General features: G+C 42.2%; 4 protein-coding genes across 7 annotated transcripts; 2 read left to right on the top strand and 2 right to left on the bottom strand.

Moving 5' to 3' along the window:
• Nucleotides 1-9,509: 9,509 nt before the first annotated feature.
• Nucleotides 9,510-14,422, top strand: LOC121861479 (prefoldin subunit 1-like). The gene is made up of 4 exons (XM_042359256.1): nt 9,510-9,648; nt 12,288-12,410; nt 12,897-13,025; nt 13,643-14,422. The coding sequence occupies exons 1-4, from the start codon at nt 9,613-9,615 to the stop codon at nt 13,733-13,735; spliced, it is 381 nt and encodes a 126-aa protein (XP_042215190.1). The 5' UTR covers nt 9,510-9,612; the 3' UTR covers nt 13,736-14,422.
• Nucleotides 14,423-23,374: 8,952 nt separating this feature from the next.
• On the bottom strand, nt 23,375-36,793 carry LOC121861478 (oxidoreductase HTATIP2-like). Of its 2 annotated transcripts, XM_042359254.1 has the most exons (6): nt 36,706-36,775; nt 33,830-33,890; nt 32,448-32,666; nt 31,974-32,157; nt 31,273-31,385; nt 23,375-24,819 (listed from the first exon to the last, which is right to left on the bottom strand). In XM_042359254.1, the coding sequence occupies exons 2-6, from the start codon at nt 33,863-33,865 to the stop codon at nt 24,652-24,654; spliced, it is 720 nt and encodes a 239-aa protein (XP_042215188.1). In that variant the 5' UTR covers nt 33,866-33,890; nt 36,706-36,775; the 3' UTR covers nt 23,375-24,651. The 2 variants fall into 2 exon arrangements, with proteins under 2 accessions (XP_042215188.1, XP_042215189.1); XM_042359255.1 differs by lacking the exon at nt 33,830-33,890 and having other exon boundaries at nt 36,706-36,793.
• A 5,117-nt stretch (nt 36,794-41,910) lies between these two features.
• On the top strand, nt 41,911-82,605 carry LOC121861476 (NACHT and WD repeat domain-containing protein 2-like). The gene is made up of 33 exons (XM_042359253.1): nt 41,911-42,065; nt 47,261-47,373; nt 47,710-47,798; nt 48,115-48,231; nt 51,553-51,756; nt 53,904-54,048; nt 62,590-62,815; nt 63,095-63,293; nt 63,522-63,761; nt 64,916-65,017; nt 65,568-65,666; nt 66,102-66,241; nt 66,539-66,749; nt 67,021-67,122; nt 67,601-67,743; nt 68,110-68,256; nt 68,402-68,507; nt 69,230-69,397; nt 72,723-72,947; nt 73,076-73,288; nt 73,568-73,683; nt 74,627-74,824; nt 75,081-75,285; nt 75,541-75,674; nt 75,818-75,929; nt 76,107-76,213; nt 76,645-76,791; nt 76,970-77,108; nt 77,241-77,402; nt 77,960-78,163; nt 78,825-79,024; nt 79,505-79,694; nt 82,164-82,605. The coding sequence occupies exons 2-33, from the start codon at nt 47,271-47,273 to the stop codon at nt 82,446-82,448; spliced, it is 5,178 nt and encodes a 1,725-aa protein (XP_042215187.1). The 5' UTR covers nt 41,911-42,065; nt 47,261-47,270; the 3' UTR covers nt 82,449-82,605.
• A 23,044-nt stretch (nt 82,606-105,649) lies between these two features.
• LOC121861475 (bone morphogenetic protein 2-like) lies at nt 105,650-136,395 on the bottom strand. Of its 3 annotated transcripts, none has more exons than XM_042359250.1 (3): nt 135,039-136,395; nt 107,980-108,322; nt 105,650-107,811 (listed from the first exon to the last, which is right to left on the bottom strand). In XM_042359250.1, exons 2-3 carry the CDS (start codon nt 108,311-108,313, stop codon nt 106,925-106,927), a joined length of 1,221 nt encoding a protein of 406 aa, XP_042215184.1. In that variant the 5' UTR covers nt 108,314-108,322; nt 135,039-136,395; the 3' UTR covers nt 105,650-106,924. The 3 variants fall into 3 exon arrangements, with proteins under 3 accessions (XP_042215184.1, XP_042215185.1, XP_042215186.1); XM_042359251.1 differs by lacking the exon at nt 135,039-136,395 and adding an exon at nt 111,397-111,596; XM_042359252.1 differs by lacking the exon at nt 135,039-136,395 and adding an exon at nt 110,909-111,368.
• Between the last annotated feature and the right edge of the window lie 7,784 nt (nt 136,396-144,179).

Raw genomic sequence — 144,179 nt, 5'->3', positions numbered from 1 at the left:
TAAGTGTAGTTGTATGTTTTATACTCTTAAAGTGATTGTAGAACACTTCATCAAACCAAGTTATAATACTGTACCCATAAATTAAAATGAAATTTACATTATATATATATGTATATATATATACTGTACAGTATATAACATTTTAGTTCTTAGGGTTGAATTAAGTGTATTAAAACGGGCAATAGTAAGGGGTATCCATAGAGTAAGACACTCTAACTTGACCCCAATGGTTAATGACTTCAACCAAATGACCAACGTATTCTGGTTATGTTCATGGAGTGATAAACAGACACTTGTTGGATGCCACATTTTTCCTCTCACCTATAAAATATGACAAAACAGGTCTTCTATGGCTACACATTACACCTAAAAACATCATTGGTGCCAAAAAACATATTAGATCAATATGTATATGTTATTGACCTTTAATTCAGTGGAACACGTTAAATTCATATGTCCATAAATTGTATGATTAACTGAAGCACTGTACTTAACAACACCTTTTATAATATTCTCTTTAATCATGTATTTAACCCTTAAAAAATTCTGCAAAGGTCCTAACGTCCGTCTCTCTGTACTGTACTACCTGTACAATTTTTGCATGATTATACTCACGTATTACATAAATACAGTACTCTTAACTACTTATCTGCTTGTTCTACACAATAGCTTAATTTATCAGCAAAAAGTTGATAAATACTTGAATAAGTGGACTTGGTCATGCATAATTGATAGGCTTATCGCTATATGGCACAATAACCTCTGATCCAAACATCCGTTGTCCTTATCAGCTGTGTGGAACAAACAAGGGAGACCCAGACAGTGTTCACTACTTACCTTCCTTATCGCTCTTCCCTGACATCTTTCCGTTCGTTGACAACTTCGTTGTCCTCTGATAATCAATAATTTTTCAGGAATTAGGTTCCCATGGTGATAAATTCCCGCAGAAACATGTTAAACACAGTGAAACAGGAGGGAGTACACCTTAGAGCCACTTCATGTTTTGGATTGATTGAACACTAGTCGCCATCTGTTGGTGGGGCAGAGAACTAACGCCCCTCTCCACCCTTGCTCATTTCTTCCCACCACGAACAAGGGTCATCTGAGGGACAACACCACGATTATTTGAATTACTACCTAATTACATCTAATTTGTCATTATATAGCTTTTAATATATTAAATATACCTAGGCGCAGACTTATATAAGCATATTTTTTGTTTAATCTTCTAAAAAGAGACTGATCAGTTGTATATATGGGTCACGTCGTTGTTCGTTCTATGAAAAACAGACTATTGGTACCCGGCCCCGCCTCCTTTGATCAATGCCGCTGCCAGTCTCACTCAGAGGATTATATTTCAATTAGAGGTTTGATTTACCAAATATTGTGGTCTGGAGAAAGAAAATATAAACAAAAAATTCGAGCTGTCGTCTGTGTCTCATCATATCTTTAGGAGTAAACACACGGAAGCTCGATATCCGTTCTCTTCTTTTCTCACAAATAAAATTGTTTTATTTTATAGAATATGTTAATGAACCCGAAAACAACGACCCCAATAACCAAAAACGTTTAACTATTATGAATGATACACTACAGATCATTTCACTGTTATTTAGCAACAAGAAAATCATCTGGAAATGCTGTCTCAAGAAGCCTCATTGATAATACACTACTGTATCCCAGCTTCATTACGACAAGAAAATATACGGAAATTAAAACTTTATTTATGATGTGCATATAATGACCAATGTTGTTCCTATTTTCATATATCTTAATGAACGTTGAGGTGGGTTCGCACACACTGTTTCTGTTGTGTGCTTTAAAGTAGGCGTGGTAGGTCGTGGCTCATTGCATAGTGGGTGTGGCTTGTATTAAATTGGGCGTGGTTTGTATTAAGGTGGGCGTGGTTTGTATTAAATTAGGTGTGGCTCATATCATAGTGGATGTGGATTGTATTAAAGTGGGCGTGGTTCGTATTTAAGTGGGCGTGGCTTGTGCTAAAGTGGGCGTGGTTTGCATGAAAATGGGCTTGTATTAAAATGGGCGTGGTTTATATCATAGTGGGTATGGTTTGTATTAGAATAGGCGTGGCTCATATCATAGCGGGTGTGGCTTGTAAATTATAATGGGCGTGGTTTGTGAATCATAGTGGGCGTGGCTTGTGAACTATAAGGGGACATGGCTAGTGTATAACAGTGGGCGTGTTTTTGTTAATTATAATGGACATAGCTTGTATATCACGGTGGGCGTGGCTTGTACGTATTAGTGGGCGTGGCTTGCATATAATAGTGAGCATGGCTCGCATATAATAGTGGGAGTGGCTTGGGTACAATGGTGGGCGTGTCCTGCATAGTATAGTGGACGTTGCCTATATTATATAGTGGGCGTGGCCTGTGTATTATAGTGGGCTTGGCTTATGTAACTTAACCTAACCTAACTTAACCTAACCTAACCTAACCTGTCCTTACCTAACATAACCTAACTAAACATTATTTTACTTAACATAACCTTACTTAATCTAACCTTACCAGACCTACAGTAATTAAACCTGACTTTATCAAACCTAACCTAATCAATCCTAAACTAACTTAACCTAATCATCTTTAACCTAACTAGACCCTCACCAAGCCTCTCTGTACCATGAACTGTGGTGAGAAAAATATATAAAAAATATCACTTTATATTTACCTTGGGTGTTGATACTGATGGTGGGAATGGGAGGGGGGGGGCAGACAAAACATGGCACGCTATGAATACATAACAAACCCGGAGTTTATGCAAATACAACGAGATTGGCAAGTTTGCATAGTAAACTTTGCTGACTTTGGATTTTGGCGAATAGTTATTCCTTGACTATTCCGTGTAAAAGTAATAATCTTTTGCTTTTGTTTTGGGTGCGTCAATAATACAGACGGAGCTTGTATAGACGTGGAGTGGTAAATCAAGGTTGATATAAACACCTGCTACTAAACAATGGTCGTTGGATGGGGTCAAGCTGCATTTCACATCATCCCGCACGAGAAAAAATAAATATATCAGACATATACAATAGTCAGAAGTGAACAGACAAATAATCACCTATCAAAACGCAGTGAGTCGATATTAACTGCATTCTAACCGACTGACCGGATTTTGACGGATATTATACTGACATCCGGATACCATAAACTTAAAACTAATGTAAAAATTACAAGCTCATACGTTATTTTTTTTTGTCGCATGTTCGTTGTTCAACAGGAAGTTGTAATGTTAAGCCTAGTGAAGTTGATTACCTTATCATAACATCCTCCTGAATTTAGCTTATATAATTCGAAAGGAAATATTTATATCCTCTTATCACCAACACTGCTTGCTTATCATATATATATATATATATATATATATATATATATTCGCCTCATGCACTGTATTATTATACTGTATGCAATCTTGGAAGAATACAATAACATTAAAATACGCTTAGATTGATTGATTGATACGTTTATTGAGATACAAAAAACATTAATACATCTCAAAGGCGATGAAGTGACATAAGTCATCCCCACCCCAGTCCAGGAATGTCCCTCTCAGGACTCACATAAATCCCTAATACGCTTAGACTTTACTTTAATTTGAGATGTTCACTTAACACTAAACAATACTAAGGTAGAGTTCTTTCCAAATAATTTATATTTCAGTGCTGTCTCTTATCTCCAGTTAGTGAGCGAACGCATTTAGACAAAATAGTCTCAGCGTAATCTTGATGTTACTTTTGGATTTTTTTTTTTTTTATATTAAACGAACTAGTTAGGTGCAGTCTTAAGCCTTCTTAGAAGGAATTTTCATCTTTTGTTCCTTTGGGAAAGAGGAATACCTGTAGTAGTGTTTTCTTCCTATGGGTAAATCTATGAGCAAATATATCATTCTGGTACTAATTTTTACAACTAAAATTTTCTTCAAAGGTCAAAAGTATATACCTGTACTGTATATATATATATATATATATATATATATACTGTATGCAAGTAAATCACTGTAGGCACTCCTTATTAGAAATAGTGATTGGACTAAGGATGCCAATCACAACTGAAGTAACACCCTCCCTCCATCACGATGAATCCAATAATCTTATTTGTTTTTAATCTAGATATTATCTTTCCATAAAATAAATTATTCCTTGAAAACCTTTGCACCTTTCCCTTCGTCCAAGGTCTTTTAAAATTTATCATAATCTTCCGATAATCTTAACTATTTTTTTACCTTGTTTTTCAAATTCTCCTTCATTTGATTTTTAGATACATAAATACCCTTCGTGGAGATTTTTAGTACTGATAGGAGACCGCCATCCGGTGTTAAGCAATTCTTGTAAATCCATCCATCCGGGATTTATACAGTAGATACCGTAATTGAAAACTACATAATATCAGATATTTATAAGTATACTTGCCTCCCACAGTGGATAAATGTATACTCTTAAGACCCAATTTCCTTTATGCTGAGAAACATTTCAATATACCACATTTTAAAGCAGAAATTTGAAAATACATCAAATTAACTATACGCTGTAAAGATACGTGTCCAAATTAGCGTCGGAACTGAACTAAAACTGTTTCTTACCTAGAACCGTTCTATTAACACTGGTGATAATATTAACATGCCAAGTTGTACTAGCAAGGAAAATAAAGCAAAGTGGTGTGGTGTTGAGGCAAGTGAGGAGGTGGAGGAGGTGGAGGGTATGCAGACGGGCGCGTGCTCCTGGTGCCCTTCCCTTGAGTTCCCTTAACCTACTTGTTCACGTGAGCGTGCCCACCTGACCCTGTCTCTCTCTCTCTCTCTCTCCTCCCCAAACACTGAGACCCGGATTTTCAAAGAGCCGCATTTTAAATTTCCTCGTAACTGAAGATGGTGGAAGGCCTTTAAACTGTCTCACTTAATCTCCAGACAAATATTACGGCCTATAACATACCGCGACTCAACCATAACTTGAGACTCGGATTCTCAAAGGTTCTCAAGTTAATTATTCCTCCCATTAGAAAAAAAAGAGCGCCCTTAACTTTAAACTATGACGCAAAAATAACGAGCTATCAAAAATACACTGATACTATGGTAGCTAATGTTGTCTGGTTCTCAGTAACGGTGAAAATATTTGTTTGGTTCCCAGTGACTGAAAAAAATCGTACTTTTTTGAGGATGTGTTTTTTTTTTAATCTTCTCTTCACTTCTTGCTTCTTCCTCAAATTATCGTAAAAAATATAGACACTTCCACCTCTTTTTTCTTTATTTCCTCATTTATTTTTTCACGAGTAACTTTATGTTACTGTTTGCTTTTTAATTTTGGAAGGTAAATATAAATTCACTGTCAGATATTTGTCATTGAGATGAGTATTGACGTTTCAAGATTCATTTTACCCCAGATATTACCTCACAATGCCTTACCCACACTACAACCTGTACCATCCTATCCTGCCCTCTCCTCAGACTACTCAAACCTATCCTGCCCTCTCCTCAGACTACTCAAACCTATCCTGCCCACACGCCAGCTCACTCATACCAAAACTCTCTCCCACACCCCCAGCCTACCGTACTCACATCCCAACCTACCCTGCCCACAGCCCACACCCTAACCTATCCTATACTCTCTCCTAACCACATGCCATCCTGTTCCTCTCTATCTTTCTTCTAACCCATCCTGCCTCACTCTTCCCTAACCACACAGCCTAGTTAGTGGGCAGGGTCATCAGAGGCTACTGTACAAAAACCCCAGAGTGTTCACTATGATCTTAAATACATCTGCAGGCGCGGACCCAGACCAGCTCTCTCCCCTCCGTCCTCCACCACTAATGACACGGTCTCACTGTCACCACTGATGACACGGTCTCACTGTCATCACTGATGACACGGTCACCACTGATGATGACAAGGTCACCACTGATGACACGGTCTCACTGTCATGACACGGTCTCACTGTCACCACTGATGACACGGTCTCACTGTCACCACTGATGATGACACGGTCTCACTGTCACCACTGATGACACGTCTCACTATCACCATTGATGGTACGGTCTCATTTGTCACCACCGATGACGACACGGTCTCACTGTCACCACTGATGACACGGTCTCACTGTCACCACTGATGACACGGTCTCACTGTCACCACTGATGACACGGTCTCACTGTCACCACTGATGACACGGTCTCACTGTCATCACTGATGACACGGTCTCACTGTCACCACTGATGACACGGTCTCACTGTCACCACTGATGATGACACGGTCTCACTGTCACCACTGATGACACGTCTCACTATCACCATTGATGGTACGGTCTCATTTGTCACCACCGATGACGACACGGTCTCACTGTCACTAATAATGATACGGTCTCTCGCCGCTATAATCACTGCCAGTTCCACCATCACTTCCACACCACCAGCACCACACCACTACCACACCAGTGGCACCACCACTATCAAACAATCGTCACCACCAACATATTTTGATAAAACATTTCCACGTTCATTTTGTCACCTACCTGGTGTGAGTGAACGTATACTAGTTTTTGAGGGCGTCTAGGGTCTCCGTGCAATTTTTATGTTAAATTTAGACGTACTTGGTGCTTTAGTTAAAGTCACCCAGTTAGGTGTATTCTTACATCCTGAGATACGAGAGACAAACCTTTAAGAATATGAATCTGTCCAGATAAAAACTGCACCATGTAACCTTTGAACTCCGGTGACTAAATTGCAAAAACAAGCGAGGCGTCTCTCACTGTTGTTGCTCTCTTGTGTTCAGTGATTACAATAACATGAAGCTTGTTTTGTTTTTTGTTAGTTTTACGGCCAGCAACTAATGAAAGTGTCATAGTTCAAACCAACCACTTTGTTTACTAACTATGGTACTCAGTTTGTGAATAAATTGAATAATTTTTCCCTGTTTGCACTTTTCTTTAAATCAACAGAGCCACAACTGCTTCGATTATGACGGAGGCCTTTTTCATCACCTATGAACCTAAGATTGGGTAGGTTCGTTTGCCCTTCCTTATCAAAGTCGATAAGAGATGTGTTCATTAAACGGATAACTTTTGTACAATCGTATTTTTGTAGGTGTACTCATAAAAAGACTTGGGTGCTTCAGCTGCTAGGTAAGTTATAAGCAGCGACCAAAACGTGTTAGTTTATGATATCAGACGACACAAAGTCTCGCAGTTATCATTGTATTCTTTCCCCTGTGAGATACAATAATGACAATAATGTCTAACTTACACCTAATTATACTCGGATGAGGTAGTTATTGCCATACTATCACTTCCGTAACCGCAGCAACCTAATTTTGTAGGTAGTAAAGCTAAAACCGCCTCTTTTATAGATGATCCAGAGAGGTGGTTGATGAAACTGACATAGTTGATTAGATTAGTGACTTTTTATGAGTGAGTGTGGGAGGACGTCAAGGTTTGAACTTTTGCCGTCGTTGTTCGATGTATTTGTGGATGGTAAGAATCAATTGTTTTTGTATTCTTTTTTTCAATCCCAACCTAAGAATTTGGTTTTGGGTCCAGTCCATAACTGCCGTAATCCTAGTGGACCCCAATTCTGAATCGGGCCTGTTAGGACTGGAGCCCATGTGAAGTGCGACCAACAGTAAGTGGCGCAGGGCAGGGTGGAGGGTATCACAGTTATTGTGTCTAGATGATGTTTTACTAGTGACATTTTTTATATACCAGTATGTAAGTTGCACGGGGGAGATCAGACAAGTGCCGTTAATAAATCTATTAACTTAGGCGTGTCCTTGCCAAAGACTGAAAGATGTCTAAAACGGGATGTTTTGAGCTAATGGGGGTTATATGGAAAAAAAACGCTATGTGGTAAGGAGTTCTACAATGTGCTAGTCCAGGATGTAAATTAGTTTTGACAGGCAGGTTCCGCGAGTTGGAATATCAGTAGAAACAGCAAAGGTCCTCACAGATGCCCTCGTGGCCCCATGGAGGGTGAGTGGGGGATGGCACCTGACACAATTGTGTCAGATCCCGATACTTGATCTGCAACAAGATTGAACGAAAAAGTCTCCATTTTCAGAACGTTTTTGGCCATATCATCAATTAGTACAAAAAAGACAAGACTTCTATCTGGAATTATCATCAAGTTTGACGTCCACCTGAACGGGGACGTCATTAACGACTTAAACGTCCTTTTGTTGTTCTGCTTGTCCCCAGCCACCGAAGGTAACCATGAGACCACCATTCGGTCTACGGACAGCCTTGGTTACCCCCCCCCCCCCATCCCTGAAGAGGTGAAGAACCTCTTCAGGATGGTGAGGTTATCGTCTCAGGGGGTGGATGGTGGAGGAATTTTTTTTTACGGGATTAGCCCACCAGGGCACAGGTCAATAACCCCATCAGGGCCTGGGGGCGAAAATATAATAATAATATTAATAATAATAATAATAATAATAATAACAACAACAATACTAATAATTTAAAAAAAAAGAATAAAAATACTATATAATAATAATAAATAATAATAATAATAATAATAATAATAATAATAATAATAATAATAATAATAATTAATAATAATAATAATAATAATAATAATAATAATAATAATAATAATAATAATAAAAATAATAATATATAATAATAATAACAATAATAATAATAATAATAATAATAATAATAATAATAATAACAATAATAATAATAATAATGATAATAATAATAATAATAATAATAATAAGGGACCACAAATAAAAAAAAAATAAAAAATCGATCAATAGTGAGAAACGATACATGTATGTTGTGTTGTCAAAGCAAGAGAAACAATTGAGGCCCTGCAATTGTGTGTAAATGAGGCAGAAAGTCAGATCAGCAACATCGGACTAGGTCAAAATTTTCGTGATGTCATATGGCAGCAGGGTACACATTATGCTTCCAATATCTTCCCTGTTTGATAGCTGCCTACTACCTACTATTGTACCTACATCACGTTAATTTGGTTCCAGTTAAGTCGCATGGCTGGCTTAGGTGTTTTCAACTGACTATTCTGGACTGGGTGTGTTAATCATCACTAAGGATATAAATTTATCTTACACACTTTGAGAACACAAGAGCAAAATCTCCAAATTTGGTAACACTGGTCGAGCAAGATGTTTTGTACATTTATATAACTCAGAATATACCATGAAGCCCCTAATCTGTCCACTCTAGCACGGATTACTGATATAAGACGATTAAACAGGATTAAAAGTGAAGAATGGACATAAGTATGATATTGAATACAAACTTTAATGTGACCCCGTAAGTATATTGATAAACCAGCCAAATAAGTAAACGCCATGCTTACACCAGTGTTACCAAATATATTATATTCATCAATATAAATATTTTATAATGCCTTGCTTAATTAAAGAAAAAAAATAAGACAAAATTGTTAATTATTATTTAAAAAAATAATCATGATAAATTTTAACAAAATAGAACAAGAAAATAAAATTCTGTGGTGATAAATAGTGGCAGCAGGACAGGGAGAGGTAAGGTAAGGGTGTTGGCAATAGTGACCGGGTGGCCTGAGTCATCTCGAGACTTCTCCAGTAAACTCTACTGTACTGTAGCCCGATATAAACAACTACAAAATGTCCAAAGGAGAACCAGACCAAGAATTAAAGAAAGTGAGTTGATTTGCTATCGTATGAAAGTTATCAGTAGTGGTGTTGTAAGTAGTGACTGTTAAACTATAGGCTACATGTTGGATGAACTTCCAGAATGGTTCAGCCTCGGTATATTATATACTAATGATTATTATGTGATCAACCAACGTTTAGTTTATCTCTAGGATAAAGGTGGGGTAGACGGCTAACACCAGAAGGAGTTGAAGAATTGCTCGATTTCATTAATTTTTCCCCACAGAACTGTAGAATTTGTGTTGAAAGAATTTGTTAAGAATTAATTTATTGAAGTCCTGTTTACTTCTGCTATTTGTCCGGCGTTCATTCTGATTGATTGAGGCTGATGAATTGAATTCGGTAACTTGTAAATATGGCAAGGTTAGTTGAGGTTTGCAAATACAGTAATCGATTTCAGTAATCTAGAATCAGCATTAGTATCATCAGTCTTGATCGATCAAGAATGAATGCTGGACATGTAGGGGAAATGAGTAAAGGTCTGTGATCATACAAATAACCATAGCTTAATTTATGGGTCAAAATAACACACTGATACTAGCAGGAACAATACTAGCAGGAACGGACCGTTGAGCAATATGTATACTGTACTGTACAGTACTCAGGTTCAGCAGTACAATTGTTCACTTTTTCTCCAATGAACCAGTGGAAATAGCCTGGAGCAGAGTATGAACATAAAAAAAAATGAAAAAGAATATGAAAAATATATTTCAAGAAAATTCCCTGAATTAACGAGAATTTGCTTCTTGCAAATGAGCCGTTATTGAACTATGACCCCTAATTACCAATAATATTGCCTGTTCAAAGTGGGCAGAGCTTTGAAGTATACATAGAGGGAAAATGTGGGGTAAAATACTAAAAAGAACACCAAACAAACTTTTGAAAACCTGAGCTAACCTTTCCCAACCAGTAAAATGGTTAATTCACTCTCAAGTTTATGGGCTCCTCCTCACCTGAACACTGAAAATATGACCATCACATACTAAACACCGAAAACACAAATGAGGTAAGATTTTTATAGTGTTAGGATTTTTATAGGTTGGGTAGGGTTTTCAAAGTGAGAAAAACCAGATCCTCCATACATAATTGTACAAGTCTTTTAACAATACAGTAATTTTAACAAACCAGCCAGCGTCACAAGCAATGCCGTGTCTACACTGATCAGAAAAAATGAAGATTGAAGTGAAGTCTTTGCAGCCTTGATGGCCTCACAACCCATTTGAACAACTCGGCACATCGCGACCCATTCGAACACCTAGAAGACCCAAATTTTGGTCGCGACCCATAGTTTAAGAACCGCTGGGTTCAGGAGATGGATGTGACCTTATACAATAGTGTTGCTTCTTTGATGATTTCACTGTACAGTATAATACAGTATGATTGTTTTGATTTATAGAATGTTAATCCAGTGGATTAGAAATGGGAAATATACTGTACAGTATACATTATATACTATACATGTGCTGTACATTGTGTGCCAACAAATGAGGTGGTACACCAATAGTGATGGCAGAAGATACAAACCAGCTAGACCTAACATACAGTAATGTATATATATTAAATGTGTATATAAATCAATTGGTTTGATTGGTTGTGTTTTTATTAATGGTTTAGGATCCCCGTCTCTTGGGATATTTGTGTTTACAAGATGGTCACACTTTGTAGGGGTACACTACTTATTAATAAGCTAATGATGTACTGACCATTTTTTTTTTTCAATGTAAAATAAAATCAACATATCCATTAAGATCTCCTGAACTCTTATTTATTGCAGTAGTCATGGCCTAGTGCTGTAGCTATTCTTTTAGTAAGTGAAGCCATTCCAAGAAGGTGAATCAGGCAACTAAATTATTTGGTCTTATAAGAAGGTTGTTCAGATATCTAGACCCTCGCAACGATCTTCAAGAGTGAGGTGCTTCCCCGTTTGGAGTACTATCACCCTGTCTGTTCCCCGAGATATGCTAGGAACTGTCAATTGATTGAAAATGTCCAAAGGCGGGCCACCAGACTGGTGCCTGCACTTTGGCATCTCAGCTACCCTGAGAGATTAGAGCGCCTGAAATTGCCTAGCTTATACTACAGACGGGCAAGGGGGGACCTAATTGAGGTGCACTCAATCAAGTGCCCTTACCTGGAGCTGGCGGACACTCGCCCCACAAGGGGTCACAACTCAAGGTTGAAGAAGCCGCAAGCCCAGAAAACTGTGAGGAGTAAATTTTTTGGAGTTAGAATTGTGAACTCTTGGAACAATCTGCCAGAGAGTGTTGTGACTGCGCTGACTGTGAGCTCTTTCAAGACCACATTTGACAAGCACTCGAGCAGGTTCAGATACATTCAGGAGCCAGTACTTGCCAACAATGAGTAACAGACGTGACCGATCGCCCAAATGGCTAACGAGCCGAACAGTGGTGAAGAGGATAAAAGTAAAAGTGTAAAAAAGTCAACGAGTATAATAAATAATGCATGCATTTCAATACAGTATAATTTTCTTCTTAGAAGTGGACACTTTTTGGTTGAGTGAAATAGGTTTTTCAGTTCCCATAGATTTTAAAGTTATTCATGTCTTTATTTTTTGTGTGTACAAAATAATTGTATTTACATGTATTATATACAGTACATGCTTTCAGGCCTTTATGGAGTTACAAGGCAAAATGCAGGAGACAAACCAGAAATTACGCATTGCTGACGTCCAGGTAGAAAGCCTTAAGAAGCAGATTGTTCATGCCCAGCTCACAGATAAGGAAATTCAGGTAATTTATGGAACATTTAAACTGGTGATACTTACAGTATTCCATTCATGTTAAGATTGTGATGAAAATTTTTATTTCTGCAAGCCTTTTCCCTCTGATACAGGATGACTAGAATTACAGTAAGACAAACACTCCATTCACTGACTGAAACAAATATTTTAAGTGAACTGTTATAATCCTCTTGTTTTGAGGAGCTCCAGGTAAGATGTGTTTCTTAAACCATTCTTCAGGTACTTATTCAGAATTGCTAACCTAACTGCATTTTGTGGCTTATATATATATATATATATATATATATATATATATATATATATATATATATATATATATATATATATATATATATATATATATATATATATATATATATATATATATATATATATATATATGTCACTTGTCTATTTCTTGTCAAGCACTTCATATACTGTATAATTTCTTTGTGGTGTGTTTATAAACCTCTAAATAATAGAAACTGTTTTCCAGAGTCTTGGTGAAAGCACGCGGGTTTATGAGAGTGTGGGACGTATGTTCCTCCTTACTGATATTCCCATGGTGCGTGAGAATCTGAAAGCCAAAGTCTCCAAATGCAACGAAAAAATTACTAACTTACAGGTACGTTAAATTATCATGAAGACTTATACTGTACTGTGCAGTATATAGAAGATCTTAAAACAGACAAAATGTATATGTTCATAATCATTACAAGGAATATAAAGTTCTGGAGTTTGTTGGGTTTTTTTGTTTAAAAGCTGTTCAAATTTTTGTCAATACAGTATAAAGCAAATGTTTTAAGATCATCTGCTAACATATTGTGGTTCAGGAGTGACTGTAGGTCCTCCACTCCCTATTTTTTTGGATATTGCAGTATGTGCCAAATTAAGTCATGCAACCAATAGTATTAGTTATTTTAACTGAATTGTATATTGAACCAGTTATAATTATTGTTTAATCATTGATTTATATTATTGATTCAAGATACTACAGTGTCCTATAAGATAGGCTGACAGCCATGTTTCCTTAAATGAATATATCTAACGCTCTTACTTAGAGGCTGGTCTAAACATTTCTGGCTGTAATTGGTTGGTTCGTAGTGTATTTGCTTAAAGCAAAAACATTTTTTGCCTGTTTCCTGCAGAAAATCATTTAGCATTATATTTTGTTGCTTATATAAAAATTATAAAGTTTCTCTAATTTAATTTAATTTTTTATTAATAAAATTTTCTTTTCAGTCGAATAAGGAATACCTCGAGCGCAGTATGTCAGAAAGTCAGAATAATCTGAGGGAGCTGATTAAACAAAAGCAGTCTGTAGGTGTTGCTTAACAAGACTGCAGGATGAAATAAAGACGAATCAATTTAAGTTTCACCCTTCAGCTCAACATTAATTGTTATGCTCACTGTTGGAGTCATGTTATTTTGTCTTAAACAGTGATGTAACAGGATATAATATTGTATGTAAGATTAATGTCATTCTCAGAAACTTGTGACACGTACAGTATTTGGCCATGGCCATTTGCTAAGATTACTGTACGGTACTAAATTCATTTTTCTAAATACTGTACAGTATATTGTATTGAGGGTTTGGAGAATTGACTCGTGCATTTCAATTTAGTAACATCAATTGGACTTGAAATTATTTTTGACTCTTCTGATGATCTTGAGGCAGCACCTGTGTTGATGGGTGTTAGCCCTGCTTCTGTAGGCTATTGACCCACAGTGTGTCATTCAGTGATGATTTAATCCTAAAGGATTTTATCTCTCCACTCTTACTGTTTAATCATGTTCATATGTTAGTTACTGATTCAATATATAATTTTTTTTTTTATTGGATTGAAAATGTTTTCATATAGTGTTTGTTCCGCATTTTTTAAAGATTCACGTAAATTTATTCAGTTGGATAGATTCCTAAGCAAGGATTGGTAACTTGCACTTCAAACATTGCTTTCATTGAATCAGCAGTAGTGTTCACCCATGTCTCTATGTTCATTAAAAGTTAAAAAAAAAAACATTGTCTAATTCATATTTCCCATCAATGACCTTGTTCTAAACTATGCATCTTGCATGGACAGCCTACATCCCCGGAATGTTTCTGGGTGCTGGGGAAAGTTTTCCTAGAGTCTAAACTAGGCATCTCATCTTGCATGGACAAACACACTCATTAAATTTAGACCGTGGGCACAAGCAAAAATATTTACGGCTAGCAAAAAAGTGTATAAACCTTTATTCGCAGCATCTGTTCTAACTGCATTACAGATAAATTTGGTATCACAATGATCCTGAAAAAATTCTCTACAAGACTGTTTCAATAAGAGATCCGTAAATAAAATATTTTGACGTGCTATAATGATGGGGACTCCATTCTTTTATATAAAAAAAAAAAAAAAAAAAAGTTGATACCCGAGGTTTGGTTAAATAAATCTTTTCAGAAAAAAAAATATACATTAGATGATCTAGAGTGCAAAGCATAAATGAAGCTGTGTGTCACAGCCAGGACAGTGGAACTTCCCACCCAATACTGGGAAAAGTTTTCCCAGTCTAAACTACGCATCTCACACGGAGCTGTATTTTTTTACGCAAACACCTCTGTACACATACAATATATTGTAAATAAACAAAATAATTTACACTACTACTGTACTTGCCAGCAGATGCTGTTGTCTTGAGCCTACAGTAGGCATACACTGTCCACTGTTGAATGTAATCCATAACTGTCATCACTTTTTATGTCTTTAACACTTGCAATGGAGGTGGGGTAGGGGATTAGTGGGTCTCATGTTACTGACCTGACCTGATGTAATGTCAGGTTACCCCTTGTTGGGGTGGGGGATTAGTGGGTCTCATGACCAGATGAATGAGGTCTTAAATAAAGACAAAAGCTAAGGTGCTCCAGTGTTTCCCATTTCCTGTACATATTGTACTTTCACACTTAATGAACATACAGTGCAGTATACATAAATGTAATCACTTTTTACATCTTAACACTCCTTTAACACTGTATTCTTGGCCGATTGCTTCCTGTTACAGTAATATACAGTACTGCAAAACTCAAATTTACACAAACAGCAGCAATCAAGGGATCAACCTTGTACAGCGACAGAGGACTATAAACTAAGTGCATCATGATACACCAGGCTTAGAGGGAATAAGCCAGGAGATTTATCAGCCTATCACTGGCATCCCATGCAATCACATACATGACAGTATTAGCCAATTGCAGTGAAGAAGCCTATGACTCAAGTTACCCAAGTGGTTTTCCCACCCACACAGCTGGCATGTGAATGAGGCAGAGCATTATGTAATTTTTATCAGAACTCCCAGAACATTTGTTCGCAGACCCAAAATCGAGAGAATTTTTCCAGAAAAATTCCGGGCCGACTTCCATTCCAGCCATTGGAGAGTTCCAGCTAACGGGGAGATTACTGTTCATACAACACAAGTAAAAATAAAAAATTAAAACTACATTTCTTGGAATCCAAAGAATTAATAAGATAAAGTAAGAGTACACAAGAAGGCAAGTGGAGAAATAAATTGGGGAGGGGCAAGGAAGTTACATTGAGATGCCATGGGGTATACAATGAAAAATTTGGTCGTTGAGAATATTAATTGAGATGAAAAATAGACAACAAAAATTATCTACCCTAAACAGAAACAAGGTGTATATTGGTGACAACAAAGGAAAAACTTGAACCCATCAGCAGAGATAAATTATATAAAAGAATGAGGAACAGCAGATACATGTACTAACAATTCTGAAAATGGAAGGAAGAAAGTATCAAAACAAAGTCCTCCTATACTCCAGCTGCATCTATTCTAAGTACTGTACAGTCTTCTTAATTTGGAGAGGGAGAACGAGTGAATTGTGGTACAGTACCGTATTATGCACTCGTATAAACCTATAGTTACACAGCAATTGTTATGAGAAGGAACAGAGTATCTTGATCAAGTTAGAAAATATATCAATAATTTCATTAAAAAACAAAAGTGTATCGTCAAATAACTCAGAGAGTTACAACTGTATACCTGTACATTAGGATAATAAAGAACAGCAGTATCAGCACCATTAGTGTTTCCTTATTATTTATAACTACTGTATAAGGGATTGTAAAAACATTCAAGGCCTTATATCACATACAGTACAACCATTATTGATGAATTAAAAGTCCAAACCTGTTCACAGAGCACCTTTAACAAGTACTGTAATAATGGATCTCTTACAGTATAGTATAGTATAATCAATGTCAATTCAAGGTCTGCCCCCCAACCTCTGTAGATCATCACAAGTCTTCATTATCTTCCTCCCATCTACAAGAGTACATAAGGATTTCTTCCAAGAAAATGAATACCCTGTACTGCATCTACCTAGTTGACAAAGTACATTGCAGTGGTAACATGCTCAGGATACAATATATACACTTGTAGTTTAATGTTGGCCTTCTAATACATAACTAGAATCCAACAGAGAATAATAATAAGATGACTTGTAACAATCACTCCAACAGTCTTTTAATAAGTCTGAGAGTACAAAAACCATCCACATCTTCCAAATAAGCGTACTTATGTACCGGTATCTAAGAATAATCTAACTTGAATGTCCAACTCCATTTTGGTAAATATTTCTTTTAAAATTAAAGTTATTTACATCTGTAAATAATTTAGTACATACTGGTATTTTTTTATGGTGAAGATATTTTGTGATCACAATACCTTACAGAATACAGTACACACTTAAATTTAAAACCAGAACAGTACAAGAAACAAAAATTTGTGAATACATAGTGAAAAATGTGCATTAAGAGCTTTGTGATATGTCTTGATAAAAGGGTAAGTCATCCATTTATTTTTATGTTATTCAAAGGGTAATAAAAAGTGTATATAAGTTATCCAAGACTGCTTAACTATGCTGAAAGTAAAATAATAATACTGTATATATATGCATTGTAAAAGATTTTACAACACTTTACTCTAACACAGCGTGGTCACTTGAGAAGCTTTCTAAATGCTGTACTGTAATTATAAAACAGATTATAGTTATACCAGGGTGTCTCAAAAGTCCCCATACTCAAAGTTTAGACATTTATTGCATGATATATACGGTACATATCTTTAGAAAAACTGTTTGATTACCACACACACATATATATATATATATATATATATATATATATATATATATATATATATATATATATATATATATATATATATATATATATATATATATATATATATATATATATATATATATATATATATATATATATATATATATATATATATATGTATGTATATGTATATGTATATGTGTGTGTGTGTGTGTGTGTGTGTATAAGGTATTCGAACAGTTTTTCTAAAGATATGTACCGTATATATCATGCAATAAATGTCTAAACTTTGAGTATGGGGACTTTTGAGACACCCTGTAGTTTTCTTTGAAGTAAGATTAAGTATTGAACTGATTCTTTCAATAGTACCTGGTGTTCCCCAAGAGCCATTTGTGGTTTATAATGTGTATGTTAGTGAACAGTACAAAATGGTTCACATTTAACCAAGTTAAATTATCAGTGATATGGGATAAATGCCAAGAATGATGAAGAACAAATATTTTGAAGAATATTGGAGTCAATAGCACCGTCCTGCTCCCTATATTCCACCAATACACCATGATGCTCTTCACATTACAGTGTATACTTGGACTTATACAGTAGAATGACCATGAAGGGATCAAGTAAAAAATATTAATTAAACAATATGAGTGAGAAGAAAAGATGTCCTAAGTTTTCTAGATAAGTGGTTCGTAAACTGAGTTACACTGTGACATTATGTCAGCTTACAGGGGGTAAGTGTAAAAACTTTCAAGAATCACTGCTCTAGACATTAAAAATGCATGTACTGTACTGTACTCTGGAAGTGCTATCATTGCATCTTAGAAATGACCATAGTATGGTGCTATCATCATAAATTGAATAAATTAGTTTAGTGGCTAAATTTGAATGCTGCAAGCAGTACACACATTATTAGCTACACATAGGTGGCAATAATGTGTTTTACCTAATCTAGTTATGTTAAACTCTTAATCCATGAAAATAAGTAACTTTTATGCAACTTCTTATAAATTATAAAATTATGACATGCTGCTTTCTGTGCACTAAGGTACACTGGCCTAATCCATTGCAAACTTAAAAGGGGATTAAGAATAAGTATGCATCAAAATATCAAGTGTGAGAAACAAGAAAATTTTACTTGAGCACAAGAATGTGCTGTACATTACTGTACACTTCTTAACTATATCATCATGGGTTTCCTCTGGAAAGTAACTCCTATTAAAAATATCACAAAATCAAGACTAAGTCATATTTGTAGTGTAAAACATTTCTGCTTGCTGTTTTAACCATTTCTTGTTGCTTCAAACACTTGTCTTACACAACTCCTATTTCTCCCATTCTGAGTTTTCTCTGTCCCTTGATCTATCTCACACTAAAGTGGTACAGTATAAAGGAAAAACACAAACAAAACCTCATACTGATTAATCTCCCTATTAACAATACTCTAACCTTTGTGAAACAAACAAACAAAGGCATGATATGTACTATATTTAAACACATTAGCAAAACAATATATATTAATGTACTATTATACCATTATATATCCTCTCAGGTATAGTCATTACAGGGGCAATCCAGGGTGGGAGGAGTTCTGGGGGTCCAAACTCCCTCTCCCCATTTTCATCAGAAAATTCCAATAATTTTTTCTTTAATGCAGGCATTTTTGTATAGTAAAAAGTAATTACTATTAACTTCAGAATATCTCCTAATATCAAGTGCACATGGCTTCAAAATGCCCATGATATTGGTCAATGCTGGGTGGGCTCACTTTGCTCACCATGTTCCCTCATCCACAACTTCTTGGACCCCCCCCCCCCTTCACTTGATATTCCTGGATCTGCCCTTGCATTAAGATTATTTTATGTTAAGGATTATTGACTTCTGGTATTGGTTAAATTGGCCTAAAACCATACTGGTATTGTATAACTAAAACAAATCCTATCACCAATGAGAATAGGAGATGTAAATGGCTATAGTTAAGATAATTAGCTATCAAGTGTAGTTCTAAGAGATGATCACTTGGTAAAGTGTATGACTGTAGAGATGCAAGTGCTTAATACATAAACCAACAACAGCCTCCTACAAAGGATCTGCCTATATTGAACTATAATCCTCACATTTTGTGTTGAATTAATGAGGAAAATCAGACTGATTTCACAACACCCAACCTTCTTCATGACGCCGACAATAAATTATGGAATACCTTAAACTAATAATGGAAGCACCATCTTACAATAAATATTAGGTCACATTTGTTATAAAAAAAAAAAAAAAATGCAAACAAAGTATGATACAATTCATTCACAAAACACAAGCATTTACTTAACCCTTAAATGGTGGGTAAGGATTTCCTAATCTGCCCCCACATACCCCAAAATGGAGAGCAAGGAACACATAAGTTTCACTGATGTTGGCTGCCATTTAAGGGTTAAAAATTCTAAATGTTGACAAATAGTAACTTTGACCCTGGGATTACCCACTCTCTAGGAGACAGTCCAAATTTTACCATAAGGTTAATGGTATGAGGGGAAAATTTTATGTACTGTATTCCTGATTACAATGACTCCTTTGAATCATAACTACCCTGGCTTCAGATTAAACAAAGTTAAACCTACTCCACAAATGTGAGATTTTTTTTCAAGAAAATAAACCAATAAACTTGTTCAAAGGAATATCCATACAGTCGTACAAAACAATGCACAAATATGTTAATTAAGGTAAAGTTTGACAAAAGAGGGAGACAAATTTTAAAACCCTTACCCTACCTTCCCCAATACTGTACTACATGCTAAATTTGTGCTTGTAGATTTGTGGTTCAAAAGATTTAAAAAATGTATCCGCTGTGAATGGTAGGCTCCTTGTCTGTATACTGATCTTGTTAATAAATACTCCTCAGTCTCTACTCACCCCTCAAGATTGAATTATAAAAAAGCACTTGGGAACTTCATATTTTTTTTATCCTATGTGGTTATCAGCATACACATGGATCATGCACACCTATAGTGATTTAATATATATATATATATATATATATATATATATATATATATATATATATATATATATATATATATATATATATATATATTATTAGGTGAGTATAGATTATAGAAAACTGATATACAGAGGAGGGTGAGATCAGGTCCACAATGGTGAGAAGGTTGGGTCACCTTACCCTCTGACCTGACTACCGACCGTTGCGGTGCTATTTAAAGATTAGTAGGGTCATTACCTAATACCTGACCATTGTGGACCTGATCTCACCCTCCTCTGTATATATACACTTTGTTTTGTACTTCTCCTTAGTCTGTACTCACCCCTGAAGATGTGAATTACACGAAAGCGCTTGGGAACTTCGTGTTTTCTTCTTTCCTTGTGGTTATCAGCATATACCTAGATCACGCGCACCTACAGTGATTTACTTGCATATATATATATATATATATATATATATATATATATATATATATATATATATATATATATATATATATATATATATATATATATATATATATATATATATATATACGGTATATATATATATATATACACACACACACACAAGTACTGTATATATATGAGGACCCCCTTTCCTGTAAAGTAATAGTTATGTAAAATACATAACCACATATGCCTTACAACTGTGACTCTTGATCATATTAGAACCACCCATGAATGTACAGTGTGTTCTGTTCATCAATTTATTTTTCACCACCAATAGCGTTGAAACAAAAACCTACATCAACCATGTGTATGCAGTTAACTATTATTTTGGATTGGAAATGGTGTGTGTGTGTGTGTGTGTGTGTGTGTGTGTGCAGTATATTGTTATGGGTTGCGCTAGATTTATCAACGTAACCAACTCTAAATGTTTGTTTTACTAGAGATAACACACCCGGTGAGCCATGACATCATTATTCCATTAGCGGGCATGTGAGCCTGTCTATGGGCGGCAACTCAGACAGTGTTGTATTGTTCATCAGTGTTTCACGCCCCAAACCCACATTTTGGTGAGTAAGCCCTAGACCATGGGTTAGTTAAGACGTCCTCACCCTCCCCATCCTTTACCACGACCCGTCCTGTGGACTGTCAGTGACACGAGACTAAGTGTGCCAACCCAAGGTTTGTTATTCCCCGTGGAAAGATCACGTGTGGAAGCCTGGTTGCGACAAGAGCAATCCAGGCTGGCCAAATGAACCCAAGTGGTTAATAAAGTCACCTTACCAGTTCTCCTGTGCGACAGTCTACAATGACTGTCAGTGAAACGAGACTGTGTGTGCTAACCCAAGATTTTGTTATTCCCCGTGTAAAGAAGATCATGTGTGAAAGCCTGGTTGCAACAAGAGCGATCCCAGCTGGCATTGAAAGTATCACTCGAGTAATTAAGGCTCCGTAAAGTTTTATCCATAGTAGAGTAATCAAATGTGCGTCCCCAGGTGAAAAATCCCTCTTTACAAGATTAATTTTATAATGGTGTGAATGTGAGTGACTCATATATCCTTGCAAATTATAAATCATTGTATGAAAGCTTGCCAAATAAATGTAAGTGCAATTATCTGCCCATATCTGTGATCCCTATCTTATTATTACTAAAGGTAATGACTGATTGGTTATGACAAAGTCTAACCAATAACTTAGATGGATGTTGGAAATTAATGGAATTCATTCAAATCATTTATCAAGTATAAATCACATGGAATGTCGGGCGATGGAGTGAATTTCTACGTAGATACACCATAATCTCCTGTAAGTAACCAGTGTGAAGGTATCGAACATTTCGGTAAGAAATTAAGAAACACAAAACATAATATAATATACCAACCACCATCTCGACCTATATACTGTAATGTATATACTGTACATTACTGACAGAACTGTATAAAATCCCGAGTAATTTAGACACACGAATTGACTACAGCATTTAGTTACAATTGCACATTGCCTCCGTCTACCTACAAGCACACAGTAAACTATGACCTTTACTCTAAAACCATTCACAGTATATATGAGCAGCAGCAAAATCTGGAGCCATACAACTAGTTTGTACGTGGATGGATTAAAGGTAAAGCTTTGGTAGTCTTTCATGATATGGTGATAGTCACAGCCAAGACAAGTCACTTAACAAATTTAAGTAACAGATTTAAGTAATATTACATGCTACGAAGTATTAAGAAGCGATGTAGAGATTTAACATGTTCATCCTGTCATCAAGTATCATGAAATTTGGTGCAAATGAACAAAAATCTCGGTCAATGATGGATGAGGTATAGTTAATTTGTGTCATAGTATTCTAATGCGAGCACTACCGTACTGGCAGTACGAGTCAAGTGCCCAGCTGATCTTTCACTGCTGGAGGATCACCCCCTTGATGTGGCTGTTCCCGAGCGTTTTACCTGTCCCTGCCGGATTACGAGTAGTTACCGGGTATATCAAGTATTATCAGCTAAATAAATGATTTGGGATATATTCAGCTGGACAAACTGTATTACTGTGCTATATGTTTGGTGTCATTTGTTTCTGTTTGCTTTATGTTTGGTACAAAACAAAGAAATAATGAAAAGACTTCATTCGAAAATGAAATTCATCTTTGACTTTGACCTTTATGATAAATATTAAAAATGTTCTACCTCCTCTGATGTGCTAATGCCTTAAAATAATTTGCATTTTGATATTTCAGATACTGTATTTAACATTATTTTAGAGAATAACAGGTCTGCTTCCCAATTGTGAACACATTTTAGTTTGAACAAATGGACAGCTACACAAACATTTTCTATGAATGAATCAGCTATTTGTAGCCATAGACAAGGGGCTCGGGTTATGGGCCAGGTTAGCGTGGATAAAGTATAGTAGTAAATATGATACAGTACTCTAATTATATCAGTTAAGTGACAACAAAATCAGACAGAGAACATGAGACAATTGCCAGCCTATTATGATACTTCCCTAGTTGACTGGAAAAATCTGACATATGAAGTACTGAGCTACGTGGGTATTTCTAATGTTTCAGATTGCAAAATTTAATGCATTTGACAAGCAATTTGAGCAATTAAATTTCTAAACCCATTACCAACATTCTCTTTGACAAAGGAGACATATGATATTGGTATTATCAGTTAAGGTTTAGGAAGGACAGTAATCACCCCCCATTCATGGTCTGAATACAACTTTTTATCCTCCACACTATAAATACCTGATCCTTTGGTCACAGTACTGTAAGAAGACAATTACAGTACAGTAATATTCAAAAATATATTTGGCTATTAATCAGTCATGCTTCCTAAAGTTCAAGACTACTATCACTGGCCAAAAAACTGCACATGGAATTGAAAATTAAATGAAGAGAAATATAACCAATAGGGTGAAGGCTGGTTAGGAAAACACTAGAGGATAAAGAAGTGTTATACCTGAAGGACAGTGTAATGTGTAAACATGCATAACAAACCAAGAATCATGGCTGCAGTTTGAATGCAAATGATAAAACACTTGGTGGTTGTGAGAGAATGATCATCTGAATTCTCCTTGAGTTGTGCTTTCATCCATGACCAAGGCCTGACATTTAATGACCCAAATAGTTGGAGGATTCATTTATTACAATACAGTATTCAAATGTGCAATTCCTCACCCCAGGTGTGTTCAGTAAATCTATATCCTAAGTGTATATCCATATCTAAGTGTAGATATATATTTCAAGTGTAAATTCATGTATCATATGTAAATCTACTTGCCAAGTATAAATCCATATATCATGTGTAAATCTATATCCCAAGTGTAAACCTATTTACTGAGTGTAAATCAACAACCCAAGGATAAATCTACAATCCCACATCCCAAGTGTAAAATCTACATCCTATTCCATTACTCATTTGGTCACTTTCTATAATAAGACAGCACTCTGGGTGTGTTACTAATCTGCTTTAGTTACTATAATCACAACAATACTGTATATAACTAGCATGTGTTTCATACATTGAATATGCAAACAAAATATTGCACAAATAAAAACAAAAATTATTTTAAGCACCTTTGCATATGTATACAACCATTAGGTTCTTTCCCCGTAATTATATACAGTAATGCACTTTGAAACTTAATACTAGAAATGCACACGATATTATAGTTTACAACACCTCTTTAATCAATTCCAAGCCGTAAAATGTCAGTATTCTCCAAAATTTCTACTTTGGGTTCCTCGGACTTGGTAGGTGACTGAGGCTCTAAGGTGTTAGAAATCATTGCACTTGCGACTGTGTCAGTTCCAATGCTGATTTTGTTTCGCCAGTCAAAACCTCGGACTACAATCTGCAAAGGTAAATACAGTAAGGAGAGATATATAACACATCTTCAATCTTCTAATTACGCCAAAAAAATTAATCTATAATGAAAATATGGATGTTGCTGACAAGTAAAGGATATACAAGTTGGAGATACAGTACTGTGTCAGTGAGTACAAGTGGGTATTTTTACTTGATATCCTAGTCCTTTCCTGTCACTCTTTACTTGTCATCTACCACCCAATTACTATTTCTTCCTCTTTCATGGAGGTTTCTGTAACCCTTGATCTACCCTACACTAAAGTGGAAGAACAATGAAGACAATAGACACAACAAATCCAATATGTGATCAGCGAGTTTTACTGAGGAATTCTACCTGAACTTTAGTAAATAATGTCTGTACAGAATATCAGGATGTGACTCAGATTTTACTGTAAATAACTTGGCACAATCACACAACTCATTTTTTAGCCTTGACTCAATTAATGTTATTCTTTCAATTTTAAGCACCAACCAACCTCAAAATAATCTTCACAAGATACAGTTTTTAAAGTAATTTGCCGAGTTTTTTATTTAATTCACATTAGGAATTTATAATTTATCATAAAGAGTTTTCATAGATTCCAATGTCTTTCTCCTTAATTTGATCTTATTTAATTAGGCAAGTAAAGATATTCTTTGTTTTATGATTGTGTTTCTCTTGCTGAACATTTCAAGAGACAGGCATGGTAAGGTTCTTCGATGTCTGGTAACTCACATAGATGATAATGCTAACTGTATGTTACGGGGGGTTTCCGGCAATCTATCTAAGAACACCAAACCTATCGTGGTTTTGCATCTATAGAAAAAGTTAATTTTTCCTCGGTCACACATACATTCTTGGCAGCTTGGCTCTGGCTCTCAGTACAACCATGATCAAAATATACCAGGTCAGTTAGACAGGAGTCCCAAATAACCCCACTCTACACTTGGCGTCACGGGAGCTACGGGCTCCCCAGTGAGAGACTGCAGGTAAGAGTAAAGCTTGCCACACTTACCTGTTTATATATAAGTACTTATTTCCTTATTTACTTTTACTTCACTAATTTTTTTAAGTTTGGTAATGATGATCAACACTCCCTATTTGGAACTAAAAAGATAATAATTTCTAGTTTAAAAGGTGTTGAATAAAATCGTCTTAGACTTAGCTAAATAAAATATTAAAAGTGCAGTCTCCATAGTGAAGGAGTTAGTGAAGATAGTCTACTAATAATACAGTACCAGTAAAGTAGACCCTTCCCATTTGTGGGTTTATGATTCACGATTTCGACGATTTGCGGTAAGCAGCTGGTGGCTCGGGTGGCTAGCATGCGAGCCTTCTCCCTCAGCACAACGAGTCACCCCATGTGCCTGCGGCGTCTCATCTCGCTCTGTTTGCCCTTACCCAGTACCCGTTACCTAGCATCCCATGCATACTCTCAAAACTATTGTGTTTCTTTGTGAAAATGGCCCCGAAAAAACTGCCTAGCATCAGTGCTAGTGATGCTAGTGGAGTGAAACCTAAAAGGCAAAAGTCAGTGACGACCTTGGCAAAGAAAATTGAATTATTAGACAAGTTAAAAAGAGGGGATGAGTGCTACTGCGGTTGGTCGGTTGTTTGGTGTGAACGAATCCACAGTGCGGTACACAAGAAAGAATGAACAAGTAATTCATGATTCTGTTCAAACGAGTACTCCTGCAAGTGCTAAAGTGGAGCAGGTTGTTCGTGACAAAAACATAGTAAAAACTGAGAAAGCACTGAACATTTGGATTGAGGACCAGCACCGCAAAAATGTTCCGATTGACAGCAACGTAATTCGTGAATGGGCTAAAAGTTTTTATGCTCATTTTTACAAATCAACAGGTGGTGAAAGGGCTAGTGCAGTGACTGAACCAACTTTTAGTGCCAGTAAAGTTTGGTTCGAGAATTTGAAGAAAAGATTCTCGCTCCATAATATGAAGCTGACTGGGGAGGCCGCATCAGCTGACCAGACAGCTGCAGGTGCATTTCCTGCCAAGCTAAAGAAAATAATAGAAGAGAAAGGCTATAGACCAGAGTAAGTGTTTAATGCCAATGAATCTGGTTTATATTAGAAGAAAATTCCTGGTAGAACATACATAAACAAACACGAGAGGCTCATCTTCTGTGGCAATGCGGTTGGCCACATGATCAAGCCTGGCTTGAAACGCAGCCTTAAGATAGTCCGAGTTATCAACCAGGTATTGTTTCCCTATCAGGATATGTTTAAGGAACTCAAAGCCAAGAGGAAACAACTTCCAATCACCATGTTTTTCAAAAACAAACCAGCTACCACCCTCCTCTTCTCAGCCACCCACCACCCACCTCCTGGTCGCCTGCCTCTCCACCAACCACCACTGATTCACCCTCTTCCACCAGTGATCTTGATGATCCACCTATGCTTTAGTAACCAGATGTCTCCTTATGTACAGTGCATCACTTCATCAAGCTCCAGACTTCCACATATGAATGTAAGTACAGTATTGTGACTTAAGTTTCTCATATACAGTATAGGTAGACCTGTATATTAGTGCACTAAGGTATTATGTAAGTGGCTTTTCGCGGTTTTGGCAATTTGCCCCATTTCCTGGAACCTATCCTTCGCGAATGGCAAGGGTCTACTGTATTGTACATCAGCAGTACAGTATGTTTACCTATCAATATAATACTGTATACATTTTTATCTTCACACCTGTTGCCACAATAAGGGTCATTAAAGTATCAAATAAAACTTGCAATATCTAACATCATAGTTTAGATATATCTTTTATCTATTTATTATACTGTACATTGCATATTATAATATTTAACCCCGAATTTTATATTTTTACAAGTTTTAGATGTCTACTATCGTCATATTATTCTGATACTGTACAGTGGGGTATGCTATAACGAACGTAATTGGTTCCAGAACCTCGTTCGTTATAGGATTAATCCGTTCCGGGCCCCCAAATACAACCACTTAACACTGAAAAAATTCTGTGGAAAATGTAAAAAATACGGTACTTTATCTTACCTTAGTGTTATTCAGCATGCAGGTACCCCTAAACACTGGCACATCACTGTCACTTCCACTGGGAGTCTTGGCTTTAAGGTCCTCAAACAATTGTTTAGCCTTCTCACAAATTATAGCTTCACTAATGTTACCACCTGCCATTTCTTTCTCCTTTATCCACACTAAGAGTAAATTTTCCATCTCTTCAATCACATTACACCTTGCTTTGCCAAGTCTAAAGATTCCCTTAGCCACTTGCACAGTTTTTTAACTCCTCTTTATTCTTCAAAATCGTACATATAGTCGATTTAGCCATCCCATATTCATCACTAAGTTTCGCAATGCTTCTTCCATTCTCACGTTTCTTTATAATTTCTTTCTTAGTTTCAAGGGTTATTAGCTTTCTCACTCGCTTTGGACGACTCATTGTTACAATTGTATACTTGTATAACAAAATAGTTATACAAATAACGCAAATTTCCACATCAAAAGACGAAATTTCAACAATAACAGTGGTGCACTGGCTACACAATGAGACAAAGATGGCGCCTGACGCTCTTGTTGTGGGTCGCGGTACAACAATATTCATGCGCCAGGCGAAATAGTCCGGTATTCATCCGCGTTCGTTGTAGGAGTTGCATTCGTTATAGCATTCTCAATTTTATAGGTAAAACCGTTCGTTATAGGAATATTCGTAGTAGGATCCGTTCGTTATAGCATACCCCACTGTATAAAGATAATTTTTTTTTTCATAACGATACTCATGATAATACTTGCATTATTCAAACCACAATTCCATATTTAAACAATAAGCCACTCGAACCCACCATGCTTAAATTGCCATGAAGAACTAAAACAATAATTTCAAATAAAATGAAAACTACAGTACTTGCTACTTACAGTATTCAAATCACACTTACCATTATACAGAGAGAGAGAGGGTACAGCATCCTTCTTCAGGTGTCTTTTGTTCTTATAGGACTTTCAATTCCAAGCAAACGAGACTTCATATCACCAATGTAGTCACATTTAATAAAGAGGATGGTACAAATAACAGCATTCATTGGATTCACTTAATCAGCACAATGACAAGAATTTACCCGCGGTTTTCTTACGCGTGTTTCTCTTGGGAATCTAAAGTAGCAAACATCTGAACCTGCTGTCTTTAATTTCATATTAAAGCAGCCCAAAACAGCACAGTTAGCTGGCATAGTTACACAAAATCACCGAAATGTTGTTTAAAAACAGGAGACACTGCACTCCAAGCTACAGTAGTACCCCGCTTAACGCGGTCAATAAAACCCACAGGGTACCGTGTTAAGTGAAAACCGCGCTAAGTGAACAACAGAACATATGGGATAAATTCCAATAGAAACTGGCCCGACCCCCAAACTCCACTTTTTGACGACACATAACTATGTTGTAGTAAAAATTTTATCTTAACTTTATGATGGTATGAACAAACAAGTAATATAGAAGAGGTTAGGTTAGGAAAAATAAAGGTTAAGTTAGGAAAAATAAAGGTTAGGTTAGGAAAATTAAAAGTTAGGTGTTACACTTACGTTAGTAGAAGACACACACTGCGCAACCTTACAGCGCGGCTTGCCCAGGCGGAGGGAGGCGGGAGGGAGGGAGGAGGAGGGAGAGGCGAGAGCAGGCAGGCAGGCGGGTGGTGGGTGTGGCGAATCTAAAAATAGCGTCTCGAGCTGGACACTCACAGCGTATACGTGGAAAAAACCCGCGTTAAGTGAAAGTTCGGCTCTGGCGAGGCACCGCGTATACGTGGAAAAAACCCGCGTTAAGTGAAAGTTCGGCTCTGGCGAGGCACCGCGTATACGGTAAAACGCGCTAAGCGAAACCGCGTTAAGCGGGGTATTACTGTACTCTGTTGTCTGCAGCCTGGTTTGAGTAAAATTGGCACCTGGTGTTCTACCCTCAGTTACGTTGTGGGAATTGTAGTGTAAAGTACATGAACAGTTTTTTCTTCCAGATTTAGTGTTAGTGTTTATACAAAGACCACTGACCTGGCCCGAGAGTGGGGTGTGCGTGTGTGACCAACTGACCACATCAAACAAAACCACACATGAGTACCGGTACCAGGCAAGATAATCAGAAAGCAACAGCCTTGAGTCTAATCCCTTTGATTTCTAAGTGGATTTAACACAGTAGGTAAGCCAGTGTAAAAGTAATAGTGAGATATTTTTACAGCTAACCATCTCTTGTGAACAGTGTTCATAATTGTTCTTTTATAAATAAATAAATACAGAAAACTAAGTTGTATGTATCATGTGATACCACTTGTGAGGATGCTAAATAGATGTATTTACCTACGATGTTAAGTGTATTTAAATTTTGGTGATGACTAACATAGCTAACAATGGTGGAACTGGTGGCAGTGACTAAAAACAGTGAATACCACAACATCCACCAGAGTGGGTTTGTTAACAGAGTATAACCAAGGAACACTCTCTACATCCCTTGAGTGTAACCTACCATGGCAAGTTTTAGCCCTTGTGGCATCATAGGCCTGACTAGTGTGGGAGGGAACCTGCATGCTGGCCGATCTGGTGTATTTTGACTACGAGTACAACTGTATTCTGTGAGTCACCGAAAGTCTGGTGTTGCCGGGAACTCCCAAACGCCTGGACAGCAGTGAGGACAGTCTCAGCTGTAACACTTGGCACCATTCAAGCCTCACGCCCCCAAAATACAGTACCTTCATTTGATGGCCTGTATTATATAAGGTTGATTTTTTTTTAATATTCTGTACAATTACTTAAACAAACATTTAGATAAAATTGTCAAAATTGTTTTGGTATAAAATTGGTGTTTCTAACATAATTAAAACTGATAATAGACTCTGCTATAAATATTTTTTTTTTTCATAAAAGGATTGAGTTCCCATCATTATATCATGTCAAAATATTTTGTTTAAGGATCTGTAGAGTTGAAAAAACCCTTTTCATAAATAATAATTTGGGAGATTGTACAGTATAAGTTAATGGCTTCATTACAGTATTCAATTGGTCATATCTGTACAATTTAACCCCCTGATATTAGAGGGGTGGGGTGGGGGTGACATACTATGGACCCCAGTGACAGTGCTTCCTAACTCGGTTAATTAAGAATATCCATTACATTTAAAATACTCTACTGTATAGCCAAAGAACCCCCCCCCCCCGCCATCACAAACACAAAAAAGGATAATTTATATGGAGTGTTTGGTATTAGGAAAACCTACACTGCTTCTCTCCTCTGATGACCAAACTTCCTGCACAACATGAAAGACTGACAATTTTCAAGTACTGTACTGTAATGTACCATGAAAGACCTAAGAAAATTTTGTGAAGTTCTAAGACCTCACAACTTATTCTGTGTACTATATATAAGGAGGAATGTAAGTCGAGGACACCATGAATCATTCCCCGACAGTGCCTAAATATAAATACCTGTGCAACCTTCTCTAAAGGTCTGGACTCCTCGCGGTCACAAAGAAGGAGCGATGGCCGGTATATTGAGAGACGTGGAAAATTTAATTCCTTTACCAGTTCCTCAGCCTCACCTGAAAAATAAAATATGAATCATGTTTATGCCACCCACAACACCCTTCCTTAAATCAACAAATGAATCTGGGAGTGACAGCAACATTTAAAATGAATTTATAGTACATGAGGCAAGATATTATATCAGTTGTTTGAAGCTGTCAGCCTCTTCTCATACAGAAAACAACAAACTGGATTGGTAAGTCGAGAGTATACTCATTTTGAATGTCCAATCAATAAAATTGAAAAAAAAAAAATAGTTATCAAATGACTATAACTGTATGCATGAAAACTATACACAGTACAATTTTTAAATCAAAGTGTCATCCTTATGACTGTATGCTATATACATTACATCTAGGTGAAGTGAACTTAATCACATACAGTATTGTACCATACAGTAAACAGTCCTAATTGCTGCTGAAAAGATCAATCAGTTTTAAGCATTGGTAACTATGTACAAAATTTTTGCAATGGAAGCCACACATCTGGTGTGGTCATGAGCAGCATACTGGTACATAGTGCAGTACACAATAGGGGCACTATCTCTCTTTCTGGACACATGGTGTTACAGATTGTTTTCTTTGGAATTTATACTTAATATTTACCTTTGGTCTTGTTGTAAAGGAACATTGAGGTCTTGTTAGCACCTGTGGAGGAAACCAGATGAAAGTGTGAACAGCCTCCTTCCTTTAATAAACGGGCAGCATGACTCACATAGTCTCTGTCTACATGAATGAATCCCTTAGCACCAGCCTTGCCTCTTGTTGTTCCTAGACAGCAGAATCCAACCTGAGGGATAAATTGATGATACATTTGTTAGTTTATCAATACAGTATTTATACTGTATAGTGTTGATATGTTGTTCAGTACAGTATTGTGCTATCATTTACAAAATGTAGTATTGCAGCTAAATATATCGCAATTGTAAAATTTATCTAATACTGCTAGGAAATAGTGTAAAAGTGTAAAACCAAATCTGATATGAGTTAATGAAAATGTATCAAATAGGTAAAGAAAAAATAAAGTGATAAAATCAGTAATCTATCACATTAATGAGTACTGTACAGTATATTCCTTACCTGTGCTCCTCCAAATGCTTCTTTGTAGTCATCCAACTTCTCAAAGTCTACAATCTTTTGTTCTACCTTTTCACTCTGAATGTCTAACTGACGTCTTGTTACTAAAACAATACGAGAGAAGGCAGCATTGGCGACGAGTTCTCGGACCAGTTGTTTGCCGATCTCCCCAGACCCACCCAATACCAGTGCAGTCATCCCTTCACTCATGGCACCTGGTGGCTGAGAGAAGTCTGCATTTAGTCAATATGAATGAGAGCAACATAGGTATAATAAATAATAGTAGTATTTCCCCACTTTTCTCATCTAACTCTCAACAACATTTTCCACCTTTTTTTTTTGAGGTCTCGATTTTCCTTAATTCATCACATGAAAGTGTGATTTCCCATAATGTATACTAAAGTATGGGAGCTGGAAAATGATTACAGATAAGTAGACTTCCACAATTTGCTCCACCGGGAGAAACTAAGTACATGTACTGTACACGAATGTGGAGATAATATGTAGTATTTAAACAGGTAGATACAAAAAGAGAGAAGATACAGTATAATTGGGGTTTTTATGTTCAGAAGAACGAGGGATTTTGACTATTAATTGCTGTATATGAGGAGCACAGAACCATAAGTAAACCAAGTGCCGTCAAGCCCCAAAACTATATGTATGATGTCTTTCACTAGATCAATTAAATCTGAACTAACAATGCTACAATCTGTCACTTGAATCACTTCAATATCTTCACTGGTTCAAAAGTTATGGTAATTTAAATGTTGGACAAACTTTAGCTGTCTTTTCTCTGTTTTTCATATATACTCCGCTTATCCTACTTCGATTCTGTGTGCCTCGTTAAACAGTACACTGTACAGCACTGACATTTCCAATATTGTTCATAGAAATAAAAAATTTAACACAAAAACATGATCTTTCTTGCGGTGATCAACAAATGCTTTACTCAAGGGCACAATACAAATTGATATTAAGATGTGTGACACTTACCAGGTAGGTCTTGTATGAAGCAAGAGGGGGTAAATATCTTGTGACTTTGTTCTAGAAGAGGAACACCACAACAGAAAATGTCTAGTTAGGCATTTAAGATTAACCACCTCAATGCTAACCTATCCTAACCCCTTAGGTAGTTAGGGTGCTTAATCAAATGAAAAAAGCTGGGTGGGCTTCTCCTAAGCAATATGCTGTAACATGTATCCCTCGATATATGAACGTTTTGAGATATGAAGCTTATACAAATTTCCTAAATTAACACCACTATTTTGAGATACGAAAGCTTCCCCCACTTACACTGTATTAGCACAAACACTGCATTTACCAGTATTCATACAGTGGCCAGGAATTAAACGAAAAAATCTGTACCTTGGCAATAATGAACTTACAAGCTTGGGGGCTCGCTGAAAGACAGGGGACCTCATAGAGGTTTATAATGTCCTGCAAGACCTGTTGATGATGATGGTAGCAAGTTTATTAACCATATAAAATTTATGGTTTTCAATTATACAACAAATATTACAAATGTATAAACTAAAACTGGTATTTGTTGTAACACATAAAGTGCAACTCTGAAGGGGAGCAATTAAAATACAACATTGAATACAGTATACAGTAGTATTTCATCCTCGGATTTTGCTCCCAGACCTGGAAAAAAAATTGGAAAGAGTTTCCACAGTTTTCCAGAATTACGCATAATTTTTTCCTTGGAATTTTCCCCCAGACCTGAAAAAAAAATGAGTTTCTGGAAATTTTCTTGGATTTTGTCAAAATTACGCATTACTTCATCCTCAAAATTTTCTCCCAGACCCAGAAAAATTGGAGAATTTTCGAAAGTTTTCATGGAATTTTTCCAGAAAATGTGCCCGATTTTTATCCTCTGAAACTCATTCAGACCCGGAAATAAGAGAATTTTTCTGGAAAAATTCCAAGCCAATTTAAATTACGGGTACAGTATTGGAGAGTTCCGGCTAACAGAGGTATTACAAGTATTGTCACCTTGAGACAAATGGCATTTGTTACTAAATATAGTATGTACAGGTACTATACCAGCAGTTCATGGATAAGGTGGTGGAACTAAGAAAAATTAATTTTAAAACACAGTATTTAAAAAGTAGCAACTGAGGCATAGGTTCCATGGTTTTGGTGCTCTAGCGAAGTGGCAAAAATCTTCCAAGAATGTTCTTATAGTTGATGGATTTAATATTAAAAATTATGGACCTTTTTTTTACAACTTTCCCTTATTTACCAGTACCTACCTTTATTTTATTTACCTAATGGATCCCTATACTGTTTTTGATAATTTTGTCAAAAGGCTATTTTGAAGCCCAGTACAGGTACTCCTCGACGTACGACCTACTCAACATATGACTGCCGCAGTCGTACAAAATTCTTTTCAAATTCCGTACGTATTTTCTAGTACCGAAACGCTTCCATCCCGTACGACAGCATGGCGTGGGCTGGGCCGCCACGTGGTGTACAGCGTCCACACCGTAGCACGCTCAGCTGGTGTTTGGCCGTCGTTGTTGTCGGTAGTGATTGCTCTGTGTACTGACAATATTTTCGTTTCAAATTCTCTTTAAAATGATTGGCAAGCGTAAAAGTAAGAGTTCTGGTGGTGCTCAGAAGAAAAAAAGACAGTCAATTACTTTTGAGATGAAAATAAAAATAATAATGCAACATGAAAATGGAAAAACGGTAGCAACCATTTCACGCAACCTAGATCTTTCTGTACACAGTAATCCAGATTGGGACATACTTGAGATATGCACAGTTGAAGGAGCATTTTCTTATTTTTGTATTCAAAGGCAAAAGTCTCTGATACTGTCGCTTCAATAAATCATGATCTTTTACTCTTCAGTGTACGTCCCCTCTTCCCGGAGGATGTATGCACGCTTTATAATTCCCAAATTTTGATATGCTGCCCTCACTTGTTGTGCTGCCTTTGTTGAATGATCTATTACAAAGCCAAGATCTTTTTTTTATCGACAGTATCCAGGAAAGTGTTATTAACAGAAGTGTTGTACTTAGGGTTATTATATCATACGTGCAGGGTTCTCCCATTTCATAATGTTAAAGAGCATTTGGCAGTCTCGAAACCATTTGAACAGCTTACTTGGCAAACATAAAAGGTTACATTCCACTTGCATGATCATCTGTTTTATGCTAATTAACATAACCTAATCTAACCAAACCTAACCTGATTATTTAACTAATATGGTAAGAATTGCATAAAACAGACAATCATCCAAGTGAGATTACACCACATAAAATAAAAAATGACCTCTGTGCCTTCACAGTCCCAAGAATTGACAAAAACTATTAATTAACTATGTCTTATTTTATCATAAATGAATCGCGGGTGAACTCATTTGAGACTAGACTCGACCAACCCTGTCACAAATTCAGTGCATGCCCAGTATTTGCCAACCAACTGCCCAAGTGGCTAGCAGGCTGATCAGTAGCAAAGAGGATAACATAAAGTAATGTAGGTAAAGAATACACAGTTCAGGGACAACCTACTTGTCATTTACTATGCAAATGCAAAAGACATTCTGGTCACTTGAAGATTAGGCACTCCCAATATATTTCACCTCACGAATAACCACCCTAATGCTAACCTAATCGAGCATTAGGGTGGTTAATATTATAGGAAAATAAGAAGGGGTGCCTAATCTTCAGGTGATCCATTATTGATTCACAATTCTGAAAACAAACCCCAAACACGACAAACCAGTAAGTAAAGCACTACCAATAGGCCCATAGTAGTAGCTCATTTAACAAATTAACCAAAACTTTTATTGAAATGATGTGTCACAACTCCTAATAGTGTTACCTGATCAGGATATAAGTTAATCAATAATTTTATATACACAATTTGAGGACGAACCATTGTAATATAGTTGAAGAGGGGCGGTTGAAATAGTTTATTGATAAAACTATCAATGTGTCTTTAAACTTTATTCTGCATTGTTATAGGAAAAAATATTTGATACACAAGTGACTTTACGATAAATGCACCTAGACACGACCCTGTCAGTCTCCAGCTAAAAACAGTCAGAAATTAATAGCAGAAAAATATTCAAATCACTTGCATTCCACGGTCACTAATACCCCGTAGGCAGGCCACTGGCAGACACTTCTGTACTTACAAGCTCAGTATTACCTTCAAACATACTAACATGATTTCTTACATCATAATTGGTACCTTTGAAGTCAACTGACACTCTTAACAAGCATAAACGGAAATATAAAAGCCTCATACCTGGCTGGTGAGTGAAAGAGAGGAGAGCAAGAGTTGTGTCAGGTGGACCGTGGAGGTGACTGTAGTGGTGAGCCTGGGAGAGTGAGGCACCGCTGAGTCACCCTCCCTCAGTAGAAACAAGTATCAACAGTAATCTGATAACAGTTTGATGGGGGTCACTGGGGTGTCGACCACTTGTTTACTTTGTGTAAAAATATAAATAGGTTATTCGTAAATAAGACTTAAGACTACGAGTGCTAAACGCAATGAGTTGATACATTGATGCAGTACATCGTTATCCTACATATTATTGATAAGCTCATAAAAAGTCTTTACACAATATGTCAGGCACAGCATGTCAGGTAAACCCCCTCGTTTACACAGTACAGTACTAATGTACTGTAGTAAGCACGACTGAGATGAACTGTACTTAAACCTAAATCTAACGTCTAATAGGCATTCCAGCGAGTAGCTTCTAATGCATAGAAGTTTTACGCATTTCTAAATGAGTTTGAAGGACCCAGTGCCCACTTTCCTTAGACAGTGTGTGGACCTTGTGGTGTGGGTCAGTGTGTGGTGTGGGTCAGTGTGTAGTGTGGGTGAGTGTGTGGTGTGGGTGAGTGTGTAGTGTGGGTGAGTGTGTAGTGTGGGTGAGTGTGTGGTGTGGATGAGTGTGTGGTGTGGGTCAGTGTGTAGTGTGGGTCAGTGTGTGGTGTGTGGGTCAGTGTGTGGTGTGGGTGAGTGTGTGGTGTGGGTGAGTGTGTGGTGTGGGTCAGTGTATAGTGTGGGTCAATGTGTGTGGGTCAGTGTGTGGTGTGGGTGTGTGTGTGGTGTGGTGTGTGGTGTGGGTGAGTGTGTGGTGTGGGTCAGTGTGTGATGTGGGTGAGTGTGTAGTGTGGGTTGTGTGTAGTGTGGGTGAGTGTGTGGTGTGGGTCAGTGTGTGGTGTGGGTCAGTGTGTGGTGTGGGTGAGTGTGTGGTGTGGGTCAGTGTGTAGTGTGGGTCAGTGTGTGGTGTGGGTGAGTGTGTGTGTGGGTGGGTGTGGGTCAGTGTGTAGTGTGGGTCAGTGTGTAGTGTGGGTCAGTGTGTAGTGTGGATCAATGTGTAGTGTAGGCGTGTGTGTAGTGTGAATGAGTCTGTGGTTTGGGGAAAACTATGGGCAAGTTTCTCTATGACATTTGCCTCTGTCTACCCAGCAGTTCGTATGGTCTCGAGTTGGTCAAGTTGCCAGAAGTTGGTCACAATGATCTAAAAAATTCAGAGAGATGGTCAAGAAAGGTCACACACACACACACACACACACTGAACGGTTATGGTGACGCCAGACTAAGATACAGAAAAAAAATAAAGAAATATGAACGTGAATTAGTGAACTATAAAAAGCTGTTTCAGAAATTAAATTGACACACACACCATTCGGTTTCAAACCTGTGATAGAGCAGCAGCAATGTCTGGAAAGTACAATGGTGCTCAAAAGAAATCATCTGATATGCTTGAGAGACCAATCACTTCTAGTCTCTGTCTACCTGCTGGCTCTAAATTAGGGAATGAGCATGGTTACAACTTACAATGCAAGTGAACTACAGTAATTACACATATGAATGATGTACTGGAATCTAGCTATGTATTTTTTAGCAGAAGCACAAGTCGTCATGCAGCTCTTAAGGAAAACTTGGCACAAATTGAAGGTGCAATGTTACTTCACTCTCTCTCTTTTTACAGGTTCTTTAACGGGCAATGTTCGGTGGATTTGGGATCCTGTGTACCGCCGGTAAGGCCATGGGCTCGTAACACACATCTTGCCCGCAGTGCCCACAGTTTCTTTGTGGATGTCGGTCACATTAGAATAACCCGTTATAGTACATCCTTCTTTCCTCACAGCCAAATTGTAGAATGCTCTGCCCTCTTCTGTGTTTCCACACTCATACAATCTGTCTCACTTTAAAAAGCTGGTTTTCCGGCATTTTCGTGGTGTAGATTAATATAATCTTTTTCTTTTCTATTTTTAATCTCTTTTTACTCTTATTTTTTCGCCCCCTAGGCCCCGTTGTGGATCGATGACCTGTGCCCGGGTGGGCTATTCCCCGTAAAAAAAAAAATAAATAAATAAATAAATAAAAAGTAATAAATTCCAATCTGTCAAAGACAAGATGGAGTGCCAGGCCAGAGTCAGTGAATGCCTTTAGGAAATCTTATGAAGAGATTTGTGAAGTTTTGGATGAAATCAGAAATGCCAAGAAGAAATATGATTCTGATGAAGCAAGGAGAAAAGCTAATGGTCTCCTCTACAAAATGAAGACGATTTTATTGTTGCTTTGATGTTCATGAAAAATATTATGTACAAAACTAAGCATATGATAAATGTGTTGCAAACTGAGGATTTAGATGTTTCTGGAGCTCTTATCTCTATGAAAAGTACACTTAAAATACTCAAGTCAATACGTAGTAATGACGAGGCTCAGAAACATTTGCTGGGGACTGCACTCAACTTTGCCCAAAATATTGATGTTGATGGAGAAGAAGAGTCCAAGAGAGTTCACCGTCAAAGGAAACAGCTCCAAAAATTTTGATAATCCAAACTCTAGTGGTCAGTATAATTTTTATTCCTATTATTGTAAGAAAATGAATGTGTTGACTTCAAAATGTAAAAATCTGAAATCTTCATTCAAATATTTTGAGGATGTTCTTGATCCTAATGTTGCAGACTATGACTCAGCAAGCTTTAGTGAAGCCATGAAAAATCTGTCAGAAACCTATCCATCTGAAATACCTGACACTAATAAGCTTTTGAAAACAACCCTGCGAAACAGAACCTCAGAAAAACTGTTGCACAATCTTATGCTCATAGCTTATGAAAATAACATAGCTAATCAGTTAGATCTTCAAAAGGTTGCATATAATTGGAAGCTTAAGAAAACTAGAATTAATATTTAAGTTTAATTTCTATGAATATGTTAATGCTGCTGATTTTATCCAAGCAGTAAATAAAATATTTTTTTATTTATTTTCATTATTTCTTTCTATTTGAATAAAGATTTTATTTTATCCATCAAATTTCTATGCTAATGTTTAATAATTAAACACTCAAAAATAAAATGTAGTTCACTTGGTATTTTTTTTAATCCTCATTAGTTTGTCAAATTTGATGGGCTGAGTGGCGAGTTGGTAAAAAAAAAAATACCCTCCCCAATCACAACCACCTCGGGCCATCCCTGTTCATCACCAATATGTGTACAGTGCAGTATATATATACTCGTATATGCCAAGTATGCTGCCGACATACACAGCGCGGGCAGGGGACAATGACCGCCTTACGTGACAGAGTACTTGTAAGTAATTATATTTCCCTGGACCAACACACAATTGCAGGGCCTCAATTGTTTCTCTTACTATTGACAACACAACACACATTGTTTCTCACTTTTGATCTTTTTTAATTTTTGTATTTCTTTATGGTTCTTTATTATTATTATTATTATTATTATTATTATTATTATTATTATTATTATTATTATTATTATTATTATTATTATTATTATTATTATTATTATTATTATTATATTTTCGCCCCCCCTCCCCCCCGGCCCTGGATGGGCTAATCCCAGTAAAAAAAAATGTGAGGGGGTGACCCTGTGACGTCACTTTTCCTCTTTTCACGCCCTTCCCCATCACCCTATTAGTCACCCTCTGCCTTCCTTTTATCACTGGTGAGATCCCACCTTGAATAATAATAATAAAAATAATAATTATAATAATAATAATAATAATAATAATAATAATAATAATAATAATAATCCAACTATTACTACTACTACTACTACTAATAATAATCATTCTCAGTTTCGTTCGTTATCTCTTCTCCAAACTAGAGCTCACTGTAGTCTCTGCCATAGAATCTTCAATTTAGGGGATACTTTAGAATACGAATCTTTGAGAATCCCAAGAAAGAATCTTTGAGAAGTTGACGCACGAGAATTTAAGAAATAGCGCAATCATCTTCGGGAATTTTAACGTGAAAATAATTGGCAATTTTAACGCAAGATTCTTTGAATATTAAGACCCCCGCGATGAATAATAATCTTAGATTTAATTCATTGTTTAAAAACCCTGCCAGTACTGTCATGGCTATATTATAAAGAGTAAAAAACAAAAGCTTTTTTTTTATAGATAAATCTTGTTAATTAGTGGGCGTGTTAATCTTCCTGAATGAGGGAGGGAGGGAGTGGGGGTGGTAACCTGGGATCATTCCAAGGTCTAGTCACAAAAGCTCGTAGGAAGGAATATTCTACGTAACTGAAAATGTAAGAATGCACTTCACTTGCTATCTTAAATTAAACACAAAAATAACATTAAAAGAAAACTGAGATTCTACCTCAACTACACACGTACACTTAGCACTAGTGTTAGAGGATACAGTTATAATGGTTGAGAATAGTCTGGAAGGAATTCGCTGCCTGCGTTGTCATTATGCTAAGCGGGCGTATCTAGGTAAGGTAAGGTTTTAGGATAATTTTGTTGTTATTTCTGGGTGTTATTTTAGTGGTTTAGCTCAAATCAGCCAAGAAAGTGCATGCATTATAATATCTTCAGTTGCGATGACTATTCATCGTAAGAATTTTCAGAATCTCGATCCTGCAGGACTACGATCAAGCCATTATACACATGCAAGCTAAATATACGCCGTTCTTAAACAGTTACACTTCCCTGATACAGTATTACGTTATGAATACTTGTCAAGGAAACAAACAAGCCTTTTATCTACCGTCTCTGCTGATGGTTACTGACGTTAATTATTATATTATTTATTTTAGAGTTGATATGAATATTAATTTTCTGGCTGTTTATCTTGATAATGTTACCAGCATGTAATTAATTTCCTGACGCGTTATCACAGCTAAGGTGAATATATTAAAGGCAGGTTAAGCTAGTGTCAACAATGTCGGACGAGCGTCGTCTGGCAGCGTCCCGTTGCCAAGGAGACGCGTCATGAAGTAAACATAAACGTCGCTACCAGGCGTACGATGATTCCTCTATAAATACCTGTTTTTCTCTACCAATACAGATACTTTATATAAATTAAAGCTTATAAATCGTATTTAAAGTAAGTAATGAACCCTTCTCTTTTTTTAAATTGTGGAAAATGCTCTCTACAGGTATGAGTGGGGCAGACGTCAGGCTCCTGGAGGTAAGGTGACTCAGGTGGCGGTGTTAGTGTGTGTTACGTGATGGTTGGTGGTTGCTGTTTACACACCATCCACCTCCTTCATTACCTCCCTCCCCAACATGACCTGAGACCAATACGACACAGGTCAGGATAACGTTACGCTGCCTAGTGCCATCCCTCCTAGGGTAACATAAGGGTCCTCATCTGACGACACCACAGGTACTTGTCACTTTCTATATATTATTATGGTAACACACATTAAGGAGTCATAACAGGGGTTCAAAGCTGACACAATGCTGCTTTTGGAATATGTGTAAAGAAGACGTCTATATTATGTCTATGAACCTATAAATTACTGCTATGACAATACTATGAAAAAAAAGTAAAGGCAAAGAAAAAATAAATCACGTGTTTTGGGTAGTTAGTAATTTCCCTAACACACCTGATGTTTGTTTAAGATTCATAGAGACACCATAAACGCTTTCTTAAGATATATAGACACAGTATCGTGGCCACTTTAAGACGACCGGTTAGCGAAGGTCCTAATGTTGATGTTAGTTACCACCATCACTAGAGAAGTGTCCGTGGCTGGTGTTCTTATAGAGAAAGACAGAGAGTGAGGTAGGAAGGAACACTACTACCTCTACCACATTCCCACCAATAACAGATGAGTGTTCTTTTGAAACACATGTCGTGGTGATGGTAATGATGTTAGTGGCGATGATAGTGATTGTGGTGGATGTGATAGTGATGGTGTCAGTGATGATAATGGTGTTAGAAGACTATGGCCGTGGTAAAGTAAGGCTATACAGAGCACCGCAACAGTGTAGGAAAGGAAGGCTTAATAACACAACGAGACTTAAAATGAAAACTCAAAATATAACAACAATTGATAAAAACATAATCTTGTGTTCTAGGAAGTAATGAGATCCACATAATTTGTCATTGCCTGTGTTAAACCGTGATGACAAACCCTCCCTTATGAGCGAAAAACTTCATCAGTCAGGTCAGGAAAGACAGGCTCAGCCGCCCCCCCCCCACCCGAAAACAAAAAACAAAAAACAGTGAAATATCGAAGCCACACTCTACTTGGCATTCAAGTTTGCTTTAGTAAGTACTCATGGAATATTTGCTTAGTAATTGTACCTGGTGTAAGCTTAGGAATAATCCTCTGGTAATTATTTTCACTTTCACCAGATGTAAACCTCACCATTATGTCTTGTAAGAATACACAACTTCTGGTCGACATGAACGCAAAATGTACATTGTTAAAAAGTACCACGAACATGACTAATAAATCACTTCTTTTGTTTGAAATCAGATGATGCGAACTATCCAAACCTAACCTAACCACACCTACCCTGGCATTGTTAAATTAGGGTGATTTCGATTTATAATTTTGATTTGATTATTGTTACCCTATAAATAAATGGTTTAGCGGTCCTGTTCTGAATAGTTTCCCAACATAGTACCCTTAGCGTGTCAGCCGTGCATGTTACGGTCTGACCCAAAGCTGCCTCGACTGTTACGTAAATCCTGTGCATGACCACTTCTGACCAGTAAAACGGCCCCAACCATCGCATGAGAGTGGGCTGTGCACGTCTGATTTTGATCTACAGTTAGGTCGATTACAGTATGAATCTTTTCCAGAGTGCATAGACATTTCTTAACCCGTAAAAAGAGTTCGGAATTAAAGTTGCTTCCACCACTGCATGAGGCCGGTGCACTCTAAAACCACTGCATGAGTTCTGTGTATTCCAAGGGCATTACATGAGGCCTGTGCACTCCTAGATCCATTACATGAGGCCTGCCACTCCTAGACCACTGCATGAGTCCCGTGCACGCCTTGACCACTATATGAGGCCTGTGCACTCCCAGACCACTATATGAGGCCTGTGCACTCCCAGACCTGTGTGTGTGACAGAGTGACGGAGGACCACAGGACTGTTCATTGACTCGTAAAAATGGGCGGGTATTGTAATCGGTGTGTGTGTGTGGGTGTGTGTGTGTGTGTGTGTGTGTGTGTGTGTGGGTGTGAATAAAAAAAAACGAAGATCTGTACAGCGTGAAACTAAGATAAACATGATAAGTGAACAAAGATGGTTGGGCACGATAAGTATAAGAGGGTTGATGATTAAGACAGGTGTTCGGCGTGGCAGACAGGTGTTAAACAGGACAGATGTTGTGCGAAACAGACAGACGTTGAACAAGATAATAGATGAACGAGACAAATGTGAAACAGGACAGATGTTGAGCGAAACAGACAGGTATTGCACAGGACAGATGTTCAGATGACTAGATAAACACGAGAAAAACTTTCGTGTGGTCCAGAAAATTACAAGTCGCTTATAACACGAAACAAGGACAGGTGTGGCGTGCTGGCTGTCGACGCGGTGATGTAAACAGATACTATTACGGTACATTGACACATGAATTACCCTTAGGACATTAGAATTAAGTAATAATAAAAAAAAAATGATAACTCCAATAATAGAATGATAATCTAAAAATACTCGGAGAATAGTAAGAGGAATGGATCATGTGAAGATTAACCACCCCAGCTTGTTTTACCTATATGCTGACCATCTTAATGCTAAGTGACCAAACTTGACCTAACCTAATCTGCTGTAACCTAACCTAATGTACCGTAACCTAATCTTATGTAAACCTAACTTAACCTAACCTGCTGTAACCTAACCTAACCAAGCGTACCGTTACCTAATGTAAACTTAACTTAGCCTGACATACTGTAATCTAACATAGCCTAATGTAATGTAATATAACCTAACCCACCCAAGTAGCGTTACGATGCCTGTTTAATAATATAGTGAAATAAGCTGGGGTGTCTAATCGTCACGTGATCCGAACAAAACTGAAATAACACGCTGATAATAGAAATGGTGGGATGGATTTAACGTACGATTATTACTAAATCCGGAGTTGCAAAGGGATGGATTCAATTTACGATCCTTTGGCAATCTTAGTCTTTGATGTTGTGGATTCAATATATATTTCTTTAAAAATACTTAACTATGGAGGATGGGATTCAACTCATTAATCATTGAAAATTCTGACCCTGTTGGATTCCACGACCAAAAAAAGCGGAGACAACCTTCACCAACCCCCACCATTGACGCCACAACATTGATTGTGTCGAAAATTGCTTGATGGCGCCTCACAACTCATACACATCGTCTTGTTACTAGAGTGAACTGGATTTTATTGCAATTTACTCTATTCTACACCCAACTATTAGATGTGTCAACCTTACATTTACTTCTAACTGATGCTATGCGCCTAAAAAAAAACTGAAAATATTGCAACAACTCGGTATTATTTTTCAATTAATTCTGGTCTGGTGTGAAGTGAATTTGGCGGATGATGTGGCAGAGTTCCCCAACATTACCACATAGATAGAAACGGGCACGGAAGAGATAGATAGATACATAGATGGATAGATAGATAGATAGATAGATAGATAGAGAGAGAGAGAGAGAGAGAGAGAGAGAGAGAGAGGTTCGTGACTATTAGACCACGCAAGGCATAATATTATAGTGTTGACGAGCATTGCTGACCTTGTACTCTGCTGCGTCTCCCCACCCCCTCCCTCCTTCCCTGTTGTGTCTGTCTGCTTATCTGTCTGTCTACCCTCCGTCTGTATTATGTGTGTCTGTCTGTTTTATGTGTCTGTCTGCCTGTCTACATGCATGACCTCTCTCTTGTGTCTGTCTTTCTAACCTTTTTCCTTACCACTGTCTATACGTCGGTCTGCTTCTATCTTCTGTCTATTTCCCGTGTGTGCGTCTGTCTGTCTACCCCACTGTCTATTTTCTGTGTGTACTGTGCCACCTCTTCCCGTTCTGTCTGTGTGTCTGTCTGTCTGTTTGTCGAACTTAAATAAGAAAAATATCCTCAAAATTAAAGTGATTATGTAATTATCTTCAGAGGGCTGAATCGTTGTGAGAGGGAATAGCCCCTTGAGTGCGATGACTTTACCCCTTGAGTACGATGACTTAACCTCTTGAGTACGATGACTTAACCCCTTGAGTACGATGACTTAACCTCTTGAGTACGATGACTTAACCTCTTGAGTACGATGACTTAACCTCTTGAGTACGATGACTTAACCTCTTGAGTACGATGACTTAACCCCTTGAGTGCGATGACTTAACCCCTTGAGTGCGATGACTTAACCCCTTGAGTGCGATGACTTAACCCCTTGCGTACGATGACTTAACCTCTTGTGTGCGATGACTTAACCCCTTGAGTACGATGACTTAACCTCTTGAGTGCGATGACTTAACCCCTTGAGTACGATGACTTAACCCCTTGAGTACGATGACTTAACCTCTTGAGTATGATGACTTAACTAACCTCTTGAGTATGATGACTAAACCGCTTGAGTACGGTGACTTAACCTCTTGAGTACGATGATTTAACCCACTTAAACACCATGACTTAACCCCTTTGAGTACGATGACTGAACCCTTTGATTACAATGACTTAACCCCTTTGAATATGATGTCGTAACCCTTTGAGTACGATAACACGATTCATTCAGGACTCTTAAAAAAAAAATGCCCTGTACTATGATAACTTGACGCCTTAAGTTATCGTGTTCAAGATATCACTCCAAGGTGTTACAAACTATCCCGATTATATACCATTTCTTATAACATACAAAATCCCGGTATATAATATTTTAAAAAACATCTAATAATTAAACCAAGGTATTTAAAGTTCAGTATATCACCACCATCACCACCACCATCATCACTACCATCATCACCACCATCACCATCATCACTACCATCAGTACCACCATCATCATCACCACCATCATCACCAGCACCACCATCATCACCCAGCATGAACGAGCTGAATCAATTCGTGTGAACACCTCCTAGCCTTGCCAAGTATCGTGTTCTCCGTGAGCGATTTGCAGGTGTCGTGTCAACAAGGTTCGAGACATGGTGTGTAATACGGGTCAGAGGTCAGGAATGTGTTGCTGAGGAATGTAATGGTGTGGGTTACTGCTATAAATTAGTTTAATAATGTAGTTTTATAATCAGCTTATTTTCTGGGGATGGGGAGAGGGGGAGCTTTTTTTTATTGCATATTTCAGGTGAACATTTTGTGGTGGTGGGTACTGGGTGCATGCTTAGTCACTGCACGGTATATACTCTGTCTATTTACTGTGCCTGTCTGTCTGTTTGTCTGTCTATGTCTACTATCTCTCTCTGTCTGTCTGTCTGTCTGTCTTTATATACGCTACTCAATGCGCGACACAGTAACACCAGCAGCCTCTTCTCCCCTTACAACGGGTTTGTCACTCATGCAGGTGTATCACAGGTGTGTCATTATTCACAGGTATATCACAGGTGTGTCATTACTCACAGGTGTATCTCTCTCAGGTGTGTGGAGATGGATGACCGCACTGTTGACAAGATCTTCTCCGGTAGTCTGGAGACACTGCCACCTGTCAGCTCCAAGGTGTGCAGAATCTTCACCTCCTCCACGTTTACAGGTGCGTCCCTTCCTCCTCCTCCTCCTCCTCCTCCTCCTTCAGATCTTCCTCTCATATCTTACCTCCTCCTTCAGATCTTCCTCTCATATCTTACCTCCTTCTCCACCTCCCATACTCCACCTCACTGTAAAACCTTGATTATTTCCTCTCTGCTTTCCCCATCTTACTGTAGCTGGGAAGTGAAAACGTAACGTCTAAAGAGTTCCTTGTATACCTTAACTAAATATATATACTTATTGATCTTATTCTCTTTATAAAGAAAAAGAGATATAAGAAGGAATAATTATGTTTTTTTATATTATTTTAGGTGGGTTTTTATATATTTGTTATTTTCAGACATGTTGATGGAGAGGAACACGCTGATGGCAGAGGTGTACCCCAGGCTGAAGGAGTTCTGTAGGGAGAAACACGGCTTAGAGTTCCAGGTGAGGGTGGGGGGGGCAGAAGGAGGGAGGGATGGTGGGAAATGGGGGGAGGAAGGAGATAGGAAGGAAGGAAGGAAGGGTAGAAAAGAGGGAGGAATGTTAGGGAAAGGGAAAGATGCAGGGAAGAAAGAAAGAAGTAGAATAGGAAGGGAGACAGAAGTGGTTAAAAAAGATAGCGAGTATGCAATAAAAAAGGTGTTGGGAAGATAAATGAATAGAGAGAGAGAGAGAGAGAGAGAGAGAGAGAGAGAGAGAGATTAACACTTCATCTGGTATCTCTGCGTCGCCCTGCGTGGTGGTGGTGGTGGCGGTGCAGGTGGTGGACATGAGGTGGGGCGTGAGGGACGAGGCTACTGACGACCACATGACCACTGAGCTCTGTATGAGAGAGATCATCAACTGCCAGAAGCTCTCCATGGGACCTAACTTTGTCGTGAGTAGAAAAGTCTCTATCTGTCGTTTTTTCTTCTTTCTTTCTTTCACTGTTTTGATATTGAATCAACTAATCCTTGAAACTCTTAATTCTTGAAGCACCTAACTCTTGAAGAACCTAACTCTTGAAGAACCTAACTCTTGAAGAAGCTATCGTTTGAATCACCTGTCTCTGGAAGGAACCCAATTTAACGCTGAGTCAATTAATTGTAATCTTAAATCTTCAATTTTTTTATGAAACTATTTAACGCTAAAAATATCTTGAAATCTGGACCTAGGACGAGGAGTTATTGTAATCATCACCACTTTGAGGCAGACGCTCATTTGACCACACTCCGGCCACCGCTTCAGTCTTGTGTTTTTACATTAGTTTTTAAGTTTATTAAATATTATCGTTTCTATGGACATGCTGAGGTCTGACAAACTTCATTAATTATATCTTTTTGCCTTTTGTAAATAATATGTAGCTGAAAGTATAGTTTCATTTTATTATATTACAAGTGATCGCGGGCCTTTCGTGCCCGGTGAAAGTTTGAACGCTCGTGCTGAACGCTCGTGCTTGGCTAGCGTGCAACCGCCGTCCGGCTGACAGCGTAAAGCGAATGAGGGAGCGCCATGTCCGTAGACTTGCATCGTTTTCTAGCATAAATAAAATGGTTAATTAATGCCTCCCTCAAGAAACCATCGACATTGGGCCAGGTTTGTTCCACTCTACGAATTTTTTGCGATTTTTCCACCAAGTTTGATGAAAAACGATTGTGCCGTTTCGGCTGGCCAGAACAGACACACAGACAGACAGACACACAGCTATTTCTATAGTATATTAGATATCATATTATATATTATATTATATTACTTTACATTATATTATAGTATATTATATTATATTTTATTTACTTATGATGGAAATTCTGAACTCCCTGTCATAATATACAGGTCACACAATTGTCAAAGGAGGCAGCATGCAAAAAAATAAAAATAAAATAAATCGCCGCTAGAATGATCGTGGTCGTAATAAAAACAAAACGAAAAAGGCTTAAGCTCCCTATTATCGAATTTTCAGCTGTGTTTACAACTAGGCGTCACGATATCGACTCTGGGTCCGGGTTACATTGGTTCTGAGCTAATTTCTCTTACCTCGGGATAAGAAAATGGATGTAGTTACGGTAAAAACAAATCAGTGTCATAGATTATAATTCAATGGGCTAGTGAAATACGTTCTGACATCTCCGGTTGATAAAATAAGCTTACTAATATTTGAGTATCTGGACTCAAAATCGTTAAATGGAGATGGACGGAAAATAAAATAGAATAGATATCTTACCCTTTTATCTGCCCCCATTTACATCTTACCAAATCAAGTAACAATACTTATGGGAAGAAGAACAATGGTTACGTCACCTTCTGCATTGAATTTCCAGAAACCGAATCGAATTCTATTTTAAGTCTGATGCATAAACACCATAGCACCTTACTGAACTTCTCGCTGCTTATTACTCCTATATTTTAGCAGTTAATTGAAAGACATGGAGAGAATAAGAATACCTTTAGCGTCTCACTTCGGCATACAGTATTTTTACTACTGAATAGAGGCTAAGCATCAAGGCATCGAATACTGATCATCGACGCATATGAAGGAGGGAATGCGATCTCCTTTCGTGTTTAATTTTCAATCTGAATCGAGGCTCAGAATGAATCTTCTACTGCTTTTGTGCTTCGGTGGTCTCACGCGAGCGTTTTTTTCCGGCAACTCAATATCGGCAGGAGATTAGGGTTAGTTGTCAGTATATTCGGAAGAGTCGAAGTTCCAACCAATTCGATTCACGGCATCACAAACTACCGTGGTTGAGCGAGTCAAAAGAGAATTGTTTTATATTTATTTAAAGAAAGACATATTTAACTATTACATGTATATTTTTAAACTATATCTTGTATTTTTGTAGGAAAAATAAATAAATCCATTTATTTAAGCAATCGTAACTTTACAACAGTAACTGATTTCACATCGGAAACGTCTTGTGGCTGCTCGACACAACACGCCCCTAAACGCCTACACCTGCAGTATGAACTCTCCCATGGATCAAGGACTCCGAAAATCCTAGCAAAACTAGAGAAGATCTTGTCCACATGGGCTATGAGGCTGAGGAAGCCTAATAGCACACCATAAAACGCTCATACTTGATTGTTTTGAATGACGATGGTGTTGAAATGAGCAACAACATGGCTTCGGCTCGTGTGATAGCAATTCTTTCAATTATTGTATGCCGAAATGAAAATGCTGCAAATGAGTTGCCAGATAAAAGTTGCCGAAAGTAACGCTCGCGTGATACCGCCTTAAAATTCGTATTGGCGTCCAGACAAACTTAAAAAGTGAATAGCGTACTGTGATCGGCCTTTGAAAATGAAACCTGCCAAATGAAAATGGATATACTGTAACTCATTTCATGTGCAAGTTAATATAAACTACTGGCGTGCACATGATAATCTTGCGTCACTTGGTTTCATTCATAAGAATATATAAATCACAGTGAGCACTTTGGAGACCCAGAAGAGTTTTCTATTCACACGCAGAACATTGAAAGGTTGTGGCGTGATATTAAGACATAGGAACTTCGTGCTGATGAAAATAAATGACTGCACCACTCTTGAAGCTAGTGCAAGTCTTTACCCTCAAGAAACGAAGGTAGAGGAGACCGTCAGTACCAAAGAACATTATGGAATTAAACCAAATTTCCAGGAGATGTTTGGTTGATACTGAGTAATAAAATCGAGGTGAAACATTGTTGTATTTTTTTTCTGCCATTTTTTTCACATCGTCACCGCCATCATCTTTATAATCATAATCAACCTTATTATCACCATCTTCACCATCAACACCACCGCCATCCTCACCCATCATTATCACCACCACCACCCCACCACCAACATCATCACCCACCACCACCACCACCACCACCACCACCACCACCACCATACTACCACCACCACCACCACCACCACCATCACTACCACCACCACCACCACCATCATCACCACCATCACTACACCACCACCATCATCACCACCACCACCACCACCACCACCATACTACCACCATCACCACCACCACCACCACCACCACCACTACCACCATCACCACCACCACCACCACCATCACCACCACCACCACCACCACCACCACCACCACCACACCACCACCACCATACTACCACCACCACCACCACCACCACCACCACACCACCATCACCATCACCACCACCACCACCACTACCACTTCTAACCACACCTCTTCTCCCTCCCTACCACCCCCTCCCCTCCACAGTTCTTCGGGGGTCAGAAATACGGTTACCGTCCCATCCCTACCGTGATCTTAGGCTCCGAACTGCTCATTTTACGGGAAGCGCTGATCAATATGGGCGTTGACACCATCCTCATTGACACCTGGTACAAGAAGGATTCCAACGCCGTGCCCTTCGTCTACATCCTACAGCCTATATCATCCATCCTGGTCAACTTTAACAATAAGGTAGGTAGTTAGGTAGGTAGTTAGGTAGGTAGATAGTGGTTGTGGTAATTCGGGTGGTGGTGGTTGGTTGAGGGGAAGGATTGTTGTTATTGGTGGTGGTTGTTCTTCCTCTTTTTCTCTCCTTTCATACATTAACCTTCTTCCTACCTTTCCCCCTCTACTTCTAGCCTCCCTCCTCCCCTCTCCCTTTCAAATTTTCCTCTTCCCTCTTCCTTCCCTCCTCCTCCTCCTCCTCCTCTCTTCCTTCCTTTCTTCTCCTCCCTTTTCTTTCCATTCTCCTCCTCCTCATCCCTCTTCTTTCGTACCCCACTTCCTCTCTCTTTTCCCCCCCTCCCTTTCCTTCCTTCCCCTTACCTTCTTTCCCCCTTACCTTCCTTCCCCTTACCTTCCTTCCCCTTACCTTCCTTCCCCTTACCTTCCTTCCCCCTTACCTTCCTCCACCTCCCCTTCCTTCTGTCCATTTACCCTCTCTTCCTCCTGTGTCACGGGTCCTCTGCCGCTCCCCCCCCTCTCCTCACCTCTCCCTCCCTCCCTTCCACTTACCTCACCTCTCAGAAAAGGGGAGAAGGAGAAGGGAGGGGGAACCGAGCTAGGGGAAGAGGAGGAGGGAGAGAGAAAGGGGCAGCCAGGAAGGAGGAAGGGAGGTAGGGGGAGAAGAGGGTGAGAAACAGGAAGAAAGAGGGTGAAGAGGAAGGAAGAAAGGAACATAAGAGAAGGAGGGAGTTAAGGAAAGCAGGAAAAATAGAAAAATAGATAAAAGAGAGAGAGAGAGAGAGAGAGAGAGAGAGAGAGAGAGAGATTCTTCAAACACTGGACACTCCTATCGCCTGAATCATTCATTAGTCCCCCCTCTCGACAGTAAACAAACGCCTATGTGTGTGTGTGTTTGGGCGTGGCATTGTATACGTGTAAGTTTGCGTGTATCTGTGCTCGTGTGTGTGTGTGTGTATATGTGACTGTTTTGTCTGTATATACGAGTATAACTATATTGGAGTCTGCCTATGTGCGTATATCTATGTATGTACTTACTTATGTGTGTGTGTGTGTGTGTGTACATTATATAAAAATGTTTACCAAATTACACACACACACACACACACACACACACACATACACACACACACACATACACACATACACATACACACATAAATACACACACATAACGTAACACGACCTGAACATGTTATAATTTTGCGGGCAGTGGCGACTAATCCAGAAATCAATAGTCCTTTTACGGCTGATTTCCTTTGTGTGTGTGTGTGTGTGTGTGTGTGTGCGTGCGCGTATGTGTGTGTGTGTGTGTGTGTGTGTGTGGTAATTTCTTAAAAAAATAACAATAATATTACTGCTGGTCTCTTGTAAACAAATATAAGTCATCACTCACGGATTCGTTAGGTCACTCACAGATACGTTAGGTCACCCTTGTACTGTTACGTCACTCCCAAACACACTCCGAGTTACTCACAGATACGTTAGGTCACCCTTGTACTGTTACGTCACTCCCAAACACACTCCGAGTCACTCACAGATACGTTAGGTCACCCTTGTACTGTTACGTCACTCCCAAACACACTCCGAGTCACTCACAGATACGTTAGGTCACCCTTGTACTGTTACGTCACTCCCAAACACACTCGAGTCACTCACAGATACGTTAGGTCACCCTTGTACTGTTACGTCACTCCCAAACACACTCCGAGTCACTCACAGATACGTTAGGTCACCCTTGTACTGTTACGTCACTCCCAAACACACTCCGAGTCACTCACAGATACGTTAGGTCACCCTTGTACTGTTACGTCACTCCCAAACACACTCCGAGTCACTCACAGATACGTTAGGTCACCCTTGTACTGTTACGTCACTCCCAAACACACTCCGAGTTACTCACAGTACATTATTCCACCTGTGAAATTGGTCACTTGATTTATATACCGGTCCGTACATATAATCGACGTTGTCTCCCCATCTATCCAGTTATATTTGAGCATCTATCCACTCCATCCATCTATCCACTTATCTACCATGTACCCATCTATCCACCATGTATCCATCTATCTACCCTCTATCCACCATCTATCCATCTATCCACCCTCTATCCAATCCTCCCTATCCATTTATCCATTTTTCTATCCATTGGACAGAGGGTGCCAAAACTACAGGCCCAGGACCAAGCCACGTGGTGGGACACTCTGGCCAAGATGCAGAAGCTCCTGAGGAAGGCGGCGCAGGCGTGCTACAACACCCACAAGATGGACAAGGAGGCGATGCATAACTACTTCATGTCTGGTACGTGTTCTGGGGCCCGTTAACGCTCTTTTGTTTCCTGTTAACGGGGGAAGGATCATCTGTTTTCTGTTAACGGGTTAGATGTCCTATGGTCTGCTAATGGTGGGGGGTATCTGTTTCCTGTTAACGGGGGAAGGATCATCTGTTTTCTGTTAACGGGTTAGATGTCCTATGGTCTGCTAATGGTGGGGGGTATCTGTTTCCTGTTAACTGGGAGGATCTTCTGTTAACGGGAAGTATCTTTTTTCTTTATTTCCTGTTAACGGGGTGATTTTTTTTGGTAAATTTGTTGAATTTTATCTTTGTTTCCCGTTGACATTTTTTCCTGTTAATGGGAAAAAATCATCTTTTCCCGTTGTTGTGTATCTGGTTTCCTGTTAACGGGAGGATTAACTTCTTAACTCGTTGACGCTCTTTTGTTTGTGGTCTTTGGTTAATATTAACACGAACTTAGAGAAGAAAGAAGGGAAGAGCGAAGAAGAAGAAGGAAGAGGGGAAGAGAGAGGAAGGGAGAGGGAAAAGAAAAGGGAAGAGGTAAGAAGAAGAAGAAGGAAGAAGAAGAAGAAGAGGAAGAAAACATAGATAGGGAAGTACAAGGGAAGCGCGAAGAAGAAGAAGGAAGAGGGGAAGAGAGAAGAAGAAGAAGAAGGAAGAGGGAAGAGCGAAGAGGAGGAAGGGAGAGGGAAGAGAGAAGAGCGAAGAAGAAGAGGAGTTAATAGAAAATGGCTCTATGTGATCGACTGGGTAACTAAACAAAAAGAAGAAAAATTTGATTGAGAATTTTAGAACGATAAATTTATGCATGGCGCCACGTCCACCCCTTCGTTACTCTCCGCCTCTTCCTCACCCTCCTCTACCCTCCCTCACCCTCCTCTACCCTCCCTCACTCACCCATCCTCTACCCTCCCTCACCCTCCTCTACCCCTCCTCACCCTCCTCTACCCTCCCTCACCCTCCTCTACCCTCCCTCACTCACCCTCCTCTACCCTCCCTCAGTCACCCTCCTCTACCCTCCCTGACTCACCCCTCCTCATGATCGCGACTCATTAACATGTTATGATTTTTAATGGTTGTCTGTTCTAAGGTATTAAGGATCACCTGAAGATTCTCACACCCAGCTTATTTCACCCCTAAAGATCAACTAACCTAACCCTAACCTACCCACACCCTAACCCTACCCTACCTAACCTACCCTACCTAACCTACCCTACCCTACCCCTACCTACCCTACCCTACCTACCTAACCCAACCCTAACCTACCCTACCTACGCTAACCTAACCTACCCAACCATACGCTAACCTAACATAACCTACCCCTACCCTACCCCTACTAACCTAACCTACCCTACGCTAACCTACCCTACCTACCATACCTAACCCTAACACCCCTACCCTAACCTACCCAACCATAACCTAACCTAACCTACCCTACCCTACCCTACCCCCATACGCTAACCTAACCTAACCTACCCTACCCTACCTACCCTACCCTACCCTAACCTACCCTAACCTACCCTACCCTAACCTACCCTAACCTACACTAACCTAACCTACCCTACGCTAACCTAACCTACCCAACCATACGCTAACCTAACCTACCCTACCCTAACCTACCCAACCATACGCTAACCTAACCTAACCTACCCTACCCTAGCTAACCTAACCTAACCTAACCTAACCTAACCTAACCTAACCTAACCTGTGCTTGTTACTTCATGATTCTGGTCGTGGAAACCTTGATAAAATAAAAAGAGTATCCCTCACTTCTCCTGCCTCTCGTCCCCTTCGATATTATCCTTCCTCTCTTACCTCTCCTCTTCCTCAACCCTCCTCCTCTTCCTCACCCTTCCTCCTCTTCCTCACCCCCTCTTCTTCTTCACCCCTTCTCCTCCTCTTCTTCACCTCTCCTGTTCTTCCTCACCCCCTCTTCTTCTTCACCCCTTCTCCTCCTCTTCTTCACCTCTCCTGTTCTTCCCACCCCTCTTCTTCTTCCCCTTCCCACGTAACAACTCATAACGTGGAGGAAAGACACCCAATCATCACATGCCTCGGCTCTCCCCCGGGTCCTGCCTCGCCACGCTCCCAGGGATACGCCGAGACTTGTGAGTGTGTGTGTGTGTGTGTGTGTGTGTGTGGTTAATTTATTTATTTCACTGCCCGTATAACTCGTTTATGGTTGACAATAAATACCTGTATTATTATTATCTTACACTCTTGTGGCCTAAACGTCTTACAACCAAAACTTCTAACGAACAACACGTTTTACGGCCTAACAGACTCACGGCCTTAAGTCCCTAACTCAACCTTCAGTGTATGAGGATGGAAGCAGTGACCTTAGGACAGGAAGCGAGAGATCTATCCAATCCACCGCCATAACATTTATAAAAAGGGAAAAAAAATGTAATTTGAATTTCGGGTCTCATAGTGGAGGGAGAGGTACGCCTCCACCAGGCGGATGATGCCCTCGGGTCTCAAAGTAGAGGGAGAGGTACGCCTCTATCAGGCTACTGATGCCCTTGGCCTCCATGGCGGGGTGTGCTGTGTTCAGGCACTCTAGAACGGCACATAAATGGGATACAAAATTGTGGATTTGGTGTAGGTCGGGTTTAACTGAACCGTATCCGAGATTCAACTTAATGTCGAACCCGGTGTTGAGACAAATTTTGGGATACCTAATGATGAGGGTCACCAAGAGCCGGATGTTGTTCGGGTTAAATTCATTAACCCGAACAACAGCGGGGATGGAAGGGGCCAGAGGAAGGGAGTGGGCCAGAGGGGAGGAAAGGGCCACAGGGGGGGAGTGGGTCACAGGGGGGGAGTGGGTCACAGGGGGGGAGTGGGTCACAGGGGGGTAGTGGGTCACAGGGGCCACAGGAGGGGAGTGAGCCACAGGGGAGGAAGAGACCATAGGTGGGGACTGTCTAAGGGCCTCTTCAGGGTGACAAGCGGTAGCCGTCTTGCCCCTCTTTTCGGTTTGGGTGAAACAGAGGAGGAGGACGTTCACCAGTATGCCAATCGTGACCACCACACCAAGCCATACTGGTGTGGTGAGTGGTACAGAACACGAAACTTCCTCCTGCACTATTTTTTGTAGTGCCATTTTATATAAGTAGTGGCAGACTGTACAGACAGGCGTTCCCAGCCCGGGCAACATGGTCCACGTGGACGGCATCAAGGGCGGCGCCGTCACGTTGGCGTTAGAGAAGGGGAGGCTCTGGACGTAGTTCCGGTGGAGTGTGACCATCCCCCTCAGGTATTCCTGCTCTCGCCTCAGCTGGCTGTTCACCAGCAGGAGCAGGCCCCATGTGATAGCGGTTGCGATAATATATTTAGTTTTTATTATCATCCAAACTAAAAAATAAATTCTTAACTAAAATAAATTTTCTATTTAAACTCAGCCATACAGTACCAGCCGCCAGGTTGTGAAATGGAGATGTGGTGAGTGAAACAAGTCACCGGACATTATACTCACGGGGTTCTATTATCATACTAACGGGTTATATCATCATACTCAGTGGGTTATATCAACATACTAAGGGGTTATATCATTATACTCAAGGGGTTATAGCACCATTCTAAGGGGTTATATCATCATACGAAATGGTTTATATCATCATATTCAAGTGATTAAGTCACCATACCTTATATACCTAACGGTCACCCACACTAGAGGTGTGATTCTGTCTGTTCCAGCCAGAGCTCCACGACGGAAGCAGTTAAAGAGCTCAAAGTTTACAAACACACACTACATGGTTGTGCTCACTGATTTCACCATGACGGGACCTATTAGGAGGTTCCGTTTTCTTTGATACGTGAGCACAACTTATATTCCATAGCTGCTGGTAGCAGCAGGGGCATCTCCCTCCTTGTAGTTGCTGGCAAGATCCTGTCAAAAGTCATGTTATCAAGACTTATCAAACACCTAACGGAGAACACGCTTCCTGAATCCCAATGTGGATTCAGGAAGGATCGCAGTACAGTAGACATGATCTTCGCAGCTAGGCAAATTCAAGAGAAGAGTCGAGAGCAAAATATAGACCTTTACACCGTCTTCATTGACCTATCCAAAGCTTTCGACACAGTAAACAGAGATCTTTTGTGGACTATGTTGGAGAGGGTCGGTGTACCACCAAGATTTTTAAACATCCTCCGCCAGATGCATGATGGAATGCAAGCCCGGGTACTTGTGGGTGGTGTGTGGTCAGAACCAGTTAGTGTCGAAATGGGCGTAAAACAGGGCTTTGTGCTGGCACCTGTGTTGTTTAACATCTTTTTTAATATTAGACGTCTGGAAGCCTACACAAAGACCTTAACAACTCAGGTCATAGAACTACAGTATGCAGACGACTGTGCAATAATGACACATAACAGAGAATCTATGCAACGTGCACTGGACATGATCTCGGGTATGTACAGCTCGCTTGGTTTGCAAATTAACACCCCGAAGACTGAGATTTTTGTCCAGTCCATTGTTCCACCAATAGAAGCACCACAATTCTACTCTAATGGAGATCTTATCAAAATAGTAAACCAGTTTAAGTACCTTGGTAGCACTCTCACACCCACCTGCTCACTGGATATGGAAATTCAAACCAGATTCAATTTAGCCTCAGCTGCATTTGGACGTTGGAGAACAAGAGTCTTTCTCAACAATGACCTCAAATATGGAACGAAGACTGCAGTTTATCTCGCGGTCTGTATATCTACATTATTATATGCCTCAGGAACATGGACGCCTTACAGACGCCATATTCTTATGCTGGAAAACTTCCACACTCGATGCCTTAAGCGTACCATTAGAATATCCTGGGAAGATAGAGTGACTCTTGAAGAATTATATCGTCGCTCAAACACGGCCATTGAAACCCTGCTAGCCCAAAGACACTTGGACATGTTAGCTTGGACATGTTATCAGGATGCCAGACCACCGGCTTCCAAGACAAATATTATATGGTAAGCTGTCACATGGAAAGCGCTCGGCGGGAGGACAGAAAAAGAGATATAAGGACCACTCTAAAACTCTACTCAAGTGCTGTAATATCCAACCAAATTCACTGGATCAACTAGCCTCAGACCGTTCCTTATGGCGCTCAACATGCGGAAACATTTGAGACCTCACTGAACCAAAGGAGAGCTACTAAACGAGCCCAACGACATCAGAGGGCTCAAGGCATAATTCCTCTCAATGAACAACATCCCCGTCACCTATGCAACAAGATCTGTGCCTCCAGTGTTGGACTCCATAGTCATCTACGGTGGCATCAGAGGAATAACACATAACTCATCAATCATCTCATCTGGAGCAACGTCGTCGTCCGTGTGACCAGAGTCCGTCCGTGTGACCAGAGTCCGTCCGTGTGACCAGAGTCCGTCCGTGTGTCCGTGTGATCAGAGTCCGTCCACCCTGTAGATTGTCTCAAGTTTATTGGTCAGCATCAGAAGCGTGTAGAGGCCACGCAACACCTCCCATAACACATGATTCAGGTCTCCTCCCTCCCCCGCCTCCCTCCCCCACTAGGCTCATAATAACATCAAAATCATCCCTAAATGTATATATGTACAAAAAATATCAATATGTAATAAAAAAATCTACGGAACCTTATCATATATTTAACTAGTTATGTACTTAAAAAAAGATAACCATACACTTAGTTATATAAACATGCATTAGTCACGGGAGGTGTGTTGGTGCTCTCGCAGTGGACAAGTCACAGGTTTGGTGTTTACATTGAGAATATTTGAAGGTGCTTAAGGTATACGATGAGATAAACATTTCTTAGATGGAGTTTAAGATGATGAGATTTGTGTGAGAAGAGGAAGTGGCAGGAAGGGGAAGGAAGAGGTAGATTAGACCTCTAGGAAGATGGGTAGTGAGGAAGAAGGAGGGGGAGGTGGAAAAGGAGGAGGAGGAGTACATTCAGGGAAGGAGGGGGGAGGTCGAGGAGAGAGAGACCTAGGTGATGTGTAGCACTGCGGCACCACACACACACTGACACACACATACGACTGAACGCCTACAATGGCATTCCTCCTTCCTCTCTTGCACGCCATGTTACCAAGGTTACAGATCACGTGGGCCCCAGTCCTAATAGGCCCCCACCTTAACCTAACCATTAACTGTAGGGGTCCATTTAGAATGAGATAAATCTATAATGGATAAGTTAAATACAACAACTACACCCTATGTTAAACCAGTGTCAAGGAATAATCCGAGAAGACCGGACAACTCTCAAACTGCACTGGCTAATATAGAGGTGGACTCAGGAGGAAGCCGACTATACTGTCCGTGCTTCTTACCCTTGCTAGACAGGTGAGTGACAGGGAAGCACATGTGAGTGACAGGGACGTAAGAGTCATGACTTCATTATCCATTATCCTCATTCAGGTCATGAGGACAGACAGACAGACAGAGTTCAGCGTGCAGTAGGTCATGAAAAAAAAGACAGGTACCCGTCAGTATCACAGGTGTTGCAGGTGACCACAGCAGATCACTTATGTTAATTAGTAAGGTGCGTGTGACGGCGTGGAGAGAGAGAGAGAGAGAGAGAGAGAGAGAGAGAGAGAGAGAGAGATAAGTAAGGTCTCACGTGTAGGGTAATCTTTATAATCCCACAAAGTCTTTTAATGTTGTTCACGCCACCAATAAGAACCAGACCGTCTTTAGTTATATTCACCCAGACCATCGTAGCGAATTCCTTTGTTGTGCATTTTATTATGTTTTTTTTTGTTAACCACTCCTTCCCTCCCTACCTCCCCCTCTCTCCTCCCTTTCCTTCTCTCCCTCCCTCTCTCCTTCCATTCCTTCCATCTCTCTCTCTCTCTCTCTCTCTCTCTCTCTCTCTCTCTCTCTCTCCTCCCACTCACTCTCCCTCCCTCCCTCTCCTGGTTACGTGGAAATCTCTGCCTCATATCAACTACCATTGTTTCCTTGACGTATAACTGACCTCGTCCAGCTGCTGTAAGAGGTCACATTAGGTCAATATTATGACCTCTCATTCCGCCGCATCACCTGGGTCAATGCAGCTGGTAGAAGAAAGTAGAAAAGCAGAGATTGATGATGATGATGATGATGAAGAATAAGAATAGGAAGAAATGATGATGATTGTGAAGAAGAAAAAGATGTAGTAAGAAGAAAGAAGAAAATGATGATTGTGAAGAGATGAAGGAGAAGAATTTAAAGGAACCAACGTGGGTGCAGTGAGCTGGTACCTGTGACGTGAGAGGCAGAATAATAACATTATCTCAGTGGGTTAGTCAGTCGAGTCAGTTATTGTGGTATGTCAGTCACATCAGTCAGCCAAATCAGCCAATTCATCAGTAAGTTAATCAAGTCAGCCAATTCATCAGTCAGTGAGTGAGTCAGTCAATTCGTCAGTTTGTAAGTTAGTCAGCAAGGGAGTCAGCCAATTGATAAGTCAGTCAGTCAATTAGCCATTTCCTCACCCAGTCAGTCAAGTCATCCAATTTATCAGTCAGCCAGCAAATGCATTCATAGAGCTGCCTAACTCAGCATAATACAGTAAAGACTTGGAACTGCCAATCACACCTTACCTAGAACTTAAGCGCTCCTGTGATTGGCTGGCCTCTTTCTCAGGCGCATTGATCATTGTGGTGGTCTTTTGTGATTGGCTGGCTTTTGCCTTCTTCGTATTGGCCGTTGTGGTGGCCTTCTGTGATTGGCTGGCCTCTTCCTGCCTCATATTGGTCGTTGTAGCGGTCTTCTTTGATTGGCTGGCCTCTTCCTCCTCCTCGTATTGGTCATTGTGGTGATCTTCTGTGATTGGCTGGCCTCTTCCTCCCTCCTATTGGCTGTGTAGTGTTCCTTGGTCAAGTTCACTCTCACAAATGGTTTACAGTTCTAATGGGCCCCATCCCTAACCTGACACTGACCTAGCTTAACTTAGTCTAACCTAATCTAATCTAACTTAATTTGCACTCCCTCAAGAGACGTAGAGTGAGGGGCGATATGATAGAAGTGTATAAATGAAAGTCAGGGCTAAACAAAGGTGATATAACAAAGGTACTCAAACTATCCAACCAGGAGTGAACTCGTAACAATGGTTTTAATTAGACAAATTTAGATTTTGGCGCGAGATAGGTAAACATTGGTTTGGAAATAGAGTAGTGGATGAGTGGAACAAGTTACCAAATATCATCATTAACTCGAACACGTTGGGTAGCTTCAAACATAGGTTGGATGGATATATGAGCGATAGGGGTTGGGTGTAAACGGGACTGCCCAGTATGGACCAATAGGCATGCTGCAGTTTCCTCCATTCTTATGTTCTTATGTCAACTTAGTCTAACCTAATCCAATCTTAACTTAACCTAACCTAACCTAACTTAAGACCTCCACTTGATACTGACCTCTAACCTCCACCCGATACTAACCTCTAACCTCTGACCTCCACCCGATACTAACCTCTCCCCGATAATGACCCCCACCCGATACTAACCTCTAACCTCCCCCGATATTAACCTCTCCCCGATAATGACCTCTCCCACGATACTAACTAACCTCCTGGTCCTCCCGTTCTGTAGTGACTGAGCGTGAGGTTATCAACGGTATCCTGAGCGTGAAGAACACCAAGAACCACACCCTGGCGCTGGTCCGCTACATCAACAACATCAACCTCCAGAACCTCCGCCGCGCCGCCAACTTTATCGACATCGTTAACAGACAGATAGACGGAGAGGCCATGAAGCTCCTGTCTGACCTGAGGGATGTGAGACTTCCCGCCAGGATAGAGTCGACTAATTACCACAGGTGAGGCAGGGTAGGGTGCTAATTACCACAGGTGAGGCAGGATTGGGTGCTAATTACTACAGTGGGGCAGGATAAGTCTATTAATTACTACAGGTGAGGCAAGGTAGGGTGCTAATTACCATAGGTGAGGCAGGATTGGGTGCTAATTACTACAGTGAGGCAGAATAAGTCTACTAATTTCCACAGGTGAGGCAGGATAGTGTGCTAATTACTACAGGTGAGGCAGGATATTGTCTACTGTGGAGGATTAATAACATCCTACACGGTCTCTCTGTACAGGTACACCGTGGAGTGGATTGGTCGCGAAGGACTGGCGAAGGAGACCCACGGGGAGTACCTGCAGGAGTTCTGTACCCACTTCTACAAGGGCATGACCAAACTTATCGACCGGGCCATGCGCAAGGAGGATTCTTCAGCTCAGGGTCAGATCATCACCGAGATTCTGCAGCATCTTCACGCCTGCAAGAACTCTGTAACGGTGAGTCCTGTGTGGGCGTGTGGGTGGTGAGGATGACTGGGTGTGGTGGTGAGGATGGATGAGTGTGGTGAACTAGTGATGGTTGTGGTGATGAAGAAGGTAGATAGAGAGGGACTACGTCAAGGAACCGTCACTACCCTGATCTTATACAGAGATAAACTAATAAGAACTCAGTCGTTGCATGTATCAAGATTCATCACATTTTACTGTACAATACTCATCCTGCAGGTGTTCTACGGGCGGGGGGAGGAGGTGAAGAAGGTGGAGGACTACATCAAGGGGCCTTCGGTGAGTCCCCTGCTGCTACACGGTGCTGGAGGCTGCGGCAAGACCTCCCTCTTGGCTAAATGCGCTTCCAACTGCATCGAGTGGCTCTCTCACGCCAAGCCCATCCTCGTCATCCGCTTCGTTGGCACCTCCCCGGAGTCCACGGCCCTCACCCCACTCCTGACCTCGATATGTCACCAGGTCAGTCAGTCAGGATGTAAGAGCCAGGTAACCAAAGGAGTCGTTTATGTGTATTTATGTCCTGGGGTCAAGGTCACGGGGTACTGGATCACTTTAAGCACTCGTGTGAGGTGTAACACACGTGAATTAGCCCCTGTGCGTGTGGCGGGACTCTTGGTCATAACATACCCATTACTGAATGAACGCCACGACTCTACTATAAATATCATGTTAACACGACAGTGACACAGGAGTCTTTTCACAATTGGAATAATCTTTAATGTCTGATAGAAATTTAAACCCTCATCCAGAGTTAACTCAATTGTACCTCCAAGGCAGCTTAAAAAAAAATAAAGAAAAGATTCCCATGGGCGCCATTTGTAAACACGAACGGCTTCATCACAACACGGCGATGCACAGGTCACTCACGATGGTGCGTGTTTACACTGCGTCAGCTGATGTGTTGCCAGATGGATGACGCAATTATGTGATTATCTTACTTATTATCATGAATTATCTTTTTTTATCCTGGCCTCTCGTAAAGCCATCATGTGTAAAATACACCGCTTAATTGCAACTGATTGACTGATTTGAGTTCTTAGTCTGTCTGATTTAATATATCACGAGTAATTTGTTAATATACTGCATAATGTCTTGTATACACCGTTAGTCATTCTGCTGTACATTACCTCAGGTCTCACCAGCAGCTGACCCGTGTTGATTGGTCTAATGAACCCCAGTACCTAATAGACCCCAGCCTAAGCAAGCACAGTACAGTATAACCATTGAGATTGGAGCCTAATCCCAATGGCTCCTAATCCTAAATATTATACTGTATATTTGTATGAGGTTATGTTAGGAATGACGTCCATTTTCACCTGATTTCTGGTCAATTTTATGCCTTAGACAATCTCTCTAATTATCTACCTGAGGTTCATTGGCAGCTAACCTAACCTAAGGTAACCTAACCTACCCCCAACACTAACCAATTCAGTCTAATCAAACCTTATCTAATCTAACCTAACCTAACCTAACCTAACCTATTTTAACCTAATGAAACCAAACTCATCGCTAACGAAATCTAACCTAACTCACTTAACCCGGCCAAAGCAAAGCTAACCTAACCTAACCTAACCTAACCTAACCGTAGGACCTTATTCTCTTATCCTTCACAGATCTCCTACAACTACATGCTACCTTTCGAGGATATCCCAGACGACCTGGTGCCTCTCACTGCCCACCTGAAGGAACTGCTCAACTGTGCCACTACCCAGATGGTAATAAATAAATCAGTTTACACCCCAATACTCCCCAGATGGTGATAAATACACTAGTTTACACCCCAATACTCCCCAGATGGTGATAAATACACCAGTTTGCACCCCAATACTCTCCCCAACACCTCAGGAAGACGCAGCTGAACACCAGACCCATGTACAGTACACAGGAGAGAGATTGTGTTTCATAAGAGCCATTGACGAACACAAAGCATCAATGTTCAGTCACTCAAAACATACTATCTATACACCTGTTGTCTCTTCTTCCCCCTGTTCTTCCTCCTCCTCCTCCTCCTCTTGTTCCTCCTCCTCATATTCCTCTTCGTCCTCCTCTTCGACCTCATTTTCCTCCTCTCGTCCACTTCCTTGACCACCCCTCCTCTCCTCCTTTTCTCTCTACAATATGTCTTCTTTATCTCTGATACAACTCCTCTTCCTACCCCTCCTTTTCTCCTTCCTTCCCCTCCTTCTCTTCCATCCCCTCCCCTTCCTCCTCCTCTTCCCGTCCACTTCCCTAACCACCAACCACCTTGTTTGTTTCCTCCGCCAGCCGCTGTTGATCTTCCTGGACAGTGTGGATCAGGTGACGGGAGCCACTGACGCTAACCGCATGTCCTGGATCCCTACCCGTCTCCCTCCTAACGTGAAGGTGCGTGGCCAACCCTCCACTCTCTCTGGACAAGGTGAGATGGGATAGTTGTATGTCCTTCCCTGAGGTACGGCATTGGAGTGTTCGTGGGTCAAGTGTAAGGAAGGGGGGAATCGTGGGTTAGGTGTAAGTTGAGAGTCGTAGGTTAGTCGTGGGTTGAGTTTGAGTTAAGGGGTCGTGGGTTAGGTGTAAGTTGAGAGTCGTAGGTTAGTCGCGGGTTGAGTTTGAGTTAATGGGTCGTGGGTTAGGTTTAGTTAGAGTAGTCGTGGGTTAGGTGTAAGTAAGGGGTTCTTGGGTTAAGTGTAACTGTGGTGGTCGTGAGTCAGTCGTGGGTTAGGTGTAGCTAGAAAAATCGTGGTTCAGGTTGATACTGTGGTGTTCGTGGGTTCAATCGTGGGTTCAGGTGTAACTGGTGTTCGTGGTCGTGGCCAACAGATCGTGGTGTCGTGCGTGTCAGAGGAGAACGACCCGGAGCTCTCCAAGGACTACACACTCCTGAGGCGGATGATCGACGACGTGGATCAGTTCCTGGAGGTGACGGCGCTGGGGGAAGACCTGGCCATGGATATTATCAAGTGAGTCTGGCCTTGAGTGCTCTGTCTGTCGGTCTGTCTTGTCTGTCTGCTTACCTGTTTGTTTTCTGTCTGTCTGTCTTATTCTCATCCCCTTATTTATAATGTCATCAAGTGAGTTAGTCTCTCTCTCTCTCTCTCTCGTTCCAATTTTTAGATAGATGAATATGTAGATAGATAGATAGATAGATAGATAGATAGATAATAGCAAAATGACAGATAGCTAGCAATAATAATACGTAAATAGCCACATAAGTAATGGTCATTGATCGTGTATGTCTGTGTGTATGTGTGTGACAGGAGGTGGATGAACACGGCCAAGCGGGACCTCAACAACTACCAGTGGCGTGTGGTGAGTAACGCCATCTCCCGCTGCTCTCTGCCGATCTTCGTTAAGTTGGTCTTCGCTGAGATCTGCCGCTGGAAGAGCTACAGTAAGCCTCAGGACACCTACCTCGCCTGTAACGTCATGGATTCCATTATGATGCTCTTTTCTAAGGTTGAGGTTAAGGTGAGTTGGCTTTGGTCCCTTCCCTTCCTTTCCCTTCCCTTCCCTTCCCTTCCCTTCCCTTCCCTTCCCTTCCCTTCCCTTCCCTTCCCTTCCCTTCCCTTCCCTTTCCTCTTCTCCTTCCCTTCCCCGTTTGGTAAGAGATGATTTTTTGTGGTTAATTTCACTGTGATGTTAACTCGATTTTTTTATTAGATTTGGTGCAAAGTTATGGTGATATTTTCTTTTTACTATATAAGTGTGTAAAGTGTGTCATTGTCTGGTGTGGGTGTAGCACGGGCGGCTGTTGGTGTCTCATGCCCTCGCCTACATCACCGCCAGCAAGAATGGTTTGTCCGAGTCAGAGCTGGAGGACCTCATCTCTCTCGACGACAAGGTACGTTAACCTCTCACACCTTGTTACCACCACTACTATTACTTCTACTACTTCTACTACTTCTACTACTTCTACTACTTCTACTACTCTTACTAACACTACTACTACGATTACTACTACTACTACTACTACTTCTACTATATTGTACACGTTCATTCATTCATAATTGACTATCGAATATTTATCCAAACCTAAGAGAGTTCCTATCCACGTAGAGTCGCCTGCACTTATACCTGGTACAGTGGCTGGTGCGTTTTGTAAGATGTGGCAACTCCGTGGAATGATTATTTAGCATTCTTAGTCTTATTGCAATGCTCCTTAGGGCCATTACTGGAGTTTAATACGATGTAAACAGACACATAGTTGCCACATGTCACAAAACGCAACAGCGCCATTGTACCAGGTATAAGTGCAGGCGACAGTACTTAGTTTCATCCCATGTAGATACCAATAGTACCACTGTAGATCCTTTTTGTAGGTACTGGATGACGTGTACCAATACCATATGCCACCGGTACGTCGGATCCCACCTCTCCTCTGGACCAGGATAAGAAATGACCTCCCCAACTACCTCTCAGATTGTGAGGCCGATGGTGTCTCCGTACTCAACTGGTACCACAGGTCAGTTGTCTCATTACTACTGTGTCAGAGGTCATTCAATGCTTACGTTCTATGGGTCCCCTCTTCCCCAATGTAGGTCAACTCATAGATCTCGTGTCAAAGGTCATTTAGTTACATGGTATTTGGTGTCATTCGCTACCCTTTATGTCTTCCTTATTGTAGAGAGAGAGAGAGAGAGAGAGAGAGAGAGAGAGAGAGACCAGACTTCACTCTCACCTCCTTCTCCCCTCAGTCAGTCAGAGAAAGAGTTAGAAAGATAAATAGAGAGAGACAAAGAAAAAAGAAAGTCAGAGAAAAGAGAGAGAGAGAGAGAGTTGAGACCTCCGGACCTCACTACCACCACCACCACCATCTCCTCCTCCACAGACAGTTCAACGAGGCGGCCAGAAAGAGGTACTTCACCAACCAGAACTTGGCCATGTACTTCTACTCCATGATCGCGGACTACTTCCTGGGCATGTGGGGGGGAGGGACACCCAAGCCCTTCAAGTACACCGAGATACAGAGACACAGGTGAGGGTACTGTCTGTCTGTCTGTCTGTCTGTATATGTTTTAGTCTGTCTCCTCTGTTTTTAGGAGCTGATATATTTTTTTATATATGTAATACGATCGAGACCAACCACTAATACAGTTGTTTGTTTGTTTGTTTGTTGTTAGATTCAACCTGAAAAGCAAGGAAGGTCTGGCTGACAGGAAGGTGCCAGCACAGCCTCTAGTATATTTCAACAAGGAAGGCAAACCTAGCAGATACAACTTGAGGAAGGTATGTTAGTTACAGTCTCTCTCTCTCTCTCTCTCTCTCTCTCTCTCTCTCTCTCTCTCTCTCTTTTCTCTATCTTCTCTATTTCTGTCCTAATCTGTCTCTGTTTCTCTTTTTTTTTCTCTCTCTGATCCCTCTTTCACACACACACACACACACACACACACACACACACTATATTACAATACCTTCACTTCATAATCTAATAATCGTATGACTTTATAATCATTATTTTTTCTTTAATTCCAGTATTGCTATTAATTACATTTCCCTAATACAGTACATACTATGATTACCTTTATCACTGCAGTACCCTCAAATGTCAGTACCATTACCATAATTACCCCCTGAGTGTACTTCTATGGTAGTTAAGAGGGCCCATGAGTTGAACCCTGCAGTTAGACAGAGTTGATTGTTGTTATCATCGGAATTGATTCGCCATTCCTCATACCAGTCCCAGAGACGTAACTTAACCTAACCTAACCCCAACCTAACCCTAAACCTAACCTAATCCTGAACCTAACCTAACCCTAAACCAAACCCTAAACCTAACCTAACCCTAAACCTAACCCTAAACCTAACCTAACCCTAAACCTAAACCTAACCTAACCCTAAACCTAACCTAACCCTAAACCTAACCTAACCCTAAACCTAACCTAACCCTAAACCTAACCTAACCCTAAACCTAACCTAACCCTAATACCATGATCTCTCTGACGTGGCAGTTCGGGGAGTTGCCGTTTCACTTGGTTCGAGCACGTCGGTTCGAGGACTTGTACAAATACGTGCTGTTCAACTACCAGTGGTTACACGCCAAGCTCAGCTCTTGTCCCCTTCAGGCTGTGCTGTCCGACTTTGAAGACGCCTCGTCCCACATCGATGACAGGGATCAGATATAGGTAAACGGAGGGTGGGGTGTTGTTGATGTTGTGGGGGGTGTAGTGGTGGTTGATGTTGTGGGGGTGTAGTGGTGGGGGGGTGATTTGTATTGGTGGGGGGTGATGTAATGGTGGGGGGTGATGTAGTGGTGGGGTGATGTGTAGTGGTGGGGGATGTGTGGGTGATGTAGTGGTGGGGTGGATGAATGGTGGGGGTGATGTAGGTGGGGGGTGATGTATGGTGGTAGGGGTGATGTAGTGGTGGGGTGATGTAGTGGTGGTGGGGTGATGTGTAGTGGTGGGGGTGATGTAGGTAGGGGTGATGTGTAGTGGTGGGGTGAGAATGTAGTGGTGGGGGGTGATGTGTAGTGGTGGGGGTGATGTGTAGTGGTGGTGGGGTGATGTGTAGTGGTGGGGGGTGATGTGTAGTGGTGGTAGTGGTGATGATGGTGAATGTTGATGATGATGATGGTGGTGGTGGTGGTGGTGAACATGGTAGTGGTAGTGTGGTGGTGGGTGCTGGTGATAGTGGTGGCGGCGTTGATGATAGTAGTGTGGTGTGGTGGTGGTGGTGGTGGTGGTGATAATGGTGGTAGGAGTGTAGAATGAATGACCTTGGTGTGATGATGATGATGATGGTGAAAATAGTGTCTCGTTCATCACCAAAACATTGACAACTAAACCACTTCCCAAATATCTTCAAAATTACGTAAAAATTAAAACCAAAGCAAATTTTAAGGATAAACTAACAAAGAGTTTTAAATTCCATCAGTTTTTTTTTTTAATTTTTAGGGTATAAAAATTATTATGATTTTCGATTATTTATATATTTTGCTGTTAAGTCATTATATTCATGATCTTTGGATAGTGATTTAACAAGCAGATGTAATTTTAAAAGGGTCAATTTTATTCAATTTGATTTTGATGTCCAAGTAATTTTTAGATTTTTTTTTTACAATTATATATCGGAATATAAACATTCACTTTTATTAAAATTTACAAAACGTTGTATATACTACTTTATCATTTTGTTTAATTACATTGTATAGGTATGTAGAAATGTTTTACAATAATGTATAATTTTCACTCACTTGTTGAACAAATTCGTAAATAAACATTCATCATTGTTAAATTTTTTAAGTAAAAGAATTTTTTTTAAAGTGATAATTAATTGATATTTTCTAATTTAAATAAAAGAACAAAGCTTTTTAATAATAATCATGAAAACTAAGACGTAATTCAGTATACAGTGTTTAAATAATAATAATACTAATAATAATAATAATAATAATAAATAATACTGAACACCTCACCAACACTTCCCAACAGTGAAGACAACAAGCTTAGGAAAAGGTATTGTAAGATGGTGTATGTGTGTGTCACTTGTTTGTTGCTGGCCACACCTCTTGGTCACCTGTAGTTATAAAGCCACCTCTTTTGGCCATCTGTTCTTGATAAATCTTCTGTATTGTTTCTGCCCACCTGTTATGGCCACCTGTTATGGCCATCTGTTCCTGAAGGCCCTCTTCTATTTATCCTGGCCACCTCTTAATACCTGTAATTATTTATATTTTTTCTGCCTATTTATATCAATGTCTTGTTCCATCTTTCCTCTGAACAATTCTGAACATTTCTTTTTGACATTCTTTCAGTTCTTCCACCTGAACAATTTCACAGTTCTTGTTCCATCATCTTCATTCCTTCATTCTGGATGTTCTTTTGTGGCTTTTACGTCTAATAATTTGTTCACTGATTCTACATGAACCATCTCTTGGCACTGTTCCTTCCTTCCTTCCTTCCTTCCTTCCTTCCTTCCTTCCTTCCTTCCTTCTCCTCCTCCTCTTCGCCCCCAGCCATACACAGTCTACGGGGACGACACTGTTACTGACTCATTCTCTCCCTCCCTCCTTCCTTCCCTCCCTCCCTGCTTCCTTCCCTCCCTCCCTCCTTCCTTCCCTCCCCCCTAAACCAGTGCACCAACTATATACTCCCCCCCCTTCCCCAGCGTCTACCCAATTTTATAAGAACATAATTACTGACTCTCTGGCCTGCCCACACAAACGCAGTGACCCCGAGAAGTGTTGAGTCAGGTCACATGGTAAGGTCAGCAACGAGTTGTAGACACGATCGCTTGCTGACTGACTTAATCTGACTGACATGTTGTATATATTTACGCTGCATCTTGATTTCTTTGTTTTTGTATATAAATATAGTGAGTAAAACACTTAAAGTCTATCCTTCAATAATGGTCCAATATATGACTCGCTACCAACACTATTACTACTGCTTATTTAGATCTAACCAACCATAGTATAATAGTCCAGGTTTACACACACACACACACACACACACACACACACACACACACACACACACACATACACACACACTCACACCTTTACCTCCAGACTTAACATCACGAGTGAAATGAAATCTGGAGAAATATAACACAACTTTCATTTTTGTTTTTCCTTTCCACCCAGCACACTTACTGGGGCTTCATGGGTGCCACAAGACCTCACCTGTTGGGTTATCTAGCTCTACTGTAGGTGCTTTAGGCCATTCTGGTTCCTCTTGGTCTCACAGTAGCCACAACCTTAACCTCTGCAAACATATTTTTATATATTTTTTTTATATAGTATTTTGATTTAGGTGACTGTATACATAAGGTGAGACCCAGGACGATCCTTTTAGTGTATACAGATTAATTAAACAGCTTCAGTAACCAGATTAAAGAGTTTATTCATAAGAGTATACATTGATGGTTAGTATAGTATACAGAATACAAAACAACTCATACTGTAACGCTTCTCTTATCTTGCTATAGATACATGATACCATACAGCTAATGCTTGTATATCAGATACATATAATACAAAAGTTTCATACTCTGTAACGCTTAACTTAATACCTTGCTATACAGAGATATATATAGTATAGCTCAAGCTTAATAAGATACATAGTGGTAATATAGATAGATACTGTACCCTGCAGCTTGTATCACAGGCTATATTATAAGAGAACCACTGCCAGTTAAGGAGAGGTCGGGGGCCTTTTTGGTGCATCTTCTACAGGAGTATTATTATTACTGATTGGAGAGAGAAACGCCAGACGCTACTAACTGCTTATGCTGGCGCCGTTTTTTTTATGGTAGGAGTTTTATAGTGCTAGAGTCCTCCACCCTGGGCCGTAGTGTCAACAACTGGATGGCAGTGTTAACGCTAGACTAGATCCTTCCCTTGATACTCCACCGTCTTGACCGGGTACCTCCTCCCTCCTCCAACACTCTCCTCCCCCTCCCTCTGCTGTACTGACTCTTCTCCACCACCACCACCACCACCACAGGGAACTGATGCTGGTAGCAGACGCACTGAGGCTGGGAGGCGCTATCCTCTCTCAGTACCCGGACATGCTCTCGCCCCAGCTGATCGGTCGCCTCCTGCCTGAGATGGAAACCAACCCTCACGTGAAGAGCTTGTTGGAGCAGTGTGACGCGGAGGGCATTGAACACTGCGGCCTCCTGCCCTCCTACCACTGCAGCCACACTCCTGGAGGACCCCTTAAGGTGACGCTCGCGCATACACACGCACACACGGACGGCACACACACACACACACACTGAAAAATCTATTGAATTTGACCTCTACAACACACCTCACTGACCTAAGATGACCTTTTGACCTCCCTTCACAGTATTCCCTGGAGGGTCATCAGTTCGCGGTGTTCGGGTTCTGCCTGACCCACGACCTGCGGTACATCGTGAGCGTCTCCAACAAGTTTATCACGTGGGACCTGTCGACCTCTGACCTGACCAGGGAGGTGGTGCCTGGTATTGAGGGCATCATGCAGGAGCTGGTCCTCTCCCCTGACAACAAGTACTCCATCGCTCACACCAACAACAGTCAGGTCAGTGTGGGAGGAGGGGGGGGAGACGAGAAGGAGGAAGAGGTAACGGAAAAAGAGAAGGAAGGAATGGAGAGGAGGAGGGGAAGAAAAGGAGGAGAAGGAAGAACAAAAACAAGAAGAAGGGAAGGAGGAGGAAGAATATTGATGATTGAGTCACTGTATAATGTGTTGTGTTATGATATTAACCTCCCTGCCTGTAACTGTATCATAACTGTACTCTCCCTCCCTCCCTCCCTCTCCCAGACACTAATAACTCTCCCTCTCTCTCCCTGGCTGCAGACGGTGCTCCTCAACATGCTAACGAGTGAGTTCTTCCTACTAGAGAATCCAATGTCCGGAGAGAAAGTGATCGGAACACTTCTCTCTGACTCGTGCGCCCTCATACACGGCGAGAGGTGGGTCATAGGTCACCAGGGAGGTCATATAGGATGTCTCACCTCATGTTTGGTTATATAGGGATATTATAGTCATATAGGTTGAGTAACGTGTATATAGTTTCCTAGAGGTCGTGAATGTAAAGATGGTGTATGTGTGTTTATTTGTTATTGCTAGTGGTGTTGTTTATATGTGCATACACAGTCAGGTTTTGGGGTACTGGTGATGGTGTACACACAGACGAATATGTTGTGGGTGTTGGTGAAGGCGTTGTGGGTGTTGGTGAAGGCGTTGTGGGTGTTGGTGAAGGTGTTGTGGGTGTTGGAGAAGGTGTTGTGGGTGTTGGTGAAGGCGTTGTGGGTGTTGGTGAAGGTGTTGTGGGTGTTGGTGAAAGGTGTTGTGGGTGTTGGTGAAGGCGTTGTGGGTGTTGGTGAAGCGTTGTGGGTGTTGTGAAGGTGTTGTGGGTGTTGGTGAAAGGTGTTGTGGGTGTTGGTGAAGGTGTTGTGGGTGTTGGTGAAGGCGTTGTGGGTTGTGAAGGTGTTGTGGGTGTTGGTGAAGGTGTTGTGGGTGTTGGTGAAGCGTTGTGGGTGTTGGTGAGGTGTTGTGGGTGTTGGTGAAGGTGTTGTGGGTGTTGGTGAAGGCGTTGTGGGTGTTGGTGAGTGTTGTTGTGGGTGTTGGTGAAGGTGTTGTGGGTGTTGGTGAAGGCGTTGTGGGTGTTGGTGAAGGCGTTGTGGGTGTTGGTGAAGGCGTTGTGGGTGTTGGTGAAGGTGTTGTGGGTGTTGGTGAAGGCGTTGTGGGTGTTGATGAAGCGTTGTGGGTGTTGGTGAAGGTGTTGTGGGTGTTGGTGAAGGCGTTGTGGGTGTTGGTGAAGGCGTTGTGGGTGTATGTGAAGAAGTTGTAGGTGTTGCTGGTGTTAGTAAGTATATTTTGGGTGTTAATGATGGTGTACACACATACCAACAGGTCGTGGGTGCTGTACACTCTGCGAGGGGAGGAGAAGGAGCGAGTATCATCACCCATAGACAAGCCGATCCTCTTCATGGATTTCAAGAGCCCCAACGACTACAGCCTCGTATGCTGGTCTGGAGACTTTGACGACAAGAACATGCTCGTCCACACCGTCGTCGCCTCCACCAGTTTCCCCATTCTCGAGTTCCACAGGTACAGGAGTTATGTTTCACTCAAGTTACAGGTAGAGGATCCTTCTTGTCCCTTCTTCCCTGATAAAGTAATTAAGTTAAACAGCACGTATTTCATCTCATTTCTTCCTCCTTTCTTCTTCTTTCTCCTCGTCTTCCTCCTCGTCCATTCTTGGTCCTTCCTTTGTCTTCCCTCTCGTCCCTTCTTCGTCTTTTCTTTGTCTTTTCTTTGTCTTCCACCCTGGCAGAGGAACTCACCTACACCTCATTCCCGGCAGCGTGATGACGTGGACCAAGTGTCGTCGGTGGCTGTACTGCTGCACAGAAGACCACGGCCAGGACGTGTGTGTGTACCGCCGTGATGACGAGGCCTCTTGCTGGACGCTGGACAGGGTCGTCGCCCCCAACAACCACAAGCTCCTGATGGTTCACCTCACAGGCGACCAGAAACACCTCATTGGCACCTTCATGACAGGGTTCCAGGTGAGTGAAGCCTTATTGGCACCAGGGTTAATATCACCGTAGAAACACCTCAATGATAATCTTTTGTTGATGCAGGTAGATTATGCACAGGTATCTGTAAAGGTGTGTGGCCTCGATACCTCTGAATAGTACGACCCAATGTGATTATGAAGATATTATAGGGATTATTCCACCCTGTTAAGAATTTGAAAGAAGATTTTTGTATGTGTGGGGTCCATTTTATATATACGTACGTGTGTGTGTGTGTGTGTGCAGGTGTGGGAGGTGGAGAGTGGGGCGGCATGGACGCTGATGCTGCCTCATGGGATCAGGAACATCTCCACTCAGCTGCTCAAGTCCAACTCCTGTGTCCTCTCTAAAGGCTACAAGTATGCTGTGGCGGGCGTTAGGTGAGTCTCGGGGCTATGCTGAATGAAGGAGGACTGTCAGTGGATGCATAATATGACTATTCGTTAAGTATATATTAAGTCATGAAGAATTGTCTTGTTTTATAAAGAGGGACATTATTAATCTGTTGTCTTCCCTCCTCCAGAAAGAACCTATACGTGTGGGAGCTACAGAGTCAGGATCTGCTTAAGGTCCTCGATGCTCACTTCGGCCGCATCATCGATATGGTCGCCCTCGTCGTCGGCTCCTGGAACTCCGTACGTTCTTGAAGTGTGACTTTGACTTATCCACGTTCCCGTTAACTTCTGACTAAAGGATGATTGAAATTTATTGCACACACACACACGCATCCACCCACCCACCCACCCACCCACCCACCCAAAAGAAAATCCAGCATGAAAATCTACTCTACTAATATTGTCATGTTGTCGCAGGTAATCACGTCATCGCTGGACAGAACCGTCAAGGTGTGGAACATCAATAACATCTTCGAGCAGGTACACGTCATCGACCGTCACGAGCTGCAGGTGGACGATATCAGGTGAGGGATGAGGGAGCAGGGGAGGGGCGAGGGAGAAGGAGAGGGTAAGGGAACGAGGGGTGAAAGAGGGAGGGAGGGGTGAGGGAGGGAGGAATGAGAGAGAGAGGGTGTTAGGGGTAAGGGAGGAAAGGGGCAAGGGAAAGATGGCAAGGGAATAACCGGAAGGAATAACATTAAAGGGACGATATAATGCAATGAAAAGCACAAATGAAGCACAGTAGTGAAATAGAGAGCATGTATATATGTATGTATGTATGTATAGAGAGAGAGAGAGCATGTGTTATTACAAGATAATCATGCCTTTAAGGTTTGGTTAGGTTAGGTTAGGTTAGGTTAGATTTTTAAGGAATAAATTAAGAATCTAACTTAATTAATGTAAGTTTGAGGGTTTTTTTTATAAGTGATTTCAATTTTCTTCTTCTTTTCGTCAGTATGGCGGCCAATAGCCCGATAGCTGTAACAGTGACCAGAAACTGTGTGGGTATTTGGAACGTGAGGCTTGGTAAGCTGGTGAGCAAGCTGGCCGACTCACCTCTTGGGGCCATCGTCACCCAAGCCGGCATCACCAGTAACAGCAGGTATAGGAACCACACACACACACACACACACACACACATACATATATTCTCTCTCTCTCTCTCTCTCTCTCTCTCTCTCTCTCTCTCTCTCACACCACGTTTTTACCTTTTCTCGTTCCTTACCGCCACGTTCTTACAAGATTCGTTCATATCTCACCATCCTCGTGTCTCCCTCTAGATACATCGTGTCGACCGAGTCAGGGAACGTGTTGATCTGGAACGTGAGAGCCGAGGCGGTGCTGTTCAAGGGGGAGCAGAAGAACGTACAACAGCTGCTCCTTCTGGATGACGATAGCAAGTGCGTCGCGGTGTCCAAGGTGCGTCAGAGTGTGTGTGTGTGAGAGAGAGAGAGAGAGAGAGAGAGAGAGAGAGAGAGAGACTCATTTATGACCAATCTTCCCAAATTTGCCCATAGGATCATGATTAACACCACCTCTCTCCTTCGCCAGGTGTCGTTGGAGACAGGTGAGTTGTCCTGCTTCTTGGTTACTCGCTCTATACCCACCGGCGAGAAGGTCTACGAGCTGGACTACCCGATCCGTACCTTCCGTCAGATAGCGGTGACAGCAGACGGCTTATTCCTCGTCATACCTTCAATAGATGGCCTGAAGGTGGGTGAGGAGGAACGATACTCTGGTGAGAAGAACTGAATACATATATAGGGAGAAAAGGGAGATAGGGAGACGATAAGTGGGGAGTTTAGTGGAAAAAGAAGGTGGAAAAGGAGAGGGTGCTGTTGGAAAATTTGAATGGAAAAGGAAGGAAACGAATGATGGAAAGGTAATGAAACTGTTTATAGCTGCAGCAGGAAGAGCTATGATGAAAAACAAAATAAATGGTGAAAAAAAATGATTTGTGAGGAAGAAAGAGACTCCGGGTAGTAAGCTGGATGGGGAGGCATGATTGGAGACGTGAATTTGGGGAGACTTGTAGGAAAACAACGACATTGAAGGTTTACTAAATTAAACTGTACTGTGGGTTCATTCACATAAATGTATTACGTTACTAGAAATAATCAAGTTAGTGTTGCAAAAAGCTGTATTTAAGAAAATCAAGAAATTATTTGTTTAAAGAAAACGAATGAAGTATTATTTTTAAGCAGTAACTATACCATTTAACAAAGCACTCGCAGATGCCTTTTTAATCCCATACCAACGGTTATTGACAGGATGTACTGCTGATCTACCACGCCAAGACGGGAACTCTGGTACACAAGATGCCTCTCAAGTACTCGGGATTCAAAGACTTTCACTTGGTTGTGCCGCTGCCCAACAAACCCACACAGGTAGCGCTTATCGATCAGGACAAAGGCAACATTGTCGACATCCGCACCAAGAAGTTTGTCCGTTCTATTCCAAAATGGGGTGGCAAGGTCTGTATATAATCACCGATAATCCTAAATATAATTATACTTGCATATAATTGTATCCCAAAGTTCAAGTCTTGTATATGATATAATCTTACAGGTGTATAGTTATTGAGATCATATTTTCTTAATAATTATCAGTGAGGTAAATATTATCTTAGGTGAATGACATAGATGGTGTAAATTCTCTACTGTTAAAAGCCTATGAGACCTGAACCACCCGGCTGGTCATTCTTTACACAAGTCCCTCCTCACTCACTGTTGGTGAGTTCTGTCTTGATCCTTCATGACTTTCCTTGGTCATGTACAGTTTATATCTTAGAAGGACTTGACCCTCAGCTGCAGCCTCCTCTCCCCCCCCCCTCCCTCTAATGTCTCTTACTGGGTGTCTCTATTTTTCTCATTTTGTTTGGGTCGACGATCAGTGTTCTGACGAGCTTCATTTCACAAACATCTTCATCTATCTCGTCCTCTTAGTCCTTGTGTTCCTCATCAGTGGAAAGTCATATATTTCATTCCACTAATAACTTACAACCTCTCAACTGTACATACTATAACTCTCAAGACAAAATCTGCTTCTTAAACAACACAGTGTCAGGTGTCGCTTCATTATGCCACGTCTCTCACTCACCTCACAACCTCCTAATCACTGGTGGTGTGGTGGCAGGTGTCTAAGGATGGTCGGTACGGGCTCTACGCTCCTGCCAGAGGTGGCCTGGAACTGCTGGAGTTGCGTCACGGCACCTCTGTCAAGACGCTCATCCCCAGGGTGGCCGAGGGCGTCTTCTCCGTTATTTGCCTCTTCACTCGCACCGACGAGTATGTCCTCTACTACCACGGCGGCCGCAAGACAATCAGAGTCTTCAGGTATGATCAGGAATGTGATAATGATTAAGAGTCCTCCAGTTAATTCTGTAATGATAATCCTCAGGTGAGTTACGTTCAACTTGTGTCTTTATGTCGTTGGTGTGACAAGAACAGTCTTCCTTCATCAGTGAGGTAAAGTAGTTGGTTCTCTGGGAGGTAAAATACTGTTACTTGGTGTTGTCTCTCAGCACCACCATGGATCACCATGTTGTTTTAGGATACTGATAAAAACGCTAAGCATATTTACCTCTGACTACCACGAAGATGTGTGTAGACATTTATGCTATTTGCAAAGGTCCTTTTCATATCAACAGTTCTCACTGAGATGGACAACTTGGAAATATGATTTTCAATGTAGGAAAAGTGTATTCTGCAGTTATCCCTTTCGCTACATCTTTAGGTGCAGCGGCTCCACCACAGTCACACATCTTGCACCATCATTCCTGTGACTTCTTAATACTGAGCTGCAGGTGTCCTCAGGGTGACGGACGGCAAGATGATTGCTAACTACCGGGTACAGGCGGAGCTGACGGCTATCGCGGCGAGTGAGGACGGCCGTACTATCGTGTTGGGCACCGTGGACGGCTGCCTCTCCTCCATCACCATTGCTGACCCCACCAGGCCAGGCATAAGGGACTACCTCGCAGACCTTCCCTCCAGGAACCCTCAGGTAAACATCCATCTTGACTATCTGTTTTATAGGGGCAGGCAAGAGGTCCTAAGGACAGACTTTTTTTTTAAAGGCATTTAATAGTTGTGGTTGTTCTTTGACGAACAGTGCCCCGTAATTGCTACTGCTTTGAAGGACGGTGTCTGAATGTGACATCTTCTCTGAGGTTTAATAACTGGTTGCTTTTTTTATCTTGGGTTGAGTGAATGGATGATTTTTTTGTATCAGAGTTTTAACTCGTTCATATTACTGTGCTGCCGCCTCATGAACTCTTGCTGCTGAATGTGGTTACTGACGACCGACCAGTGAATGACGGGTGACTGTACTGTGACTGGAGGTGGCAGCTGCATTAAGGAGGAAGCTAAGAGACTGCTGCACTGGAGACAATGATCAGTTTTGGTCACCATATAGGGACGGGCAGTGACCGGTCCTGGTGCTGCAACTCATAAATAACCACAGTGTCATAAGAGGCAGCTGGTGGCGGAACCTGTTGTGTTTGGTGTGTGTGGAGCTGCGGTCGTGGTGTCGTGTTGGTGTCGTCAGCGTGTGATACCTTGGCCTTGTTGTCATAGATAGAAATAAAACCCTATACACGACGTCCCTGACTGCCACAACCAAACGGGAAGTGAGAGGAACTGCTGTAGGGGTAGTCAGCCTCCTACCCCATAACTGCTTGAATGGGATTTATTTTCCTCCTTCGTCCTTGTTTGAAGTGTGTTGCGTCCACTATGCCTCCAGTTATTCTTTTTCCTTAAACCTGTCTCATATACCTTGTGCTCCAGTGTTTACATGGAGAACTCCGGAAGTACCGCCCTAGTAGGAGGAGGTTACATTTACACACACCCAGAAAACAGTGTAGTAATTTAAAAAACTTTGCTGAAGGTAATCGAATTTGCGTCTCTCTCTCTCCCTCTCACTCTCTCCCTCTTTCACACTTATCAAAACAGCTGGGAACGCCTGAGCCATTTTCTCTGTACTTGTATTATCACTTTCTATCTCAAACGACGAAGGAGAATAGGAAGTGTGAAAATCCTCGACACTTTTGACTTGCCCGAAGAAGAAGAAGAAGAAGAAGAAGAAGAAGATAGAGGGTCATAGAAAGAAGGAAAATAAAGAAAGCGAGAAGGAAAGGAATAGAAGAGAAGACAGGAGATGAAGAAAATGAAGAAGAAGAAGAAGAAGAAGAAACATTGGGATGAAAGAGAAGGAGAAGGAGGGGAATAAGAGGTGATAAAACCCGGGTATTATGAATGCGACAATAAGAAACATCTGTTGACGAGCTGTTCATTACGTAATATTTTTTCTCTATTTTTTAATGTATTTTTTATTTATTTATTTTATTTTTTTACTTTTTATATTTTACCATCAGCCGGTTCCCAGAACTTGCTTGACCGCACGAGAACTGGATGGTCGTCTCCAGCACACACAGAAAGAAACGATTGACAGACGAATGGACAGTCAGACAGTCAAGTAAACAGTCAGTCATTCAACCAGTCAGTTAGAAAGAGGTGTTCCTTAAGTTTCTGCACTCTGGAGTTTGTCATTTGTACTCGAGGAGTTGTCATTGTACTCAAGGGTCACAAGTCATAGTACTCGAAGGGTTTCAAGTCGTACTTATGAGGGCTGAGTTATTGCCTTCACTATTTGAACAAGAAGTATCTTATTCTCCAGAGCTCATGAATTATAATGGGATGACATGAAGATTAAGCACCCCAGCTTATTTTAATTGATGATTAAACACCCTAACTCTAACTTAACCTAACCTAACCTAACTCTAACTTAACCTAACCTAAACAAAGCTAACCTAACCTAATCTCCAAGGTAGGATTAGGGTGTTCAATCATCAGGTGAATTATGCTAGGGTGTCTAATCCTTAAGTGATCAATATAATGTTACTCTAAAGCCCTTCAGTGGTTGTCGTGTCGTTTACTCTACAAGTTAAAGGAGATGTAGTTATTTACTCTCGCCATGTACACTTTCAGCAACAAAGGGGCGGAGCTTGAGGTTTGTGTATAAACATGACGTCACGAAGAACGTCCAATCAGGTACGCGGGTTAATCCTCTGGTCGGGGAAGGTCTGCTGCATAAGGGGCGACATTTGCGAGTGTTTAAGACATACAGTGCATGTTTACCTTAAAGTTTATTGTTTAAAAGGAAGTTTGATATTCATAAGTCATATAAGTATAAATTTGTTTTGATATAATATATTTACCACTATGTAATACCATTGTTAGTTAGATAATAGCTTTTCATTTCTGAGTTTGTGTGGTCTGTTATTAAATGTTGATTTTATTCCACAGACCTTGTACACTTGTGTATAATTAGTCCACCAACCTTTGAGGGAAAGATGATTTGACATAACTAAAAAAGTCCTGAATTAATCTAACTTGTAAGAAATTAAACCTTGGAAATATTCTCTCTTTGGCATTAAACATATTTCTGTTGATTCTGTGGACGACGAAACTGTAGGAGGAGGATGTAAGTGTTGAGCTCCTGTCATGGTGGAGGACAGGCCGGGAGGTGCGACGCCCTGCTGTCTGCCTCTCTCTCTCTCTCACTTGTTGTAAAATAGGACACACACACACACACACACACACACACACACACACACACACACTGTTCCCTCCCTCACACACAACACTCCTTCCCTTCCTCTCTGAAGTATTTACGACCCCTCTGCTATCTCTCCCTCTCCCCTTCTATATATCTATGCATCCACACTACCCCTCTCACACACTATCCTCTACATGCTGATGCACCCACACTAACCACTCTTCTTTACACCCACGCATCCTCACCAAACCTCACTCATTCTCATCTATACGCATCCACACCAACTCTACGGTAGTTCGGTCTCTTTACAAAACGCACGTACTCACTAACTCAGTCATGCCCTCTACCTAACCCCCCACAACACACACACACAGCACTAACATAAACCCTACTCATAATCCCTCAATATCCACGCCCCCACACCCCCCACGCCCCCCACCCACCCCCCCACACCAACCCTCATCCAACTAGTTAGACGCATCCCGTAGCCTGAAATGAGCTGCGACAGTCATAAATCCGAACTCTCCATCTGAACGACTAATGATCAAAAGATTTTCTTGTTATGCTCGGTGAACCATTTAAGCTGAAGCGTTTGAGTGAACAGAAGACTCGACTGCTGTGTGATTTTACGTGATGAAATAACACATACCATATACCCATACATCTGTACAGGAGACAAACAGCTGCTGTGTAATAATTCTTCGACAAAAAACATAATAGGAGTTGTTTTAGAGTATGTATGACTAGTATGTCGTAAAATTACAGCTCATGGCAGGTTCCAGGATGAAAACAAAAGACTAGTGCCTCGTCGTTCCCCATCTGCCTCTCACACTAAAGTATTACTGGCTGGCTGCACCACCACACACCAGTCACTACCACTTGAAACTGCGGATGTTGTGTTATGTTCGTCCTTAACCTGTCTTTAAAACAACAAAGTAATTATGATATTCTGCCCGTAATTTTCCGTCAAGAAGCAATAGATTGAGGTAGAAATTCCAGCGTCTAGATATAGTGAGAGTATTGATGGTGATGATAGTGGTGGTGACAGTAGTGGTGGTGCAGGGTATCCGTCTTTGTGTGTGTGTGTGTAAGTGGTGGTGGCGCTGAAGGGGTACTGGGTCTAGGTTACACTCATCACGTACCAGTAGACACCCGTAGAAACAATTTTATACACTTTTCTTGTAGACGGTTTGTAATTTTTGGATGATCGTGTTTTGACATTTTTCTTTTGTGTATAACTTGCCATTTTCTCACGTAGTTATGAAGCAACAGTATTTAGCTGTAGATGATAAAGTAGCAGAGATAAAACTGTAGCATTAAACTAGACAATATTTATTAGATAATTGTTTAAAAAAAAAGAATAAATATAATGTAGATAATGTGGCCAGGTGGAGCTTGTACCCACACTCACCCCCACCATAGTAGTGCTGATGTGACCCTTTGTTCCTTGTTATATAGGGGTGAGGTGGCCGAGTGGATATAGCGCTCGCCTCCTGTCCTTAGGGTCGCTGGTTCGCACCCATTTCACCCCCCAGTCCACCCAGCTGTAAATGGGTACCTAACTTTACGGTTGGGGAAGTGAAGGCGGTCGAGTGCAGTACCGGCCATGCTGCCTCCTTGTGTACCGAAGGCTTAGTGTCTCTACAAGACCCTCTCTCACTTTCTATTCCTTGTTACTACCACCAGTACTTCCCTCACACCTATCTTCTTCTGCCTTCCTCCTCCCTCACTCTTTATCCTTCCTTCTCCTCCCCCACCTTCCCTCCCCCCTCACCCTTCTCTTTCCTCCTACTCACCCCTCACTTTCCCTTCTCCTCCCTCACCTTCCCTCCATCCTCACCCCTCACTCTCTCTTCTCCTCTCGCTCTCCTCCTCGCTCAGCCATCACCCTTCCTCCTCTCTCACCCTTTCGCTTCCAATCCATCTCTTCCACTATCCTTCCTTCTCTTCCTCTCTTCATTCTTTCTGTTCCTCTCTCCTACCTTTTCTCCCTTTCCTATTCCTCTCTCCCTACCCTTCCTCTCCTCTCTCTTCTTCCCTTTCGTCTCTTTCTCTCTTTCCTTCCTTCACCTCCCCCTCCCACCTCTCTCTCCCCCTCTCACGTACCTCACCTCTCCCTGCCAGCGGTACGAGGAGGAGGAAGCCAAGCAGAACATGACTCTCCGACGGGCAGTCAACATGGTGATGATGACAAACAGACTTCAGGGCATCGGCTGTGTCACTGGAGAGTCAGCATAGTGTGTGGCTGTGTCAGTATAGCGTGTGGATGGGTCAGTGTAGTGTATCAGTCAGCATAGTGCGTGGTTGAGTCAGTTTAGTGTGGCTGTGTCAGCATAGTGTGTGGATGTGTCAGTATAGTGCGTCAGTCAGCAAAATGTGTGTTAGAGTCAATGTATAGTGAGTGGCTGTGTCAGCATAGGGCGTGGTAGAGTCAGCAGAGTGTGTCAGTTAGTGTGCGTGTCAAAAAGTTAGCCCAATCAGGCAGCATAGTCAGTGGCAAAGTCAGCCTAATGTGTCAAAATTGTATGTGTTATAGTCCGCATAGTGAGTGGCAAAAAGTCAGCCCAGTGTGTCAGCATAATGTTTGGCAAAGTCAGTCCAGTGTGTGTGTGTGTGTGTACAGTATGTATGAAGAAAGAAAACTAAAAAAGAACATCTTTGTCATATTGAACAAACTCTTTGGTTCACTCCGTTATCTAAAACCTAAATTATGTATAGGTGAATTTCCTAACTAAATTAACTTAATGAACTTAATTAATAAACAAATAAATACCTAAAGAAAATATAGATAAGAAATTACAAGTGATATAGAAATTAAATCTACTAAATTAATGTATTTCTGAGGATGTCAAACAATAGATGAATAATTGTTTGTTTACGTTCTATAGTTGATGTTTATACTTTACATATACATAATAAAAATTACATGTCAGATTTGTTTATATATTGTATAAATCAATATACAGTAAATTTATATAGTGAGAAGTGATTTATATCTCGTACGATTAGTAATGTGTATGTAAGATTTATATAACCGAGGAAGACAAATAGCGTTCCTGTCTCACTCACCTGTTTAGATACTTCTAGTTATCTATAATGCATATGAGATGAAGTAATTAATCTATTTCAGAAGTAGACAGTAGCCAATCAATCAAGGTGGCACTCTATCTTGGCGGCCATGCCCCTCTGCTAAATGTTTCTCAGGCCGTGTTCACCAACGACGCATCTCTTAAAACAGGTTGAATATACTTCCATAGATTTAGGGTATATATACCCCTGTATATATAAGGTTATCGAAAAAGAATACCCAGATTTAGATATAAAACTACTTGAAATCTAGTTGCTATTTTTCGATGACAGTTTATAAATGTGGTGTACATTATTCTCTTAAATTTAACACTATGAGGTACAGCTTACGGTGATTAATTCCTTTATAGGAGCTCCTTTTTTTTTACATTTCAAGTAATTTTTTTTTTAAGTTTTTGCGTATCTGAGTACTTTACTTCATTTGTTTTCCTGTCAGCCTCCAACCCCTTTCTGGTGTGCAGAAAGTTTCCTTAAACCTCACCCATACAATAGTCCTTGTTATATAAAGTCTTTCAGCAGCCTTTTTCTAAAGTTAATGTCCCTTTTCATTAGGCCGTTTTTGCCTACCCTATTTTTGTTTTTATTTCTTCCATTCTGCTCTTCAGATAACTCACTTTCTATTCTAAACTTTATTCTCCTTAAAGTCATGTTTAATAAAACTTTGCAGGTATGACTTCCTAAGTTTATTGTTCTAACCTGGGTTCATTCTTAACTCTACTCTATCCTTAGCATTGTATAGTCCTTCTCCGTACTCTACCCATCTCTCCTTTACTACTTCTTCTTCAAACAGGATCTTCTTATTGTCTTTGCTTTTAATAGTCCTATCTCCTTTATTTCCTTTTTTCTGGTTCATTTGTTTAATCTTTCTGTACATTTCCCTATAATTATGCCGTCTGTCATCATCTTCAATCTCCTTGCATTTCCTTTTTAGATCATCTTTCTTGGCCTGTCTGCATTCCCTTTGAGTTTCTTTGTTAATTTTTATGTAAGCCTCACTTTATTTTCTCATATTTCTTTGTCTATTTTTCTTTATATTTTCATTTCTTATCCACTTACGTTTAGCCTCGTTCCTCCTACGTCCTATAAGTTTTTCTCATTTTCTCCATTTAAAAGAAAACAGAGACTTAGAAGAAAACGTACACGTGTTTATGGTTGTAGGAGAGACTATTATATTTACACCGAGGTTGAATGTTAGCGTAGAACTAATGCTCTTGTGTATAGCTAATATATTTTTCCAATCATGATACAATCAGTTTTATTGTACAATATATTCTTAGCCTAGGTGTTCTCCTCCAGTATATGCCTCGAGTTCACTGTCCATGAATATAGTGATATAGTTTTAAGTCTGTATATGGAAAGATTATATATTGGTATATCTTAATATATTTAATTGGATATATACATGTGATGAATAAAACACATATGCAGATTAATATAAATGCTCACTGTTTTGATTATGGGAAAAGTTCTCAACTCTCCCATCATACTTACAAACAACAGTGAAGAACATAAGGTATGTTAATAATTTCTTTTGTTCGTATACTTATAATTTGTTTAAGTAAATGTGGGATTAATTTTACTGTTTGAAGAATTAATTATGGATTAATAGTTCTCGGTTCATTTAATTCAATTCATGAGAAGCAACTAACAGATGCATGTAGTGCAGGTAGATACTGGTAGTACAGGTAGAGACACTGGTAGTACAGGTAGAGAGACTGGTAGTACAGGTAGATACTGGTAGTACAGGTAGAAAGCCTGGTAGTACAGGTAGATAAGCTGGTAGTTCAGGTAGATACTGGTAGTACAGATAGAGAGACTGGTAGTTCAGGTAGAGAGAACTTCTGATTTACGGTGAGGGAGAGAGATAGTAGAAGTGAGTGAGACAGTAAGGAGTGAAATACAGTAGAATGAGAGACAACAATAATGAGAAACTGTAGAAGTGAGAGACAGTAGAAGTGAGAGACAATAGTAGTGAGAGACAATAGGGAGAACCAAACAAAGTGAGACAGTAGGAGTGAGAGACATTACTAGTTAGAGAAAGTACTAGTGAGAGACAGTACTAGTGAGAGACAAAAGGAGGGAGAACAAATTAAATGAGACAGTAGTAGTTAGAGACAGTACTAGTGAGAGATAGTAGGAGTGAGAGACAATCGAAGTGAGAGACAGTAGAAGTGAGAGAAAGTAGTAGTGAGAGATAGTAGGAGTGAGAGAAATCGAAGTGAGAGACAGTACGAGTGAAAGACAGTACTAGTGAGAGACAGAGACAGTAGTAGTTAAGAGACAGTACTAGTGAGAGACAGTAAGGAGTAAGAGACATCAGCTGCACCAGGTCGCTCCCTCATAGTTCCGGGTTTGACTGTGTGACCTGAATACTCAACCCTTCCTGCATTACTGATCATCTACCTGAACCTGATCTACCAAATATCCGATCTACCAGACACTTGATCTACCTGACACTTGATCTACCAGACACCTGATCTACTTGACAACTAAAAGTGACAAAAAAAACGAAAGAATTTATTTTTAACTGACGAAGGAATGTTGTGTTTTTTCTTGTTATTTTTAGCTGACGTGATTGTTTTCTTGTTATTTTATCTGACGTGATTGTTTGTCTTGTTATTTTTTAGCTGACACGATTGTTCCTTGTTATTTTTTTAGCTGACGTGATTGTTCCTTGTTATTTTTTTAGCTGACGTGATTGTTTTTCTTGTTATTTTTCTGACGGGATTGTTTTCTTGTTATTTTTTTCTGACGATTGTTTTTCTTGTTATTTTTTTTAGCTGACGTGATTTTTTCCTTGTTATTTTAGCTGACGTGATTGTTTTCCTTGTTATTTTACCTGGCGTGATTGTCTTCCTTGTTATTTTAGCTGACGTGATTGTCATCCTTATTATTTTAGCTGACGTGATTGTCTTCCTTGTTATTTTAGCTGACGTAATTGTCTTCCTTGTTATTTTAGCTGCCGTGATTGTTTTTCTTGCTAGTTTTTAGCTGATGTGATTGTTTTCTTGTTATTTTTATCTGACGTGATTTTTTTCCTTGTTATTTTAGCTGACGTGATTGTTTTCCTTGTTATTTTTTTTCTTCATGTATTGCGATTGTTTTTTCCAAGTTCTGAATATACATAAATACTTCAGCTATGTATAAAGTATTACTACAATATACATAATACACTTAAACTGGTAACAAAAAAGTGTTACTAGAACTATGTATATATGTATTAGTAATTACTGTAATGATATGGATATATATACTTGTAAAAAAAAACTGTACACAAATCCGACTGTGATCTCTACTCTTGTATTTAAAAATTAATTCATTGATAAATCCTTATATTGTCCTCGAGTTTTCTTCGCCTCCTCGTGCCTTTAGTGTGGTTCCGGCTCTCTCTCTCTCTCTCTCTCAAAACACCTGGAGATATTTGAGCTGTCTCGCTGATGTACTGGAAGGTTTTTTTTTATGCACTGTTCGTAAATGAATCCATTTTTTTAAGAGAGGAACTTGTTTTATGTCGAGTTAAAAAATTGTCTGTTGTAAGAAACTACGACCTGGTGAAGGGTGCTTGATAACCCTGATAGATGAAGCACCCAAAACAAAACAACAACAACAACATTACCAGAGAGAGGGAGAGGTGTTCACTAAGTGGCCTTCACCTCGTGGACAAGGATTGAAGAGTTGAGTTAGGAGTCATCACTAGGCTGGGAGCTGGTCAGGGGCAGGAGTCTACAGCAGACGCCGACGTTGTAGACGTAACCGCACTCTACAAGGCTAACGTGATTGGTCTGCCATACCTGAGGACACCTGGATCTGACAGACAACCACACAAAGAGGAACACGGAATCCACCATCTGGGCCCTCTAATCACCCCCTTCTCCCTCCTGCTATCCAGAACATCCCTCCACCAGCATTCCTTCCTTCCGAGGATGACCAGCCACAGATTTTCACGAAAGAAACAAACTTAACACCAACTGCAGCTGGCTTAGGATGAACTATGATATCACTGAAAATTATTAAAATATTTCAGTTTGTATTTCCTTATTCTTATTCCCTCCTAAGTTTACCATTAGTGTGATCTATAACCCTATTTTTCCCATAAGGTTTAAGTATCGCCATTCTCGGTTTTGACATTCACGGTACTCTCCGGGGACAGTATTGTAACTCCCGCGAATGTCGAGGTCCACAGTACAGACTTTTCCTTACACTGTAGTAGTTAGGTGGCCTATAGAGGTTGAGAATAAATAGTATGGTGACATAGGCGTTCCCTAAGTGTGAAGTAAAATGGATTGGCCACATACTTGTTTGAGAAAATGTCAAGGAATATGGCCATACAAGTGCTTCCATAACTGTTAAGTAATATAGCCCATATGTCTTTTGAGTGTTAAGTAATATGGCCACACGTGTTTTGAGTAAGTGTTAAGTAATATGGCCACTCAGGTTTTTAATTAAGTGTTAAGTAATATGGCCACTCAGGTTTTTAATTGAGCGTTAAGCAATATGACCACCCAGGTTTTTAATTGAACTAGTTATATGACCACTTAAGTTTTTTAATTGAGTGTTAAGTAATATGGCCACACACGTGTTTAAGTGAATGTCAAGGAACAATATAGCCACACAGGTTATAGAGACGAAGGCCACCTTGTCACAAAGGAGCTCCACACAGCATACCTCACCGCGCCATTAACCGCTTCCTCAAGAGTATCAACTTTTTCCCATCATAACTGAACTGCTTGTTTTGTTCTGACAGAGAGAGAGATAAAGAGAAACATAAAGAGAAAGAGAGATAGAGAGAAATTGTCATACATATTAGGACAACATGATAGTGCCGTGTGATTTGTGAATATACTGACATAGGTACAGTTAATCTCACACTGTTGGACTTACACACGAATATACATACATACATACATACATACATACATACGTAGATACATACATACATACGTGTTCCATATACACATACACAAATATATATTCCCATAGACACCACATGCAAACATACATTACCATACAATTTACACACTAACATATATACTTACACACACCTATATAAACTTACACAATCTTATATCACCACAAACACACACAAACACACACATACTGATGAGTTTGGGTGTGTGAACTACGCCTTGTACTGTGAGAGGTGAAAGGCGGGGTATAGTGTTCTCTCTCTCTCTCTCTCAAATGAACTATTTTTACGTTAAGGGAATTCTACGCAGATATGGGTAAGACTTCTTGTACTTACCTTAATTTAGGCCCCAAAACCCCACGTAACCTTAAAATACCTTAATTATGGTAGATAAGGGTGTTTTAGGGTGTACTGGTCTCTTTTAAAATGTGTATATGAGGAATCCTGTGTGTGAAGGTGTACGTAAACCTAATCTAACCTGAAGGATTTTGGGACGTGGGGATTTAAGGGTCGAACTTAACCTAAAAACATTACCAAAGTCTAAGAATTTTCATGAAATTCATAGATAATTTAGGGATTTTAAAGGCTGGTTTACAAGAAGTTAATTTAAGTTATATAGGAGTTATAAAGCATGATTGAGCTTAGTAATAAGGGGCTTTAGGTTAACTTAAAATGATTATCTCCCCTGCAAAAATATTTTAGGTCGCCTTAAAATGTTCATCTAGTGTACAAAGATATTTTAGGTCGCCATGAGATTTTCAGCGAGTGTACAAAGGATTTAAGAGGATTTAAGAGTGGAGAGTAAAGCACACAAGACCTTATACTGAGTTGGAGTGAATAGAGACGTGATGTTGAAACTAATGACGCAGCAGCAGCAGCAGCAACAACTTGAGGAGAACCTGCCTGCTGTGCCCACTGCCTCCACCATCACCACCACCACCACCCTCTGTCACCACTACTACCACCACCACCCTCCTTCACCATTACCACCTCCATCACCTCCTTTACCACTGCCACCTTCTCCGTCACCACAAACACCACCGTCATCACCACACCTCTATTACCTAAGTCACCACCTCCGCTAACACCACCACCATCATCACTGTCATCGTCACCACCAACACCACTACCTCCACTATCGTTACCATCACCGAAGCAAACCTGTATATTGAGTCCCTGGCACACAAGAAGGTACCTCACTGGCACTGCACTCGACCTCCCTCACTTCACCAACTGCGGCAAGAAGGATGGACTTTGGGTTCTCCTAGTACGAACCATCGACTCTTAGAACAGGAATCGAGGGTTGTATCCATTCAGCCACCACAGCCACGCCCATTAGGATAGAAGTCAATGGTGGTGGTTAGGATGGCGCTAGAGCCCATTTAACATGTCATCTTGCAAGCTGTGGACAAAGTCGTTTATTTTTTCTTCGTCGTGTTTTTGTTTCGTCTCAGAATAAAAGGATGTATAATGAATTCAATTAGTATGTTCATAATTTAAAGGTGTAGTCATTAACCTGAATGACTCGTGGTAAGGGAATGTGTGTGTGTGTGTGTGTGTGTGTCGTGGGGGTTGGTACACCTGTTCGTGCTCATGTAGCTGCGGGGGGCCATGAAGCTAACACACGGCGCTAATATACGATGTAGTATGACTTTAGCTTAATAATAATAAAGGCAGGTGTTTTAGCTTTTTAGATAGACTTATATACTTAGCTTTGTCCCAATTAAAGACAGGAAATAATTTAAGCTTTTGAGAAAGACGTTGTGAATGTAGCTTCAGTTCAGTATCTTAGCTTTCTAGAGTGACTTAATGTTTCTAGCTTGAGATCAATAAAGGAAAAAGTTTAGGCTTAAAGAAATGCCTAAAGTTTACAGTCTCAGGCCAGATGATTGAGGCTGGAATGTCACTGAGAGGCGGAGAGTCGGAGGTGTTGGTAGGCATTGAGGGCTCACAGCAGGAGTTGGCACGAAGGTGTGTGTGTGTGTGTGTGTGTGTGTGTGTGTGTGTGTGTGTGTGTGTGTGTGTAAAGAAGACTTTGGTAGTAATATCTGTAGGTACAAAAAATCACACACAGGTACACATACAGGTTAGACATAAGAATCTCATAAGAATAAATATAAACAATAAGAGGATTAAGAAATAAATAGCATAATAACACAAATAAATAAATCACAGTAAAGAGGAGGAAAGTGAGTGTAGATGTCATGAAAGTGCTGAACAAATTTTCTCTCATGGTCGCGTGCTGGCGGGGACAAACAAGATGGCCAGGCAGGTTGTCGCTGTTCGTAGAGAATGTATCAACCTGGAGGGAGTTGGGTGGATGAGGAGGATAAAAATAAATGAAAAAAAAAAGAATGATAGACAAAATGATGGAGGTCCAGGTGAGAGGTGTGAGTGTGCGGAAATGGTCAAGTTTGTGTGGAGAGTTGACGACGGTGTTAGCTGGCTGGAGGGGTCACCTTGGACAGGCCGGGGAGACGTCAATCATTTAAGATGCTGAAATTTATTTTGTGTCAGTTCACAAAAAGATTTATTTCTGGAGTGTTCCTCACTAAACACTGAAGGAAACAAGTGCCTCCCTCCCTCGGTGCCGGACTCACTCCCCTTACCTTGGTTGGGGCAGCGTTTGCCTTCACCACCAAGGCTAGCGGGGCCACCGCCAGGTGTCCGGGCAGGTGCCACGCAGTCTCTCACTTCTGCTGACGTCACGCCTGACCTCCTACCTGCCCCCCTGCCGCCTCACCCACACCACCTGTCATGTATATTTCACAGTTCTACGCAGCCTCCGGACCTGATGCTCTTGTGCCCTCCACACATAACACTGAGGACTGGAGGAATAGCCGGAAGGAGGTAGATCTGGCCCAGACGTCGGGAATGAGGAAGGGAACACTTCCCAGTACACAGATAATAAGAGTAAGGATCACCTAGTTTACACCTAAGAGACTGAGAGAGACCATTTTAAACATGTGGAGGGAAATAAGACACCTGGAGACCCCAGTAAGAGGAATAGGGAATGTATGACCCCTTGGCTGCCTGCCGTGGGGGGTGGAGGAAATGTGTGGTGTGTTGGGGAGTTGAGGAGCCATGCTGTCTAGCGGGTCCCACTCTCCCCCGGCCGGCCAAGGACAGGTGCCGGGGCGCCCACACCACCACCACTCTCACGTGCCGCCGCGCCCACCTCACCTCTGCACAAACACGAGGAACACCTTTATTTATCTTCTTCATTCACAAATACTCAACGAAGTCGACAGTCACCCGAACGCTAAATTTTCCTCCTTCTGTTTGTCTCCCGCCATGCAGCGAGGCGAGATGTGGCGCCTGAGTTGATGCTGACGTTCATCTGCAGCATCACCCCCCCCAGCTGACGCTCTGTCCTGATAAAGGCTGGACTTGACGGGGAGAAAGTTGTGTCAGCCAGCAGAGAACATTCATATAGCAAGGGATCAGGTGGAGGGAGGGGGGAGGAGGGTAGGAGGGAAGGATGAGGGAGGGAGGGAGGGAGGGGACGAGAGGTCAAAAGGAGGAACGTAGATGAGGCTGTGTGTCTGTACAAGAGGATTTCTATTTATACTTCGAAGAAAGATAAGAGAGAGCGAGAGAGGCAATGAAAGAAAGAGAGAGAGGCAAAGAAAAAGAGAGAGAGGTAAAGAAAGGGAGAGAAAGTGAGAGAGAGAGAGAGAGAGAGAGAGGTAATACTTGGGGGACACTTGACTAACAAATCACATCCTAACTTTTAACATACGGACTTTTACTGTATGTCCCGACTACCGACACAAAACTACCCCTCACACCATACATCAGGCTCCTCCTCCCTACCTGTCACGACCACAGAAGCCTTATAAAAGTCCTATAAGCCTTAGGAGGCCAGACCCTGAAGTATCATTTTGGCGATAGTTGGTTATATACACTACTTATGTTACCTTAAGGTGTTGGGTTTTGGTTAGGTTAGGGTTGAGTGAGTTGGCTTAGCTTGGATTAAGTTAGGTTAGGTTAGGTTAGGTTAGGTTTCCTGTGCGTAATAAAAGCAATATTACAACACTCAGGCCTCTGTTCCCTACACAAGTGCCATCGTTGGATTTTTCCTCCGGTTCTCGTTCATATTCCTGTAGCAGACGACCCGACGTAAGGCTGTGTCATGCACCACCCTGGCCAACACCACGTCAGCCGGATGTAATGATGACTGTAGGAATGATCAACCAAGTCTTGTTGCTTGTAGAGAGGTAGAACCAACTCATTTAATGACACCCCCCCCTCCCTCCCCCTTATCTCTCTCTCTCTATCTCTGTCTCTCTCTGTCTGTTTATCTATATATATATTCCATATTTATATTTCCTGTATTTTCGATTTTTCTCTCTAGTTGTTGTTGTCGTTGTTATTGTTGTTGTTATTGTTCTATTTGTTGTTGTTGTTGTTATTGTCATTGTTGTTGTTGTTGTTCTTCTTCTGTTTGTTGTTGTTGTTATTGTCATTGTTGTTGTTATTGTTCCATAATGTTCAAGGTAAAACAACATGTTCTTCGTAACACTAATAACAAACATTCACCACCAAACACACACACACACACACACTCACATTCACACACACACACACACACACACACTCTGGACGTTGTGTTAGTGGTCGAGGCAGCACTTTAAGGGAGGAGACTGGCTGATTTATACTTCACTTCTCAAACCTAGAAAACACAACCCACTTCGTATCCCAGTAAAGTGTTGTAGAATTGTGCTTAACCCTCGACCATCAAAGGCAGGAGAAGCTGCATCACCCAAGGTATATGTATGTCTGTCTGTCCATCAAGTCTAGTTATCAGTTTTATTCCTCTCAAATGAATATGAAAATGGAGCGCTACAAGGTGATCAGTCCCTGTGCACCTTGGATGTTTTTAATAGTATAGTTCTTCCTTGTTATGTCTACGTTGTTATGTATTTTATCTATTATTAGTAAATAGTGGAAATTGTGAATACTTTAAATATTTACTATGACTACTTTAATAATTTCTTGTGATTATTTACATTATTGGGTGTAAGTAGAACAAGGGAAAATGACTAATATTGGTATTAATTGCAAGTGCACAGGGACTTTTCGATCGTCCTGTACAGTATAATGTTTTCGATGGCTGATGAGTTACCTATAGTAGACCGAAGTGAATCCAGTTGAAACCCAAGTGAATCCATGAATCCAAATGAACCCAAATGAATCCAAATGAACCCAAATAATTCCCAAGTGAACCCATGAATCCCAGTGAACCCATATGAACCAAAATGAACGCAAAAACAACAAAACAAATGATACCCAAGTGAATCTAACTGAACAATCCCCCCAATAAACGATAATTGAATATCTTTGATACTTCAATAATACATAAGTGATACCTCAAGAGATGGGGGTGGGTGTTGGAATAGTGGTAGTGGTGGTGGTGGTGGGTGTCGGAATAGTAGTAGTGGTGGTGGTGGTGGGTGTCGGAATAGTGGTAGTGGTGGTGGTGGTGGGTGTTGGAATAGTGGTAGTGGTGGTGGTGGTGGGTGTCGGAATAGTGGTAGTGGTGGTGGTGGTGGGTGTCTGGAATAGTGGTAGTGGTGGTGGTGGTGGGTGTCGGAATAGTGGTAGTGGTGGTGGTGGTGGGTGTTGGAATAGTGGTAGTGGTGGTGGTGGTGAGTGTCGGAATAGTGGTAGTGGTGGTGGTGGTGGGTGTCGGAATAGTGGTAGTGGTGGTGGTGGTGGGTGTTGGAATAGTGGTAGTGGTGGTGGTGGTGGGTGTCGGAATAGTGGTAGTGGTGGTGGTGGTGGGTGTTGGAATAGTGGTAGTGGTGGTGGTGGTGGGTGTCGGAATAGTGGTGTGTTGGTGGGTGTCGGAATAGTGGTAGTGGTGGTGGTGGTGGTGGGTGTCGGAATAGTGGTAGTGGTGGTGGTGGTGGGTGTCGGAATAGTGGTATGTGGTGGTGGTGAATAGTGGTAGTGGTGGTGGTGGTTGGAATATGATGTGGTGGTGGTTGTTGTAGTGGTGGTGGTGGTGGGTGTCGGAATAGTGGTAGTGGTGGTGGTGGTGTGAATAGTGGGGGTAGTGGTGGGTGTTGGAATAGTGGTAGTGGTGGTGGTGGTGGGTGTCGGAATAGTGGTAGTGGTGGTGGTGGTGGTTCGGAATAGTGGTAGTGGTGGTGGTGGTGGGTAAAAGTGGTAGTGGTGGTGGTGGTGGGTGTTGGAATAGTGGTAGTGGTGGTGGTGGTGGGTGTCGGAATAGTGGTAGTGGTGGTGGTGGTGGTGGGTGTTGGATTAGTGGTATTGGTGGTAGGTGGTAGGTGTTGGATTAGTGGTAGTATTGAATGATGGAATAGTGGTAACGAGCCTAAGAATAGTGGTAGGTAGTGAATGTGTACTGGTAAGGCCAAAGGAATAAGGGTGTTAGAGAATAGAATAGTGGTAACGAGCTAGAATAGTGGTAGGCGTTGACCCACCCACGACTTTAGGTACCAGGTGTTGTGCTGCTCAGAAAGAATATAAATGACGAATTCCTGGATAAAATGTTTAGTGTAGAAGTTATGCAAAATAAAGAATTAAACAACAGACTTAAACCTGGAACGAAGCCAGACTCGAGACCACCGTCACTGCCATCACCACTGCACATCATTACCACTATCACCACCATCATCGACACCATCACCACCGTCACTACACATCACCACTGCACATCATTACCACTACCACCACCATCATCGACACCATCACCACCGTCACTACACATCACCACTGCACATCATTACCACTACCACCACCATCATCGACACCATCACCACCGTCACCACCGTCACCACCACCACCACCTGAACAACACACAAGGCAAGAAGTCAAAGGTCACTGAGCGAGGTGTGTGTGTGTGTGTGTGTGGTAGCCTAAACAGGGCTAACGAAGAGCTGAATGAAGGACAGGTGGAGCTTGTATTTTACTTCATAAATGACAAAGGTGTTAAAGTTATAATCCAGCTTACTGAGAAGCTTAATAGTGTTGCTGCTTCCCGGTGTTTTGTGCTGGTGCCTGGTTGTTGGTACTGGTGCCTGGTACTGTATTGTACCTGGTGATGTTGCCTGGTGTGTTGTGTTGGCATGTCGTGCTGGTGTCTGTGCCTGTTGGTGTTGGTGAATCATAGTATTACCTGCTGAAGGTTGAGAGATATTTGTGTGGTGGACAAACACTGGGGCACAGGTAGTAGGTAGTAGGCAGCTCTCAAACAGGGAGGTACTACCGCCTGGGAAGATATAGGAAGCATAATGTGTTGTCTAATGGTAGACCCTGCTGCCATATGGCATCACGAAAATTGTGACCAAGTCCCAGGTTGCTGATCTGACTTTCTGCCTCATTTACACACAACTGCAAGGTCTCAATTGTTTCTCTTTCTGTGACAACACAACTTACTGTACATATCGTTTCTTACTCTTGATATTTTTTCTCCATTTATACATTTATTTTTGGTTAAATTCTTTTTTTCGCCCCCAGGCACCGGTGTGGGTCGGTGACCTGTGCTCGGGTGGGCCAGGTTTATACCAAGGTACTTGTAGGATTGTCTTCATGTCTCAGGAGTAAACTTCGTGTTTTTTATTATTCAGGAAACGAACTTGAAAATTTTACTTTGTTTGTAAGGCAGAGTAACCTTACATGATCGTTCGATGTCACTCTGTAGTTCTGTAACTCGTAAATTCAGTATCTTTACGTACGCGAAGCATTATGGTTAACATTTGTCTACAGTTTGTCTTGAAACAGAGTGAAAATATTCCGTCTTTCACGAAATTTTTCTCTCCGTTTTTCATGCATTCTTCCTTTTCCTTTTTTATCTCGCTTTTTATATTTTTTCGTCTCCGTTTTCTCTCTATTCATCCTGTGCCTCCATACACATCTCTTTATCTCTTCTTCTTTTCCGTTTAATATTTCTCTTCATTTCTTTTCTTCCCATTCTACCTCTCCTGTACTTCTTGTCTCCGTCTCTCCTTCTCCTCCTTCCGTTCTCTTTTTACCCCCTTTCATTCCTTTTCCACCCTATTACTCTTCCTCTTCGCTTTTCTTTTAACGTCCTTCTCCTCCTCTTATTCTTCTCTTTCCTCCTCTCATTTCTCTTCCCTCCTTCTCCTACTCTCCTTTCTCTTTTCTCATCTTCTCCCTTCTATTCAACTCTCATTTACCCCCTTTTCCTCTCATTTCAATCATTCTCTTCCCCTTCTTCATCCTTCCTCACCCCCCCTACTCTTCCTCCTCTCAGATCCTCTTGGTAAGTCCGCCCATGACCACCCTCCCTCTTTCCCTCGCCGCCCCCCAAGGTCTGGCCGTCTCAGCTCTGGGATCACGACTCACCGAAACACCTACACCAGATTGCTACTTATTACCCTGTTGAAATCTCCGTCAGTAAATTGCCAAAGAATAATCTATTTGTAATTTAAGTCGCTAAATAATATATACTAAAATAATTTCTCTACGTGTGATTTATGGTTATTGTAAAGTTGATTGATTTAATTGCATAGTTATAACATCTTTGGATTATTGTACTGTTGAGAATTTCCACAGTGAATATTGATGTTTATTTTATTTGGGATTTTTCGTACTTTTAAGATAATTTTACTCTGATGTTCACTTGTATTTATGATCATTTGTTTTCTGTGGTTTTCAATGCCTTTATTACTCTCTTTGTCTTATTTATTTTCTCCCCACTCTTCTTCTTCTTCAGTTTTATTTGAATGATTTTGTTTTCACCCATTCTTCTTCCACTGTTTTGTCGTCTGTACTTTTCCTTTCATTCTTCCCCCTTCCTGATTTAGTTTTCTTCTATGCCTTTTCTTTTACTTCTTCATTTCTTCCTTGTCCCCTTCACATCTTTATCTTCTTCTTGCACTGCTTCCTCGTCGACTCCATATCTAAGAATACATTATACTTGGAATTCCTTGTTTAATTGACTTTGTTTTAAGAGTTTTTCTCACCCGGTTTTAAATAACTTATGGTCATATACTTAATTTATTACCTACGGTGTTTACGCCAGTTTACCTCAGTTACCCACGACATCAAACATTTTCTATGAATAAATACGTCACTTTGTCTCCGGTTTAGTCCGAGGTACATATTAACGAACAGAAACCACAGTCCAACACGTTTCTGGTTAGACTGGTTCTTGAATATTCTTTTAATGAGAGCTAATTTATTGTACAACGTCTTGGTAAAGTAATTAAGTTGCTGGGGCAGGTCATTTATAACCAACAGTAGTACAGGAGCGCGCGTCTTAAAATCTTTCGCGCCTTAGCTGAAGTTTACAGAATATTACGTACAAAGCCAACAAGAACTCACATCTCTACACTCGCGCGCAGGGATAATTTATGTACATGAGTAATTTATAATGGAAATAGTAATTCATTCATCCATTCATAGCTTCATTCATTTCTTTATCCGCCCAAGGTAAGGCCATATTCAGATATTTACATCATTCAGGCCACAACGCGTTCCTCAGCTCCGAAGGTTCCTGCAATATCACAGTCATTACCTTAAACTTTTAATCTAACGGATGAAAAGTAAAGCACATCAGAGAGTTGACAATATTCATCATTAAAAAAAAAGATAAGCTGTATTTCTTGTTCAATATATCAAAATAAACCGAAGAGAAATAGGACATAGGAAGACGAAGCCCGTGTCATTACTTGAACGAGGCCACGATAGCATCAGGGAGTGGGGGTGCCGACGGCCGAGCCCTAAGAGAACATATCCCCTTCCACAATCCTTCGCTCACTCCTTCACCACCCTGGGATAAAATTTTAGACCATTACGATCCCCAACAACTCCCAACATACATGACATTCCGTTATTTAAGGCCTTGAGAGGATATTGTTAGTACTGAAGTGGTCAGGATGGTGTGGGGTTGATGTAGAGGAGGGTAGATGGAAGGTGGTATAGTTGTGGGTTCGTCCGATAGCGTTGGGGATGGCAGGGTAGGTGGCCAGGGCTCCCAGCCAAGCCTATACAGCGTAAGTAAGCCGTGTGTGTGTGTGTGTGTGTGTGTGTGTGTGTGTGGTACGTCTTGTAGTTCTTTATCCCGTTTTAGATCCTTTGAAGAACACGGTCCCCAAAGCCAGTCATAACACGGTCCCCCAAGCCGGTCATAACACGGTCCTCCAAGCCACTTATAACACGATCCCCCAAGCCAGTCATAACACGGTCCTCCGAGCCACTTACAACACGGTCCCTCAAGCTGGTCATAACACGGTCCCCCAAGCCGGTCACAACACGGTCCTCCAAGCCACTTATAACACGGTCCCCTAAGCCGGACATAACACGGTCCCCCAAGCCACTTATAACACGGTCCCTCAAGCCGGTCATAACACTGTCCCCCAAGCCAGTTATGATACGATCCTCCAACCCAACCAAAACACCCTACTCTTTATCTAAAGCCACTATAACCCAGTGTCTAAACGTACTGTAATCTAATGTCTTAAGAAACTATTACATAGTGTTTATTAATTGCTCTAACCCATTGTACGATACCACTATTAACCCAGCCAATAACTGCAGAGAGAGAGAGAGAGAGAGAAGCACCAGTACCTCTCACAGCACCTTGGGAACCTGTGTTTTCATGTAACAGGTGAGGTAAATGACCCGAGGAAGGAGACAGGTTGGGAAGTTACCTGGGGAAGGAGACAGGTTGGGGATTAATTCACCTGGAGAAGAGAGGGGAGGTGCGGGAGAAGTGCACCCTGGGAAGAGACAGGTGCTCCAGCTGGGGTTGTTGACAGGAAGAGACCAAGATGGTATCTGGGTAAGTGGGAACTCCCAGATACTCGCCCCTCGTAGTCTGTACATCTTCCCACCCATCACGTCACGCCCATTGTGTGGGGGGGGGGTGGAAGAGTGACGCCCACAGGGGGGAGGAAGAGTGACGTCCATGGGAGGGAGGAACAAAGACGCCCACGATTTAGAGAGAACATAAACGATCTTTTATCCTTTATTATTTCATCGAAAGAAAAAATCGTCCACGAGAGTTGGTTCTGAAAGTTACGAAGAAGAGCCATGTAAGGGACTCTTACAGTCTTGCCTTCAACACGTAGGTAAATGTTTCAGTCTTGCTGGGAAGATCCTCGAACTAGGAAGCGTCTGGTCTTGGGCCTTAAGGGGAAATAATTCGTGTTGCTGGAGACGTCATAAGAATAATATCTGTCCTGAGACTTTACCAGAACGACCTCTGAGATGATGATATAGATGGCATTTCCAACACGTTAGACCTGTGTATGATTCTTATGGAAGCCTTTTCTATTCTAATCTCTCTCGCGTCCCATAAGAAGAATGTTGGGTTGTCCGGAATATTTTGTCACATTCGTGTTAGTCGTCATGTAGGTGGGGGTGACCTCCTGGTCTGTGCTGTGAGAGCCAGACGCTTCCTGTTTGTGTTACATTATCGCCGTCATCACCCAGCGGCTACTGTCCTGTTGTTGGCGTGTGTAGTGAACCTGTTATAAAAACGTCATCTTATAACCAAAGAGAGTAGCCAGGTGTTGAAGGCGGATCTTCCTTCAGAGGTTCGTCATTAATAAACAGATAGAAGGCTAATTGTTCGCTTTATCTCTTCTGTACAAAGGATGATGACCCGTTCATAGCCTTTTTCAGATGTTTGGTATCAACACCTCCATCATCTAGTCGTTACCAGTCACACAACAGTACTTCCGCCTGTTTATCACACTCTGGGTGTCCTCCTGCCCCCCCCCCCTTCCACCACACATTGCACACATGAGTTTCAGTGGTTAGTGCCATGCATTAATCCACCAACATCCATACATTACATAACACGCTCACCACCATCCTTCCTGGCCACATATAACGTCAACAACTTGTTCATTAGTACCACACATTCCACACCTACTCGTCTTTCCTACAACCTGGCACCACCTTCTCAGAAAATTTATCTCCCACTACTAACACCTCCCGCAGACTCCAGTACATGCGAGTTTGAGGTTATTTTTATATGTTGATTGTTTATCTTGACGTTCAATTCATCTCCCTTTTCTCGGTTTTTGCCTAATGTATGTTTTCATCCTCACAAAAGTAACCTAAATATCAGAAATTCCTCAAGATGTAAACGATCTTGTTTATCATGTTCATTGTACTTCTTTACTCCTGTAACTCAAAGAACAATATATTACACAAAACATTGGAGGAACACTTAAGAACACTTATGTTAACAGGAGAGCCAAAGAAACTGGACTTTGAGACCAGGGGAACAGGCATTTGGAACAGAAGTAGAGACCATTGATAGGACGGAATGGCTGGGTTGATGGGGGCTCATGGGAAAGGAACTCTTAGAAGAGAAATGGTGGAAGAGTAGAAATTAATGAAAGGGATGTTGAAGCATGAGGAAGAGACAGCAGGTGGGAAAGCGGAGACGAGAGACGGGTGTGAATGGAAGGGACGTGACGGTCGTAAGAAGTGACTGACCACCTGGGAGGAACATGGACGAGTGGAGGAAGTGGCCCATTGAGTAGGTCTTCGAGGTGCTGGAGATGGTTTCTTTGGGGGTAGAAGTCACGGGGAGGAGTGGAATGCAAAAAGAGGGCCCACTCAGGAGGGGTCGGGGGAGAAGTAAAGGGGCAGAAGGATGGCCATTCAGGAGTGAGGTAAAGGGCAGAAAGAGGGCCACTTAGGATGGAGATGGAGGGCCAGAAGGAAGGCCACTCAGAAGGAAGGTTGAGGGCCAGAAGGAGGGCCACTTAGGAGGGAGGTGGAGGCGCTGGACACTAGCAGCGGCCCCTTGGTTCAGTCATGCCCTCTGCGAAGGTCTCTCCACTAATCATTGCTCACCCTCACATAGTTTCGTCACTGTCTCCAACGAAACTAACGAGAAGGAGCGAAACATTCTAGTAAGGAAGGGAGGAGTGGGTGCGGTGGGGGACTGCAGCACACCTGGTCCAGGGTATCACTGCCATACTAATTAAAGACCTTGGTCTGTGGGGGGGAGGGTAGAAGAGTCAGGCGAAGGGAGGGGAGCCCTGAGGAGTCTGGTTTAAGGGATGTAATCTGAGAAGAGCTTGAAGTTTAGGGTATGTAGGATCTAAGGAATGTAGAATAACGTGGTGCAAAAGACATGTACAATTGTGTGGTCTGAAATTAAGGTCTAAGAGGTTAAAGGGAGAGAAGTAGAACTGTCGTACTACCCCTGTCAAGTATGATGCAGGCACGCAGGAATTTTTGCACCACTGATGTACAAAGCCTTCACTGTTAGTAGTACCTTCAAGTATAATTCTTGTACATTACCTGTGTACCTCAACCCTAACTTTGCACTGGTCCTAAAAAAATTCGAATAGGTTTACCAGTATTATTAATTGTATCTGTTATTATGCTGATATATAAGGAAACTTACTCAAACTGACAGATAGATAGATAGATAGATAGATAGATAGATAGACAGATAGATAGATAGGTAGACAGGAACATAATGGAATCATATCATTGGTTTAAATATATGGTAGACTTTCTCTCTCTCTATGCAAATTAAGAGGTCTCTCTCTCTCTCTCTCTCTCTCTCTCTCTCTCTCTCTCTCTCTCTAAGCTGTGAGGTGTGGCTAGTTAAGAGGGAGCGCCTCAACCTCTCACTAATATATACAGGTAAGACTTGGTTATGTGATGAGAGAGACACTGGTTAGCACTGTGGTGGTGGGGGTGTGGTGGTGTGGTGATGGTGTGACGGTGTGTGGTGATGGTGTGTGGTGTGTGGTGCTGGTGTGACGGTGGTGTGTGGTGGTGTGGTGTGTGGTGCTGGTGTGACGGTGGTGTGGTGGTGTGTGGTGCTGGTGTGACGGTGGTGTGTGGTGCTGGTGTGACGGTGGTGTGTGGTGCTGGTGTGACGGTGGTGTGTGGTGCTGGTGTGACGGTGGTGTGTGTTGATGGTTGATAGAGATTGGTTGTGGTAGGTGATGCTGGTTGTTATAATTGGTGGTTGAGGATGTGGTGGCAGTGGTGGTTGTGGAGGAGAGTTTTATGGAATAGAGAACTGTTTATGAAATTGTGGAAGCATTAATAAGGCCAACAGAGGCAGAGTGTGGCCAAGCAGAGGTGGCCAAGAGATGCGGGAGGGGGTGGCCACGTGAGGAGGTAGTCCCGTGTCAGCGTTGTCATGGCCACAAATGAGACAGCATCCTTCTCCTCCTCTATTCTTTGATGATGCTTCTCTGTTTCTCGATTTTCTTCCTATCTTTCTTTCTCTCTCTGTCTTCGTCTCTGCGTCCTCTCTCTCTCACACACACACTTCCTCTCTCTTTCTGTCTCTTTTTCCTTTCCCTCTCTCTCTCTCTCTTTTCGTCTCTTGTTCGTTCTGCATCTCTCGAGGAGGAAGAGGAAGAAGAAGAAGAAAAAGAAGATGAAGAAGTAGTTAAGGGAGAAGAAGAGGAGAAAGAAGAGAAGGAAGAAGAAGAAGAAGAGGAGGAAGAAGAAGAAGAAGAAGAGGAGGAGGAAGAAGAAGAGGAACAAAGAAGAAGAAGAGGAAGAAGAGGCTAAAACACACTCCTTTCCTCACCCCAGAACCTCATCTCCTCTTACGATAATCCTCACCCCCCCCCTCGCAACATAGATAAGAGGGACTTGCCTAATTACGCTACGGTCTCGGGGCAATATCGACGCCATTTTCTCCACCGTATCCTGTTAAGAGAGGATGGGGAGAGGGGGAGGGGGGAGGGGGGAGGGGGAGGGGATGTTTGAGTTACCTTAGGGAGCTTTAAGAATGTGATCTGAGGTGAGTTTTTTGTGATTCTTGGTTGACCTTCCTGATGTACCGCTTGAGAGAGAGAGAGACGATTATGGATGAGAAGTATGGAGGAAGGGATATGGTTGGAGAAGAAGAAGGAGGAGGAGAGTGGGTAGAAGAGAGGTGTGGTGGAGGTCCACCTCGTGCTAAGAGATACCTGACCCCGCCATTGTTTATTGGAGGGGTGGGGGGGTAGGGGTAGTTGAGGGTACCCCCATGCGGGCATTCTTGTCAATAGTATTCATTTCATTCATTCCTTCATTCATAGTGTGTATGGGGAGAGGCCACACAAGATGGGGCCTTAACTACACACACACACACACACATTTCATACACTAAACATAAATGCAAATACATCCACACATTTACATTCACTGACAAACACATTCCAGTCACCTCAGCTTGTGGGGTGAGTTTGTATGTCCTCATACAGATGTGTGTGTGTGTGTGTGTGTGTGTGTGTGCATAAATATGTGATTTTTGTTTAACAATTTACATAAATGCATGAGAGTGGGGTGAGTATGTATGCTTTCGGTGTGGAAGTTCTTCTATCCATTTTGTTTGTGTGTATGTCTGCCTGTGTACGTATACATGATAGACTTAGATAGTCATAGTCACTGTACCTTTCACCTTGCCTTCAGCGGTGTTTTAAACTACCCATTTCTTTATATATAATTTTATTTCAGGAATAATTGATTCACTGTCTTTTGAGTATGTACAAAATATCTTAGACTATATTCACAATTTTTAAATATATATAAATCTGTACAATTTTTTCTGTTGGTAGAGTATGATACAGAGAATAAATACATGTGAAGTTAGGAACATGGGGGGACATGGGGCCGGCCTCCCTCGCCCAGTGGAGGAGTCCCCTACTACACACGTCTTACAACACTCCAGGGACCTAACACACGTTACAACACTCTATATACACTCACAGTAGCGTTCATTCTGTGTAGTGAACACTGGGTGCTGGACACTCACACGAGCGTTCATTCTGTATTGTAAGAGCGTCCTTCTCTCTGAGTGGGCCACCTGCTTGAGTCATTGCAACACACGAGGCCTCAGTAACATCCATCGTTACTCACGTGTGATCATTCACTCATATTTTCACATCATCCACAATGATTAGTGGACACACAACTCGCCCTGGGTATACATCTCTCTACACTTCAACACTGTACTCCACACTCCAGCACTGTGAATAACTTTCTACACTCCAGCATTGTGTACTTCACTCTACACTCCATCACTGTGTAATCCACACTTCAGCACTCTGTACTTCACTCCACACTCAAGCACTGTGTATATCTCTCTACACTCCAACATTGTGTACATTATTTATCTCCCCCCACTGCTTGTTTGTTTTTTGTAGGACCTGCACCCCGTCCCCGGGAACCACTGCTCACATATCTTTGGTCCGTGCTCTTACTGAATATAACCTTCACCACCAACCTCCAGTAGTCTCTTGTGATCACTCGCTGTTTCGCCTCCACACTGTACATTTGGCACTGTTTTTACCCTGGTATCTTAATCATTGTCTCTGCCTTCGCGCTGAAGATACCAGTATTGATAGTCAGACACTAGCTTAAGTGATCACTTGTTCTGTACAGCCCAGCCCACTCCTCCCTCCCCCCACCCCTCTACTATACAAACTACTGAGCGCCTCGCTGGTTTGGTGTCGGCATCACCTCCCCTCGGTCACCTCGATGTCTCCACTGGGATTTGGATTCCTACGCCAGCACCATCCGTCTTCACCATCCCGGTCCTCACTCACGTTATACAAAGCCTCCTCTTCATATATAAATTTAAATAAATGATATATCACATAGCCGGGTGGACTAAGGGGCGCTTGACGAGGTGACGGACACAGACGACCTGCTGTCATGGCCAGCCGCCTCTCTGACTGAGACATGGGAGCGGCCAGCCACTCACTCACCGACATCCGCACCCTTCAACCACCATGTCCTGGTGGTTTTTGAGCACGAATCTCTCATCATCGTCCATATACAACATGGAGATGGGCGAGAGCTCCGTGGGGACGCAACAAGCCTTGGGGACGCGGTCGGGATAGCGGGAGTTGACCAGCGTCTGCACCACAGCGTGGTTGGTGGCGTTTAACCTGTCGGGCAAAGGGAAGGGGCAGTCCCCCTTGCAGAAGTAGGCCTCGTACCCGGGAGGGGCCACGATCCAGTCGTCCCACCCAACTTTCCGGAAGTCTACATACAAAGGGTGTCTCCGGCAAACTTCTTTGCCTTTTTTATGTTTGTTGGTGTTGGATCGTTTGTTTCTATGTTTTGACTTGCCGTCGTTGGTGTGAACTACCAGTAGAGGCTGTTGCTTGTACCACTCATCATCGTCAGTTGATCTCCGGAGTCTCACGTGCGATGTGTCCAGTGGTGAGCTCTTAGAGAGTTGCACCACCTCCACCAGGAGTCCGTGGTTACTGTTAGGCACCGTAACCCATCGACGTACAGCGTCAGATACGTCGAGAGTTTGAACTCCTTCCTCACGAGCGTCCACATAATGTGTGTCCAGCAGTCGTACAGCAGGTTCTGAGTACCTCGTGGCCCGACGCAGTATGTCATACACCATAATGCGCTGAAGGTAAGGCGCCTCCGAGGATGCCCATCTTCTCCCTTGTCGCCTTTGAGACTTCTGTTTTTGCGGCTGTGTTTCTTCCTGCAGGTCAGGGGCTGCAGAGTGCCGCAGGTGCGTCAGCCGCAGCTCAGCTGACTGTAGAATCTCGTCACTGGGCATGTTGGTTACGTTGAAGCGGAACCTCATCTTGTGTGCAGGGTAGTGGTCGTCCGCCTTGCTCTCTGTAATTAGGATACACGTCACAACCACAACCTTGTTATTACGAGTAGCCTGGTGTTCCAGGAACTCCACTCCACCTCTCTCTCACACACACAAGCACACATACTTTACTTATGTTCATTAACTGGTTACTTATGTACTGGTAATGAGGGATGTTCGAGAAGACGTACCTTTGTGTATGAAGCTCCTGACGGTGTTAGGTGAGTTAGTGTGGGCTTCAAGGTTGTCCTCAGCCACACCCCCTCCGGCCCCCGTCAGTTGCGCTGCTTGCTGCATGTACAGCTCCCACATGTAGGGCGGCACCTCCCTACTCCCTTTGCCAAGGGGCCGTTGCTTCAGTCCCAGCATGGATAGGAGTGATTGTTCCGCCTGGCGCACCATGGAGGCGTCCCCTGCCGCAGGAGAACTGCGTTTCTGGTCTCCGCCGTCCCGTATTGCCGCCGCCACCGCCGCCGCCACCAGCACCGCCACCACCCGCCAACACCAACACCACGATAGCATCATGCTACCAGCCTGCAGGACACAACACAAGTTAGCTCACCCCTCCAGCCTTCCTCTACACATGTTAATGATTATCTCTTACTGATACATAGACCTATATCTTTGACACCTTAGTTTAACACAGATAATACATATATATAAGTATATGTGTAGCATGTGTATAAATACATGTCTAATAGTGTGTGTGTACATAAGTGTCGTTTACTTGCGTATGTTATTTGTGTGTATGCATGTGTTGCGTTCATCTATACTCGTGTAGGTATGTGTGCACTGACATTTCCCAAGTTCGGGTATAAGCTGTTCGAGTGACCTGCCTCCAACACCCATGTCTTCCTCATCTCAATATAGACTACAATGATCTAAAAATAAGTGAAGATATATAGATAGAATAACGTTAGTCATCTCCCCCTCCCACACTCCCTTCCCCATGACCCCTTCCCCTTGACCTTGACCGCGAGTGAGAACGATCTACACACACACACACACACACACACACACACACACACACACACACCACACACACACACACACACACACGATAACAATAGCCCTTTGGCCAAAGTTTTACCTACATGAGTGGAATGTCAGTTTGGTAGTTAGGCAGTCAATTACCTTCATGCCTTAAGACTTAGACGAATGACGTGTTAATTCACAAACACCAACAATTAGAGACACCAACACTGACAAACACCAACACTCACAAACACCAACTCACAAACACCAACACTGACAAACACCAACACTCACACACACCAACACTAACACTCACAAACACCAACACCAACACTAACAAACACCAACACTGACAAACACCAACACTCACAAACACCAACACTCACAAACACCAACACTAACACTCACAAACACCAACACTAACACTCACTAACACCAACACTCACCAACACTCACAAACACCAACACTAACACTCACTAACACCAACACTCACAAACACAGCACTAACAAACACCAACACTACTAACACCAACACTACAAACACCAACACTCACAAACACCAACACTAACAAACACCAACACTCACAAACACTCACACACGCCAACACTCACAAACACCAACACTAACAAACATCAACACTGACAAGCACCAACACTCACAAACACCAAAACTCACAAACACCAAACTCACATACACCAACACTCACAAACACTCACACACGCCAACACTCACACAAAACCAACACTAACAAACACCAACACTTGCAAACACTCACACACGCCAACACTCACAAACACCAACACTAACAAACACCAACACTGACAAACACCAACACTTACAAACACCAACACTCACAAACACCAACACCACAAACACCAACACTCACAAACACCAACACTAACACTCACTAACACCAACACTCACAAACACCAACACTAGCAAACACCAACACTCTAAACACCAACACTCACAAACACCAACACTAACAAACACCAAACTCACATACACCAACACTCACAAACACTCCAGACACGCCAACACTCACAAACACCAAAACCACATACACCAACACTCACAAACACTCACACGCCAACACCACAAACACCAACACTGACAAACACCAGCACTCACAAACACCAAAACTCACAAACACCAAAACTCACATACACCAACATTCACAAACGCCAACACTCACAAACACCAACACTCACAAATACCAACACTCACAAATACCAACACTAACACTCACTAACACCAACACTCACAAACACCAACACTAACAAAACACCAACACTCACAAACACCAACACTCACAAAACACCAACACTCACAAACACCAACACTAACAAACACCAAAACTCACACCAACACTCAAACACTCACACACGCCAACACTCACAAACACCAACACTGACAAACACCAGCACTCACAAACACCAAAACTCACAAACACCAAAACTCACATACACCAACATTCACAAACGCCAACACTCACAAACACCAACACTCACAAACATTCACAAACGCCAACACTCACAAACACCAACACTCACAAACACCAAAACTCACAAACAGACACACGCAACACTCACCAACACTCACAAACACAAAATTAGAGACACCAACACTACAAACACCAAAATTAGAGACACCAACACTCACAAACACCAACACTTACAAACACCAACACTCACAAACACCAACACTCACAAACACCAACACCACAAACACCAACACTTACCAACACTCACACACACCAACACTCACACACGCCAACACTCACAAACACCAACACTCACAAACACCAACACTCACAAACACCAACACTCACACACACCAACACCAACACTCACCAACACTCACACACGCCAAAACTCACACACGCCAACACTCACAATCATCAACACTTACAAACACATCTCTGGAACAGTCCTTTTTTGACGACCACTGAATACCTGACTCACCCACTCACTGACGGAGAGAAATGGTGTCACTGACTCACTTTCTCACTCACTGACAGAGGAAAAAATTACCGACCCACTGGCGGGAAAAAAAATCACTGGCTAACTCACTCACTGGCGGAGGAAAATAGTTTCATTGATTCACTCATTGACGGAGGAAAAAAAATCATTGACTGACTCACTCAATGACGGAGAGATGGATGTTAGTGGTAAGCTGTCGTAGCGCTGTACAGGTGACTCGCCCTTGTTACACCTATGATGTCTCAGCACAGATTGGTTGGGGGTCTGACCCACCTTACCTGGCGAGTACAGGTGAGGTCACTGAACACATTAGCTCACTTATTAATCTTAATTGTTTCATTCCGTCGTCGTGTTGGGTGTGTGAGTGTCTCCCCCAGCCTCACCTGTGGTACGGTACACCTTCACACCTGCACCATTCAGATACACACCTTCCAAGAACCTGACACTGATCTAAGTCGCACACACCACACATAAAAGTTCACTACGACTCTTATTTTTTTTACGTTCGGTCAACAGAGGTCGTTTATATCGTCACTATTGGTAAAGGGTCCGCGTCCGGTTCATATCGTAGTCAATTACTGAAACATGAATATATATCTCGGCACGGCTACCAACATGAAGCTCCTGTTGTGTCACCAACACCACGCACCTGTCTGCTGGGGAGGCGTCGCCACAGCTCATGGTTCACAGCAACACTTCAGCACAGATGTATCCCACAGATGATACGAGCAGAGAATAAAACAGAGCCAGGGGTTAAGATGGGCAGGTTGGCCACGTGCGCAGCGAGACCTGGTCCTGGGCAGTGTGAGTGTGTGGGGTAGAACGTCTGGCTGACTACTGACAGAGAGGCACACAGTCCGCCTGGTGCCTTATACCCACCCGCCCTCCCTACTCCATCTCCCGCCATGCCCCGCCCACCGTTACCCCTCCCTGCCTCCCTCCACCCGTTTGCCTGCCTGCCCGCGCACCTCACCTCCGCCACCTACCTTCCCCCTCTTCACACCTTCACGCGCAACGCCCAGGTGACCCACACGTGCGTTCGCCCCGCTGCAGGTGTCTTGTATCACCTCTGACCCCAATCTATTGTCCTCCGTGACCCAAACTGACCATTTTCACAGGTCTATATTATCACACTTGACACCTCAGCTGCTGCTCCCCGCTAGGGACACCTAAGCGGGGATTTGAGTCATTAAAGGAGATTAGTTAATTGGAATACATCCCAGCATCCCACTCTCCACTTTAACTCCTGCCGAACGCACACACACACACACACACACACACACACACACACACACAGATGTATGTATGTATGTATGTATGTATGTATGTATGTATGTATGTATGTATGTATGTATGTATGTATGTATGTATGTATTTGTTACTTGGCATCTTATCTCGTGGGATTTTCCTTCACCCCCTCTGCACGTTTTCTTATTACATGGTCGCTACTATCAACACAATTCCTTAGTTCTTTTAAGAATATCTCCAATTGTGGTCTAAATCAGTCGTGTCTTCTCGTGTTCTGCCGCGTTGTGCCAACTACTCTTAGTATCCTGGAGTGGTTGTATCAGTCTCTGACACTAGGTCATCATGGTTCATCCACAGGTCAACAGTGGTGGTGTGCGCTAGTCCAATACTTTCCTTCTGAGACAATGGAACTTATATCATGATGTATGACCTCCTGTTGTACAGACGACCTCTCCAAGTTTAACTCTTTTTGGCAAACTTGGTTTTATTTGTTGGGACTAATTCAGTAACCTTAAGTACTTATGTTCCGCAGTGTTACATTGTTGACGTTCTCTCTCTCTCTCTCTCTCTCTCTCTCTCTCTCTCTCTCTCTCTCTCTCTCTCTCTCTCTCTCATCATCGCCTTCCAGTTCCCCATTCTAGGAAGCCAGCCTCTACTTCCTCCTATTTTAATCCTTCAAGCTTTTGATAAGGTAAAACACAATAAGCTTATAGATATCTTGGAAAATATAGGCATTAATGAAGGAGATATTAGAATTTTAAAGAATCATTACTGACATCATGAGGCTGCAGTGATAATAAATAATGGACTTACTAATTGGTTCACAGAAAGACAGGGAGTAAGACAAGGCTGTGTTCTGTCTTCAATATTGTATAATATATATTCAGAATTCTTAATGAGTGAAGCTATGAGTGATGATGAAGGACTAAGAGTTAATGGTAAACTAATATCAAACGCTATGCCGATGATAATTCTCTTATCACAGATAGTGAAGAGGCATTACAAAAACTTGTTTACTGATTTGTGAAAAAAAAGTGAAAATGTGGTTTCAGAGTTAATGCTGTAAAGACGAAAGTAATGGTTGTTTTCAAATTAGAAATAAATCCTAATATAAAAATTATGATAGGCAACAAGGCAGTAATATGAGCTGTGTTGGTAGATGTTTGGAAGAAATCAAAAGAGTAGGGCAAGCAATTAATAATCTAAAAGACCTAATGAAAAGGGACATTAACTTCAATTTAAGAAAAAAGGCTGCTGAAAGACTTCATATGGCAAGGACTGGTGTATGGGTCAGAGACGTGGACACTTTCAGCAGACATCAGAATGAGGTTGGAGGCCTTTGAAATGTGGTGTTATAGGCAAATGCTATGAATAAGTGACACTGACAAAAAAAGAAATGAAGAAGTACTCAGATTAGCAAAACCTCAAGAGAAATACTTACAATGTACAGAAAAAAAAGAGATACTATGGTCATATGATTAGTGATGAGGGGATACTAACAGAAATAGTAATTGGAAAATTTTGAGGGTAAGAGGGGCAGGGGACGGCAGAGATTGGGATACAAAACCTTAGAGGATCGGTAAAAACAGCCCGGGAACGTTTAGAGTGGAGGACTGTGGCCGCCAACCCTCAGATATGAGGACGGTACTCATATTGAATCTCCCCCTCCGAATCCCTCCCCCTACCTTTTCCCTTCCCCTTCTTCTTCCTACCTTCTTTCCCTCCTTCCCCACCCTCCCTCCTTCTCTCCATCCCTCAGCTTTCCTCACCATTCTTCCCTCTACATTTATCCCCCTCCCCCCTCAGTCTACTCTCCACCATCCGCGTTGTCAAAGTCCTCTCTACTACTTCAGTCTCCCTTGTAAACTCATCCAATCGCCTCCTGCCTCTCCTCTCCTCTCTTACTGTCGACCTCACCCAGCCATTGGTGTACCGTCGGTGTTAGTGCGCCTGTTGTATGGCGGTGGGTAGGAGTCACACATCAGTGACCTTCCCCAGACCCCTCCCTCTACTTCCTTACTCCCTAAAACATGAAGGGAAATGAGACGTCCAGGATGAGAACAAGTGACAAAGTGGGTTAAGGTGTGTTTATCATCCTCAAACTTCACTCTGAAAGTTAATTGTGTTTTCCAACGTCTTTCGCTAGTCTACTTCTGGCCCGGATCTCCCCAACTACTTATTTTTGAACTCGCCTCGTTATCTCCAGATGAGGGTTTTCATTAAAGGTGAAAATGTCAATTATTATCGAATATAAAAATGTGTCGTAGGAATTTATAACGATGGTTTCTAGATAATAAATTAATTAAAACAACACATCTCAGAATAATGTCCAGGAATTATGATTTTTAACAAGCTCGGGAGACAGGAGGTCATTACCACCTAAAAACTGGTTCTCTTGAGGAGGTCCTTCACTACCGGACTCCGTGTTCACTCCATCATCATAAACGAGAGAACCGACGGCGTGTGGGGGGGAGTCTCTCGGTCACCAACACATTCATTACCTCTCACAGTTAAGCTTCGGCAGACGACCACCAAACTACTCCTGAGTTATACAAATTCTTTACCAGTTTAGGAAAGACGATCGAGTTATTTTTTGTTCAAACTGAGAAAAATGAACGACGAGAAGCCTTGAGTGATCTTGTACAACTGTAGAGCAACACGATACATCCACACTGTTCTTGTTCCTTTAATATGGCAAGACAGGATTCAGAATAAGTAATAAAGGTGAATGAACACTGATTTTCTAACCGATCTTCCTGAACAATTTTTTTTTCTATTTCGTTTTATTTTCTAAGATTATAATTTCACTGTAACATCAAGGAGGAGGAGGAGAAGGGGGCATTGGTCCACACACACACACACACACACACACACACACACACACACACACACACACACACACACTATCCCTTCTTTGATCATTCTTAGGGACGTAGAGTGTTTTTGTTTTATACCTGCAGGGAAGTCCCACCAGACACCCGCCACTACCTGATTGACACCCCATCATCAGGTCTGACAGGTGTGCGTCTACAAGAGCCTGCGTGAGTCATCTTCTTCAGGTGGGTATGTGTGTGTGTGTGTGTGTGTGTGTGTTATTCATCCGATTTTCGTTGTGTCGTCTTGACTCGTTCGGGATTTTCCTTTTTCAGAAATAAGTCCTGTGATTCTTCTCTTGTTACTCCCCTCTCTCTCTCTCTCTCTCATTCATATATCCCTCTCAACCACATTTCTCTATCTTTTTCCTCGTTCTCCTCTACTTCTCCTTCCCTCCATTACACCACAGCAACACACACACACACAGGCACAGGTTATCCGGCTGACTCAAACACCTTTCTGTACGCAACACTGAATCACATTACTTCATACTAGACACTTTCCTCGTGTACTGTTATAGTCATCTAGTAACACATTCATACAGTACTTATGTTACGTATGTAGTATTTATTGGTTGTCCTATAAATGCCAAAGTTCCATCGTATATGAATGCAGACTTTAATCCTCATACGAACGCTCCTCTTTTGTTTACGTTAGTGATCAGCTGAGTACCCGGCTATAGGAGTTAAGTTGTGTATCTTTTAAGATATTTTTCTCTCTTTCTTTGTTATTGTAGTCTTGGTTTATATACAGTTTGTAGTTATGCTCTAATCAGTCTTGCTAGTAGGTCATTAACTTAAGTAAAAGGTAATTTGTCTCTTCTCCACCTTAACCTAAATGCTTTGGTTAAAGGCCAAGCGAACCTTAGTCTTCAAAGGAACCTAACCTAACCTAACCTAACCTAACCTAACCTAACCTAACTTAACCTAACCTAACCTAACCTAACCTCACCTTTAATCCTTTGTACTCAGCTATCATATTGTACTAAGGTTCCTGACTAGAATAAGAAGCTAATTATTGAGAGAATCATAAGGTACAGATGTGTTGGTCCTCTCGCGTTGGCCATCAGCATCATGAAGGCTCGTCACGTCCACACTCAAGGATACTATAATCAATAAGTGGTGTCTTAGAATACCTTATTTATCTTAACTGGACCATAAACATGTACGGTAATTTAGTTCATAAAATCCAGAAGGAAGTTTAGTGGTGTTAAGGTGAGGGGTAATGGCGTCTGAGGGAGGGATGGTGACGATAGAGGGAGGAATGGGGGTGGGGTGTGTTAGAGGTGGGAGAGTGTGTTGTTTGAGGGAGGGATGATGACGTCTGAGGGAGGGATGGTGACGATAGAGGGAGGAATGGGGGTGGGGTGTGTTAGAGGTGGGAGAGTGTGTTGTCTGAGGAGGATGATGACGTCTGAGGGAGGAATGGTGACGTCAGAGGGAGAATGGGGGTGGGGTGTGTTAGAGGTGGGGAGTGTGTTGTCTGAGGAGGATGATGACGTCTGAGGGAGGAATGGGGTGGGGGTGTGTTGGGGTGGAGAGTGTGTTGTTTGAGGGAGGATGATGACGTCTGAGGGAGGATGGTGACGATGGGGGAGGAATGGGGGTGGGGGTGTGTTGGTGGGAGAGTGTGTTGTTTGAGGAGGGATGATGACGTCTGAGGGAGGAATGGTGACGATAGAGGGAGGAATGGGGGTGGGGTGTGTTAGAGGTGGGAGAGTGTGTTGTTTGAGGGAGGGATGATGACGTCTGAGGGAGGGATGGTGACGTCAGAGGGAGGGAGATAGTGACGACAGATGGAAAGATGATCTTATTAGGGAGATATGGTGACGTTAGATGGAGAGAGATGATGACGTCAGAGAGGAAAATGGTGACGTCAGATGGATAGATGAAGATACGGGTAGGGGGTTACGTTGAGTGAATGTGGGGGGGGGGAGGAGAGGAAAAGGGGGGTTAAGGAGGAGGGAGGGAGTGGGGGAACAGGTAGGGAAGGTGACCCCCACACACACACACCCAGACACACAGGCGCCTCCAGTCAGCCCAGATCTCTTAGGCCTATACAGTACCTCTCCCGTCTCACCATTATTCATTATCGACTCAGCTCCCATTCCTCCTCATGCTAACAGCCCCCCCCCATTCCTTCCCCTTCCCATGTTTAGTGTCAGGTAACTCCTTTCATACGCTGTCTAAGCCTCTCCTATTCCTTCTAGTGTAAAGAGGTCATGTTAGGGTTTTAAACTTGACCAGGTACAGCTGTGTGTGTGTGTGTGTGTGTGAAGAAGACATTTACACTGCTTCTATGGGCCAGTGAGATAAGACGCGTCACACAAACTTAATTAAATCTGTACCAAAAAAGACGAGAGGCGTGTTTGGTGAGGGATTCATCTGTCAGTAAACGTCAGGAGTGGAGGCTTGTCATCTCCAACCCTCAGACTTGATGATGATGATGTCACCTTTGGATAATTGAAATTTATAAGTTCAAACACATCGTCTTAACACCCAGACTCATCCAGCCTCTAGGTTAACAAAAAAAAAACATAAAAACAATTCACGGCAATTCTGAACCCCTCCCCACCCCCTCCTCTCCCCGATATGAACCTTTAATTATAGAGGACATAAGAATCATTTTTATCTCGCTAAGTGTCATGTGTTACCAGTTAGCTATACGTGTCACCTTCCCCGTTCTTCTGGTGTGTCCACGAGCTGCCACCACCACCACCACCACCACCACCACCACCACCACAGTATCTCTTTCTTCCCACTCCTCTGTACATCTCCTCCCTCCTCCCCTTCCCTCCCTCCTCCCTCCCTCCCTCCTCCTCCCTCCCTCCCTCCCTCCTCCTCCTCCCTTCCTCCCTCCCTCCCTCCAAAACAACAAGCCTTAACTACCCCTCCCTTTAACCCTCTCACTAGGAGGTATTAACTAGATCCACCTTAATTACCAGACACAGGGAAGGAATCATATGTATAAACTCAAAGAGATTTCAATGCCGAGGCAAGACATGGCCCTCACTACACAAGATATGGCCCTCACTACACAAGATATGGCCCTCACTACACAAGATATGGCCCTCACTACACAAGATATGGCCCTCACTACACAAGACATGGCCCTCACTACACAAGATATGGCCCTCACTACACAAGATATGGCCCTCACTACACAAGATATGGCCCTCACTACACAAGATATGGCCCTCACTACACAAGATATGGCCCTCACTACACAAGACAAAACAAGCCCTGACTATTATCCTTATAGTGGGTGCAGTTGAGGGGGGGGGGTTAGGTTAGGTTAGGTTAGGTTAGGTTAGTCCATACAAACGGACTACGCTAACTTATAGGTCAAATAAACCCTCAATCATCCTAAGCTCCAATCGTCTTAAACACTAACCAAACCTAAACTTAACCTAACCTAACCAAACCTAAACTTAACCTAACCTAACCAAACCTAAACTTAACCTAACCTAACCAAACCTAAACTTAACCTAACCTAACCAAACCTAAACTTAACCTAACCTAACCAAACCTAAACTTAACCTAACCTAACCTAACCAAACCTAACTTAACCTAACCTAACCAAGACCCGAGACAGTGATGAAGTTAGTGAATGGGGAATTAGGTTTGAGAGAGAGAGAGAGAGAGAGAGAGAGAGAGCGAGAGAGAGAAAGAAAGAGAGAGAGAGAGAGGGGGGGAGGGAGGTGCAGCAACAGGTTGGTATGCACAGGTGGACGTGGTCAAGGCGCTCCAGGAGTGTAAGAGGTCTTGATTATCTTCCTTCCCTGAACTGATCGTGAGGTGAAACTGTGAATGATGTCTCAGTGTCTCTCTTGTTACCTTACACACACACACACAGAGGGTAGCGGATCATGGCTTTCAAATGATCCAGGGAGTGAGGAGTCGTCGTTAGGTGTTGCTTTGTCTGATTTAGGGCCGTCAGGGAGACAGTATGTGTGTGTGTGTGTGTGTGTGTGATAGGTATCATTGGTTAATTAGTTACACAGGAGTGGTTGGGGTCGCTAACTGGTCATTTGTCGTGTGATAAATACTGTGTCTGGCTGTGGTGGTGTCCCGTGGTCCTGGATACGTGGGTAGACGTCTTGATGCTCAGCTGTGAGATTCTGGTTCCTTCTTGGGGTATGAGGTACATTATTTTTTTTAAGTCACTGTAGGTAGGTAGGTAGATAGGGAGGGAGGTAGGTAGGTAGGTAGGTAGGTTGGGAGGTAGGGAGGTAGGTAGGTAGGTAGGGAGGTAGGGGGTGTAGGTAGGTAGGGAGGTAGGTAGGTTGGTGGGTTGGTGGTAGGTAGGTGGGTAGGTGGGTGGTGGGGTGTGGAAGGGTGGGTGGAGTAGGTAGGTAGGTAGGTTGGTGGGTAGGTAGGTAACCATGCAGGCAGGAGGGTAACCATGCAGGCAGGCGGGTAAGGGAGCAGGTACGCATGCAGGTATGTAGGAAATTGGCAGTCTTATTGCATTCTAATTGGGAGGGAGGAGGAGGAGGAATGGAGGGCTGGGGAGGGAGGAAGGGGAGAAGGAGGGAGGGAGGGAAGAAGGAGGGGGGGAGGGAGGAGAGGGGGAGAAGCAGGAGGGGGGTTTCAGGTGTTGTAGCTCTACCAGGAAGTTCTTTACAATGACAAAGATACAAATAGTAGGTACAGACTCCTACCCTTAATGCCCCGAACCCCACAAATTGCCCCGGACAACACCAGCACCCTTAGCTCCACTGATGCCCCGGGCTTTACTAGTGCCCCAGACCCTCACCTCAAACACCTGGGTAATTACCTGACTCTTTACGACCCTGCAGGTGTTACTGAGTTGGGGTAATCATCGCCTAGTTTGGTGGTGCACAGTTCGAGGTATTATTGTTGTGAAATATTATTCAGTAGAACATAGTCGCACAAGGCTGTAAACTTTGACTTAAAGAACAGCTGTAAATACTAACATAAAGAACAGCTGTAAACACTAACATAAAGAACATCTGTAAACACTAACATAACGAACAGCTGTAAACATTTTCTTAAAGAACAGCTGTAAACACTAACATAAAGAAGACCAAATATAACTAACAAGAGACTGCAAAGGCAAACACAAGGGCAAACAAAGAGAACATGTCAGTGGTGTGTTACTCATGTGGTGTGTTACTCATGTGGTGTGTTACTCATGTGGTGTGTCACTTATGTGGTGTGTTACTCATGTGGTGTGTCACTTATGTGGTGTGTTACTCATGTGGTGTTACTCATGTGGTGTGTTACTCATGTGGTGTGTTACTAATGTGGTGTGTTACTCATGTGGTGTGTTACTCATGTGGTGTGTTACTCATGTGGTGTGTTATTCATGTGGTGTGTTACTCATGTGGTGTGTTACTCATGTGGTGTGTCACTCATGTGGTGTGTTATTCATGTGGTGTGTTACTCATGTGGTGTGTTACTCAAGTAGTATGTCATTCACAGCGTAACACGACACAGCTCTCACAGAACACCTGCCAAGTTCCAAGAACTAGTTTCTAGAAGCGTTGCTCTTTTCTTGTTATCTGGTCTTGCAACACAGACCAGATAACTGTTGCATTTTCCTCTTGCAACCTTCCGTGTCACCAGGAGGAGTGTAAACATCTTCCAACGCAGTAAGGAGAAAATATATTGTTTTCTTATAACGTTACGTTCTTACAGTCCCCCCTGATGTAAACAGTATGTAAAGACGTCGTTTTCTTTTAAAATTGTTACTTTTTTTTCAACGTAACTTAATGATTTGTCTACTGGAACCTTTAGTAAGTGTGAAATTACATATTGTTCTGTGTCCACCAGTCTTTAAAGTACACTACAGTCAATCTAATACTGTAAGTACATAGATATTGTTGTATAAGTACGGATTCTTCAGGGATTTTCACATGGCCCTGTGATTCTATACCTTACCTACATACGTTCAAATAACACTAAACATAATTAAGGTGGAATATAATTTTTGAAAGAGATGTACCTTAATTTTGTCTGTTAATTGGTGTTACATATACTTCATCTAGTTAAGGAAGAATCTCAAAGTAATTTTATTTTCTATATTATTTCTGTGTTTTAGTTCTAAGTCATTAAGTATAAAGCTGCGACCACACTAGAGTTTCTACGTTCATTTTTCAACGAATGGTACGACGGTTTGAAATTTATAATAGAGTTCTTATTTTTTCATATTAATGTTAAAATGTATAAAAAATATAAGGAAATGCATTTAAATAACAAAACACTAGCAAAAATGTCATGGTAAATAAAGTATAATAAGAATATATCACGACGGGAATTTCATTGCCTGTGGATGAAATGTTATCGTCGATTTATTGCTCGTAAAACTCTAGTGTGACCAAGGTGTATTTTACACTTCCTCATGAACCTTTGAGAATCAGGATCCTAATCAACACTTGAGGTGAGTAAAAAAAAAAATAGATATAATTAACCTCTTGTGATATTTAGGTGTAAAATTAGTGTATTATCATTAAATATTTCCTTTACTCTATGTCATGTGTGGAGACAGTTCCCCCTTGTCTTCTTTACTCGATATGTTTTATATTTCACTCCCGTTCTTTTCATCTTTTTTTTCTTCTTGTTCTCTCTTAACCACTTATGTCTTTTCACATTTCGCTTTATTATCTACCACTCTCCTTCCTCTTCTTCCTTAATGTTTCGATACTATTCTTATTATTACTTTCCTAATATTGCATACATAACCTGGAAATAAAAAAAAAATATTCCCATTTTCTTCTTTTGTCAAGGATTCACTTAGGCCAAATATATAAATAAAATAATTCAAACACCCGACTAATAAGTTAGACAATATATACAAAAATAAATAAAATGAGAGACAGAGGAAATTAGATAAATGAAGGGTAGAGAAACCTAACTGAAAGAGAAGAGTATTCGATTCTCTATCCTCGATGCTCACGGGTTATAAGCGATTGAATCCTCCAGTTAGAATATATAAACAATTTGATTTCAAGGATCGAATATTCCTTCTAAATAACAGTACCAATATTTTAAGTTATTGTAGCAATATGTTAAGTAGAAGTATCAATATATTAAGTAACATTGCCAATATATTAAGTAACATTGCCAATAGATTTTGTCAAAGTAACACGTACGAATACCAACCAAACAAACATATTCAGTACTGATGTAACATAATAATGGTATACCGTGCTTTAGTTCCCAATAGCCAAAAATTACGTATAATTGGTTTAAATAACTACCGTAGATTGTATCATAAATTGTTAGATAATTACGGATAATTAAAAAAGTATATATTGTACAGTGTATGTTTAAAATGGCCCATCACGTTATTTTGGGCTAATTGACTACACACGTAATTATTTTGTCTATGTTTATGTGAATTTGTTTTAATATATTCATTTACCTAATGATGTTGACTTACTCGTTAATTTTGTTTATTATTTAGGTTAGGTTAGGTTAGGTTAGGTTAGGTTAGGTTAGGTTAGGTTAGTTTAGGTCTATAACTGAGGTCCATTTGATAAATCTCCTTCCCTCTTCACCTCTTCCTTTACCCCTTCCCTGCCTCTCTCTTCCTTTCTCCTTCCTTCCTTCCTCTCTCCTTCTCTCCCTACGTTTCTCTCTCCCTCCCTCCCTCTTTCCTTGATGCTCTCCCTGCAGCTCTCTCCTAACCCTCCCTTTCATCTCCCTGCATCTCTCCCTTCCTCTCCCCTCCACCCTCCCTCCCCCCCGTCTCGTTAGAATGTCCACCATGGGGTCATTTTTGCTGCAGCGGCCTGAGTCTAATTGATCGAGCCTCACTTTGCAGCCTCTCAAGGACTATCAGGGAGTCTAGCGGGCTGCGATCATCATCCATTAGTAAGATGATCAGGGAATCGAGTTATGTGGTATCCTTCAGCTGCCAGCGCGGGGGGTGTGTGTGTGTGTGTGTGTGGCGGGGTGAAGGAGGGAAGGAGGGAGGTAAGGTTGGAAGAGAAGGAGGGAAGGAGGGAAGGAGGGAGGTAAGGTTGGAGAGAAGGAGGGAAGGAGGAGAGGAGGTAAGGTTGGAGAGAAGGAGGGAAGGAGGGAGGTAAGGTTGGAGAGAAGGAGGGAAGGAGGGAGGTAAGGTTGGAGAGAAGGAGGGAAGGAGGGAGGTAAGGTTGGAGAGAAGGAGGGAAGGAGGGAGGCAAGGATGGAGGAAGGGAGGGAGGCGGGTAGTGATGAACGGAGTGAATGAAGGAAGGAAGGAGGGATGGTGGATGCGAGTGAGTGAAGGAGTGAGGGAGTGAGGGAATGAGGGAGAGAGGGAGGGGCCCACACACAGCAGCTGGGGGCAGGGTAAACTGGTTTAGCTAGGTGGCCACTTGCCATAAACCCTCAGCTATTTAACGACTGTCTTTGTGGTTTCATCTGACACATTCTTTCATCTCCTCGTATCCCCTCTCCCCCCCCAGCCAGATTTTCTCCCCTAAGATCGTACAGATTTTCCTCAAGACGATCAGATTTAGAACAATTCATGTATCATAGATGTATAAATCTGCTCTGGGGTGACATTTTCATAGATTGTCACCATTATCACCATTATTATCAGATTTCATGGGTAAAGTTATGTGTGTTTTAATGGTGTCTTAGTGGTTAAATGTGTTGGTGTGGTGGTATAGTGATGTTGTTTTGAATGGTGGAGGTGATGGTGGTGCAGTTAACGAAACAAGCTGGTTGGGGTCCGGAGACTTTCTTGGTTTTTTTTTTACTGCATACTATCATCATACTACTACTACTACTACTACTACTGCTGCTGCTAATACAATAACTACTTCTATTACTATGACTACTATTACTACTAGTACTACCACCACTACTACTACTACTACTACTACTACTACTACTACTAATAATAATAATAATAATAATAATAATAATAATAATAATAATAATAATAATAACAACAACAACAACACTGACCGAACGCATTAGCTGACCAAAGCTAAAAATAACACTAAAAAATAATAACAATATTAAACTAAGACTCTACCTTAACTTAGACACGTTCACTTAACACCAGATTATTATAGACAATATAAGAACTGTTTTCTCTCGTGTTAAGTGAACGTATGTCGTTAACTTAAGAGTTCTCATTATATTACCTTACTAAGAATAATTACCATACGACCCTTTAAGAATCTGCATGTATGTATGTATGTATGTATGTATGTTAACGCTATACACGGGGTCACTCAACAGATGTAAACAAGAGAAAGAGATAAAGAGAGATAGACAGACTGACAGACAGACAGACTGACAGACAGAGAGGGAGAGAGCTTGCACCTTGCCTCTACCCCCTCCTCCTCCTCCTCCCCCCCAACCACCACACCACCACCACCACTACCACCACACCTCCCCACCCCCCCCCGAACATATTTACAGGTAGTGCGTGTTGTGATGACGTCGTTGCCTCCACCACTGACGTCAAGACACACCAGGGAGTCAACATATCCACTGGAGGGGGTAGCTTGTTTATTAGGGCTAGATGGGCGTATGTGTGTGTAAGGGGGGGGGTTAGGGGGGGGTTATTTTGTTATTGTTGTTGTTGTTTGTTTGTTATTGTTCTTTTGGTTCGTATTGTTCTTGTTGTTATTGTCCTTTTTCTTGCACGTAATGAAACTGACTCACACATCGGTTCAGTATTCCCACACACACACTTAATCTAACCTCACCTTAATAAATGTTTATTAATTTACTTATATTTAATGAGAAATAATTATTATATACATTTTCTGGCTGTTAAATTATTTATTAATTTACTTATATTTAATGAGAAATAATTATTATATACATTTTCTGGCTGTTAAATTATTTGGTTTCCTTTTCCCGCGTAGAAATTTTCACGCCATTTTCACGGACATTTGTAAGAATTTCTTTAACTTAAAACTTCAATTATTTACTTCTTTGGTCGTCATACATACATACATACATACATACATACATACATACATACATACATACATACATACATACATACATACATTCTTTGCCTTAGTTTGCCTCTACTGCCCTAATTAACGTTATTATTATTATTATTATTATTATTATTATTATTATTATTATTATTATTATTATTATTATTATTATTAAGAAAAACGTAAACAACAACAACAACAAAACAATAACAATAAAAATACATCGACAATCACTATAATATTTTTAGTCCACACATTACCTAGAGGAATTAATGACCTGTGAATGTATAATGAGGCGTTGTGTGTGTGTGTGTGTGTGTGTGTGTGTGTGTGTGTGTGTGTGTGTGTGTGTGTGTGTGTGTGTGTGTGTGTGTGTGTGTGTGTGTGTGTGTGTGTGTGTGTGTGTGTGTGTGTGTGTGTGTGTGTGTGTGTGGGTGTGTGTGTGTGTGTATGTGTGTGTGTGTGTGTGTGTGTGTGTGTGTGTGTGTGTGTGCAGTTAATCTTGAAAATAAAAAAAATATAAATAACCAAAATAAATTCAAATAAATAAAATAAATAGACAAACTAAACAATAACAAGTCTTCCCTCTCCCTCTTCTCCTTCCTCTCTCCCTCTCCCTCTCTCCCTCTCCCTCTTCTTCTCCCTCTTCTTCTCCCTCTCTCCCTCTCCCCCTCTCTCCCTCTCCCTCTTCTCCTTCCTCTCTCCCTCTCCCTCTCTCCCTCTCCCTCTTCTTCTCCCTCTTCTTCTCCCTCTCTCCCTCTCCCCCTCTCTCCCTCTTCCTCTCATACAAGAACACAGGAATATTGATAAATACAGTAGAGAAGAAGGGAGGGAGGGAAGGAGGGAGGAAGGGACGTAAGGAGGGAGAAAGAGAAGGAGGGTGAGAGGGTGGGAAGGAAGGAAGGGAGAGAGAGAGAGAGAGGGACTAATTGACGTAAGAAGGGAAGGAGGAAGGAAGGATGGTGGGAAATAAGATCGTGGAAGGAAGTTGAGAGAAGGAGAGCGGAAGGAGGGTGAGAAGAAGGGAAGGAAGGAGGGGGTGGTGAGAAGGAGAGGGATGTGGAGGGAAGGAACAGAGAGATGAGGTGGGTTGGGTCGGGAAGGGGGGGAGGGGCGAGGTTACTGGCCTACTAAATATCTGTCACGATTTATTGCATTAATAATCACGAAATTCCGTAAACCTGAAATAAAGAAAACTTTTACAATATATTATTTTTTTCTTCAATTTTTATATTATGTACAAATATAAATATTAATTACGTGAATGAATAAACTTTTAAGCATTGACGAATTATATATTTTTTGTAGTAATTTGATTATTCGTGATTTTTTGGTGTTTTTTTTTAGAATTAGGTGATTTTTCCAAATAATTAATTGATCTGTTTATTTAGATAATTTATTCATTCGTTTGTGTTTTCATTTGAAGGATTGAATCGTTTTATGTGATGACAACACACACACACACACACACACACACACACACACACACACACACACACACACATATATATATACACACATCATTGACTCTTAATAAATGTTGTAGTGTATAAATTGACTACAACACCTTAGTTGTTGAAGCACAGAATAAATAGTATCACAACAACAACAACAACAAGCGACAAACAACAACAATAACAGGTGTATGCAGCAACAACATTAACAACCACAACAACAACAACCACCACCACACCACAACAACAATAACAGGTGTAGGCAGCAACAACATTAACAACCACAACAACAACAACCACCACCACACCACAACAACAATAACAGGTGTATGCAGCAACAACATTAACAACCACAACAACAACAACCACCACCACACCACAACAACAATAACAGGTGTGTACCTTAACATTAACCTATACAACAACAACAACAATAACAGGTGTATGCAGCAACAACATTAACAACCACAACAACAACAACCACCACCACACCACAACAACAATAACAGGTGTATGCAGCAACAACATTAACAACCACAATAACAACAACCACCACCACACCACAACAACAATAACAGGTGTATGCAGCAACAACATTAACAACCACAATAACAACAACCACCACCACACCACAACAACAATAACAGGTGTAGGCAACAACAACATTAACAACCACAACAACAACAACCACCACCACACCACAACACCAGGTAGAGGCTCTAGGTACTCAGACATTCTTAACCTGTACGTACCTCAGTGAGTAACCAGAATACTAACAAACCTCTAAGCCAGGATACCAAATACCAAACTCTAGGCTGATTAAAACGTCTGTGTATTCGAGAGATTATTCTGTTTTTAACTCCCATTAGGTTTAGTGGTTTAAGTTATTCAAGTGTCTGCCTCATATGACTTGACTGATGGTGTTTTATTACTTGTTTTTTATCTTCATTTTTTAGGGGATGGTGTTATGGTGGTTTTAATTTGTCACTATATCTATTCTCTGTTATTCTATTTTCAAAATCTTATCTTTTTTTTATCGTCAAAATATTTCCAGATTAGAACAGTCAGTTGCCTTTTTATATCTTGTGTCTTTTAATGTAACAAGAACAATAAGGAATCAGTGTTGGATGGGTAAGTGAAAAGTATAAGAAACCAAAGATAAACATTGAAGAGTTTAATGGCTATTGTTTATCAAGAGTAAAAAAAACAAAAGAGAAACGGAAATCATCAGTCAGTGTTAGATGCAGGTCAAATTAGGTAGCTTAATTTTTTTTCCTTATATTGTGTCATTTGGTGTACGAATGTGACATCAAAATAGAGAATGTGTATTGGATGAGAGAGGCTGCAGTGTGTGGCTGTGGCTGGTGCAGTGCCTCGGGGGGCCAGCGGTGTACGCGGCCGGCCCACCACACACACACACACACACACACACACACACACACACACACACCTGGGTTGAGCAATCACCACAACACAAGGTAAATCGGGCCGAGAGGAGAGAGAGAGAGAAGGAGGGAAGGAGGGAAGGAGGGATGCTAAGGAGGATATCTTACCACCATCATTGTATCGAGAAGATTATTACCATTACTACCACCCTTACTACTACTACTACTACTATTACTACTAGAACTATTACTATTACTATTTCTCTTATCTCCACCCTTACCACCACCACCATCACCATCATTACTACTACTGGGGGGAGAGAAAGCCATGGTGTCATCAGGCGACCATCACTACCATTATCACCACACAGGTAGGGTGGGGAGGCCTCCTACCTGACACCTGGCACACCTGAGGGAGGGAGACTGAGGGAGATGTAGGCCGAGTGTGGGAGTGTGAATAATTTACTACTACTACTACTACTACTACTACTACTACTACTACTACTACTACTACTACTACTACTACTACTACTACTACTACTACTACTACTACTACTACTACTAGCCGACGCCTCAACTTCACACACTAACCTAAAAGAGATACACAATGACAGATAATGGTGATGATAGTGATGATGGTGATGATGATGATGGTGATGATGATGATGATGGTGATGATGAGAGTGGTGATGATAGAGGTGATGATGATGATGATGATGGTGATGATGAGAGTGGTGATGATGAGAATAGTGATAGTGGTTGTAGTGATAGTGGTGGTAGTGATAGTGGTGGTGGTGATAGTGGTGGTGGTGATGGTGGTGGTGGTGATGGTGGTGGTGGTTAGCATGAGGAGCGTCAGGATGTGGCGGCAGCAGGAGCCACATACCAGCGACAGGCTCAGGTGCGAGATGCTTCATGATAATAAAACTTGGTCCGGACGACACACACACACACAGACACACACACCTGACCCAACCCTTCTTCCCACAACCCGACCTTCTGCCCTGTCTGGAGAGAGACCAAATGCTTCCAGCTCCGTGTAGGTAGTGGTTGTGCCCTTGTCGCTAGCTGAAGCAGGCAGAGAAAGAGAGAGAGAGAGAGAGACTGGCTGTAACATCTCTTACCTGGTCACCCGGCTGGTTCCCCTCCACACACACACACCCTTCCTCCTCCTCCTTCTCCTCCACACCTCCATCTCGTCCCCACCTCCACAAGGATACTCCCGGGCACGTGCTGGCCCTTGGTCACGCCTCCTACACTCCAGGGGGCGTGTGTGTTGCCGAGTCCTTCACTAGCCACGCGCCCTACGGTCAGTATCAATGAAATACTTCACTGAATGGGGGGAGGGATCTGAGATGGTCGAGTGGCTGCCGTCCCGGAATGTTGGCTCAGGTTGTGTAATAACGGTGAGGCCTCTGTGTGGTGAGGGTGGTGAGGGATCTTGTGTGGTGAGGGTGGTGAGGCCTCTGTGTGGTGAGGGTGGTGAGGGATCTTGTGTGGTGAGGGTGGTGAGGCCTCTGTGTGGTGAGGGTGGGAGGGATCTTGTGTGGTGAGGGTGGTGAGCCTCTGTGTGGTGAGGGCGGTGAGGCCTCTGTGTGGTGAGGGTGGTGAGGGATCTTGTGTGGTGAGGGTGGTGAGGGCAGGAGGCCTCTGTGTGGTGAGGGGCAGGAGGCTCTGTGTGGTGAGGGTGGTGAGGATCTTGTGAGGTGAGGTGAGAGCCTCTGTGTGGTGAGGGTGGTGAGGCCCCTGTGTGGTGAGGCCTCGGTGTGATGAGGGTGGAGGATCTTGTGTGGTGACTGTGGTGAGGATGGTGAGGCCTCTGTGTGGTGAGGGTGGTGAGGCTCTGTGTGGTGAAGGTGGTGAGGCCCCTGTGTGCAGCCTCTGTGGTGAGGATGGTGAGGATCTTGTGTGGTGAGTCTGGTGAGGATCTTGTGTGGTGAGGGTGGTGAGGCCCTGCGTGGTGAGGGTGGTGAGGGTGGTGAGGATCTTGTGTGATGAGGTTTCTATGTGGTGATTGTGGTGAGTGTGGTGAGGCCCCTGTGTGGCGAGTGTGGTGAGGGGTGGTGAGGCTCCGTGAGGAGAGGGTGGTGAGGCCCCTGTTTGGTGAGTGGAGAGGCCTCTGTGTGGTGAGGGTGGTGAGGCCCTGTGTGGTGAGGGTGGTGAGGCCCCTGTGTGGTAGTAAGGGTGGAGAGGCCCTGTGTGGTGAGGGGGTGGGAGGCCTCTGTGTGGTGAGGGGCGGTGAGGCCCTGTGTGGTGAGGGGGGTGGGAGGCCTCTGTGTGGTGAGGGTGGAGAGGCCTCTGTGTGGTGAGGGTGGAGAGGCCCTGTGTGGTGAGGGTGTGAGGCCTCTGTGTGGTGAGGCGGTGAGGCCCCTGTGTGGTGAGGGCAGGAGGCCTCTGTTGTGGTGATTGTGGTGAGGATCTATTGTGGTGAGGCCCCTGTGTGGTGAGGGTGGAGAGGCCTCTGTGTGGTGAGGGGTGGTGGAGGCCTCTGTGTGGTGATTGTGGTGATGCCTCTGTTGTGGTGAGTGTAGTGAGACATACAGCGCTATAGACACACAAACATTAAAAACAGATACCCAAACACACATTAACATTATAAAAACATCCTCAAGAAACACATAACCATTCTTTAAAACACAAAACAAAATAAAACATTGGCAACACAAGAAACTCCTGCTGTGTGTGTGTGTGTGTGTGTGTGTGTCGGGGATCAGTTTACCTCTCCTCCTTCTCCAGTCAATTGTCTCATCTCAGAAGTATGGAGGTGTTTAATATTTGATTTGCGGAAAATTACATAACAGAGACCAGGTTTGAGTACTGAGATAGATAGATAGATAGATAGATAGATTGAGATATTTGCCAGAGTATTAAAGGAATGTAAGGAAGAGCTCAGTATGCCCTTAGCAAAGTTGTTTAACATGTCCTTAAAAACAGGTGTAGTACCAGAATCCTGGAGGATAGCGAATGTAATACCGATTTTCAAGAAGGGGGATAGATCACTATCCTCTAACTACCGCCCAATCAGTCTAACATCAATAGTAGGCAAATTACTGGAAGCAATCATTTCAAACTCTATTCGAAATCACCTGGAGAAGCACCGATTGATCAATGATTCCCAGCATGGCTTCACAAGCGGACGTTCTTGCCTAACTAATCTATTAACATTCTTTCCATCAGTTTTCGAATCTGTGGACGAGGCACAATTATGATGTGGTATATCTCGACTTTAGCAAAGCCTTCGACAGAGTCCCCACGAAAGACTAATTAGAAAGGTAGAAGCTCATGGCATCAAAGGTGACATCCTTAAATGGATTAGGCGTGGTTACAGGACAGGAAACAGCGAGTGAGCATTAACGGCACTAAGTCCCATTGAGCAACGTCACAAGTGGAGTTCCCCAGCTCAGTACTTGACCATTATTGTTTATAATATACATAAACGACATAGATATCGGCATAGACAGCAACATAAGTAAATTTGCTGATGATACTAAAATAGGACGTTATCAAATCTGACGAGGACTCGGCAAAACTACAGGAGGATCTAAAAAAATTTTCGAATGGTCTGAAAATGGCAGATGAAATTCAACATCGACAAATGTAAAGTACTCAGTATAGGAAATGTAAACAGGGAAACCAGATACCAGATGAACAACGATGCCATAGAGAAACCGACTGCGAGAGATTTAGAGTAATGATAAGTAGGAACCTTAAGCCAAGTAAACAATGTGTTTTTGCTCGTAACAAGGCTAATAAAGTACTTGGGTTCATACAAAGGAGTGTTAGTTACAAGACAAGCGAGGTCATCCTAAAACTGTATCTTGCTCTTGTGAGACCACACCTGGATTACGCAGTTCAGTTCTGGTCACCGTATTACAGAATGGATATAGAATCCTTTGGAAAGAATTCAGAGGAGAATGACAAGACTAATCCCGGGCATTAGGAACCTAGAGTATAGAGACGGTTAAAGCATCTTAATTTGCACTTTGAGAGACGTAGAGCGAGGGGCGACCTGATAGAGGTGTATAAGTGGAAGACAGGGCTAAACAAAGGACATTACAAAGGTACTCAAATTATCCAACCAGGAGCGAACTCGTAACAATGGTTTTAAATTGGACAAATTTAGATTTAGGCGTGAAATAGGTAAACACTGGTTTGGAAACAGAGTAGTGGCTGAATGGAACAAGTTACCAAATATCATCATTAACTCGAATACGCTGAATTGCTTCAAACATAGGTTGGATGCTCATATGAGCAATAGGGGTTGGGTGTAAACGGGACTGCCCAGTATGGGCCAATAGGCCCGCTGCAGTTTCCTCCATTCTTATGTTCTTATGTTAACGTTTTGAGTACAATAACTTAACCCCTTTGAGTACGATGTTTTATTCCTCTGATTTCGTTGACCTATTACCACGAGAACGTTGATATCGTACTCCAGGTTAAAACCATCGTACTCCAGGGGTTAAACCATCGTACTCAAGGGGTTAAACCATCGTAGTCCAGGGGTTAAACCATCGTACTCAAGGGGTTAAACCATCGTACCCAGGGGTTAAACCATTGTACTCAGAGGTTAAACCATCGTACCTAAGGGGTTAAACCATCGTAGTCCAGGGTTAAAACCATCGTAATCCAGGGCTAAACCATCGTACTCAAGGGGCTAAACCATCGTACTTACAGGGTTAAACCATCGTACTCAGGGTTAAACCATCGTACTCAGGGGCTAAACCATCGTACTCAAGGGCTAAACCATCGTACCCAGGGGCTAAACCATCGTACTCCAGGGTTAAACCATCGTACTCAAGGGCTAAACCATCGTACTCAGGTTAACCATCGTACTCCAGGGGCTAAAACCATCGTACTCAAGGGGTTAAACCATCGTACTCCAGGGGTTAAACCATCGTACTCCAGGGGTTAACTCATCATAATCTTTCCAAAATACGAACATCCAACAGGTGTTTAAGCTCAGGTATTGTCCACTTACAAGCACAGGTGTTGAAGTGTTAGGTTAGGTTAAGTTAGGTTAGGTTAAGTCAGGTTAGGTTAGGTTAGGTTAGGTTAAGTTAGGTTGGGTTAGGTTAAGTTAGGTTGGGTTACGATAGGTTAGGTTAAGTTAGGTTGGGTTCGGATAGGTTTGGTTAAGTTAGGTTAAGTTAGGTTGGGTTAGGTTAGAGTTAGGTTGGGTTAGGATAGGTTAGGTTAAGTTAGGTTAGGTTAGGATAGGTTAGGTTAAGTCAGGTTAGGTTAGGTTAGGTTAGGTTAGGGTGATTCATCTTCAGGTGGTCCATTTAACACTCTCCTGCCTTAAGTATTCCTCTAAATTGTTTACAAAATTAGTTGTCTGAGGCCATAGGTGATGATGACATAATAAAATGTATTCAGCTGCTGCATAAGGAGCTACTGATTGAGCTACTGTAGAGCTACGATGAGAACTACTGTATTAAGGAGCTACTGTATTGAAGACTACTGTATTAAGGGAGCTACTGTATTCAGGAGCTACTGTATTCAGGGCACTGTATAACTACTGTATGGCACTGTATTAAAACTGTATTCAGGGGAGACTTAGGTATAAAGTACAGGTACAGTAATTCCCAAGCGTGGACAGGTGTAGGTACAGATACAGGTACAGATGCAGGTGTAGTTACAGGTACAGGCGTAGTTTCAGATGCAGGTGTAGGTACAGATGCAGGGAGGTACAATTGTAGATACAGGTACAAGTGTGGGTACAAGCAAGTACAGGTGCAGTTACAGGTACAAGTGTAGGTACAGGTACAAGTGTGAGGTACAGGTACAGGTGTAGGTACAGGTACAATTGTGGGTACAGGTACAGGTGTAGTACAGGTACAGGTGTAGGTACAGGTACAAGTGTAGGTACAGGTGTAGGGTACAGGCACAGGTGTAGGTACAGGTGTAGGTACAGGTGTGGTACAGATGCAAGTACAGGTGCAATTGTGAATACAGGTACAAGTGTAGGTACAGGTAATACAGGTGCAGTTACAGGTACAAGTGTGGGTACAGGTACAGGTGTAGGTACAGGTACAATGTGGGTACAGCGGTGTGGCAGGTACAGGTGTAGGTACAGGTACAGGTGTAGGTACAGGTGTAGGTACAGGCACAAGGTGTGGGTACAGGTGTGGGTACAGGTGTGGGTACAGATGCAAGTACAGGGTACAATTGTAGATACAGGTCACAAGTGTAGGTACAAGTGTAGTACAGGTCAGTTACAGGTACAAGTGTGGGAGTACAGGTACAGGTGTAGGTACAGGTACAGTGTGGGTACAGGTACAGGTGTAGGTACAGGTACAGGTGTAGGTACAGGTACAAGTGTAGGTACAGGTGTAGGTACAGGCACAGGTGTGGGTACAGGTGTGGGTACAGGTGTGGGTATAGATGCAGGTACATTTAAGGGAACTATAACTATACCACAAAACAAGTGAATCACTCCAACCTGGCTTACTCTCATTACTGGCTGTGTTAAAGTCTCTCTCTCTCTCTCTCTCTCTCTCTCTCTCTCTCTCTCTCTCTCTCTCGGTCAAGTCTCTGCATTAACTGTCCAGATGGGCCCTGGTCCCTATGCCCCTGTTATAATGGGCCCTAGTTCTAAGGTCATGTCTAATGCCCAGTCCAAATGAGCTCTGTTTAATGGACTAATCCTATGATCCCCTTGTTCTAATGGGCCCCAATTATAAAGAGTCCTTGTTCTAATGGGCCTAGTCCTATGATTCCCTTGTTCTAATGGGCCCCAGTTCTATAATAGGCCCCTGTTCTATAGTGGTCATTTCAGGTCAGCTTAGGTTGGGGTCTGTTAGAGCTGAGAACTGACCTACAGCCATCAGTGTGTGTGTGTGTGTGTGTGTGTGTGTGTGTGTGTGTGTGTGTGTGTGTGTGTCAATCTTCAAGCGATTAATTCCTCGTTCTTAAAGGGTTAATCCATCGTCTTCAAGCAGTTAATCCATCGTCTTCAAGCATTCAATCCATCATCCCTAAAGAATTAATCCTAATCCCATATGTACTGTAAAATAAACCTCTTATTGTTACCCTCTAGACAGACAGACAGATAGACAGACAGACATCTCCAGGTTATAGTCTGTCTTTTGTTGCCGCCTCTCCTTCACTCCTGTCCTAAACAAACGTTTTCATAAAGGCGCTACCAATTATCTCTTCATGTTGGTGTGACTCCTCCTTCAGTAGACGTGGAGGACTTGTGTTGATGGTGGTGTGAGACGGTGGTGTGAGACGGTGGTGTGAGACGGTGGTGTAAGAAGGTGGTGTGAGAGTGCGTGTTAAGGGTTTTTAAATAGGGTTTCAATGGTGTGAAAATGAGTGTGTGTGTGTGTGTGTGTGTGTGTGTGTGTGTGTGTGTGTGTGTGTGTGTTTAACACACACACACACACATAACTCGGACAAAAATGCTTACCAATGACTTGTTAGATGTGGTGGCGTGCTTGATGGTGTAGGATGATTGGTTTTCGGGCGTTGGGTGGATGCGTGGTTGATGTGCGGGCGTGGGGCGGGTATGAGGTGGGCGTGTGGGCGTGGGGCGGGTGTCAGGTGGGCGCACATCACTCACATCCTTCCGGGTAAGCACAAAGACCACCACAACCACCACAACGACCACCACAACGACCACCACAGTCGCCGCCTTAAGTTGTCTCTGACGACCTGTTGTACGACCCACACTGTTCACTCTAGCACGTGAGGTGACGTCAATGTTATGACACGAGACTGATCTAAGGGACGCACCCCATCTTCCAGAGTCGACGGTGTGGAGAAGTCGTGGTGGCACCTACTTGGCTCTTCTCCCTGGCTGGCACTATGCACCAGGGCCGACACAATCACTGTAAAAAGTACTACAAAGTTGTACGCCAAACATTAGGTCTAGTTGGACTTTCTGCTGAGCACACTCGTGTAGAGGCTGGTGAGGACCACCTAATTACTATCACTGTGACGGGACCTCCTCAGGCTGTGCACTGCTGCTGCCCGGGGCCGCTCATCCACTCACTACGGTGAAGGTCTTATAGCACCTGCTGAAGCACACTGGCACTGCCTCGCCAACACACACAACCACGTCACACTTTTAGCACTGTGGAAGGATCTGTGTCGTATGTGCGCCACACGCTTCTTGTCCTCACCTGACACCACCACCGTTACCAAACACCTCTGCTGATCTCAGGCCAGCCCGGGGTGCTGCTGCTGCTCCTGCTGCTGCTGTTGCCTGCTGCCTCTCTCTCTTTTCCTCCAATTTGTACCGACGTGATTTACGATGTGGTGCGTAACAGCGGGAACCTCGTGTCCCGGGCGAGTGCTCGTGCCTGCCAGGTAAAACTGACTGACGGTCCTCCGTAGCAACAGATGGGCGCAGGTGGAGGGAGTGTTGTCACTGGTGATACTGCAGCTGCTACACCACGGCCAGCGCCTCACACCTTCACATGGACACAATTTCTCCCTCAGATTCCAAGAAACAGGCGGTGTTGAGAGAAGTGGAGAAGAGGAACAGGCAGGGAAGGAGTGAGAGTATGTGACATCCCAGCTGTGGTCACAGTTGCCTCACTCTGCCAGGCGACTTACACGCCACGCTGCAGCTCTCGCCAGGATCCTCACACTACCGACTTTCACCAGAATGTGTTATGGCACAAGGATATTGTCTCAGGAGGAAGTATATTTTCCGCGTGGCTGCCACTATAGGCACGATAAGGGGTCGAGTGGCTGACGTGTTAGGTGAGGAGAGGTGCGTGCGGGAGCTCTTGGCTGCTGCAGGGTTAACTGGAGGGCGGTGGGCAGGGGTGAGGTGGTGGGGCAGCACAGCGATGGTGGTGGTGGTGGTGGAGGTGGGCAGCCCCGGGCCACACCACGGCCACTCACTGGATCAGACCTGCGCATGCGCTACCACACCAGCCTTCTTGAGGCCTACGTTAGCCTGCCGCTGGTGGCCTCCCCTGGCCTCCGAGGGCCTCTTTCACCCTGTAATTCACATAAACCAAGTCAGTCTACATTTATTCATATCCGGTACACCTGGCAACACGTCGGAGGTGTGCCCCCACCCGCCCGTCACTGACCCGAGCACCATGGCCGACCACCACCACCACAGTGCCCGCATGACCACCACAGTGGCACACCCACCACCACAACCACACACCCCCTCCACACACCATACACACCCTGGTCTGACCTGCAGGTACACCCTCCTTCAACACCCAGCACCCACAAGGTCCTCATCACCAGTCACTTCTCTTTTTTGTCCGCGACTGTTGGACAAAAACTTGCCTCATCCTCACATTTTGTCCACTTGCTGGTGTGGGCTATTGGCCAAGGGTTGCAGCTACGCTCTCCTGCCTCGCCACCCTCGTCAACTATCTTATCTCTCCGTCACAGCTCGTGGTAGATGTGTGACAGACAGACACTAAGAGTCACTCACACAACACTGATCTGCACTAAATCAACTTATTATTGTGAGTGAGTCAGTGACGTTTTTTCTCCGCCAGTGACCGAATGAGTGAGTGAATAAATCAAGTGAAACTTGTCTTCGCCAGGTAATGTATAATGTTCATGAGTAGCGCTCGTGTGCTGTTAAAAATACCTTTTTTTTAAATTAATGACATAAAATTTAGCTTATAATTATGCACGCGCGCGCGCACGTGTGTGTGGACGGATGTATATCCACACAGTTTCCATGTTACCATTTTGAGTTATTATGAATCAGTGGGCACCATAGGCCGGCACCGCACTCGATCACCTTCAGTTCCTCATCTGAAGACAGGTACCCATTCACAGCTGGGTCAACTAGGGGGCAGGACCGGGGGTACCTCGGGCGAGAACCAGCGACCCCTAGGACAGGAAAAGAGCGGTGTACCGACTCGGCCGCCGCACCCTAAATTCTTCAATCTCTGCATGTTAGTGCAGTGTGTGTGTGTGTGTGTGTCCCCTTATGTATTATTCAGCTCAAGAGTCCTTCATTCACTCATTCATTCTGTTAGGGTTGCCGGCTAGTTTACTTTCCCATGATCTCTCTCCTAAGGCTTCGTTTTTTTCCTGTAGGTAATCAGCTATTTCCTTATTATTATTATTATTATTATTATTATTATTATTAGTAGTAGTAGTAGTAGTAGTAGTAGTAGTAGTAGTAGTATCTTTCACGGTCAACTGATAATTGTAAAATCTTCTGTCACCTCTCACCGTCAGCTGTTACTATCAGCCGTACTATCAACACTCACCGTCAGCCGTACTGTTAGCCCTTACTTCTAGCCGTTACTGCTAGCCGACATTGTTAGCTGTCACTGTCAGCTGAAATTGTCAGCTGTCACTGCCAGTCGACATTGTCAGCTGTCACTGCCAGCCAACAATGTCACTGTCAACCATCACTGTCAGCGGATGTTTACTTAGCCAGGCCAGTGTTCTCTCTCTCTCTCTCTCTCTCTCTCTCTCTCTCTCTCTCTGTAGGATGGAACACTCCAGATTTATTTGTAAACAAGATGACACTTGTTTACCTGAACCTGTAAACATAAACAACACATCAGACATCAGCTGCTCCAGGTCTCTACATTATGACGACTGACCTGACTGACTGACTGACTGACTCGATGAATAACTAGCTAACTGACTGACTAACAAAATAAATGACTGAATGACTTGTTGATTCAGAAAATAAATGAAAAGTAACTAGACCCATAAAGCCTCTCACCTGTGCTAATTAACTGTTGCACACCTTACTGTTCACTAAAGCACGTACCTCTTCACACTGCGGTTGCGGCGAATTCACCGGTCCGACGCCAGATTGCATGTGCGGCGTCCCGCTGGACTTGTCAGGTACCGCGCCCGTACGCTGCAAACTGTAGACAAGAGTCCTAAGTTGGGTCGCTGTAGGCGGCAGCCGGACGAATGTGGAGCAGAAGACTGTGGTCTCTCCGGTGTGGCGACCAACCGCATAGTGTGAGAGAGGCCTAAGGTTTTCATTTGTTAGGTTAGATTAGGTTAGGTTAGGTAGATGAAATAAACAGCAAGTTCCTAATCATCACAAAATCCCAAGAAAAATACACAACACAGTATAATAATGTACAAATAACCTAACCTAACCTAACCTAATCTAACCTAACCTAATCTAACCTAACCTAATCTAACCTAACCAAACCAAACCAAACCAAACGTAACGTAACGTAACCTAATCTAAAATGCTTAAGAGACACAGTGGAGTCAAGACAATAATACCCGAGACGATGACAGACTCAAGGGCCAGAGAGAGAGAGAGAGAGAGAGAGAGAGAGAGAGAGAGAGAGAGAGAGAGAGACCATCATCTGGTGTGTTCCTATACTGACGATGTGAGGACGACCAGCTGAGAGCAACAAGGTGATTCACGGAACACTCTTGGGCGGTGCTGACGTCAGGGAGTGGAATGATAACAAGATTATAGCTGTTAGTAATGGATAGTTGTTGGATAGTGTGGGGTAGTGGGATAGTGTGGGGTAGTGGGATAGTGTGGGGTAGTGGGATAGTGGACCATGGATAATGTCTCAATGGAGGCTAGGCTAGGTTAGGATAGGTTAGGTTAGGGTTGATTTGGTTTGATTAGGATTAAGTTAGATTAGGTTAGCGTTAGGGTGGTTAATCTTTCGGTGAATTAAGCTGTGATGGAGATTTTTTTTCTGTATTATTTTAACACTTGTTTGAATACTAGTCCATATTTCTTAAGAGTTTATTTCTGTAGATAGGTAAAGATCTTCGTTTGTGTGGGGGGGAGGGTCTGGGTCTGTTTTATTTCACATTATTATCTATTAACTGATTCATATTACATTCATTTCGAGTCTAATTCCCCATTCATTCATGTAGTGTATATTATGTAAAAGCCATCAGCCCAGCGTGTGTTTGAGATACTACTGTAAACCTGTCACAATTTTCAGAAATACTCTTTGGCTTCCTCTACACACATTAAATGCAGCGAATTCAAACCTTATATTTCACCCTCGATAAGTATAGCCAAGCTTATTTAGGTTCAAGTGAGTTAACTATTTCCTCACATGAATGGTTGGGGGGAAGGTGTTATGGATTGTGGTAGTTTACGGTATTAAGGTGGGGGATCCTGTGGTCACCCGGACGTTGTGTTTGTTGACAATGTTATGATACGATCTGTGTTGTAACCGATCACAACCTAACACACACATACAGCTGACTCCTGACTCTTTCTACATGTCATGATCTGTCCTTAGCTGTTTTTTTTTTAACCGTCTGTTAGTGTGTACGGATAGTCACTCCTGTCTAAATCTGTCTCTAGGTGTGCTAATATATATATATATCTCTAGCTACCTCAAATATTATCTTCAATCATCTGTCTTCCTTACCCGTCTATCTCGTCTTTCCTGTCTCTAACTTTCTCGTATTTACTGTCCACTACGATAGATAGATAGATAGATAGACCGTCACCACTACCACTAATCTATCACAACCTCTTGCTAGCGTCTTGAACTCAGTGCGTCAGAGACAAACGGATCACCTTACCTGTTGATGCGTATGTGTGTAAACATTTTATGACGGGGATCCTACTTCTCCTCTTCTTCTTCTTCTTCACACTTCTTCTTCTTCTCCTCTTCCTGCTGTTTCTCCTCTTTCTCCTCACACTTCTTCTTCTTCTTCTTTTCCTCCTCTCCTCTCCTTTTTATTCTTCTCTTCTTGTTCCTTCTTCCCCTCACCATTCTCTCCCTCCTCTTCCTCTTCTTTTCTTCTCCCTTTCTCCTGTTTCTTCCCCCTTTACTCTTCCCCTTTCTCGTTCTTGTGGAAGAGTTTGGGTGGGGAAGGGAGGAGGAGGGGGAGGAGGAGGAGAAGGAAAAGAGAAGAGGAAATGGAACGGAAACAAAAGAATGGAAAAGATCATTCAACTTAGACTATAAAGATTCGTAAACTAAATCGATTCTACAGGGCGTCTCTCCGTCACATCTCAACCTCCGTCACATCTCAACCTCCGTCACATCTCAACCTCCGTCACATCACAACCTCCGTCACATCACAACCTCCGTCACATCTCAACCTCCTATGTCACATCCCAGCCTCCGTCACATCTCAAGCTCCGTCACATCTCAACCTCCGTCACATCACAACCTCCGTCACATCACAACCTCCGTCACATCTCAACCTCCGTCAATCGGCCTCATGCATCCTCAGCCTCCATTCCATCACAACCTCCGTCATCTCAGCCTCCAATCACATCTCAGCCTCCGTACATCTCCCAACCTCCCGTCCATCTCAGCCTCCGTCACATCTCAACCTCCGTCACATCTCAGCCTCCAAATGCATCTCGCCTCCAAATCACATCTCAGCCTCCGTCCCTTCAACCTCCGTCATCTGCAACCTCCGTCATCTCAACCCCTCCGTCACATCTCAACCTCCGTCATCAACCTCCGTCACATCACAACCTCCGTCATCTCAACCTCCGTCTATCAACCTCCCGTCACATCTCCAAGCTCCGTCACATCTCAAGCTCCGTCTGGCTCAAAAGCTCCGTCACATCACAACCTCCGTCACACCTCAACCTCGTCACATCTCTCAAGCTCGTCATCTCAACTTCCGTCATCACAACCTCGTCCACATCTCAACCTCCGTCATCTCAAGCTCCGTCACAGCATCTCTCAACCTCCGTCAGATCACAACCTCCGTCATCTCAGCCTCCGTCATCACAGCCTCGTCATCTCAACCTCGTCACATCTCAGCCTCGTCACATCTCAGCCTCGTCACATCTCAACCTCCGTCACATCACAACCTCCATCATCTCAACCTCCGTCATCTCAAGCTCCGTCACATCTCGCCTCCGTCATCCTAGCCTCCGTGCATCTCAACCGCCGTCACATCTCAGCCTCCGTCACATCCCACAGCCTCCGTCACATTTCAACCTCCTCTTTTATCACAACCTCCGTCATCTGAACCTCCCGTCACATCACAACCTCCGTCATCTCTCAGCCTCCGTCATCTCAACCTCCGTCATCTCAGCAACTTATCGTCACGCTCTCCAACCTCCGTCATCTCAGCCTCCGTCATCTCAACCTCCGTCACATCCCCAGCCTCCGTCATCACAACCTCCCGTCACATCTCAGCCTCCGTCATATCAACCTCCGTCACATCTCAAAACAAATCACATCCTCAAGCTCCGTCTGCTCAAGCTCGTCCACATCACAACCTCCGTCACCTCAGCCTCCGTCACATCTCAAGCTCCGTCATCTCAGCTTCCGTCACATCACAGCCTCCGTCATCAACCCCCTCCGTCATCTCAGCTCCAATCACATCTCAGCCTCCGTCAGATCACAACCTCCGTCACATCTCAGCCTCCGTCCACATCCCACAACCTCGTCATCTCAACCTCCGTCATCTCAACCTCCGTCACATCTCAACCTCATCATCTCAACCTCCGTCCACATCACAACCTCATGCATCTCAGCCTCCGTCACATCTCAAGCTCGTCACATCTCAACCTCCGTCACATCCACGCCTCGATGCATCACCCAGCCGCCGTCATCTCAACCTCCGTCATCCTGGCCTCCGTCATTTCAACCTCCTCACATCCCACAACCTCGTCCTCCTGAACCTCCGTCACATCACAACCTCCATCCACATCTCAACCTCATCCTCCAACCTCCGTCACATCTCAGCCTCGTCACATCTCAGCCTCCGTCACATCTCAGCCTCCCTCTTTGTGTCCACTTTGTCAGTCACTGTACAGTACACACATGTCTTGCTCTACTGCCCCATCTCTCCCCTCCCTCTCCCTCTCCCCTCCCTCTCCCTTCACCCATCTCCCCTCTACTCTCTCCCTCTCTTCTCCCTACACTCATCCCCTCTTCTCCCCTCTCCCTCTTTCCTCCCCTCTTCTCTCCCCTCTCTTCTCCCTACACCCATTCCTCCTCTTCCCTCTCCCCTCTCCCCATCTTTCACTCCCCTCTTCCCTCTTCCCGTCTTTCCCTCCCGTCTCTTCTCCCTTCACCCCTCACCCCGTCTTTCCCTCACCCCTCCCCCACGTGTCGACGGGGGAGACTCTGTTAATTGTGATATTGTTGTAGGCGGCGCCCTGCCGTGTGATCTGTAAACTGCCTCCCCTTGACTGACAGCCACCCGGGGAGGCTACGTGGGAGTCTAGCCCGGGGGGAGGAGTCTACCATAAGGAGGAAGGAGTCTACCATAAGGTGGAAGGAGTCTATCACACCTGGATGAGTCTCAGGTGAGTCACTTTACCCGAGTCATGAGTAACAGTGACGGTGATTAGGTACTTCTCACCCTCCTCCGTCCGTTCGCCCGTCCATCCATCCGTCCGTCCGTCCGTCCGTTAGTTTGTCTACGTTCCTCCCTCTTTCTTTATCTTAACCTTCATTATTCCCTTCCCTTATCCCGTCTTTATTCTTCTTATTCTTCTTCTTTATTTAACTTGGGATATCTAAATCACTCACAAAATTGAACCTTTGTGAGAGTTCAAATTTACTCACAAATTTGAACTTTCCTGACATTATTAAGTAACTCACAAAATCGAACTTTACACGTGAGCTTTAATTAACTCATAAAACAAATGGTTTATGAGAAGAAAAACAACTAAGATAATGAAATAACTCACAAATTATATCCTAGGGAAAGTGCGTAAGGTCCCTAATTAGCTCACATGAACTGTCCAGGTAAAGTGAAAGTACTAATTAACTAACAAAGGTTTTCGCTAAGTGAAAGTTCAGGTGTTCAATCATGTCTTTATTGTCTGCTTTATACATATTGTAGAAAAAGAGAGAGAGAGAGAGAGAGAGAGAGAGAGAGAGAGAGAGAGAGAGAGAGATACATATATTATTTACAAACACAAATACATGTAAAAAAAAATAATCAGAATAAATGTCAGATAAAAACACGTGGGTCATAGAAATGTCTCTCAAATGTATCTTATATCTCATCTGTGGCTAATTATATCACCCCACAGGTAAGAGATAATTAATATAAAACAAATTGTCATTCTACCAATTTATTAATCAGTGGGAGTAACATTGACCCCAGGTAGGTTAGGTTAGATTAGATTAGATTTGTTTAGGTTAGGTTATTTTCGTCTTTAGGTTAGGTTAGGTTAGGTTAGGTTAGGTTAGGTTATTTTCGTCTTTAGGTTAGGTTAGAGAGTGCAGATTATCCATTGTTTTAAGGCAACCGGAAAACATTAGAGATTCTGTCATTGTCTTCAGGGTCAAAAACAGTATTTATAAGTATCTACAAGGTCAAAAGATTATTTATAAGTATCTACAAGGTTAAAAACATTATTTATAAGTGTCGTGAAGGTTAAAACATTATTTATAAGTGTCGTGAAGGTTAAAAACATAATTTTGTCAATGTTTTCAACGCAACAAATAAATACAGAATAAATACATCAAACATTCATCACAACACAGAGCTTGACTCAGTGAGGTGTGTGTGTGTATGACTGACCAGCCGTCGTCGTGAGCAAGGTGACAAGACCCTCAACAGGGAAGACAGCTGGCCTGGTCGTTAAAACAGTGTTAGTATACTCCTGGCCACCGCGTGAGAGAGTAAACCAAGTCTGGCCCTCGCAAAAAAAAAAGTTCTC

This window comes from Homarus americanus, unplaced genomic scaffold (assembly GCF_018991925.1).
Source record: "Homarus americanus isolate GMGI-L3 unplaced genomic scaffold, GMGI_Hamer_2.0 scaffold24260, whole genome shotgun sequence".
In the NCBI taxonomy this organism is placed as follows: domain Eukaryota; kingdom Metazoa; phylum Arthropoda; class Malacostraca; order Decapoda; family Nephropidae; genus Homarus; species Homarus americanus.
Note: the sequence above shows the minus strand (reverse complement) of the source record. Positions and strands in the feature narration are given on the sequence as shown.

Excerpts from the sequence above, each read along its gene's own strand:
- LOC121861479 (XM_042359256.1), top strand. The coding sequence starts at position 9,613 with ATGTCCAAAGGAGAACCAGACCAAGAATTAAAGAAA. Across the intron at positions 9,649-12,287 it reads CAGACCAAGAATTAAAGAAA|GCCTTTATGGAGTTACAAGG; the intron begins GTGAGTTGATTT and ends ACATGCTTTCAG. Across the intron at positions 12,411-12,896 it reads TCACAGATAAGGAAATTCAG|AGTCTTGGTGAAAGCACGCG; the intron begins GTAATTTATGGA and ends ACTGTTTTCCAG.
- LOC121861478 (XM_042359254.1), bottom strand. The coding sequence starts at position 33,865 with ATGAGGTCCCCTGTCTTTCAGCGAGCCCCCAAGCTT. Across the intron at positions 32,667-33,829 it reads TTCAGCGAGCCCCCAAGCTT|CCACCAGGTGCCATGAGTGA; the intron begins GTAAGTTCATTA and ends GACTTCTCTCAG. Across the intron at positions 31,386-31,973 it reads CCTTTACAACAAGACCAAAG|GTGAGGCTGAGGAACTGGTA; the intron begins GTAAATATTAAG and ends TTTATTTTTCAG.
- LOC121861476 (XM_042359253.1), top strand. The coding sequence starts at position 47,271 with ATGGATGACCGCACTGTTGACAAGATCTTCTCCGGTAGTCTGGAGACA. Across the intron at positions 65,667-66,101 it reads GTCTCCCTCCTAACGTGAAG|ATCGTGGTGTCGTGCGTGTC; the intron begins GTGCGTGGCCAA and ends CGTGGCCAACAG. Across the intron at positions 79,695-82,163 it reads TTCCCTCCAGGAACCCTCAG|GAGGAGGATGTAAGTGTTGA; the intron begins GTAAACATCCAT and ends ACGAAACTGTAG.
- LOC121861475 (XM_042359250.1), bottom strand. The coding sequence starts at position 108,313 with ATGATGCTATCGTGGTGTTGGTGTTGGCGGGTGGTGGCGGTGCTGGTG. Across the intron at positions 107,812-107,979 it reads CAGGAGCTTCATACACAAAG|AGAGCAAGGCGGACGACCAC; the intron begins GTACGTCTTCTC and ends TCCTAATTACAG.